Source organism: Erythrolamprus reginae, chromosome 6, assembly GCF_031021105.1.
Source record: "Erythrolamprus reginae isolate rEryReg1 chromosome 6, rEryReg1.hap1, whole genome shotgun sequence".
Lineage (NCBI taxonomy): Eukaryota > Metazoa > Chordata > Lepidosauria > Squamata > Dipsadidae > Erythrolamprus > Erythrolamprus reginae.
In genome coordinates this window covers 93,536,971-93,681,149 of record NC_091955.1, presented here as the reverse complement: position 1 = coordinate 93,681,149, position 144,179 = coordinate 93,536,971, and the positions used below count along the sequence as shown (strand labels likewise).

Genomic DNA, 144,179 nt, shown 5'->3' with positions numbered 1-144,179 from the left:
AGGCAAGACCTACCTCGCAAGCCACACGAATTAGGCTTCGATGCGATACTGTGTCAAATGCTTTGGCAACATTGAGGACCATTGCTTTTGAACAATGAAGAAACTCTTATCTACTAAGAGCGTCAGGTGGACCAAAAAATTCATGCATATCATTCCCATTCAATTCATACATTCCTTCCATCCAATCCCAAACTTCCATCCCTAAAATTACCCCCCAATAAATTAATTAAAAATATAAGATATAAAAATATAAAATTAAAATTAAAATGGTTAACCGGTTAGCTGTTAAAATTAATCTGAGACAATGATGTAATAGTCAGTTAGTCTAAAACCAGTTCTATGGGAAGGGTCGTCAAACAATTTGCCACTCCAGATCAATAAATAGATAATGTCCTCTGTAGGTCTTTCTTTTAACTCTTTGAATTCTGCTATGTAGAAAATCGTCCACTAGGGGCACAGTTCTTCAATAGTCATCTTCCAAAAAAAAGATGAGCAGATGGAAGGGGGGGGGGAGATGACAGGCAAGTTCTGATGTTAGCTGATATCCCCAGTCAATTGGCCTTGATAATAATAGGCAGTTCAGCACTTTATTCATTTTGCCCCCCCAACATTGGTCGTTCTGTTCATTCCATTCTCTCACCAATTCAACGTCTTCTGTCTGTGCGGTGGCCTCCAGCCAGCTTCAATCTCCTTCCTCCCCTGGCCGCCCATTTTCTTCGTTCCTCCCCCTGCCTTCGGCACCGGTGGCTCTCACCCACCATCACCATCCAGGGGGTTGGGCTGTTGTCCCTCGCCCAGCAGCATTGGTTGTCTTTATCGGCTGGTATCTCTGGCTCCAGTTCTCCTCAGCTCTCCTCGGTCGCCCTCCGATGCCGGCAGCAAGCCACTCCCACCTACCTGCTTCCTCGGCATCCCTGGCGTCCTCAGCCCCGCACAGCTCTGTTCGAATAGCAAGTCTGTCCAGCCACCGCTCCGGTCTCCACTCCTTCCTCCGCTTCAGCACCCATCACTCCTATTCCATGGTGCCGTGCTAGAAGGCTCGGCTCGTGTCTTCCTCCTTCTCCCCCCAGCGTCTAGGAACGGCGCCATTTTTCACGCCCCAGCTGGTCCCCAGCTGCTCTCTCGGCGCTTATTGTCCCGGTACCCACAGGACTGGCAGCATTCACCCTCTAGACCCCCAAACGGAGGGCTCAGTAACACAGAGGACAAAACAAAAAACTGGCCTAGAATGGGTCATTGTTTGGCGTTTTCCTCCATAATTCTCAGAAGAGCGGCAGCTCCACCATCCTCTCGCCGCTCAAACCGGAACCGGGTTACTCAATCATTAATTGTAAAATATTCTACATGATATTTATCTTGCATAAGGAGAAACCATACTCTTAAAAAAAGGTAAATCTATTCATATAAGTTATGTAGAACAAATGATTAATAACAAAATTCATACTATTATATTATCCTTGTCACGCTGAGATTGCCAGCCAACAGAGACTTTCCTTAGTTAAAGTGTTGCTGTGTTTCTTTATTTGCTCTGATCACACCCCCTCTTACATCACTCCCACAATCCTTATCTTTCTCTGTTTCCTATATATATATCCGCTTGCTTATGTGAGCGAGCACATTCTAATCTAACCTTGTGTGCTTGCAGCCATGTTTTCGTTAGAAGCTGCTTGATAAAGCACAGCTGGCACAATGAACTTATTTCTGTTTATAAAATAAAGTTTGTTTTCACTATGGTTCCTGCCTGCTGAAGTCCTGCTTTAAAATCCATCCCCAACAATCCTAACCTTTGTATTGTGCAATTAAGATTCTGGCTGCTGTTAAAATATGTAGCATTAAGTAATACTGATTTTTTTTTCAACTTCTGCTCAATAATACCTAAAAGAAATTACTCCGTTTTTTTACTAATTTCAATTTTAGTCAACTCCTAACCAAATTTGTACTTTGTTCCAAAATTTATTTGTGGACAAGTCCACCATATATGAAAATGAGTCCAAAGCTTGCTTATCATTTTCTATACTTCCTGTAACAACTTCTTTTTTTCAGTTGCTGTTCTTTTTTGGATACCTCCTGTTCCAGTGCAGATCTTATCGTTTTAAGATCTTCGATCAATTGGTTATGAATATTAATTTGATTTCTATTAGAAATCAGTTCTTCTTGAGCCAAAGCTAACTTCTCTTCTGTAACCTTAAGATCTTGCCAGATAGCCAAGATTTCAGATTATTTACCATAAATGCGTAGTTGAAGTTTCCCCCTGTTTTCTTGCGCTTTTTAATGGAATTTCTGCAGTTCTGTTATTTTTTCCATCTGCGTAGCAAGGGACAGGTTCTGATAATGTTATTTGTTGTTGCAATTTATTTTCCACTTCTGCTGTTTTTCTATACAGATGTTTTAAGCATGAAACCATGGGGGGAGGCAAGGCAGACCTACCTCGCAAGCCACACGAATTAGGTTTCTATGCGATACTGTGTCAAATGCTTTGGCAACATTGAGGACCATTGCTTTTGAACAATGAAGAAACTCTTGTCTAGTAAGAGTTCTGTGTGGGAGGAATCCTTGCTTGAGGGCATTCAGGAGGGGTGGGCAGGTGTCCAGCTACTTGGCTCGAGGAACCTGAGAGTAGGAACAGCCTCTGATTTCAATTCAGGAGTAAATGGAGAAGCAGGAGATCTAAAAATAGTTTCATGATGAATTTGCGAGATTTCCCCATGCTGATCCACTTGACTGGCACTTCCAGGTAGTCCTCAATAAAATGCTTTTCGTGACTTTTTTTCAGTCTGACATGTCTTCCCTAGTGATGGGTGAACCCAATGGAGTTTGGGTTCAGAGGTTTCGGGTGTACTTTGCGTGAAGTCCGGGTGGTTGTGTCGCACCTGAACCTTCTTCAAAATAGGGCCACGTGCAAGGAAGGAGTCTCCGTGACGTCAAAGACCCGTCCCCGGAGTCCTAGCGTGGGATTCCCCACCTTTTGCTTGTAGCACCGCTGCAACGTCCATTTACGTAATTACTTGACCAATCGCTATGACATGTGTTTGCAATAAGGACTTTAAATTCCTCTTTTTTTTTACTCTTAGACCTTTTATCTTTTTGTTATTTCTTATATTAATTAATAATGGCTCTAGTGCCAAGATAAAAATCAACGGTGCTAAAGGGCACCCTTTTTTTAAAAAAATAGTTTTTATTTACATATATACAATGAAACAATGACAACAAACAATACATTTACATAAAATATGAAAGACAAGCAAGAAATATGTTTCTTTCCTATGGCAGGCACTGTTGACAGCATCCTTTTTTATTCTTGGCGGTGTTAAGACCAGTGAGTTACGTACTATTATAATTAAGTTCTTATTATGTAATTGGTAATAAGACATATCTGGATTTAGGTTCTATTGAATAGACAGAACAAGGGTTACATTGATTACTTAAAAGTTGTTCTTTGTATACATACAGAGAAAACATTTATAAGATGTTCTACAGGTGGTATCTTCCCCCAGCTCGCTTGTCCAAAATGTACCCTAAACTTTCCCCCATCTGCTGGAAGTGCCGGAAAAAACCGGGCACCTATTATCATATGTGGTGGACGTGTCCATCAGCAAAACAATTCTGGGGAAAAATTAGAAATATGATAGAAGGAACTATAGGAAAGGAAATACTCACAATACTCTTTTAGTTCCATTGTTAGTTTATCTGCTAAAGGGCACCCTTGTCGTACCCCTTTCTTTATTTGTATTTCTTCGGTCAGGTTGTGTTGACTATCACCTTGGCTTTCTGATGGCTATATATCGCACTAATTAATCGCGTACGTTTGTCACCAAAATTCATTTCGCTTCATTGCAAAGTGAGGTATTTCCAGACTACTTTATCGAAGGCTGACTACGCACAGCTGTGCTCATTTCTTCCTGAGCTTTCTCAACTGTTCCTGTCAGGCCCTCATCCTACTCACCTGAGCATTCAGGATCGGATCCCTGATCGCTTCCTCCTCATTACTGGGCAGGGCACCAGCTGGGAGCTGCAAAGTTGCACATCGCCAGCAGGGGGATCTATAGCCTCTGTAGGCTCCTCACCCCTAGACTCTCCCTCTGGCTCGCTCTCTGACTCTTCCAGCAGCCACACAGGTCGGCTGTGCCCAGACAGCCCTGGCCCATCAGGCTCAAAGTCCGCGGCCAGAGAGCCTGGTTGCGAGCCAACTATGTGTAACCGAACACCAATTTGAATATTTGAGCCCCAGGTAAAATTTTAGAAGCTTAAGGCGTTGGTGTGGTTTTAGCGGTGCTTTGGTCAGTTCAGCCAGCATTGAATTGCATTTTTCTTCCTCCCCTCCTAAAATCTTTCTTTTTTCTTAATTCTGAAAACTTCTTAAAAGATCTTTAGGAATGTTATCTTAATCTTAAAACCTGTTATCTTAATCTTCATTACAATATCATTATAATTTTCTTAATCATTGGGATTTCATATATTCTTTCAAAACAATTGCTTAAATCAAACTTCCATACGATAAATATATAACAAAAACAGTTTCTTTTATATATACAAAACGTTTGAAAATATTTAATGCTTGCTGCAATAAACACAATAATAACAGGTATGTGCTTTGCAAATATATTTTTTACAACTAATACAAGTAATATTGCTTTTATTGTCATTAGAAGATGGACATAAGCCACATCTCTTCCTTTTTGTGCTGGGAGTGTTGCTGGTGGAGGGTGTGGGGTTTGTTTCCCCCGAGCATGCTGCTGGGTAGCCTGCATTATGGCTAATGCTTCTTCACATCTGGGCTGATATTTTCTGGCTTCTATATATGGCTGTATTAGAGACCTACCTAATTCTTCTATGAATAGTCTTCTCTTATGAAGCTTTTTTTAATTCCAATTTGGGTCTATGTCTGACCATAATACAAACAAATTATATGCTGAAACATCGATAATATTATAAAACATTATCATGGGCCACCGGTTTGTTTTTCGTTTACATGTGTATGTGGATAATGCTTGGTCCAATGTATCCACTGCGCCTTTTGTGGCATTGTAAGATAATATCATTTCCGGCTTTTTGTCTGTCCTTCCGCCAATATTATCATCATGATGCATGGTGCTCATTAAAATCACTTGTTTGTTTGTTTTCGGAACATAAGATACAACAGATGTTTCATTGCTGAAATAAAAAGTGGAACTAAATACCTCTTTTGGCAAGGAGGCCTACTGGTAACTCTGGCTTGCTCTTCCTAACAGTGCCCAGCATGGTGAGTTTTCTTTTCAATAACATTTGTGCCAGATTATAAGATGTAAAAAGATTGTCACAGGTTACATTTTGCCCTTGCAGGGCATATGTCAAGTCTAAAACAACTTTCAAAGCCAGATTTTTTGTAGGACCTTCTCCAGGGTTCCTACCAGTGTAAACCTGCGCATTATAAACATGTGAGCGTTTACTATCACACAGTGTCCACATTTTAATTCCATATTTTGCTGGTTTACTTGGTAAATACTGCCTAAATGGGCACCTCCCTCTGAATCCCACCAGTTGCTCATCAACTGTTACAGAGTCACCTACATTGTATAGTGTTGGAAGAATTTCAACCCATTTGTTCCATAAATTTCTAATGGCGCCAGTTTATCCATAGCCCTTCTTTGACTTCTGTCTTTTTTATCGTCGAACCGCAATACTCTGCTAATAATATAAAATCTTTCTAGAGACATTGTAGCTCTGAATATGTGGCGGCCTGAATGTGCAGCCCATAAATTTGTGCACGATTAACTTGTGCATTAACAATCCTCTTGGGTAGGATAAGTATAGTTGGAAGAAAAAGTTTAATTACACAGAGTTATCCCCACTTGAAGCAACATTTTCTTACAAAATAACCTATCCTGTTCATCAAATTTAAATGGGTAACTTACATTTTACTTGTACATTTTATTTACTTGTAAAATATTGCTGCAGGCTTGATCAGAAGAGAAAGCCATTGTTCCTTTGTTCTGAAAGTCTCTTCAACCCTCCCGCCCCTTCCCCCAGTGCTCCCTATAGAGGAGGAGCTGTGATTGGTACAGCCTGCTGCCAATCAGGCAGCTGAGGGGTAGCTAGAGCAGAAAGGGAAAAAAAGCACCTTGTTGCCAGCCATGAAGTTTCTTTCCTGTCTGCCTTTCACATTGAACTGTCCAGCTTTTTCCGGTCAGTGAAAGTCAGTGACTCTAGTATAAGTCGAGGTTGGATTTTTCAGCATATTTTTAGTGCTGAAAATCTCGACTTATACTTGAGTATATGCGGTAAACAAAAACCTTCTAACCCTTTCTTTTGCAGTAAGAGTGCATTGATGTTATATTTCTATATCCCTTCTAGTAAATTAAACTAATAATTCTACAGTTTTCAATCTAATCTACCATTAATCTCACATTTAAGTACAGTATATATAGTAACTAGTCGCTACGTCTTCGCTATACTTTCCTTTCTTATCCTATCACGTTTATTCTTTTCTAAATAACTATATAAGCAACTACAGTACAAAGACAATCAACATTCAAGGAGCTACCATTGCTCCGCTTATCATAGAAGTCTAATACAGAAAAAAAATGTCTAACTAGAATAGAATAGAATAGAATTTTTATTGGCCAAGTGTGATTGGACACACAAGGAATTTGTCTTGGTGCATATGCTCTCAACGTACATAAAATAAAATATACATTTGTCAAGAATCATGTGATACAACACTTAATGATTGTCATAGGGGTCAAATAAGCAATGAAGAAGCAATATTAATAAAAATCTTAGGATATACGCAACAAGTTATAGTCATACAGTCAACATGGGAGGAAATGGGTGATAGGAATGATGAGAAAAACTAGTAGAATAGAAGTGCAGATTTAGTAGAAAGTCTGACAGTTTTGAGGGAATTATTTGTTTAGTAGAGTGATGGCGTTCGGGAAAAAACTGTTCTTGTGTCTAGTTGTCTTGGTGTGCAGTACTCTGTAGCGACGTTTTGAGGGTAGGAGTTGAAACAATTTGTGTCCAGGATGCGAGGGGTCAGTAAATATTTTACCCGCCCTCTTTTTGACTCGTGCAGTATACAGGTCCTCAATGGAAGGCAGATTGGCAGCAATTGTTTTTTCTGCAATTCTGATTCTCCTCTGAAGTCTGTGTCGGTCCTGTTGGGTTGCAGCACCAAACCAGACAGTTATAGAGGTGCAGATGACAGACTCAATGATTCCTCTGTAGAACTGAATCAGCAGCTCCTTGGGCAGTTTGAGCTTCCTGAGCTGGCGCAGAAAGAACATTCTTTGTTGTGCTTTTTTGATGATGTTTTTGATGTTAGGTGACCATTTTCGGTCTTGAGATATGATAGAACCTAGAGAGATGTGAAATTTGAAGGTCTCTACTGTTGATACTGTGTTGTCTAGTATTGTGAGAGGTGGAAGGATGGAAGGGTTTCTCTTAAAGTCTACCACAATTTCTACAGTTTTGAGTGTGTTCAGTTCTAGATTGTTCTGGTCACACCACAAGGATAGTTGTTCAACTTCCCGTCTGTATGCGGATTCATCATTGTCTCGAATGAGTCCGATCACTGTTGTATCATCTGCAAACTTCAGTAGTTTAACAGATGGATCGATGAATCAGATCGATTCAGAAATATAACACTCACACTTTATATTCTTATTCAATTTAACTATTGTTTATACTTTATGGTTTCTATAACTTTGATTAATTTTCTTATTTATAAATTATAAAATACTTAAACTAATAATACTATATAAAAAGATAATACTTAATATTAATAACATAAAAATACTCTGTTTTTATTATTTTTAAACTTACGTTCTGTCTATTACTATTATGTTATTTAATTAATTAATATTCACTTATGTAATATAACTAAAAAAATATTCTTCCATCTAAACATACAATTAACTTGCTAATCTATAAATTCAAATAATTATAAATTCTTACTTATATAATTTTACCACTATTTTTAAAATTCCACCATTTATATACTTTATCCCATATTTTATAAAATTCTGTTTAGCAAATTCTTGTTTTCCATATGTATTGTCATGAGTTAAAAAGGAAACGAAAAACGTTTTATTGGAGATAATGTATATGGATGGGTATGTACGAAGGTGAAATGAGGATGCTGTCAAAGCATGTACCTCTTTTTATTTGGGAACATAAGGAAATGGGGATAATTACATGTACATGTCAAGTGATACACAAAAATAACATAATTTCAAACATGTCTTTGGGTTCTTTCTTTTCCCACAGATATCACAAACCAATTTCCTAGAAACTTCCTAGAGCAAATGTTTCTCACACCTAATTTCTCTGAAGCCTTCTGCCTTATCACAACTAATTTTCCTTAATCACCCTCTCCTCCTGTGTATGCTTCAGGCAATGTAAATCTCCTGTATAACGTCCTGTCCGGAGTGATGTAAACTTTGTTTATCAGTGGGATGTTTATTGAGCCCTTTTGTTTCCCTGTTGTAATTACCAGGAATACAGATTAAGCAGTTAGTGCCGTCCTATCCTGGCTTATAGAATCAGGGTAAGCAGAGTATTTTTATGCTAGAGGTCCAGATATATATATATATTTATGATATAATCCTATTCTAACATTATGCTATACTGCAACAGTGAAATATGTTGATGTGTAATCCACTGGTTTGTAATGTCTGGTGATAGGCGAACCCAACGAAGTTCGGGTTCAGCGGATTCGGGGGAACTTGGCAAAGAATTTGGGTGACGTCACCGAATCCCGAACTTTTTAAAAATAGAGCCGCGGAAGGCAGCCCTGTGGTTGCCCACAAATTAAATTTGCAGGAGGGTGAATGGGGACGCAGAGTATCAAGAGGATGCAACAGCAGCTCCCCACCAGCTTTTACCCGGGGTGTTAAGTATGTACTTCCCTGTCATTGGTTACCGAGTACTGGCGGGAGAATTGTTACTATGTCAAATGAATCCTGTGGCCGGGGGAAAAGGCCATAAAAGCTTGTTCTTGTGTCTTTTGACAGCCGATTGCCTTTGAGTGCTATATTTCTTCTGGCAATAAAAAACTGCTAATTTTAACAGTTGCTGCAACGCCACTGGCAAATTTGCCAATCCTGGTATTCTGGGGCAAATGCCAAGGGTCCTGCACGGTGTTGGACTATGAGCACAACCCCCATCTGTGGACGTCGGGCCCTCGTACCATCCTCATGGAGTCGCTTTCTAACTGTGCAGACACGTGCACATTTTTGGCCTGCTGGTGGTCATTTTGCAGATCTCTGGCAATGCTCCTCCTGTTCCTCCTTGCACAAAGGCGGAGGTAGCGGTCCTGCTTCTGGGCTGTTGCCCTCCTATGTATCCCGGTGTACACATGTACATCACATGGGCGCTTTCGTATCCTGTTGGGGGGAATATAAATCATTGTAGCACCTCTAATGTAGAAAAGACCAAGTCTGGTGTCACAACAGCTTCCGTGGTCTTGCCAGACTCTCAAGGGGGGTGGAATCAACAGCTGTAGCAGCCCCAAGTCAAGACACAGCCTACAGGTCCACCGCCTTCCTCTTCTTCCACCACCACAAACTGGCCATCTCAGCCCTTGCCTGCACTATTGTGTAACTAAAGGATGAGTAACTCTGGCCCCTTTACAACCCATGGATTCCCAGAATGCCTGGACCAGCATTGGTGGTAAAGGAACATAGTTACACAGCTCCCTTGTAACCACTCCCATCCTCATTGTGCCAAACCAGTCAACATCTGTATGGCTACTTTCATCTTCTTGGCACTTTTTCCGCATTATGGCAGAGTTCTCTTGTCAGCATATCCATCTCCATGTGGCTCGACCCTGGGCATCTTTAGTGTGACACCCATGCATTTCATGTCCTCCTTGATGCAATCCATCCAGGGTTACTTGGGTCAGCCACTGGGTCACTATATCGGTAAATATTTGGTTCCTTTCAGTCACCTTGAACCCCACACCACCACTATGCTTTAGGCCTTTCTACACCTGGGGACCAAAACAGGCCCGAAAGACCCTGGAAACAGGGCACTGATTTACCTCTAAAATACCTAAAACATCTTACATGATAAATTCATAGTTCAAGAACTGGGTTGTGTGTAAAAATGAAAGACTAAATCAATCTAGAGTAAAATGGAAAAAAACCCAACATTAAAATTCAAAATACATTTTTTTAAACTTCTAATAACCATTTTCTTATATCAGATGGGGCTCTGAGCTCATGGGGTTTCTCCCCGCCCAACAGCTTGGGAGGAGTGGATCGGGCACCGCCCAGTTGCAGCTGTCGGGCAGAGACGCGGTTTATTTTCAGATGCATTAAAAATACTTGCAGCCTGTGGTGACGCCAAATTCTCATCCTCATGTTTGAAGGGTCCCACCAATTTCGTTGTTGTGCTCAGTGGGGAACCCAGGTGGTGTGCACCTTCTCCATGCCATACACCTTGCTGATATAAGGTGGTGGTATGCCAAGGCTGGTACATGCTCCTCTTGCGGTGCAATTCGAGGAAGGTACAAAGGGGTAAGTACCAAAATCAATGTCCAAGGGAACCACGTTGGCTCCCTCAACAATGATCTTTTCTGAAGGCCCGTGCAGAGCTTGGTCCATGAAATAAACCCTGTCCTTCATAAGGGGGTGGATATTTTTAGTTTTTGCTCCCTGTGTCGAGTAGCTGGCTTTGTACTGCTTGGCCTGAGTTTTTGGGACAATTTGAAATCTGGCAACAGGTCACAAATTCGCAGGCAGTACATGAAGCTTTGGCGGCGTAGCCAGGATGGTGCCCAGGTTTTTCCCTTCTTGCCTTTTCCTTCTGCTTCTACCGATTGCTGTGAAATTTCTCAGCAACCGTTTCATTTTTCTTAACCATAACTAGCCGTTGTGTATATGGATATATAGATTTAACTACTTCAAAATACTCAATTGTGTGGCAAAGTAATAGAGTCTATTTATCTTGTCTAGAAAGGAGCCTCCGTCTCTCAGCACACCAGATCTGACGCTAGCAATAAGTAAATGACGGCGGCTTTTAGCAGTTCTGATGCAGCAGAGAAGTGGTTGTAGGTGGCAAGAAGCACTGTCTTTGTTTTTCACAACTATGAGAGGTTGAACAAAGCTAGTGGACCGGTCCGATGTCTTGTGCGGTTGTAAATGAAATGTCTCTAATTATCCTCTGATAAGTGATGTGTTGCTCTAGGGCTGCCCTGATGGAACTGTTTACAATTGAACATCAAATCGCCATCATATTTGTGTCCTCAATTTTCCGAACATCCCAGCATTTGATGATTGTAGCACTAATTGTCTCGGCACAGCGCGTAAGTGGGTAAACTCCTGTAAATTTAGTTTCACGGAAGACTTGATAGTAATATTTCGAGGGCTTTGGGTCTCCAAATAGAAGCTGATTGTCTTGCTGATGATGAGGGAGACAGTTGTACTCCCTGCAAAAGGCCACTTCAGTTCCCAGGAGCGGGTTCTTGAGTGTTTGATCCGTTCGATTTATTGGTTCCAAGACCCGAAGTGTTTCCTCTTCCTGATCAAGGCTGAGTGTGCCCATTTAGTATGTGGGTCAGTGTGGGAGCAATACAGACAGCGCGGTTGGTTCCATAGAGCCGGGACGGCAACAGAGAAGGCCCTCCCCCACGACCCCACCAACCTGCACTGCTTAGTCAATGGGACCTGGAGGAGGCCAACCCTTTGTGATCCTATTGGTCACTGGGAGGTATGCGGCAGGAGATGGTCCCGTAGATAGTCTGTTATTTTGAGGTGCTTTTTTCCCAGTGTCGACTGCAGTTACCCATGTCTGGATACTTGTGCCTTTCCCTATTAGTCTTGCTTGCCTGGACTGGTTTTGTGTGAATTCGCAGTGATACAGTTACAGTCTGGGTTGTGCTTCAGTCCCAGTAAATTTGACTGAGACAAGGACTCCCTGTCCTCTGGACTAATAGCCAAGAAGGTAAATGTTGAAGAGATTGGCTCCTGGATTTGCAGTGAGCGTTGAACACTGGGCCTTCAGTGCGGCGTTCAGGTGGACCTAGACTTCAAAAATTAAATGCCCTGTAAAAATTAAATGCCCAGACAGCACTAGTGCCCTTGTATTAGACAGAAAAAGGAAATTCACAGATAAAGGAAGTGGGCCTGTGTTTGACCCAAAATTAAATTGCCAGAGAGCACTAGTGGCCTTTTATTAGACAGAAAAAGGAAATTCACATATAAAGGAAGTGGGCCTGTGTTTGACCCAAAATTAAATTGCCAGAGAGCACTAGTAGCCTTTTATTAGACAGAAAAAGGAAATTCACATATAAAGGAAGTGGGCCTGTGTTTGACCCAAAATTTAATTGCCAGAGAGCACTAGTGGCCTTTTATTAGACAGAAAAGGGAAATTCATAGCTAAAGGAAGTGGGGCCTGTGTTTGACCCAAAATTAAATTGCCAGAGAGCACTAGTGGCCTTTTATTAGACAGAAAAATGAAATGCAGATAAAAGAAGTGGCCTGCTAGTCTTGCTTGCCTGGACTGGTTATGTGTGAATTTGTAGTGATACAGTTATACTCTGGGTAGTTTTTCAGTCCCAGTAAACTTGGCTGAGACAAGGAATCCCTGTCGGAACTGATTGTAAGCTGTTGTCTGAGGTTGGTGAAGACCTGCTCACATACGTGCATAGAGATGAATGAAGGTGGATTTTCCCTTCCCTATCTTTTAGTTGTATCGGCCTTTTTCCCCCTTTTTTCAATCTACCCGTATATACTCAAGTATAGGTCGACCCTATTATAAGCCGAGGCACCTACTTTTGCCACAAAAACTGGGAAAACTTATCGACTCGAATATAAGTCCAGGGTAGAAAATACAGTGGCTACTGGTAACTTATAAAAATGGAATATTCTTCTATTGTAGCTTCTTAAAATTGTTTTTGTAGGAGAATAAAAAAAACATGAAGAACGGTTGCAGGAACTAGGTATATCTAGTTTAATGGGGGGGGGAAGGGCCAGGGGAGACATAGCATTCTTCCAATATCTCAGAGTTTGCCACAAAGAGAGTCAACCTATTCTCCAAAGCAGCTGAGGGCAGAACAAGAAGCAATGGGTGGAAACTAAACACAGAGAGAAGCAACTTAGAACAATGCCATTTGGTGGGACCCAGGGGAAGAGCCTTCTCTGTGGCATCCCCGGCCCTCTGGAATCAACTCCCCGGAGATTCAAATTGCCCCCACTCTTCCCGCCTTCCTGACAGTTGGAACAATGAATCTGGAACAGCCTGCCACCAGAAGTTGTGAATGCTCCAACACTGGAAGTTTTTAAGAAGATGTTGGATACCCATTTGTCTGAAGTAATGTAGGGTTTCCTGCCTAGGCAAGGGGTTAGACTAGAAGACCTCCAAGGTCCCTTCCAACACTGTTATTATTATATTATGTAACTTTTTTCCTTCCAAAATGTTTTTTATTTCTTGCATCTTTCTTCCTTCCCTTCCAAAATCTTTCTTTTTTTAAAATTCCAAAAACCTCTTAAAATATCTTTAGGAATGTTATCTTAATCTTAAAACCTGTTATCTTAATCTTCATTACAGTATCATCATAATTTTCTTAATAATTGGGATTTCATATATTCTTTCAAAACAATTGCTTAAATCAAAGTTCCATATGATAAATATTCAGATTTTCCATTTAAAACGTATTTCATAAGTTAAAATCATTATTACTATCTCAATAGATCAGTAAATAACAATTGGGGGTTACTCAATCATTAATTGTAAAATCTTTCTTCTAAATGATATTTATCTTGCATAAGGAGAAACCATACTCTTAAAAAAAGGTAAATCTATTCATATTAGTTATGTAGAACAAACGATTAATGACAAAATTCATACTATTATATTATCCTAACCTTTGTATTGTTTTAAACAAGTCAGCATTAACAATCCTCTTGGGTAGGATAAGTATAGTTGGAAGAAAAAGTTTAATTACACAGAGTTATCCCCATTTGAAGCAACATTTTCTTACAAAATAACCTATCCTGTTCATCAAATTTAAATGGGCCACTTACATTTTACTTGTACATTTTATTTACTTGTAAAATATTGCTGCAGGCTTGATCAGAAGAGAAAGCCATTATTCCTTCGTTCTGAAAGTCTCTTCAATCCTCCCGCCCCTTCCCCCAGTGCTCCCTATAGAGGAGGAGCTGTGATTCGTACAGCCTGCTGCCAATCAGATAGCTCTCTCAGTGCCTCCTTTCTGTGTAGAGAAGGAGCTGTGATTGGTTCAGCCTGCTGCCAATCAGGCAGCTGAGGGGTAGCAAGAGCAGAAAGAAAGAAAAAACCCTTGTGTTGCCAGCCATGAGGTTTCTTTCCTCCCTGCCTTTCACATCGGAACTGGAGCTTTGGGACAGTTTTCAGGTCAGTGAAAGTCAGTGACCCTAGTATAAGTCGAGGCTGGATTTTTTCAGCACATTTTATACTCGAGTATATATGGTATATAATCTATAACGAGGCTCCCACCTAAATAAGCCATGGTTACACATATTAACTACTATAGGTCTTTTTCTGCCGTCAATCTTCTATGTTTCTATGTCTAGTTTGCTCCATAAATTACAGAACTGATGCCAAAATGGCTCTTCAGTGCTTAAAAGCATTTCATTGCCCAACCATTTGTATGGTTTCTCTCCTGTACGACGTCTCTTATGTCTCGTTTCCAGGGTCAACAGCTCTAGGTAACGAGCTGACTGGGCTCTCCATTCTCAGAGAGTCCTCAAGCTACATACATAGCTGCAGAGGCATCTGTCCTCATGGAATATCCAGACATCCTTCTGGAAAAACCACTGCTTCCTTCAAGAAGGGTGTCGGGCTCTCTGGTAGACTCCTCCCCAAAATTCACAGGTACAAATTTCAGACACACACACGTTTGAAAATTCAAAACAATGTTCTTTATAATGAAAATTCACTTAAACTAAGCCCTCTTTTGGTATAGCAACGAGCACTGGTCTCCAAACAAACTGGTAATTGGTACAAGTCCCTTATCAGTCCTGTGATACTTAGCTTGCAGCTGTGAGGCAATTCACAGTCCTTTCACAAAGTGAAACACTTTGCTCTGGTTTAGTTTCAAAGCGGGGAAAAATCAGCACACAAAAGGTCAAAGTCAGTAAAGCAGTCGGGAAACACAACGATCAGATAATCCTCCACAATGGCCAAACCACAGGCTGCTCTTTAAAGCAGCCTCACTAATGACCACAGCCCCACCCAACCACAGGTGGCCTCATTTTCTGTGATAATAATATCTCAGTTGTTGCCTATGCATCGCTCTCCGCATGCGTGGCTGTATCATTAACACTTGTTCTGAATCCAAGGAGGAGCTAGATAATTGATCTCCTGAGCTGTCTGCCCCACTCTCCTCCTCCCTGTCACTCATGTCTTCTTGGTCAGAGGAGCCTTCATCAGCAGATTCCACCGGGGGCAAAACAGGCCTGCAGCATGTGGATGTCTCCCCCACATCCACAGTCCTTGGGGCAGGAGCTGGGCCAGAGCTAACCACAGCACGTGCCTAGGACTGAATCAAGACTATAAAAGAAGTACCATTATTACCCCTCTTTGATTCAGTCCGTGACTACTGGACATGTGCTTTCTCCTTCGTTCAGACGACAGGCTTAGGCTTAACACTCATAACTCATAATCACTCAGCACATCTGAATAACCAGCACCTACTACCAGTCAAGTATATGTTAACTGGAAAGGACTCCCAAGGCAGCAATTAGGCAAGCCGATTGGTCCAGCGGGGCCTTGAGAGTTGGCAGAGCTTTCCCCTCCCCAACAGCTCTCCAACACAGATCTACACAGGAGGGGATGGGGAAGAGTTATTCTCGTCGGACAGTATGTCTCTACATTCTCCTTTCCACTGCTTTAGCCTTACAGTGACCGGAGCGCTCTAAGAGGGGGAGGAATCATATGTCTGCCTGGTCTCTCCCCCCATTCCCTCGTCTCTGGTCGGCTCCCTCTCTCTACTTTCAGCAGGGACCAGCAAAGGGGGGGGGGTGCGACCCTACAACAACCTTTTTAACCGCACCACTGGAGGGGGGAAGTAAGCGCACCTCCCCCACGATGACCCTTCTGCCCCTATGGCTTCCGGTGGGCACCGCACCACTAGAGCGTTATGCTTCCTGCTTCCTCTCACTGGGACCTTGACTGGCGTTTTTAAAAGCCCACAGAAGTGCTGCCAGAATCAGGTGGCAGGAGGCCATTGGTCGCATTACCGAGAGCGCACGAAGGAGGCTGCGGCTGTTTAAAGGGCTACCACAGGATCCTACTTGGAGAAGCCGGGATCAGAGCAACATATGAGGCTGCCGGCTGGAATAGAGCTGGTTTAGCACAGGCTACTCCGCTCAGCAGCTGGCCCCATCCATCCCCTATGACTGCCAGAATAGAGGGCCCAGCCAGCTCCTGCTACCTAAAGCTGTTGACCCTGGATACCTAACAGGAGAGATACCGTACAGGAGAGAAACCGTATAAATGCTTGGGCAATGAAGGCTTTTAAGCACCGAGGAGCCATTCTAAGAGAGTCCCCACGCATCTGGAGCTACACACATAGTTGCAGAGGCATCTGTCCACACACCCTTCAGGAGAAGTGACTGACTCTTCCAGAAGGGGGGAGCTAGGAAAGAGACTCCCCACTCATCTGAAACTTCCATACATCGCTGCAGAGGCATCTGTCCCCGCGATGAGGCAGCTTGTACCGCGTTGCCCTTTTCCATCCCCACAAACTTCAGGAAATACTGGTTGCTGGACTCTAACCTCCTTGCATTCATTTTCCTCCCGCCCTTTGAGACCAAAGATGAAGGTTAGGTATTGTTCTGTCTGGGTTTTCCCAGACCTCAACACCAACTGAAAAAACAGCCAGACACTCTGGTAAAAGCCAAAAGTATTTTATAGCTGGAAAAAATAAGCACAAAGGAAAACCTGTCTTCACAACAGACAAGCTATAATACGTTACAGCAGGGTCCTGATGTCCAGTCAATACCACAAGCTTCTTGCTGGCACCCCCCCCCAAGGTTTCAATAGTCCAAGGCACAAACCAGGATTGTAAGCCACCAAAGTTCACAGACAGGTCTCACGAATCTCCAAGATAAAACTCCACAAGCCAGGAAGGGTGGGTCCGCCTTTTATCCTTTCCCAAGAGCACCACACCCAAACCCAGCTGTGACCTCTAATGCTGGAAATACTTAGCCAATTGAGTCCGTCTCTGATTAGCTCTCCTTTGTCGCATATCTATGATGTCTTGAGCATTTTCCCCTAAGGAATCCAGGCTGCTTGCTGGGGAGAGCTCCCCCTGGTGGGACTCTGGCTGTCCTTCTTCTTCAGCCTGGGATTCCTCTTCCTCGTCAGTCTGCACCTCCTGTTCCTCAGCCTCTCCCTCTGAGCTGGAAACCGACAGAAGGTCAGCCATTCCCGGAGGGGTCCCAGACTGAACCACAACAGGTATATGGGTGGAGTTGGGGGACACATGCTGGAGATGTCTCTACTTGTATTTGGTTAGGAGATTAGGGAGAAAAGTTCTCATCACACTGACAGGCTAAATGGACATGTTTACTGTCTGCTCAATGTCAACGGTTGCAACAGACCAGTTGTAGAAGCCCAAATGGCCAGGGCACAAACTTGACATGGAAGTTGATTGGTCTGCCCAGGGGGGTTCTGCATTCCTTTCGTCACTATCATTTCTTGTCTAGTAAAAGTATTCATCTCTATCGATATGGAGTTCCTGGACTTTGAATGGAAGCGTGCCTGACATTAATTAAACAAGTTCTGCAACCCGGAGGAAACTTCTACCAAGGGGACTAAGTAAAATAAGTCCAGTCAAGGCAGCAACCAAGAGGACCAACGAGATGGATCAATCCAGTTGGAGTTAAGTTGGAGTGGGTGTGTGAACCTTTGGTTGAAGTCAAGCCAGCGAGAGCTCAAGCTGAGGTATCTTAGTCCAGTGCCAGACCTTTTAAAGCAGAGTCCTCTGTTACAGATGACAACGGACAACTGATGGATCGATGTCATCTCAGGAACTTCTGCCCAACAGTGGATATCAGCTACTCGGTCTGGCTGACCGTCTTTCTCCACTTTCTCCACTTTCAGCAACCATGTTTCCTCTAGTCCAATAGCCTGCCACAATTTAGTCATCCAGGACCCACCACTGGCCATCACGTTCCACGATCAAGTCTGGTTTTATATAAGGAACCCAATCTAATAATCGGCTCGACTCTATTTTTGGTTTAAGCCTCGGCCCTACTAACTAGCTTCCCGAGGACACGATTGTGACGGGCACAACATGCATCGTGGGTGATGTTGCAGCGCTGTAAGATATGATTTACGGTCTCAGGGGTTTGGCAGGCTCCCCTACAAGTTCTCTATTTAACCATCCTCTCTTTACGTCTCGCACTCCGGGCTTTGGTGGGGAGGAGGCCGCATCTCATCTGAATGCCCCTTGTGTATATCTAGCAAACACCCTGTCTGGTCTGCGTACCCACTCATGGCTGGCTTTAACCATTTTTGAAGTACTAGCCACTTCTCTACCATCGACAGAGGAGGAGAGTGCAGTTTTCCATTCTTTCCTCACTTCTGCTTTGGTTGCAATAACTGACCCATTCAGTTTGCAGGGATGATTGAGCCGTAGCTCCAACACTCTAAAGGAGTTTTGGCGCTGCACCACCTGGAGTATGGTTGCAGGGTTACTGGCTCCCTTTTCGAGTCGTTTTTGTAGAAAAGCATGGCAGCCCCAAGCCTCCGTCTAAGGCGTGTGCGTGAAAGTACGCCGTAGGAATATCTGATGGCAGCCAAAGCCATTTCCTTACCGCAGCTCTGGTCAAATGGTCCAACTTCTTTAGTGTGCTACTCTGTCTGTGTCCTAGAACCAATTCATGGGTCAATTTTGGCACCAGGTAGAATTTGAGGAGCGTTATGCACTGCTGTGGCTTAAAGATGCTTTAGTGACCTCCAATAGCATCGCATCTAGTTTGCCAGTCTTTTGGGGGATGACATAGTTGCAGAGGCATCTGTCCACACACCCTTCAGGAAAAGGGGCTGACTCTTCCAGAAGGGGGGAACTAGGAAAGAGACTCCCCACTCATCTGAAACTTCCATACATCGCTGCAGAGGCCTCTGTCCTCATGATGACGCAGCTTGTACCGCGTTGCCCTCTTCCATCCCCACAAATAGGAAATACGGCTGCTGGACTCTTAACTTCCTTGTATTCATTTTCCTCCCACCCTTTGAGACCAAAGTGCAAAAACCCCCTGAACAAATTCAAAAACCCCGGCAAAACCAAAATGGTGACTTCTGCACAGTGCCGGAAAGTCGGCATCTGCAGAAGATCCAAAGAGCTGCATGTGGCTGCGGTTTGCTGACCCCTGGTCTCAAGCAAGTGTTGCCCCCCCCCCCCCCCAAAAAATGTCTCATGTGCTGTTACCAACGTCTGGATATTTTGCTGTGCCTTGCCGTGCTAACCTTAGTTGCCTAGCCTGCCTGTGCGAATTCACAGTAATGAATATACTCTGGGCTCTTGGACCTCCCTCAAACAAAGCCTCTCTTGAAACAAATTCCTTGAACTCTGGCTATTCTCAGAACTAATGCTCCTCTGGACTAAGGGCAGCCAGGAGGGAAACGTTTAGACTTTGGCTCCTGGATTTGCGCTGGACTTTGACTCCTGGACCTTTACAGAGGAAAATAGGAGCAATAAAGAGGAGTTGTGCCTTTGTTCTGGCTGCGTTGTTTCCATGCTCAATCCTGGATCTATGAAAAAATCTGAACCCGCTGATTGCAAGTGCGAAAACCTACAGTGAAGAGAATTATCCAGTGAAGAGTATTATCCAGTGGAACTGCTTGCCACCAGAGGTTGTGGGACACTTCATCACTGGAGGGTTCTAAGAAGACCCTGGAAGGCCACTTGTCAGAGATGGGAGATAGATTCTTCTGCCTGAACCAAGGCGCTGGACTGGAAGACCTACATTGTTTCTTCCAGCTCTTTTCTCTTTCTTAGTCTTCTTAGACTTTGGCTCCTGGATTTGCGCTGCACATTGGAGAGGAAAATAGGAGCGATAAAGAGGAGTTATGCCTTTGTTCTGGCTGTCTTGTTTCCATGCTCAATCCTGCATCACCACAGTATCCCAGGCCAAACCTTAAAGTCCTTCCCTGTAGAGGCCCCTTCCACTGCTGCTCCTTGGGGATTCCACTTTCCCTTCTGCTCGTTCTGCCCACCCACCCCTACTCACTGTTTCCCCTAAGGTGCGCAGGAGCCGAGCGCTATTCTGTCCAGCCGGACGGCTGCCCTATCCTTAGCTAGTTGCCGGGGGCACCACACCTTCTGAAGCTATAGCTCCCACATTGACCAGGAAGGAAGAGGCTCAGGGAGCCCCCACCCACCATCCCCACCGAGACAGAGAGTGAAGCCGAGAGAGAGAGTTAAACAGACATGAGGGGACACAGAAGGCCGGGAGGAAGGCAGGCAGGCACAGGGCTTCCTGTGTGAATTCACAGTGATACAATCAGGGCTGCCATCAGGAATTTTGGGGCCCCATACATCCTAAGTGTCTGCCCCCCCACCATCATTTTAAAACTGCTTTATTTTGCAACATACCAAGTATGTATTAAATTTACCTTTCACCAAAAAAAATTAAACCCTGCCACTATAACAAGGTAAGGTACACTTGTTTGACAGATTAATATGAGTCATTTTGTTCAATCTTTTGGTCAAGTATGTTTATTACTATAGTGCAAATGTGACATCATAAAGGAAAGCACAGTGAACTGTAAGCATATACAAATATTTACTAGACAACACAACATATAACATTATAAAGTGCAGCTGCTAAGGCCACCAGTTCTGTCATATATTCAGCTTTAGTAAAGCCGCACTGATTCCACATGTCTCTTCGGTGGCCTCTCAGTTTTTGACCAATGTGTTAATATCGCAGAAAATATATTCAAGTCACATCAACATATTACTTACATATAAATAAATAACCAGAATATAAAATAAAATAAATAAAATAATAAAATAAAATAAGTTGAAGTGAAATAAAATAAATAAAATAATAAAATAAAATAATAAAAAATAAAATAATAATAAAATAAAATAAATAAAATGACCACACCTAGCGTTACCTAGGTATTGTGTATTGCATTTCTATTACTGCTGTGAGCTGCTCCGAGTCTGGAGAGGGACGGCATACAAATTTAATAAATAATAATAATACCTGAAAAGCTCAAAAGGCCATGTTCCGCCTCGAGATCGAGGGCTTGGGCTGCGGAGGTGCCGGGGAGACTGTTTTGGGGGCTCTTGGGCGCCCCGCAGCCTCGTCCCTTTCGAGGAACAAAATACTTCGGGACCCGCCTCGATAATTTTCCACACAGCTGAGGAATCCCGCCGTCTTTTTCAATGCCCCCCTCCCCTCAGGGCGAGGAGAGGCATCCCTACCAATCCGAGGGACAGGTTTTCAAGAGCAGCCAATAAACGGGCGAGAGGGGCTGGGAGAAAGACCCCAAGGGAAGCCTCTGAGGGGGTTTGGGCGGGAAAGGGGCATAGCTACACTCGCACGGTTGGTCTCGGTTCCCGCATGGGAATCCCCAGTCTGCGCCTGTGCGAGGAGCTGGAGCTCGGTGCTGCTCACTGGGCACAATGACTGCTGCGGGCACCAGGGGGCTAGCACACGGTGGCGGGCCAAAACTGCCCCCCCATTTTTCAATTTGGCCAGAACCCTGACGGCAGTAGCAGTAATATTGGCCTATCGGCAGCCCTGGATACAATTATACTCTGGGTTGTGCTTCTCTCCCAGTGGAATCCCTTGTGGCAAGGAGTCCCACAGATCAAATGCCTTGTACTGTGGCTATATGCTTATGTATTGGAGGGAGCGCAGGGGGAGGAGGAACTATTTGGCCTCCCAGGACTTGCTGCTCTCTTTTTAAAAAAACAGGTTTATTTTATTTATACATTAAAAACTTTCATACATTTAAAAATACATGAAAATGAATTTTCTAATATACCAAACATACGTTCAAAGGTTACCAATTCCACCTTGCTAGAAGAGGGAAAATGAAGGGGCACCTGTCAGTTTTGTCCAGCCTCTATGAAAAAATCTGAACCCGCTGATTGCAAGTGCAAAAACCTACAGTGAAGAGAATTATCCAGTGGAACCACTTGCCACCAGAGGTTGAGGGACACTTCAACACTGGAGGGTTCTAAGAAGAGACTGGAAGGCCACTTGTCAGAGATGGTAGATAGGTTCTCCTGCCTGAGCCAAGGTGTTTTACTGGAAGGCATACTTAGTTTCCTCCAGCTCTTTTCTCTTTCTTAGTCCACCAGTAGGACTCCACTCCAAGTACTTTTCTCGTCACATAAAGCTCTCTCGGAATTTTTCGAATCCAGTTTCTCCAGGATTTACTCACTCTGTTGTCTTGCTAGTTCTGTCTTATTTTCTGTCTCATCTCACTGGGATTTCCCTGTTACGCAGATTTGGGCCACCATCCCAAAAGTCGATTTCCAGGACTTTCCCCTTCTGACCCCCCTCCAGGGAATCTACAGCGTGGACGAAGCTTATTGGATAGCAAAAAGCATCTGCTGCCTGGACCTCTGTTTCGCACAGACTTCTCCGCTCAGCAGCTGGCCCCATCCATCCCCTATGACTGCCAGAATGGAGGGCCCAGCCAGCTCCCGCTACCTAAAGCTGTTGACCCTGGATACCTAACATGAGAGATACCGTACAGGAGAGAAACCATATAAATGCTTGGGCAATGAAGGCCTTTAAGCACCGAGGAGCCATTCTGAGAGAGTCCCCACGCATCTGGAGCTACACACATAGTTGCAGAGGCATCTGTCCACACACCCTTCAGGAAGAGGGATTGACTCTTCCAGAAGGGGGGAGCTAGGAAAGAGACTCCCCACTCTTCTGAAACTTCCATACATCGCTGCAGAGGCATCTGTCCTCGCGATGAGGCAGCTTGTACCGCGTTGCCCTCTTCCATCCCCACAAACGTCAGGAAATACGGCTGCTGGACTCTAAATAGTTGGTATTTGTTTTCCTCCTGCCCTTTGAGACCAAAGTGCAAAAACCCCTGAACAAATTCAACCCCCCCCCCCCCGCCAAAACCAAAATGGTGACTTCTGCGCAGTGCCGGAAAGTCGGCATCTGCAGAAGATCCAAAGAGCTGCATGTGGCTCGCGAGCTGCGGTTTGCTGGCCCCTGGTCTCAAGCAAGTGTTGCTACACCCCCACCCCCCCAAAATGTCTCATGTGCTGTTGCCAACGTCTGGATATTTTGCTGTGCCTTGCCGTGCTAGCCTTAGTTGCCTAGCCTGCCTGTGCGAATTCACAGTAATGAATAGACTCTAGGCTGTGGGACTCCCCTCAAACAAAGCCTCTCTTGAAACAAATTCCTTGAACTCTGGCTATTCTCAGAACTAATGCTCCTCTCGACTAAGGGCCACCAGGAGGGAAACGTTTAGACTTTGGCTCCTGGATTTGCGCTGCGCATTGGAGAGGAAAATAGGAGCGATAAAGAGGAGTTGTGCCTTTGTTCTGGCTGTGTTGTTTCCATGCTCAATCCTGGATCACTGCAGTATCACAAGCCAAACCTGAAAGTCCTTCTCTGTAGAGGCCCCTTCCACTGCTGCTCCTTGGGGATTCCACTTTCCCTTCTGCTCGGTCAGCCCACCCACCCCCAGTTACTGTTCCCCCTAAGGTGCGCGGGTGCACGCTGGCACACCCAGCCACAGCTTGCCCATCAGGGTTTTTCAATGCTGCGCAGGAGCCGAGCGCTATTCTGTCCAGCCGGACGGCTTCCCTATCCTTGGCTAGTTGGCGGGGGCACCACACCTTCTGAAGCTGTAGCTGTAGGACACAAGGCCGGGAGGAAGGCAAGCAGGCAGGCACAGGGCTTCCTGTGTGAATTCACAGTGATACAATTATACTCTGGGTTGTGCTTCTGTCCCAGTGGAATCCCTTGTGGCAAGGGCTCCCACAAATCAAATTCCTTGTACTGTGGCTATATGCTCATGTATTGGGGGTAGCGCAGGGGGAGGAGGAACTATTTGGCCTCCCAGGACTTGCTGCTCTCTTTTAAAAAAACATAAGTTTATTTTATTTATACATTAAAATCTTTCATACCTTTAAAAATACAGGAAAATGAATTTTCTAATATACCAAACGTACGTTCAAAGGTTACCAGTTCCACCTTGCTAGAAGAGGAAAAATGGAGGGGCACCTGTCAGTTTTGTCCAGCCTCTATGAAACTATCTGAACCCACTGATTGCGAGTGCGAAAACCTACAGTGAAGAGAATTATCCAGTGGAACCACTTGCCACCAGAGGTTGGGGAACACTTCATCACTGGAGGGTTCTAAGAAGAGACTGGAAGGCCACTTGTCAGAGATGGTAGACAGGTTCTCCTGCCTGAGCCAAGGCGTTGCAGTGGAAGGCCTACATAGTTTCCTCCAGCTCTTTTCTCTTTCTTAGTCCACCGCCGGGGCTCCACTCCAAGTACATTTCTCGTCACATAAAGCTCACTCGGAATTTTTGGAATCCAGTTTCTCCAGGATTTACTCACTCTGTTGTCTTGCTAGTTCTGTCTTATGTTCTGTCTCATCTCACTGGGATTTCCCTGTTACGCAGATTTGGGCCACCATCCCAAAAGTCGATTTCCAGGACGCCCCTTCTGACCCCCCTCCAGGGAATCTACAGCGTGGACGAAGCTTATTGGATAGCAAAAAGCATCTGCTGCGTGGACCTCTGTTTCGCACAGTCTGATCCGCTCAGCAGCTGGCCCCATCCATCCCCTATGACTGCCAGAATGGAGGGCCCAGCCAGCTCCGCTACCTAAAGCTTAGAAAATGGGGTTTTTAAAATGTTTTTAGTAGAAATTTAGATTTGCTGAAATTGTCTTCTGTTATTCTGTTGTGAGCCGCCCCGAGTCTGCGGAGAGGGGCGGCATACAAATCTAAATAAATAAATAAATAAATAAATAAAGCTGTTGACCCTGGATACCTAACATGAGAGATACCGTACAGGAGAGAAACCGTATAAATGCTTGGGCAATGAAGGCTTTTAAGCACCGAGGAGCCATTCTGAGAGAGTCCCCACACATCTGGAGCTACAAACATAGTTGCAGACGTAGCTCCGGGCCAGGGCCTTCATCCGTACGATGCCCGGATGGCACTTGTGGGGAAGGCGTAAAACCGAGTCCTGCATAGAGGTGGGGACTACTACTCGTGATCCCCCAAGTAGGCACAATCTATGAGTGGAAAGCTCGCTCTGTTGGGTCTTGAATGCGGTGAAAGTGTTGGGCAAAACCCCCATGGGCCATCCCTGTTTGTCCCAATCAATAACCTGGGAGATGGTTTTGTCGGTGGATGAGTGGGCGGCTATGTCAGAAGTGGATAGTGTACTGCTGAGGTCCTCCACAAGGAGAACCTGTGACGTGGGTGAAGGGTCCATTACCGGTACAGGCAAGGGACAGCAGCAAAGTGCATCGGCATGTGACATTCTTTCCTGGACGGTATTGTAGTTGATAAGAGTAGGCAGCCAGAAATTCCATCCATCTAGTCATTCTAGGTGAGGTAAACTGAGGTGACTCTTTGGTGCCTGCAAGTATGCCCAGTAACGGTTTGTGGTCAGTCAGTAACAAAAGGTCTGCTGTAAAGATAATCATGGAACCTTTTGACCGATGCGACAAGGGCCAGGGCCTCCTTGTCCGTCTGGCTGTAATTCCTCTCATTGCTGGATAAAGTCCATGAAAAGTATGCCACAGGGGGCCTGAGAGCCGTTTGGTAGTTGGTGGCTGAGTACAGCACCTATGCCATAAGGAGAGGCGTCTGCAGCCAGGACCGGTCATTGTATTCAATGAGGACTGTCAGAAGACAGCAAATCCTTTACAGCTGTGAATGAAGCTTGTTCCACATCCCCCCAAACCCATGGTCTATCATTGTCTAGTAAGCAGTGTAATGGTTCTGCTATTGTTTCTTTATGTGGAAGGAAAGTGTTATAGAAATTGAGTAGGCCTAAAAAGGCTTGTAACTCTGATTTATTAGCGGGGGCAAGAGCCTGTTTGACGGCTGAGACCTTGGCCTGTGTGGGGTGGATACCTGCAGCATCAATGGTATATCCCAGGAAATCAACGCGGGGCACCCCTATGTGGCACTTGCTACGTTTTAGTCGAAAACATGAAAGAACGCCCCTGACTCGAGTGAGTAGCTGTTGCTCAGAGGTAGTGGATATGAAAATGTCATCAAAATAGGGTGTTACACCTGGTAGCCCGTAGAACAGACTCTCAATAATATTCTGGAAGAAGCCAGGGGCCACACGCCAAACTGGAGACAGCAGCAGTGGAAAGCCCTCCGGTGGGTGACAAGAGTTTGGGCCTCCGCAGTGGCGTCATCCACCGGCAGCTGCTGGTATGCCTGCACCATGTCCAGTTTGGCAAAAATTGACCCCTAGCCAAGGGAATGTAACAAGTGCTATACGACAGGTACCGGATAAGGGCTTGAACTGAGGGCATGATTAAGTGTTGCCTTATAGTCTGAGACCCAAATTCTAGTTTGGCTTTGAATGCAGCCACTTTATCTGCCAACTTAAAGATTCGTACCAAACTTTGCGGTGTTCAGCATACCGAACCCAGACCCAAATTTTATTGAAAGTTCGGGTTCGAGTTTGACGTTCGTGCCAAACACCGCCCGGCTGTCATTTGCTGAGAAGACGAGCCAGGCGCCGGTGGCGGCGGAGGAAGGCAAATACTAGGCAGCTATCGAGACTGGGAGGGAGGTGCAAAAAAAAGTAGGCAGGGAATCCCACGATGGGATTCTGGGGACGGAGCTTTGACGTCATGGAGGCTTCTTCCTGGTGCGTGGCTTTATTTTGGCCAGCCAGGAAGAAGTATATGTGATGTCAAAGCTCCTCTTGCAGCGCTGCTGAGGCGTCCTTTTTCGTAAAGGACGCCGCATCCGCCCTGCAAGCAAAATGAGCTGGGAAATCCCACAATGGGATTCCAGGGGCGGAGCTTTGACATCACGTATATTTCTTCCTGGCCGGCCGAAATAAAGCCATGGGAGGTCCTTTCACATAAAAACAAAAAATTCTATTTTTTTGCAGCCAGGGCGAAAGGAAGCCCATCAAGAAGGCGGTCAAAAAGGCCGCCTCAGTGGTGGCCAAGAAACCCTCTAAACCCCTGAAGGCAAAAGTGAAGCCTAAGGCTGCCCCTAAAAAAAAGTGAAGTTTGCTGCCTGTTTCTTCTTACAAGAGCCACTCGAACGGTGTCTGAAAAGAGTGCAGCAATGGCCGAGCGGTCTGAGGCACTGGATTAAGGCTCCAGTCTCTTTGGAGGCGTTGGTTCGAATCCCACCGCTGCCAGCAATTGTTCTTTTCTTCCCCTATCCACATGCATCTTTGTTTAAACCCTTTAAAAGATACTTCAGATCTTTTGGAGAACAAAAGAACCATTGTACCTACCTAAACGGTCTTCTCGGTGCACTGGAAGGAGAGTCCAACATGGGTTAATTTACCAATACAATTGGTAGAGACTGAGTTACAAATTAACATACTAGCTAGGTAACGCCCCCTGGTAGCCCCCATACTTTTAGTTTTAAAAACGAGAACAATGGAAGGAAAACTATTATTTATTTTCAACAATAATGAAACCACATAACTTAATTGGACCCAAATACTCCGGCATCCCTGAACTAGAACAATGCCGGGTGGGTTTGGACTCTCCTTCCAATGCATCGAGAAGACCCTTCAGGTAGGTACAACGGTTCTTCTCCACTGCACTTGGATTCTCTGACCTCTCGAGGAACACTGACCCGCCTTGGCCCTCTGCAGGGAGAAGGAACCACTGTAAGGCCCGGATGTGATGTCGGGCCCATGGCACAATGCCTATGGATGACACCAAGGTTCCTTTTTAAAAAAAGGAAAGAAGGGAATCCTTCCGCCTCTGATGTCAAAGAAATAAAATAGTCCCTGTCGGTTTTCTCTTTAAAAGCTTTAAAATTAAGTCCAGATAAAATTAAAAAAGAATATAGTAAGATTAAAATTAAAAAAATTCAAGCCTATCAAAAATTCATAAAAAAAACAATTTGTGGGTTGTTATTCAATTCATTTGTTCAGTTCATTTATTCATTATTGAATTCATTCAAATCATTCAAAATAGTCTTGCTTTTGTTAAGCCTGATTGTGTTTATATTTCGCCGTTAGCTTTAAGATCTTCTTTCTCTTATATAGTTTAAGAAACAATACCAAAGGATTACCTTGTAGTGCTTTTTATTCTTTCTTTCCGTCGATCTGCCTCTTTGAAGACTTCTCTATGGCTCGTAGACTTCCCTTCGTGTGACAACTGCTATGGCCGCACCTGGACAGCCGTCTGGATGCGGTTCTCCATCGTCATAGCCACGGGGTTGTCCCTAGCCCCCTGGGGCAGCGGCGATCCACCCCGGGGGCTCCAGGAGACCCCCTGTTCTGCGTCGGGCTCTTCGGGCCCCAACGGAGCGCAAATTGCGCCCTACGGCGTGAAATAAGACACCGCGAAGACGGAGCTGTGTCTTCGCGCATCCAACACACATCAGTATCTTGGACAGCAGTGAGAGAGGAACTCTTCTCTGGTGTTGGGAATCTGGAAATCAAATGACGGATGTTGACTTGTCTTTATGGAGACGGACACGGTGCCCGATACTGTGTTTATAATGAAACCCAGCTGCAATAACTGGGTTGTGGGAAGAAAGTGGCTCTTTTCCCTGTTGATGGTGAAACTGTGTGTCTCCAAGTGTCTGTATGGTTAGGGCCAAGTCTTCCTTCGCCCGAGATGGGGATTTGGACTTATGTTGTCCAAATAGGCCATCAAACGGATGGACCGAGATCGGAGGTTGGCTGTCAGGACATCTAGTAACTTGCGAATGTCTGAGGGGCCGATGAAAGGCATGGCCCAATGCTGGTAGTGAGTCCCTTCCAGGCAAAAGCACAGGGATGTATCGGGTCTGTGGGAATGAGGAGGTAAGTCTCCTTCAAATCTATGGACATAAGAAGGTCCTGTGGACGAATTGATGCTAAGATCGTCTGGAGAGAGTGCATCCTGAACCTTCTGTAACGTATGAAGGTGTTCAGCTGTTTCAAGTTGAGGATCATTCTGCAGCCTCCAGAAGTTTTGGGAACTATGAAGACTACTGAATAGAAGCCTGTGGCCTCAGCGTGACGGAGCACCCACTCTATAGCCTGAATGTCCAAAAGGTGCCCGATACTGTGTTTATAATGGAACCCAGCTGCAATAACTGGGTTGTGGGAAGAAAGTGGCTCTTTTCACCTTTCCCAGAGCTGCGGGGCGATCCCTGGCCTCCGGAGCCCCGGCGACAGCCCCTCGGGTACAGGGAAGCCCCCTGTTAGGAACGGGTCATCCGGACCCAAACCGACTGCAAAAAGCGACCTCTGGGAAGGTTGAAGAGGTCTTGGGGATAGAGCCCTGCCCCGGAGCCTCTGCTGCGATCCCAGACCAGACCGGAAGTCCCAGATTCTATTGTTTTCTCTGTCTTTCGTTGTGCTAATTTGAAAGCGAGCCATCGACCCGGTTTATTTGCCGTTTCGAAATTTATTTGTTTTAGTGACTTTATCAGTAAGTTGATATCGGATTTCTAGATTTATTTTATGCTTTATAGATTGGATTTCTAATATATTGATTGTATTGGTAGAATGTTTTTGGAGCTCATTTTCTGCGAGTTGAAGGTTTTTGTTAAGATTATTAAGTCTTTCTTTTTTTTTGTTTCATACTATTTGCTGAGTATGAAATGTATAGTCCTCGAGTATATGCTTTCATTGTGTCCCAAACGGTCTGTAAGGGTGTATCTCCGTTAATGTTAATCTTAAAGAATATTGGTATTTCATTTTTTTTATGATTTTTAAATTTTTCTTCATTTATAATAGATTGTTTCATGGTCCATCTTTGCTGTGTTATATTATTGGGATTTTTGTATGTTAGAAGTATGGGATTATGGTCTGCCCAAGAGCCCGGTGTGATTTGTATTTCTTTTACCTGATTTATAATATGGAAGTTGGACCAAGCCATATCGATACGTGACCATGATTTGTGTGGATGTGAGTAGAAAGTATATTTTCCAAGGGTTAAGTGTTCTCCATATATCTTTGAGTGCATATTCATATGCTAAATCATCAAATGTAGTTGGAGGATTTTTTCTTTGATGAGATTGTTTGGTGCTCTTATAATCTTTTTTTTTTGTCATTGAAATCGCCTATAATAATAAAATTAGATAAGTTCATTTCATTTATTTTTTATGTAATTTTGTAAAAAAGGTGGCTTGTTTAGTTGTAGGTGCATATATTCCTATTATTGTTATTTGCTCTTTGTTAATTGATATTTGAACCATTAATATTTGCCCACCTGGGTCTTCATAGATGAGATGTGGTGTATATTGAGATTTAACATACATGGCTATCCCTCTCTTTTTAACCAATGCTGAGGCTGTAAAGAGTTCACCAAGGCCTGAGAGCGAGGTTTTTTTCTTTGTATTGTGTGCTACCTGTAAGCATATTATTTGGAAATTGTGTGATAAGAGTTTATGGGAAAAAAATTTCCTTTTTCTGTCTGGGTTCAATCCGTTTATGTTAGATGAAAATATGGTAATATCATTTCCCTGAGATGGTGTAGATGACATGTGGTTTTTATTTTCTTGTTTCCGCTTTTGCTCTTGTAATAGGTCCTTGTCTTTCATGTTTGTCTTGTTTTGTTTGCAATTCTTCTTCCTGCGTTGGTCTTAAATCATATTCTTTCTCCTTCTTTTCCTTTTTATGTATGACATATATATTCCCCCCTCCTCCCCCTTACTCCATCACTTTACTAAGACATTTTAAACGGAAAGTGTTGCTGGCTAATCGTCTTCTTCCTCCTCATCTTCCTTTTTTTCTTCTTCCGATTCCTCGCTACAACTTAATTCCTCCTCTGATGACTTTGTAGACCGTCTGTGCTTTGCTTTTCTCCTTACATTGTGTCTGCAACATTTCCAATGTTTTTCCAGTTGTTTTTCCTGTTGTGACACACCCGAGTTTCTCCAACATATCCTCCGCCTCTTTTACGTTAGTTGAAGAATACTGAGACTGTCAGCTTCTTTAAAATGCTTTTATTCTTGGTAGTAAAGCATACCGTTGCACTTGTGACTTTAGCTCTAGGCGCAACTGTATTTAACTATAAGTCTTTTATACTTTCACTTTCCCCCTTAAATGCAACTGTCACCAAATTAAATTTTCCCGGTCAACTTTTGACCCAATTACATTCAACATGTCTGGTTCAACAATTTACATTAACTCAATAGATGATATTCAACATTAGTAGCTGTATATCTTCTCCCATCTTTGAATGCAATCAAGCGTAGTGGAATTCTCCAGCTAATTCTCTGCCCGTTGCCGAAATAACACATCACAATACTTTTGCAGCTCTCTTTTTTTCTGCAACGTACCTTGGCAGAGGTCAAGCCGGGCCGTTATTCTAACTCCTCCCCACTCAGGTGTCTTTCCCTTCAGGGCTTTGAATATCATATCCTTTACTCTCTCCATTGAAAAAGCAATAACAACGTCATGTGGGGGTTGTTTTCCAGTGAGTCTTGCACCTATAGCACGATGCACTCTTTCAACATCAGTCATTTCTATTTCCAACCCGTTTTCCAAGCCATTCCAGCAAAGCTGTAGTATCTACCTTCACTTTCTCAGGGACTCCAGACAGTCTTAAATTCCGGTCAGCCAATTGATTCATAGCCTCCTGCAATCTTTCAATTCTCTCAGTGTTTTTATCTGCTGTGACTGCAGCCTGTTTGGGCTTCTTTTTAATTGTCTTTAATTCTGTTTCGATCACCTCCAATTTAGCTGTTACGTCATCAAGCTTCTTATTGATATTTCGTTCAGGCCTGCTAAATAATCCTTCGAAGGCTGCCATAATCTCTTGCTTTTTCAAAGCCATTTTATTTTTATTTATTTTTAATTTTTTTTAATTAAATATATACATTAAAAACATATAACAAAAAACGACAAGATGACAATATATACACATAAGAAAAAGTTAAAAAAAGGAGAAGAAAAAGAAAAGAGGAAAAGGAAAAAGGAATAAAGCATCTTGCTTTATATATAACATATTTGGTATCATTCGGAGCCATTTTAAAATGTTTCTTCCTCTTGTTCTTTCCATTCCAAATTTTTTCCTTTTTTTCTTTCAGTTCTTACCGGCCAAACTCCGCTCGCAATCACCTCTGCAGATCTGTAAAACCTCCAGTTTCACTTTCCAATACTTTTTTAAAAAAAATAAAACTTTATTAATTTTTCATAAAAATTACACACAAACGTACAAACATTTAACACATAGTAGGGGTTACAATTGCCCCTCTCGTCCTAGAAGTTAATTTTTAATACAGAAAAAGAATATGTTCTTAATTCATTAAGTCAACATATTAATCTAGATGAAAAGAAGAATTTTGTTCAAACTTTTTAGTAACATAAAATTAAATTAATAAAGAAGAAAAAATATAAAGTCATTTTAATATATTCATACATTTCTCATAACATTTTATTTTTATCTATCCACTTATAAACTTTATTCCAAATACTATAAAATTCAGATTCTTCTTGGTCATTCAACCTTCTTGTCATCATATCCATCTCTGCACAGTCTAAGATTTTCTTTATTACATCTTTTTGGGGGATATTTTCCCCCTTCCAATTTTGTGCATAAAACTATCCTGGCCGCTGTTAAAATATGAACAACTAAATAAAAAATATCTTTTTTATATTTCCGCTTGGTTATGCCTAACAGATAAAATTCTGGTTTTTTTTCTATTTCTTTTAGTACAATCTCTTTTAACATTTTTTCCATCATTTTCCAATATATCTTAACTTTATTACAGGTCCACCTGTAAGGGTTGTCTGTCACTCTTTGAAGTCTTTTTAGAACTTTTCCTGTTTCGTAGGGAGGGAGGAATTCACAGAAGCGTCTACTCCTGTTGACGCATGTGCAGAAACTCCAGAATCGGTAGCCTTCAGACCTTTGAATGAGGTACAATGGCTTTCCAGATATTTTGCATTGCGAGCATTAATGAGAAACCCGTGGATCTGTCAACTTTCTGTAACAATATGTACAGAATGGGTCACTGTGTTTCTGCTTGTTCCTTACTGAACTCAAATCAAAACTAGAATGTTTCGTGTTGCACTGATTGTGTTTGATGACGTTGTTTGCGAATTGGCTGAGTTGAACAAGCTGTTGCAAAGTGTTGTGTTTGGGCCTGGGCCAGCTGTTGCCCCCACAGATGGGGGAGACGCGGCACACAGTGACTGAAAGCCTGGCTAACAGCCAGGATGATGCAGCTGACAGCCAGGAAGATGTAGCCATCAGTCAGGAAGATGGGGCAGAGAGCCAGGACGAATTGGCAGACAGTTCAGGGGAGGGGGCTGGCAATTCGTCAGACAGTTTATCCTCTCTCAGCTCGTCTGCAGGACAATACATCAATTTACGCAGCCGTAGGGCCTTGCAAAGAAGGGATCGCATAAGCACACCTGGGCTTGGTGTGGTTCCCTTAATGAGGGCTAACAGCATAAAAAGGGAACGGGGCGCTGATTATCTGGATGGTTTGTGTGGCATTGTTTGTTCCTGCTTTGAAGTTCCTGCTCTTGGATTGCACTTCAGCGTTCGGGGAGTTTGAACACTGGGACAAGCTGCTGCTTTTGTGCTGTGGATATTCAGAGACTCTTGGACTATTTATGCTCCGTGACTTTTGTATGGGTTGGCTTTTCACTGAACTTTGTAGCTGACTGAATTTTGCAACGAATCCTCTTTGTTTCTCCTGAAAGTAAGGACCATTTGCTTTAGACTTTTTTCTTTACTGTTTAATACAAGTTTGCTGCTTAACTATCCACGTGTGTGTTTGACCTTCTTTTCTGGGCCATTAATCATTGCTTGAGGCCGGTCAGGCAGAACACAAAGACGCAACCTGACACCAATTGAAGCTGTTCAGTTTGTGAAGGCCAGAATATCCAAGCTTCGCCTTCAGTATTTAGGCAAAACAGCTTACTGGAATGAAAAAGCTCGCGAATATATGCAAAGCAACCCAGATATTAGCATGACTGCCATACTGAAATTTATTGAACGTTTGTGCTTCCATCCTGACAGTCGCTTTCCAGACAACGAGCTGACCGATTGGAATATATTTGAAACTGCTGCTCTGTCAAAGGGCGACCTCTTTTAATTTTGGGGGAACTGAAATTGCAACCCTGGTTGAAAAATTTCTGCATTTCTTTGATGGTTTTGATCAAGTCAGCATCACATCAGCTGTACAGTCACAATATCGTGACTTCAGATTTCTGATGTCAGAGAAATTCAAGTCTGGATTAATGTACTCCTTTGATGACGTGGTGCGTTTGCACTGAGCAACAGTTTGGAATGCTGTCACGTCTGCTGGATATTTGCGCAACATTCCAAACAATCAAGGGCTGATTGTGAGCGAGGTTCCAGCCTGATGAATGCTGTCAAGACCCACGCTCGTAATCAGTTGCAAACGGAACACTTGGATATGCTGATGCGAATCCGCACTGACCAGACTTCAGGGACACAGATTGATCTTGACAGAGTGTACTTGGAATGGTCATCAATGAAAGACGGACGTGAGAAACTCTAAGGTGAGCTAATCGTTCAGTGATTAACCAGTTTTCCAATAACACTGATTCCTGTTTTGACTTATAGTTAAATACAGTTAATATTTCTGATCTGACAGATTGATCTTGGCAAAGATGGAATGGACAAAGACAACGATGGAGTGGACAAAGAACGATGGAGTGGACAAAGACAACGATGGAATGGTCATCATGAATGAGAGACAGGTGAGCCCTACTTTCAGTGATTGACCAGTTTTCCAATAACGGATTCCTTTTTTGACTTATAGTTAAATTACAGTTAATATTTTTGATCTCACAGATCTTGGCAAAGATGGAGTGGACAAAGACAGCAATGGAATGGTCATCATGAATGAGAGACAGACGTGACAAACTAAGGTGAGCCATACTTTCAGTGGTTAACCAGTTTTCCAATAACACTGATTCCTTTTTTGACATAGTTAAATACAGTTAATATTTTTGATCCGACAGATTGATCTTGGCAAAGATGGGAGTGGACAAAGACAACGATGGAATGGTCATGAATGAGAGACAGATGTGAGAAACTCGTAAGGTGAGCCATACTTTCAGTGGTTAACGAGTTTTCCAATAACACTGATTCCTTTTTTGACTTATAGTTAAATACAGTTAATATTTCTGATCTCAGAGATTGATCTTGGCAAAGATGGGAGTGGACAAGGACAACAGTGGAATGGACACAACGATGGAGTGGACAAAGACAACGATGGAATGGTCATCATGAATGAGAGACAGATGTGAGAAACTCTAAGGTGAGCCATACTTTCAGCGATTAACCAGTTTTCCAATAACACTTTTTCCTTTTTTGACTTACAGTTAAATACATCTATGAATATGTTGGAAGTTAATAGTTAATATTTTTGATATGACAGATTGATCTTGGCAAAGATGGAGTGGACAAAGACAATGACGGAATGGACAAAGACTGAATGGTCATCAATGTGAGAGACAGATGTGAAAAACTAAAGCGAGCCAGACTTTTTTGACTTATAATTAAATACATTCATGAATATATTGGATGTTGATAATTAATGTTTTTGATCTGAGACTGACAGACCAAACCTAAAGTTCTCAAATACATCTTGGTATTTCTAGAGGGAAAGATTTATAATTTGCAATGGCTGTTGTAAGAGGGCTAATCTTAGGAAGTTTGGGGTGTTGAATGATTATTGTCTATTTGAAAATATACTATTGAAAATATAGAATGATGGATGTCAGAACTCACGCTTGTGTGATAGCGTGTACCCACACTTTATTTATTTATTTTGGCTTCTATGCCATCCAGTCCCGAAAGGACTGCCATTCAGACACTATACTTTTCTGCCCACACCGAAAAAAAATTAGAGGAGTCTTGTGAGTACTTCCCTGACCCTCTGATTTAATTGCCCTGGTTTTCCCCCGATATTAATATATCATCAAAATACGGTACTACCCCTTTAAAGCCAGACAGTAGATGATCCATCAGGCTTTGGAAAATGCCTGGAGCTACGCTGACTCCAAATTGAAGCCTGGTGCACTTAAACGCCACCCCTGTGTGTTACAATAGTCTATGCCAAAGCAGTGTCCTCATCCACTGGGAGCTGCAGATAGGCCTGTGCTAGATCCAATTTGGCAAACATTTTCCCTTCCCCCGGGGAGTGAAACAGTTGCTGGACAACTGGTATTGGATACGAGGTATGCTGCAGGACTTTATTGATGGTCAACTTCGAGTCTGCGCAGACCCTAATAGAGCCACCGGGCTTCAGTGCGGTAACTATGGGTGTTTCCCATGGGGCGTGATCAACAGGGACCAGGATGCCCTGGGCGATCAGCTTGTCTATTTGTTGATCCAGCTTGGGCAGGAGAGGCAAAGGGACCCGATGGGGCTTTAGTCGTAACAGGGGGTACATTTGGGTAAAGGGAGAAAGATGGGGGGGGTCCCCTGTAAGTTCTCCAATGCACTTGCAAGGAGAGTCCAGGATAGGAGAGTCCAGGATGGGTAATTCTTCAGTCTGATTGGTCGGGACTGAGTTTAATTTAAATAATAGGCAGGTACCGCCCCCCTTAGCCCTCCAGTCTAAAAACTCAGTCGCAGTATAGGGACTCTGAGTTTGTTTCTCTTCAATAAATTTATATTTATTGCTTATTTATATGTACTAATTTAAATTTTTTCTCTTTCTCTTTCTTTCTTGCAGGTGCAGTTGGGGGGAAGTTTTGTTTCCTCAGGCAGCCCTGGATTCAAACCTCCAGTGGGTTTTATCCAGGGGTCTGCAGCTCCTCCTTTCCCAACCCCACAAGCTGGGTTGGCTGACTGTTTCTCGGAGTGAGCACCCAGGGAGACTACCTCCGAGGTAGACCCTGGAGGAGAGGAAGGGGTTGACGCCTCGGGAGGGTCCGTCCCGCCCGTGGCGAATAGACCCGAGGACCAGGAGAGAAGTCCTCAGTGAAGAGGGGAGCGCGTCCCGCCCCCCCCCTTACCATCAGCAGAAACAGAAGCGCTGAAAGGCTCGGAATGCCTTTTATACGGCAAGGACTGGCGGCGAGGAAAAACCTCGGCGGAGGCCGTTTATCACGGCGCTTGGAGGAAGGGCGGGGGAGCCAGGGGAGGCTTCCCGCCCGTTCCCTTGGCAGCAGCCGGCGGCCATTTTGAGGAGCCCGAAATCAAGCGGGCAGGCCAGTCGCCGTTTGAGGGCATCATCGGTTGCTAGGGCAATGGCCCGGCGGCCATGTTTTTTTGAAGCCGACGCACAGCAGCGTCTCCCTCAACAAGGCTGTTTTCGCGCCAAGTGTCCCCTCTGCCGAGAGACACGCAGGCGCAGAGCACCAACGAGCAGTTACTGCCTTGGATGCCATTACTGCTAGCGGTTACGAGCAAACGATCCGGTTGTGGACTCGATCTTTAGCAACCTTTGATTGCTGTTTTGTTGCTAGCGTGTGCAGGAGCAGACGATCCTTGCTGACTCAACCTTTTGTGAGTTAATCTTATCGTTATGGCTGATCAATCCATTCAGGCTAGGGAGGAAGCCAGTGCCACCAGGCCCCCCACCCCCAAGGAAAGGCCCCAGAAACAGAAATCTTCACAAGGGGCTGCGCTCAGGGAGGCTGAGAAGAGGATTAAAGCGCTGGAGAAACAGTTAGAATCCTCTCAGAGGTCTGGAGGCCCGCTTGCGCCTGTTCAGCCCCCCATTTCCATCCCTCCGCCAGTCTCCCCCTTATTTGCACCAGGGGTAGTAGGCTCGGCCTCAGTGAGGGATTGGTCACCGGAAAGGCACTTCCAACCCTCAACTTCTTCCAGACCGGATGTCTTTACATTTGGAAGACAAGCAGCGTGGCCTACCACAGCCACTGCTCCACAGCCAATACTCCCACAATGTGGTCAGACTACAACAGCCACATTCACCCCTATGGCAGCCGGATTGCGCACGGCGCAGGGTGCCTGGCAAACCATGCCCCAGGCCCTGCAGGACCTAATTGTCAGCGCCTACACACAGGGTCAGGCTAGTGTGGCTCAGCAGCAGCAGGTACCGGCCCGCCCTGCTCCTTCGAGATTCAGGGACCCCTGGATGGCTCCAGCTTCTCAATCCATCCTGGAGTCAGGGGAGGAGGATGATTTTTCCAGAGAGGACTTCAGCGAAGCCGAGGATGAATTATCCGGCGATGAACAGCCACCTGAGCAACCCGCGTTACCCGGCCTGTTCAAGGCCTCACTCTTCCGGGTTCTCCTGAACAAAGCCAGGATGACCATTGACCAGGCTGGTGAGGGAGGTCAGGGGGCTCCTTCTGCTCTGGATCAGCCTACGGGTGGTCTCTTTGTATTTCCAAAGCAAGAGACCATTAATGTTCCGTCATCCCATCTATTTCTAGAGACTGTACAACGACCATGGGAGAACCCAGCGACGGGTCAGGGCCCGTCTAACCTGGACAGACGCTTCTACACTTTTGACCAGCACATGGAGGACCTCCTGGAGCTGCCGATAGTAGATAAACCGGTGACCAGCCTAGTCTCAAATGCCCTAGTTCCTTCAGAATCTCAGGAGGGATTAAGGGCGGAAGACAAAAGGGCGGACAATGTTGTTCGCAGGACTCACCAGATGTCAGCTTGGGCCGTAAGAGCCGCCTCGGCGGCATCCTTCTTTAATCGGGCTACGCTCCTCTGGATAAAAGACATTCAGTCCAGAGTCGATCCGCAGGATGCGAGACTACGCCAAGACCTAAACAAACTGTTGGCGGCCACCGAATTTTCGGCGGACGCAACAGCCAATGCCGCCAAGTTTTCATCAAGAACAATGGCCGCGTCGGTCGCCTCCCGCAGACTCATCTGGTTAAGGAATTGGCAGGCCGACGTGAAATCAAAATGGGCCCTTGCTTCTTCACCGTTTAAGGGCAAGAAGCTCTTCGGAGAGATCTTGGACGATGTGTTGGTGGAGGATAGGGATAAGAAAAAGGTTATGCCCAACTCCAGTAAGAAGCAGGGACGGCGTTTTACACCCTACCAACGGCGGCAGTCCTTTCGGAATGATTCCGCCTCGACCAGCAACCAGGGGTCGAGGTCCTACTTTCAAGGATCCTTTGGTCAGGGTTCCTTTCGTATGGACAGAAACCCACAATTTGATCGCTCCAGGTCCTTCCAGGGCCGCCGCCCCTTTAGAGGTTCCGGCAGGGGGTTCAGAAAGGCCAAGTAACTTTCTTCTGGATACCCCTTTAGGCGGCAGACTAATCCATTTCTCCGACGTCTGGGCCAACACCTCATCAGATCCATGGGCGACTTCCACAGTTTCACAAGGTCTACAGATCGAGTTTCTTTGCCCTCCACCTCGTCGCTACCTGCCTTGTCGTGCTCCCTTGGAAATGTCCAAGAAGAGGCTCCTGTATCAGGGGGTATCTCACCTGCTGGAGATAGGTGCCATCGAGGAGGTCCCTCTACCTCAGCGGGGTATGGGGTTCTACTCAGCAATTTTCTTGGTACCAAAATCGTCAGGAGGGGCACGCCTCATTCTGAACCTACGGAGGCTGAACCTCTATGTAAAGTACAGGAGGTTCAGAATGCATTCTCTGCGTTCCATTCTTGCAGCCATCAGGCAGGGGGACTACATGACGTCCATAGACCTACAGGAGGCCTACCTACATGTCCCCATCCTTCCGTCTCACCGACAATATCTGCGCTTCAGCCTGGATGGGGCCCATTTTCAATACAGGGCCATGCCTTTCGGGCTTTCATCGGCCCCAAGATCCTTCACGAAGCTGCTGGACGTTCTCACGGCAGGCCTCAGGCAGCGGTCGGTGCGCCTGATGGCCTATCTGGACGACATCGTGATTCTGTCCAGGTCAAGAGACCTTGCGCTTCAGGACTTGCATCTCACGATCCAGACACTTCAGGACCACGGCTTTTCGATCAACTTCGAAAAAAGCCACTTGACTCCCACAACACGGCTGGCCCACCTGGGAACCAGTATAGACTCCAGGAGGGGCCTTGTCTTCCTGTCCCAAGAGAGGCAGTCCACCATCAGAGTGCTCGTCCGGGGCTTGGCGCCACAGCAATACCCCAGACTCTCGTCCCTGTCCAAGCTTCTAGGTACACTGGTGTCCTGTATCGACATCATTCCATGGGCCAGGTACCACCTACGTCCTCTCCAGTGGTTCCTCTTGCCATTCCAGAGAAGGAAGATCAGCCATTCCCACCTTCAGGTGCACCTCGACCCGGCAGTTCGACGGTCCTTACGGTGGTGGATATCCCCAGCTCTAACAAAGGGGTCACTCTTTCTAGACAAGCATCTTCTGACGATGACAACAGACGCCAGCTTGACGGGATGGGGAGCCCATCTTTCCTCGAATTTAGCCCAGGGCCTTTGGGACCCATCAGACCTGAGGGAGGTCAACATCAACTTCTTGGAGTTGAAGGCAGTTTCCCTGGCTCTCCTCAGTTTCGCAGACCTGGTAACGGGTCAACATGTCCTGGTTCGGACCGACAACGTCTCCACCCGGTCTCACATCAACAGACGGGGGGACTCGGTCTCGACGACTGATGAAGGAGTCAGAGTCCCTGTTCAGGTGGGCAGAGGCAAATCTGGCTTCCCTGTCAGCGGAGCACATCTCGGGTAGAGAATGTGTGCGCGGATTGGCTGAGCCGGGAGACATTGGATCCAGGGGAGTGGCAGCTGGATCCCGCAATTTTTCAGGACATCATTCGAAAGTTTGGTAGGCCAATCTTGGACCTGTTTGCTACCCGAAGCAACTCCCAACTCCCACGTTTCTTCTCCCGTTTCCCGACCCCGGGGGCGGAAGGGGCGGACGCTCTTCGGATGCAGTGGCCGCCAGGACTTCTGTATGCATTTCCCCCGATCTCCATCATTCCCAGGGTCATGTGGAAGATTCTGGAGCAAAGAGCGGAGGTACTGTTGCTGGCTCCATACTGGCCGCGCCGCCTTTGGTTTGCGGACTTGATGCAACTGTCAGTGTCACCCCCCTGGAGGATTCCGGATCAACGGATTTCCCTCTCCCAAGGCTCGATTTCCCATCCAGAGCCTCAGTGGTGGCAGCTGACCGTATGGAGATTGAGCGGCAACATCTAAGACAACAACTCTTGCCAGAGGCAGTTATTGATACAATCCAAGCTGCTCGCAGACCTTCGACAAGAAGAATCTACCAGGCTACCTGGGCTTCTTTCTCCAGGTTCTGTGAGGAGCGGGAGGTAGATCCACAAAAGGCCTCCCCTCTCCTGGTCTTAAGTTTTCTTCAGGCAGGCCTTGAAAAAGGTCTCGCTCCAAACACCTTACGCCATCATGTGGCCGCTTTATCCACCATCATAGGAGGGGACAGTTCCCGCCCCCTCACCAGACACCCCTGGATCAGGGACTTCCTGAAGGGGGCCGCCAACATCAGGCCACCACCGATCCATCGGTTCCCTTCTTGGGATTTATCCTTGGTGCTACACGCCTTAACGGGACCTCCATTCGAACCTTTTCGCCACATACCTCTCAGAATGTTAACCCTCAAGACGGCCTTTTTGGTCGCAATCACATCTGCCAGGAGGGTTTCTGAGATTGCAGCGTTCTTAATCAGGGAGGATCTCTGTAGTTTTCACACGGACAGAGTGGTCTTACGACTTGACCCAGCCTTTCTACCAAAGATCAACTCTACTTTCCACAGGGCACAGGAGGTAGTACTACCAGACTTCTGTACCCATGGGACTCACCCTTCGGAGCTTAGGTGGCATAAGCTCGATGTGAGGCGAGCTCTGAAAATTTACATTCGCAGGACTCAAGGATTCAGAGTTTCGGAGGCTTTATTCGTGTCCTTTGCAACCAGAACGTTGGGCACTAAAGTCTCTCCTAGGACGATAAGCCGCTGGCTGTGTGACTGCATCAGAGAGGCTTACCGAACTAAGGGATCCCCTGTACCTCAGGGACTCACGGGACATTCCACACGCAGTACGGCTACTTCAGCAGCCTGGAGGACCCAGGCTTCACTAGAGGACATTTGTAGGGCGGCCACTTGGGCGGCGCCGTCCTCATTTATCAGACACTATCGAATTGACTCTTTCGCTTCCGCGGAAGCAGCGTTTGGGAGGAGGGTATTACAGCGGGTGTGTTCCTTCTCAGAGCCCCCGGTCCGTCCTTCTCCCTCCCTTGGTTAATATCTTGGGTATATCCCATCCTGGACTCTCCTTGCAAGTGCATTGGAGAAGGACCGTTGAAACTTACCTGAACGGTCTTCTCGATGCACTGCAAGGAGAGTCCAGACCCACCCAAATTCGGGACCAGGGACTCTTTCTGACAAGGGTGTGCCTTTGGGAGTTGTTTCTAGTTACCTTGAATGTTGAATAAATTTTTGTTAGCTATACTGCTCCTTCGTTTCCTTTAGACTGGAGGGCTAAGGGGGGTGGTACCTGCCTATTATTTAAATTAAACTCAGTACCGACCAATCAGACTGAAGAATTACCCATCCTGGACTCCTATCCTGGACTCTCCTTGCAGTGCATCGAGAAGACCGTTCAGGTAAGTTTCAACGGTCCTTCCTACAGCTGTGTCAAACACATCAGGAAATTCACTCACAAAATTAGGAGGTTCATGCCCAAGAGCGAGAGATCGGAGAGTTGGAGGAGAGATCGAGCACGCACCTCTCCAGCTCCACCCTAACGTAGTAGGAAATCAAGTGCACACCAGACGGCAATGAAGCGAGCCTACGGATACCATGGCCGTCAACGGAACAGGCATTCCCCCGTTTCTGCTAGTGGCCCACCCCTGCTTGAACGTGATAGTTTCAGTATTTCAGTATGCAAGCTACTGATCTGCCGTTTGGCAGATCGAATCTCAGGAGGCTCAAGGTTGACATAGCCTTAAATTCTTCCAAGGTCAGTAAAATAAGGAGCCAGTTTTATTTATTTATTTGTTTATTGGACTTTTATGCCACCCCTCTCCGAGGACTCGGGGCGGCTTACAACATATAATAAAACAATTTATAACATTTTAGATCCAATTAATTAAATATAAAATCTTTTAAAAACCCAAGCCATAAAAAGCAGCCATTCCCATTCAATCAACTTTTTCTTAGCACATTCACAGGCCAAGGGGCAAGAATCTAAAAGCCCCAAGCCTGGCGGCATAAATGAGTCTTAAGACTGTTGCTGAAGGTAAGGAGGGGTGGGGGCAGTAGGAATCTCCAGGGGGAGTAGATTCCTGAGGGCCGGGGCCCCCACAGAGAAGGCCCTAGGACGGGCCAACCAACATTGTCTAATTGATGGGACCTGGGAAAAGTCAGATTGTTGGGGCCAATATGCTTATTATCTGTAAACTGCTTAGAGAGGGCTATAAAGGGCTGTGGAGTGGTATACAAGTCTAGATACTATTGTTATTTGGTGTTTTTGTTCGTTCTTTGTGACTATCAAATTTAATCTTATTTCTCTTGTCATGGAATGTTCTTCTATCTCAACTGGGTTCTGTACTCATCCAACCATGGGAATCACCAAGCCCCAGCCTTGGTGCTGCTAGAAGTCCAGATACTGGTGCCCCGCAATCCAGTGGAACTGCCGCTAACTTTTGCCTCTTGTGGCTTCTTTATCTTAGTTCTAGGTTCCAGGAGCTGGCTGATTTCCTCCAAGGAAGAAATGTCCAGATCACTCTCTTCCTCATAGGCAAACTGCATCAGGAAGAAAAGAGAAGAGAGAACGAGTGATGAAAGCTTGCAAAAATTGGATTGATTGATTGATTGATTGATTGATTGATTGATTGATTGGCTTTGTGTGCCGCCCCTCTCCGGAGACTCGGAGTGGCTAACAGCAACAATAAAACTGTACAATAGTAATCTAATATTAAAAACCCATTAATATAAAAACCAAACATACATACATACATACCATGCATAGAATTGTAAAGGCCTAGAGGGAAAGAGGATCTCAATTCCCCCATGCCTGGCGGCAGAGGTGGGTTTTAAGTAGTTTGCGAAAGGCAAGGAGGGTGGGGGCAATTCTAATCTCTGGGGGGAGTTGGTTCCAGAGGGCCGGGGCCGCCACAGAGAAGGCTCTTCCCCTGGGTCCCGCCAAGCGACATTGTTTAGTTGACGGGACCTGGAGAAGATCCACTCTGGGACCTAACTGGTTGCTGGGATTCGTGCAGCAGAAGGCAGTCCCTGAGATAGAATGCTCCAAGAAAGGCATGGATGATACCCGTGAACAGAAATATTGCATTTGTAATTACAAATTAGGTTTTGTTTCACTGAGTTTTACAAAACAAAGGTTTAGAAACATATGCATTCAACAGAATATTGTCACAAAGATGAGCATTGGTAGAAACTTTTAAAAAATATATTAACATTTATTTCTAAATACTATTTCTAAGGAATCTGCCTTCCACTGAGAACCTGTATACAGTACTGTATGAGTCAAAAAGAGGGCGGTGAAAATATTTACTGACCCCTCGCATCCTGGACAGAAACTGTTTCAACTCCTACCCTCAAAACATCGCTACAGAGCACTGCACACCAAGACAACTAGACACAAGAACAGTTTTTTCCCGAACGCCATCACTCTGCTAAACAAATAATTCCCTCAACACTGTCCAATTTTTTACTAAGTCTGCACTTCTATTTCTACTAATTTTTTCTCATTCCTATCACCCATTTTCTCCCACTCGGGACTATGACTGTAACTTGTTGCTTGTATCCTAAGATTTTTATTAATACAGTGATCCCTCGAGTATCGCGAGGGTTCCGTTCCAAGACCCCTTGCGGTAATCGATTTTTCGCGATGTAGGGTTGCGGAAGTAAAAACACCATCTGCGCATGCGCGCCCTTTTTTTTCCATGGCCGCACATGCGCAGATGGTGGAGTTTGCGTGGGCGGCGGGCGGCACCCAGGGAAGGTTCCTTCGGCCGCCCAGCAGCTGATCTGCTCCGCAGCGCGGCAGCAGCGAGGAGCCGAAGATGGGGTTTCCCCGTTGCCCGGGCAAAGGGGAAACCCCATCTTCGGCTCCTCGCTGCTGCCGCGCTGCGGAGCAGATCAGCTGCTGGGCGGCCGAAGGAACCTTCCCTGGGTCTTCCCGCCGCCCAGGCAAAGGGGATACCCCAAGATCGCTTGCCGCTTGCCCGTCACCCGCCCGGCTGCTCGCTTGCCGCTTGCCCGTTCACCCGCCCGCCTGGCTGCTCGCTTGCCGCTTGCCCGTCACCCGCCCACCCAGCCGCTCGCTTGCCGCTTGCCCGTTCACCCGCCTGCCCGGCTGCTCGCTTGCCCGTCACCCGCCCACCCAGCCGCTCGCTTGCCGCTTGCCCGTTCACCCGCCCGCCCGGCTGCTCGCTTGCCGCTCGAGAGCAAGAGGGGGAGAGAGAGAGAAAGAGAGAAGGGAAGAAAGAGATGAGAGGGAGGAAGAGAATGTGAGAGGAAGAAGCAAGATAGAGAGAGAGAAAGATGAGAAAGGAAAGGAGTGATGTCATCGGGTGGAAAAATCGTGATATAGCGTTTCGCGGAGCTTGGGATCGCGAAAATCGAGGGATCACTGTATTGATTATTTCTTCATTGCTTATTTGACCCCTATGACAATCATTAAGTGTTGTACCCCATGTTTCTTGACAAATCTATATTTTCTTTTATGTACACTGAGAGCATCTGCACCAAGACAAATTCTTTGTGTGTCCAATCATACTTGGCCAATAAAGAATTCTATTTTTATGCTGTTTATTGCACACGAATGTCTAAATAAGAATGACTTGTGAATAAGTTCATACAACATTCACTAATTTACGCAAGCTTCCATACAGAGGGGGGCAACTCTTAGCTCCAAGTCTCTTTCTTGTAGCCCCTTGAAGCACTTCAAAATTGACCAAGCTTTCCATGATGTTGAGGTAGGAAATAAATGAAACTGCATTGTAAGCCTACAGGCCTAACACAATGTAAAAAACAATGTCCTCCTTAAGTTCCTGGATGAAAACTACTTGTCAACTTTAATGGCTGTTGTGGCCCTAGCACTGAGGTCTTTCAAACTTGGCAACTTTAAGACTTGTGGACTTCACTAGATAAATCTTCTCCATGTCTATTTTGCCTTGCATATTCTCAAATTATTTGCAGCAGTCCTTCCTGTCCTGATGCTCTCTATCTGCAGTGGCAATCTAAGGATTCTTAGATCCTAGAAATCCATAAATTATACTTCCAATGTTATGGAGAGCACTAGATGTTTGCTATTTAGTGTATTGTGTTTATAAATAATAATCACAGAAAACAAATATGGATTCTGGAAACACATTAAGTTCAGGTATACCGAACACATTAAGTTCAATATTATACTCAAAGCTTTAATACCCGAGACTTTCTAAATAGGGATACCAGATCCGGCCTACAGAAGTTTAGACAATTATAGTGTTCCCTCCATTTTCGCGGGTTCGAATTTCGCGAATAGCCTATACCACGGTTTTTGAAAAAAAATTAAAAAATACTTCGCGGGTTTTTTCTATACCAAGGTTTTTCCCGCCCGTTGACGATCGCCAAACTACTAATTTTTGTAATTAAATAACAAAAAAAAAAATTGTTAATAAATAATTACGTTTATAAATATCAGGATCACTAAGTGTCATATTCAATGGTGAGTACCTGTAATAATGGTGAGTAAATAATTGTTAATGGAATGGGAAATGGTAATTTAGGGGTTTAAAGTGTTAAGGGAGGGATTGTGATACTGTCCATAGCCAAAAATGGTGTATTTACTTCCGCATCTCTACTTCACGGAAATTCGACTTTGGTGGGCAGTCTTGGAACGCATCCCCCATGAAAATCGAGGGAACACTGTACTACATAGTATCCAAATGTATTTCTGCCATTATTTTGGGCCACTGATTTTTTTGCTTCTGAGATATGGTATACATTGTTCCCTCGATTTTCGCAGGTTCGAACTTCGCGAAAAGTCTATACCACATTTTTTTTCAAAAATATTAATTAAAAAATACTTTGCGGGTTTTTCCCTATACCATGGTTTTTCCCGCCCAATGACGTCATATGTCATCGCCAAACCTTTGTCCGCCTTTAATAATTTTTTTTAATAAACTTTAATAAATAAACATGGTGAGTAATAATCTAAATAGTTGCTAAGGGAATGGGAAATTGCAATTTAGGGGTTTAAAGTGTTAAGGGAAGGCTTGTGACACTGTTCATAGGCAAAAATAGTGTATTTACCTCCGCATCTCTACTTCGAGGAAATTTGACTTTCGCAGACGGTCTTGGAACGCATCCCCCGCGGAAATCGAGGGAACACTGTATCTCATAATCTTTAAGCAACTGAACTAAAATGATGCATTAACCCAACGAACCATCCTTTCATTGACAACATATTGTCTACTATTGAAGTATTTGCTATTTTGATCTTTCTACTTTTTATAAATAATCTTAAACCCATTTACTACCATGGCCTACAGAATACAATGTACCATTCTTAGAAATGTGCAGATCATGCTATTAGTGAATCGGTTATGAACAAGATCTGTACCGTTAGGAAGCAAAATTAAGCGGTTGCTAACTACTACTTTCTTGCGTTTTGAAAATAACACCAATACCTGAAGCCTTTTTGCGGGATAATTGGTATTCGCATCTTCTTTGCTTTGGGTGGGAAAGAGCTTCACGCCCCCTGGTGGCTTCTTTGCAGGTGTGCTCAGTTTCTTATCCAGGTTTTTAGCCATGGTCTGTACTAGTGTTTCTAAGTGAAGCAAGGAATCAGAATTAGTGGTGATTCAATTCAATTTATTAGATTTGTATGCCGCCCCTCTCCGAAGACTCGGGGCGGCTCACAACAACGATAAAAACAATATTACAATGGCACAAATCTAATATTAAAAATAACTAAAAACCCTATCATAATTAAAAACCAAGCAACACATACATACCAAACATAAATAATAATGAGCGTGGGGGAGGATGTCTCAAATCCCCCATGCCTGGCGGTATAGGTGGGTCTTGAGTAGTTTACGAAAGGCAAGGAGGGTGGGGGCAATTCTAATCTCCGGGGGGACTTGATTCCAGAGGGCCGGGGCCGCCACAGAGAAGGCTCTTCCCCTGGGGCCCGCCAGGCGACATTAGTCGACGGGACCCGGAGAAGGCCAACTCTGTGGGACCTTATCGGCCGCTGGGATTTGTGCAGTAGCAGGCAGTTCCGGAGGTACTCTGGTGATGTGATTGTACTACTATTTCAGCATACTGCTACTCTCATAGGAGTTGGTTACTTTATTTGAATATACGTTGTTTAGCCTAAACAACTATTAACTTTTGTCTTCTTACTGAATTTTATAAAAATAATCATGTATGTTTTATAGCTTGTAGTATAACAACACATACTGGCAGATCCCTGTAGTAGTATTTAATTCACTTAGTAGTTATTTACTAAACATTGGTATTAGTACAATCTCAGGTTAGCTGGAGGAAAAGTCAGAAGCAAGGTGAGAAAATATTATTTGACTGAAAGAGCAGTAGATGCTTGAAACAAACTTCCAGCAGTCGTGGTTGGTAAATCCAGTGTCACTGAATTTAAACATGCCTGGGATAAACATAGATCCATCCTAAGATAAAGTACAGGAGATAGTATAAGGGCAGACTAGATGGATCATGAGGTCTTTTTCTGCTGTCAATCTTCTAGGTTTCTACCAAATATTGGTATTAAAACAGCAACTACCAGCCCATTAAAAATGTATAACAAGATAACTGCCTGTCGCAAAAGTCCCAGTGACCCATCAGGTCCCATGGAATCGGCCTTCTCTAGGTCTTGTCACCCAGACAATGTCATTTGACGGGACCTAGGGGGAAGAGCCTTCTCTGTCGGAGCCCCAGCCCTCTGGAATCAGCTCCCTCCAGAGATTTGTACTGAAAAACCATTTATGTCACCAGGCTTGGGGGTCACTAGACCCCAGTTCCCAGCCGGCAAATGTGATGTGTGCTGTTGAATGTGAATGAATGATTTTTAATGTTTTGGGGTTTTAGAGTAGTTAGTTGTATTAATTGGATTCTAGGTTTGATACTGTATACTGTTTTCTATTGTGTTGTGAGTCTTTGGAGAGGGGCAGTATACAAATCCAACAAATAAACAAACAAACTTTTCCCAGTTCATAGTAATCATTTGATTACTGAAGTAGTTGGTGCATATCTTGGTATTTGAATGTGCTCTTTGTTTTACCTCTGTGACACTGATATTTGCATACCTTATGACAATAATAAACCCAATTAAATGACAAGTCACCTGAACGGGTTCCGGCGACAACTGAAGAACTCTTTCCTGTGCCAAGTTTCTCTTTAGAAAAGTCTGTATCAGATGATGAATCCCACTCTTCCACCTGGGGAGCTCTGGGGACAAATTTGATCCGCTTTGCTTCTGTCTTGCGAGATGTGTGTTTTGGAGAGCTCACGTTTGTTTCTTCCTCCGACTCAGTCTCAGAGCTGAAAGGCGAAGTGCTAAACGAGAGAAACACAATAGAAGGAAAAATGGAAAAGTCATCAATACAGCGATACCTCGTCATACAAACTTTTCAAGATACAAACCCGGGGTTTAAGATTTCTTTGCCTCTTCTTACAAACTATTTTCTCCTTACAAACCCACCCCGGCCGCTGGGATGCTCCACCTCTGGACTTCCATTGCCAGCAAAGCACCCGTTTTTGCGATGCTGGGATTCCCCTGAGGCTCCCCTCCATGGGAAACCCCACCTCCGGACTTCTGTGTTTTTGCAATGCTGCAGGGGAATCCCAGCAGTGCAAAAATGGGCACTTCACTGGCAACGGAAGTCCGGAGGTGGGGTTTCCCAGCGAGGGGATCCTCAGTGAAATCGCAACATTGCAAAAAACAGAGGTCCGGAGGTGAGGTTTCGAGGACTTCGGTGTTTTTGCGATGCTGCGATTTCACTGATGCTCCCTTTGCTGGGTGAAACCCCACCTCCGAACCTCCGTTGCCAGTGAAGCGCTCGTTTTTGTGATGCTGGGATTTCCCTGCAGCATTGCAAAAACAGAAGTCTGGAGGTGGGGTTTCCCATGGAGGGGAACCTCAGGAGAATCCCAGCAGCGCAAAAATGGGTGTTTTGGCTGGCAAAAGGGGTGAATTTTGGGCTTGCATGCATTAATCACTTTTCCATTGATTCCTATGGCAAACATTGTTTTGTCTTACAAGCGTTTCACCTTAAGAACCAATTAAGTTTGTAAGACAAGGTATCACTGTATTATGAACCATTTTATATTAGCTTCCCAAAGTCAGGAAGTGTCCAAACTCAATAAAACCAATAAAGAATTTATTATCGAGACCTTGCTTTGTGAGATTCTGATAAAGTTTACAACTTTTCTAATAGAATTTGAACTAGTAGCCAAGTTAGGGAATACATAACAATGACATATCTGTAAAAAAATATGTCCCACCTTTCTTTCAACGGTAAACTCAGTTTATAAATGAATACCAAAATACCTCACAAAAAATCAGTATAACATGCAGACTAGTAGTGGTGAAAGAAAAGTAGAATGCTTGGCTGCATAGCTAGAGGTATAACAAGCAGGAAGGGGGAGATTGTGACCCCCGCTGTATAGAGTGCTGGTGAGACCCCATTTGGAATACTGTGTTCAGTTAAGAACATAAGAAGAGCCATGCTAAATCAGGCCAAAGCCCATCAAGTCCAGCATTCTGCGTCACACAGTGGCCCACCAATTGTCCATGGGGATCTTGAGCAGAAAGAGAAGGCAAGACCCTCCAGTTCTGAATACCTCGCCTACAAAAAGATATTGACAAAATTGAATGAGTCCAAAGACGGGCTACAAGAATGGTGGAAGGTCTTAAGCATAAAACGTATCAGGAAAGACTTAATGGCCCTCTGGAACCAACTCCCCCCAGAGATTAAAATTGCCCCCACCCTCCTTGCCTTTCGTAAGCTACTTAAAACCCACCTCTGCCGCCAGGCATGGGGGAATTGAGATTCCCTTTCCCCCTAGGCCTTTACAATTTTATGCATGGTATGTCTGTATGTATGTTTGGTTTTTTATATTAATGGGTTTTTAATCATTTTTAGTATTGGATTATTGTACACTGTTTTATGATTGCTGTTAGCCGCCCCGAGTCTTCAGAGAGGGGCGGCATATAAATCCAATAAAAAATAATAATAATAATAATAATAATAATAATAATAATAATAAATGAACTCCATCTGTATAGTCTGGAGGACAGAAGGGAAAGGGGGGACATGATCGGAACATTTAAATATGTTAAAGGGTTAAATAAGGTTCAGGATGGAAGTGTTTTTAATAGGAAAGTAAACACAAGAACAAGGGGCCACAATCAGGTTAGTTGGGGGAAAGATAAGAAGCAGTGAGAAAATATTTTATTGAAAGAGTAGTAGATGTTTGGAACGAACTTCTAGCAGACGTGGTTGGTAAATCCACAGTATTTAAACATGCCTGGGATAAACATATATCCATCCTAAGATAAAATACAGGAAATAGTATAAGGGCAGACTAGATGGACCATGAAGTCTTTTTATGCCGTCGATCTATGCCGTCAATCTTCTATGTTTCTATGAAAAGGCCATAACAACCTGTGCTGTCTCTGGCAATTTACCTTGGAAAACTTACCTGGGAAAGTGGGCCGCAGATTGTTGAAGAGAAGGTGAACTGCTTCTAATTAGATTTGGAGATAGTGCCTTTGGGATCTCTAGTGAACTAGTCATGGAACTAACTTTGGTCCGAGGAGCTGGTTTGGGTGTCTCCAGGGCATAGTATGGTACTTCTACTGTGTGTGTTCCAACCTTCAAAGGTGTAACTTGGAGTGGAGAATACTGGTGTCGTTGGCTTTTTTCTGAAGGAAAAGATTGAAAACGTTTAATTAAAAAACCAATCTGACTGGTATTTAATCTGGGTCTTACAGATTCACTATTCCACATCAAAACAACTACAATTGTACCAATGAGCATTTCACAGTATTTTTAAGGCTTATATCTCCTTTGCTTTCTCATCATTCCTACCACCCATCTCCTCCCACTTATGACTGTAACTTGATGCTTATATCCTTAAGATTTTTTTATTAACATTGATTGTTTCCTGATTGTTTATTTGACCCCATGACAATCATTAAGTGTTATGCCTCATGATTCTTGACCAATGTAATCGGGTTGTCGAAGCGTGGAACTCCTTACCGGAGTCTATAGTATCATCCCCTAACCCACAACATTTTACCCTTAGACCAGTGATTTTCAACCTTTTTTGAGCCGCGGCACATTTTTTACATTTACAAAATCCTGGGGCACACCACCAACCAAAATGACACTCTAAGACAATACATATCATACATATTATCCCCCCTTGTGTGTGTGTGTGTGTGTGTGTGTATGTACAAACTCTTGAACCATTTCCAAAAACAGGTGAGGGCTGGGGGGATTTTCTCTCTTATTCTTTCCAAAAACAGGTGAGGGCTGGGGGGTTTTCCTGTTATTTGGGTGCTTTTTATCATATGCTTTAAATCAAGAGTCACTTCTCTCTCTCTTTTGTTTCTCTCTCTTTCCTTTCATTCTCTGCCTCAATCATTTTCTCATTTCTCTTTTTTTCCCCTTTTTTCTCATTTCTCTCTCTTTCTTCTTCTCCTTCTCTTGCTTTCTTTCTCTCACTCTCTTTCTCTCTTGCTTTCTTTCTCTCTCTCTCTCTCTAACACACTCTCTCTCTCTTGCTTTCTCTCTCTCTTGCTTTCTTTCTCGGTCTTTCTCTCTCTCTTGCTTTCTTTCTCGCTCTCTTGCTTTCTTTCTCGCTTTCTTTCTCTTTCTCTCTCTCTTGCTTTCTTTCTCTCACATTCCCTCTTTCTCTCTCTTTCTCTCTCTTGCTTTCTTTTTTTCTCTCTCTCTTTCTCTTTCTCTCTCCCCTCTCGCGGCACACCTGACCGTGTGCTGCGGCACACTGGTTGAAAAACACTGCCTTAGACTATCTATGGTTGACCTCTCCAGATTCCTAAGAGGTCAGTAAGGGGCGTACATAAGCGCACTAGAGTGCCTTCCGTCCCCTGTCCTATAGTCTCTCCTGTATCTCCTATATCTTCTCTACTATATCCTCTATAACCTTCATTGTGTATTATTGTGTATTGGACAAAATAAATAAATAAAAATGTATCTTGTCTTGTATGTACACTGAGAGCATCTGCACCAAAGACAAATTCCTTGTGTGTCCAATCACACTTGGCCAATAAAGAATTATCTTCTATTCTACAATGGTACCTCGACATACGAGTTTAATTTGTTCCAGACCTGAGCTCGTAAGTCGATCAACTCGCATCGAATGCCTTTAGACTTTGTTTTTCGCGCTGAGATAACCAGAAGCAAGGATTCTTGCGCCATATAGTGGAAGCTCGGCTCGTATCCCGAATTTGAGCTCGGGTGTCGAACAGAAATTTCGCTCGCGTCGTGGCTCGTAACTTGGAATACTCACATGTGGAGCAGCTCGTATCGAGAGGTACTACTGTATTCTATTCCATTCTCTATTTTCTATTATATTCTATTGTATTCTATTCTGAATAACCTCTAATACCATTAATGTAAGTACAAAAGCAGGATTTGGAGTTCTGACATGACAAAAGTTTTATGTTTGCCCCAGAAACCAAATGAAGCAAGAAGCCTAAGTAAAATCCTCTTAGTGACTTGACTTCAATTATCCAGTTGACTCAAACATTACACAAATTGTTGTGATCTATTTGCCTCTTATGTGCTCATACCTGAGTCACTGATAGATCCGGAATGCAGCAAGTAATCTCACAGTAAGATCTCCCCACTAGTAAAAAATAAATTATCTATTCTTGCCTTTTAAGCATTAAATTTCTTAAGTGTTATCAGCTATTTTGTTATTTTTACATTGAATATTTTTTCTAAATAATATAACCGAGCATCTTACCAAAGACTGAAGAATACGGCAAGGACATATTCTCTTCATCCTTCTGAACTGCTTTTTTATGAACTTCTTTTTCAAGTTTATCTCTCAAGGCTAGTAGACCTGGAAAAGTTTTAGCCTTCTGCTGCTGCTGTTTCTTCATCAAAGCTCTCAAATGTTTATACGTTTGAGCTGGGATTCCTTTTGTACCCTATAAAACGGGGGAAATGTTTCTAATCAGCATAAATATGTGCGTGAGCCCTGCCCTCATCATTCATGCAGCAAATACGTTCCTGGCATTTCAACCTCTTCAAATTAAAACGGGATTCCTCATATTAGGCTAAAGGTAAATACAGTAATACCTCATCTTACGAACCTAATTGGTCCCCGGAGGAGGTTCGTAAGACGAAAAGTTCGTAAGACAAAACATAGTTTCCCATAGGAAACAATGTAAAGTCAATTAATCCGTGCAACGGGAAAAAAAAACCTGCAAAAAAACACCGCCGCCCGGCTGTCACCTTTTGAAACAGCCGTGGGGCTTCCCAGCAGCCTCCCGAACGCCAAACCCAAACTTCCGGATTCGGCATTCGGGAGGCCGCCGAGAAGCCCCCCGGCTGTTTTAAAAGGTGACAGCCGGGCGGCGGGGCTTCTCGGCGGCCTCCCGAACCCGGAAGTTCGGCAAAAGTTTGGGTTCGGGAGGCTGCTGAGAAGCCCCGCAGCCCAGCTGTCGTCCTTTAAAACAGCCGGGGGGCTTCTCGCGGCCTCCCGAACGCCGAACCCGGAAGTTCAGGTTTGGCGTTCGGGTTCAGGAGGCTGCTGGGAAGCCCCCCGGCTGTTTCAAAAAGCGACAGCCGGGTGGCGGGGCTTCGCGGCGGCGGCGGTTCGTAAGAAGAAAAAAGTTCGTAAGAAGAGGCAAATATTTTCTGAACCCTGGGTTCGTATCTCGGGTTGTTCGTAAGACGAGGGGTTCGTATCATGAGGTACCACTGTAATTGGGAGTCTCTATTCAGGTGGAAAACTTGGTTCAGCTCTTTTGAAGAGTTACTGCTGAATTTAAAAGGATGGAAAGAAGGAGGATTAAATTGCTGTACAGTGTTACAATTTTAAACCCGTTACTAATCATTAGCATCTGATCTTCTGTTGTGGTTAGCTCTGGCCCAGCTCCTGCCCCAAGGAATGTGCAGGTGGATGTGGGGGAAATATCCACATGCCGCAGGCCTGTTTTGCTCCCGATGGAATCTGACGATGAAGCCTCCTCTGACCAAGGAAGCATGAGTGACAGGGAAGAGGGGAGTTTGGCAGACAGCGCAGGAGGAGATCAATCATCTGTATCATCCCTTGATTCTGAACAAGAATTAATGACACATCCACGCATGCGTAGAGTGATGCATAGGAGACAACAACTGAAGGATTATTACAAGAGAAAATGAGGCCACCTGTGGTTGGGTGGGGCTGCTGTAATCAGTGCTACAGATAAAAGTGCAGCTTGGTGTTTTAGCCTGATGGCAGTTTATCTGATTCATTGTTTCATCAAGATCGTGGTTTTTTGTGTTGTTCAAGATTGTGTGTGCACTCTCTGGACTTTAGAATTGGACTCAATTTCCCAGTTATTGGTTCAAAGATGTGTGTAATTTTATGTCACTTTTTTGGCCAAATTAATATATACAGTCCAGCAAACCTGGAAAACAGGAAAATCAGGGAAATTGGCGGTTCAGGGAAATATCAGGGAATTAGAATTGTCAGGGAATTTGTGAAAAAACTGAAATAAATCGGGGGGGAAACAAACTATTAAAATGTTTAAAAGTCTGGGAAAAATCATGTAAAAAAACCCCCCACTGATCGCGCTGCCTGGAAGAGTCAAGCAAAAATGAGCACAACTTGGTTCCTCAGCTACCGATATTTCTCCATGGCTTAGCCGTTTGGTATGGCGTCATCTACAACTGCGCCTTAACTAGATCGCAACTTGCAGGGAAATGTCAGGGAAATATCGGAATTTCAAAATCCCTTTCCTCTGGACACCCTGTATACCGTAATACCTCATCTTACGAACCTAATTGGTTCCAGGGGGAGGTTCGTAAGATGAAAAGTTCGTAAGACAAAACATTGTTTCCCATAGGAAACAATGTAAAATCCATTAATCCGTGCAACAACAAAAAAAAAACCCGCAAAAAAACGCTGCCGCCTGGCTGTCACCTTTTGAAACAGCCAGGGGTGCTTCCCAGCATCCTCCTGAACCCGAACGCCAAACCCGAACTTCCGGGTTCGGCGTTTGGGAGGCCCCCGAGAAGCCCCCCGGCTGTTTTAAAAGGTGACAGCCAGGCGGCGGGGCTTCCCAGCGGCCTTCCGAACCTGAACTTTCGCCGAACCTCCGGGTACGGCGTTCGGGAGGCTGCTAGGAAGCCCTGCCGCCCGGCTGTCACCTTTTAAAACAGCCGAGAGGCTTCTCGGGTGCCTCCCGAACGCCGAACCCAGAAGTTCGGGTTTGGCGTTCGGGTTCAGGAGGATGCTGGGAAGCCCCCCGGCTGTTTCAAAAAGCGACAGCCGGGCGGCGGGGCTTCGCGGCGGCGGCGGGTTTGTAAGAAGAAAAAAGTTCGTAAGCAGAGGCAAAAAATTTCTGAACCCCGGGTTCGTATCTCGGGTTGTTCGTAAGACGAGGGGTTGGTATCATGAGGTACCACTGTATATATATATATCGCAGTTGCAATAAAAAAATTTGAATAAATAGATAAAAATAAATCCTCAAAATTGCATCCACCTGAAATTCAAAGTAAGTCTAGTAGATTAAAAAAAGAAAAGAAAAATGTTCCTTCTCTACTTTTTTCTTCTCATCGCACTTACTCGTTTTACTCCCATGCTCTCCAGTTTAGCTTCAAGTGTCTCTTCCAGAATTGGCCGGAATTGCTTCAACAAATTGGGATCTTTACGCAAAGTTTCCAGAACTCTATTCTTCCTGTTCAAAGTATCATCAAGATCTGCAGAAATTAATGGGCAGGATGGTTATAAATCCCAATTCTGGAATGTTTAACATTTATACTTTATCCCCACTAGTGGGCAGCAGCCAGTGTGCCCAAGCGCACGGCTCTGGTAGGAAAATAACAGATGCGCGCGCAGCTGTACACTCCCAATGTGCCCCGTGTGAGATTTGGCTTCTGAGCATGAACAGCAAGACAAATCTCGCATGAGGATGCGGTTGAAATTGTGTGAAATTGTGGCTATTTTTGCCGGGGGTTTGCTTCTGTGCATGCACGGATGCAAAAATACCAGCGAAAATTGCTGAAATCTTACTCTTGGGCACAAATCTCACACTGACAGGTGTACATGCGGCCAATGGGAGCATCCGTGCCTGCGATAGATAGACGATAGATAGATAGATAGATAGATAGATAGATAGATAGATAGATAGATAGATAGATAGATAGATGTGGGTGGGTAGGTAGATAGATAGATAGATGGATAGATGGATAGATAGATAGATAGATAGATAGATAGATAGATAGATAGATAGATAGATAGATGTAGGTGGGTAGGTAGGTAGATAGATGGATGGATAGATAGATAGATAGATAGATAGATAGATAGATAGATAGATAGATAGATAGATAGATCCCGAAGTAAATGACTAGCCACTGTTTTATCCTGACCCTACAAGAATTCCTCAGCATCTCAGAAAGTATTTCTGACTCATCAAATCTCTCTCACTAATAGTAATATTTAGCAATAGTAATATTTAGCATAGGTGAAATTTACAAAATATACCTTCTTCACTGGATTCTTCCAGATTCTCTGTCTTGGGTACTTGTTGGATTTCTGGAAATTAAAAGCAATTATTTTTTTTTAAAAAAAACACAATCACAACTTGAAAATTGTCATGACATTAACATGAGTTAGCTATTTTAATGGGACCTAAGTATAACTTAATTTGGCTCCAGCCCAGCTCTTTTAAATGGAAAGAGAAAGCACAATGAAACTATTCCATTAAGAAAAGGATTGAGAAAAAATGGGCCAAAAAAAGCATTATCCCTTGGACTCCCTTGCAAAGCCCACGAATCAGCACTTTATATTATGATAAGTACAGTGTTCCCTTGACTTTCGCGGGGAATGCGTTCCAAGACCGCCCGCGAAAGTCAAATTTCCGCGAAGTAGAGATGCGGAAGTAAATACACTATTTTTGGCTATGAACAGTATCCCAAGCTTTCCCTTAACATTTAAAACCCCTAAATTACAATTTCCCATTCCCTTAGCAACCATTTAGGTTATTACTCACCATGTTTATTTATTAAAGTTTATTTAAAAGAATATTAAAGGCGGACAAAAGTTTGGCGATGACATATGACCACATCGGGCGGGAAAAACCGTGCCTTCTGCCGCACGAATCCCAGCGACCAGTTAGGTCCCACAGAGTGGGCCTTCTCCGGGTCCCGTCAACCAAACAATGTCATTTGGCGGGACCCAGGGGAAGAGCCTTCTCTGTGGCGGCCCCGGCCCTCTGGAACCATCTCCCCCCAGAGATTAGAATTGCCCCCTCCCTCCTTGCCTTTCGTAAGCTGCTTAAAACCCACCTCTGCCGCCAGGCATGGGGGAACTGAGATACACTTTCCCCCTAGGCCTTTAAAATTTTATGCATGGTATGTCTGTATGTATGATTGGTTTTTATATAATGGGTTTTAACTGTTTTTAGTATTGGATTATACTGTTTTGTTACTGTTGTTAGCCGCCCCGAGTCTGCGGAGAGGGGCAGCATACAAATCTGATAGATAGATAGATAGATAGATAGATAGATAGATAGATAGATAGATAGATAGATAGATAGATAGATAGATAAAATAAGATAGGTAGGCAGACAGACAGACAGACAGACAGATAGATAGATAAAGTTGTGCATGCACCGCCAGTGAAGTCTTGCATGAGGACACTCACTTATGAGATTTTTCCTATTTTCAGTGGGGTTTTTTGCTTCTGCGCATGCCCAGGAGCAAAGAAATGCCAAAAATAAGTGAAATGTCATGCACGGGAGCATCCTCGCACAAGATTTTGCTTGTGGCGCATGTGCAGGAGACATCATGTGCCGGTGCCGGACACACACACGTTTGTGCCGATCTCGGAAAGCGCATCAGTAGCGCTGAAAACGAGCAGCGCTTCACTGGTGTAGAAGCATGGCTAGTAAAAATTCTATAGCTTTGTCAAAAGGGAAAGAAAATCTACTGTAAGTATGATGAATTATTCAATATAGGATTGGTCATTACCTCTGGATTTGCTGGCGGTCAGAAGCTTAATCTGCAAGGTAACATATAAAATAAATCAGTTATTATTTCATAAGGTCTAACAAGTATTTGGCTGATATATAATAATGTAAATCAGTTTACAAAGTTATTTGTCCCATTATAAAATAATGAAACATCATTCAGGCAAGAAGATAATCAAGGGACTATCAACATGACCCCAAATGGATAATATCTCTGAGACCGCCTTCTGCCGCACGAATCCCAGCGACCGGTGAGGTCCCACAGAGTTGGTCTCCTTAGGGTCCCGTCGACCAAACAATGTCGGCTGGCGGGACCTAGGGGGAGAGCCTTCTCTGTGGGGGCCCCGGCCCTCTGGAATCAGCTCCCTCCGGAGATTCGCACCACCCCCACCCTCCTCGCCTTCCAGAAAAGTTTAAAAACTCATCTTTGCCGCCAGGCCTGGGGTTCCTTAGCTTAAAACCCACCTCTGCCACCAGGCATGGGGGAACTGAGATACTCTTTCCCCCTAGGCCTTTACAAGTCTACGGAGAGAGACGGCATACAAATCTAATAAATAATAATTTTATGCATGGTATGCCTGTATGTATGTTTGGTTTAATAATAAGGGTTTTTAACTGTTTTAATATTGGATTGGATTGTTATATGCTGTTCTTATTACTGTTGTTAGCCGCCCCGAGTCTACGGAGAGGGGCGGCATACAAATCCAATAAATAAATAAATAATAAATAAATAACTTTGCTGGAATAAGGGGAACATTCAAGATGTGCAATTTCCATATAAAATATGAAATGGTGATATAGTCATAAGAAATGCTGCCTCGTGGGAGTCTATTGACAGTATAGTTTGGTTTTCAGAATGCAGGAGCCTTATCATTTGAAAACAAACACAAGCTCTTCTCTAAATTGGAGGATATAACGAACTTTTCAGAAGGAGTTCTCCATTTAGCTTACTGTTTTCTCCTGGGATTGGATGACCCCAGCTTGTTCTCTGAGTTGGGTGGTAAGGGAGGCAAGTTGTTTCTTGTTGTATTCAGTCATTTTAGATTGGTCAGAAGACAAGACAGCCCTCAGTTTTTCATTCTCGTTCTTCAGCTGAGACAGAAAAATAACATTTAGGTGCAAAGACTATTCCATCTAATTAAACACTTCATTAATAGATCAAAGTGGTTCTCAACCTTTCTAATGTTGTGACCCCTTAATACATTTCTTCATGTTGTGGTGACCCACAAGCATAAGTCTGCACTGGTTGCCGATCAGTTTCTGGTCACAATTCAAATTGTTGGTCATCACCTATAAAGCCCTTCATGGCATTGGACCAGAGTACTTCTGGAACTGCCTGCTACCGCACGAATCCCATCGACCGGTAAGGTCCCACAGAGTTGGCCTTGGCGGGCCCCAGGGGAAGAGCCTTCTCTGTGGCGGCCCCGGCCCTCTGGAATCAACTCCCCCCGGAGATTAGAACTGCCCCCACCCTCCTTGTCTTTCGTAAATTACTCAAGACCTACCTTTACCGCCAGGCATGGGGGAGTTGAGATACCTTCCACTAGGCTTTTTATATTTATGTTTGGTATGTATGTGTTTGGTTTTTTTAAATATGATAGGGTTTTTATATGCTTCTTTTTAATATTAGATTTGTTCCGCCATAATATTGTTTTTACTATTGTTGTGACCTGCCCCGAGTCTCCGGAGAGAGGCGGCATACAAATCTAATAAATTATTATTATTATTAATTATTATTATTCCAAATCTTATTAGTCGTACCATAAAACAATCAAGCATTGCAGTGAAATATAATACAAATACAAGTGTGGAGGAAATAGGATTATATCTGTAGATTTCATAATTCTTCATGAACCTGCAATGGAATGTATGTGCACCATCTATATTTAAAGGATCTACATATACTACATCAAACATAGATAGAGGGAAGTAGACCTTTCTGTCTTGCTTCGGCTACTAGAATCCTTTATACCATGGTGGACGATGTACCATCAGTTAAGGTCTATAATGGATGATAAATATTGTGGTTAGCTCTGGCCCAGTTCCTGCCCCAAGGACTGTGGATGTGGGGGGAGACATCCACATGCTGCAGGCCTGTTTTGCCCCCAGTGGAATCTGCTGATGAAGGCTCCTCTGACCAAGGAGACATGAGTGACAGGGAGGAGGAGAGTGTGGCAGACAGCTCAGAAGGAGATCAATTATCTAGCTCCTCCTTGGATTCGGAACAAGAGTTAATGATACAGCCACGCATGCGGAGAGCGATACATGGGCAACAACAACTGAGAGATTATTATCAAAGAAAATGAGGCCACCTGTGGTTGGGTGGGGCTGTGGTCATTAGTGAGGCTGCTAAAAAGAGCAGCCTGTGGGTTTGGCCATTGTGGAGGATTATCTGATCGTTGTGTTTCGTGACTGCTTTACTGACTTTGACCTTTTGTGTGCTGATTTTTCCCCGCTTTGAAACTAAACCAGGGCAAAGTGTGTTTCACTTTGTGAAAGAAGAAGGACGGTGAATTGCCTCACAGCTGCAAGGGACTTGTGCCAATTACCAGTTTGTTTGGAGACAAGGGCTCTTTGCTATACAAAAAGAGGGCTTAGTTTATTTGGATTTCCGTTATAAAGAACATTGTTGTGAATTTTCAAACGTGTGTGTGTTTGAAATTTGTACCTGTGAATTTTCGGGAGGATTCTACCAGAGAGCCCGACAGAACAATAAATATATTCTGTTTCCTCTCCATGATGGTTCCTTTTGCCCCCCTCTGCCGTAAATGAGTAGGCATGGCTGGCATTCATTATAGAATACAACGTCCTCATTTTTCTACTACCATAAAAAGCTGCACAAATATTGAGTTGTACTCACTTTTTCTTTCTCTTTCTCATTCTCCTTCTGAAGTTTCTTAAGTTTCCACTCCCATTCGGATTTCTGATAAATATTGGAAAAGGTACCCAGCCTTATTGACAGTTATCTTTCATAAGTTATTTGAGTCATAGCAAAAATATCAGTGTTATTATTTTAAAAGTAGAGTTTTGCGGGATTCATCAATAGATACATCTTTCTTTGTAATGTTCGCCCTAGCACAAAGACAGAAGCACCAGACTGAAGATGACGAGTGGGACCTCATCGAAACATCGCCAGAAATCTCTGAAACCTACACGGGAAGAAACCTGGATATACCAAGACCTTCATATATATTCCTTCAATATACCAGGGTGATCCAACAGAAAAAACATGATCTGGTGGCCTAGAGGTTAATTCTCTGCCTTACAAGGCAGAGGCCCCAGGATCAGAGGTTAATTCTCTGCCTTACAAGGCAGAGGCCCCAGGATCAAATCCCAGTAAGGGTATGGCTAGCTGATGAGGCCAGAATAAGGCCGAAATAGCACTATCCTAGTCTCCCTTAATTTTAAAAAATCAGCAAAAACATGTGATATATATTGTTCTGAGTTCGGGTTTTGCCCCGTGTAATGTAATGTAATATATATATATATATATATATATATATATATATATATATATATATATATATATATATATTGTCACATATTTAAGCTGAATTTGAAAATTAAGGGAGACTAGGATAGATCTATTTCGGCCTTATTTTGGCCTCATCAGCTAGCCATACCCACTGGGACTTGAACCTGCAACCTTTGCCTTGTAAGGCAGAGAATTATCCTCTAGGCTACAGTATCCAATCCCTTCAGCTCTGCACCAGGGAAGGGTTACATATTTTTGTGTCGAATTACCCTGGTGTATTGAAGGAACATCACAGCTCCTTATTTGCCTCTCGGCCCAACCCAGGGCCATTTCCAAGGCAGTTAATTTTATTGATAGCCGACAATTCTATGTGTATGTGTCACATGCTTTTTTTGCTGAATTTGAAAATTAAGGGAGACTAGGATAGATCTATTTTGGCCTTATTTTGGCCTCATCAGCTAGCCATACCCACTGGGACTTGAACCTGCAACCTTTGCCTTGTAAGGCAGAGAATTATCCTCTAGGCTACAGTATCCAATCCCTTCAGCTCTGCACCAGGGAAGGTTTACATCCTGCTGATGAGGCCAGAACAAGGCCGAAATAGCGCTATCCTAATCTCCCTTAATTTTAAAAAATTCAGCAAAAACATGTGATACATAAGAACACAGTTTGTTGGCTATGAATAAATTAACTGCCTTGAAATGGCCCTGGGTTGGGCATAGAGGCAAAAAGGAGCTGTGACGTTCCTTCAATATACCAGGGTGATCTGACATAAAAAACATATATATAAAGCTGTTGTCTCAATATGACCGAAGGACAATAGACTGGAAAAGACCTCCTTAGTCCTTTAGGATCCCTTACCTGTTGTTCAATCCTTGCCTTCATCCCTTGTAATTCTTTCCGAGTCTTAGTCCACTGTTGTTTCTCAACAGAATCATCATCTTGCAATGTCCCAAGATGTGAGGTTACTGCATTCTTGACTTGTAGTTCCTGAAGTTTCTGCAAAAGGAATATGTGATCTATGACTAAGTGCCACAGTCTGCAGCTATCAGAAAAATCAAAAATATTTTTCTAGGTAACATGGAACATCTTCCATTCGACACATATACTTAAATACAGCACTCTAATTGAGGTATGGGTATATAGAAACATAGAAGATTGATGGCAGAAAAAGACCTCATAGTCCACCTAGTCTTCCCTCCTACTATTTCCTGTATTTTATCTTAGGATGGATCTATTTTTATCCCAGGCTTGTTTAAATTCATTTACTGTGGATTTACCAACCACGTCTGCTGGAAATTTGTTCCAAGCATCTACTACTCTTTTAGTCAAATAATATTTTCTCACGTTGCTTCTGATCTTTCCCCCAACTAACCTCAGATTGTGCCCCCTTGTTCTTGGGGGTTCACTTTCCTATTGAAAACACTTCCCTCCTGGACCTTATTTAATCCTTTAACATATTTAAATGTTTCGATCATGTCCCCCCTTTCCCTTCTGTCCTCCAGACTATACAGATAGAGTTCATTAAGTCTTTCCTGATATGTTTTATGCTTAAGACCTTCCACCATTTTTGTAGCCCGTCTTTGGACCATCTTTTCCTAATCCTGGCTAGGTTTGGACCTATCCATTCTGCTATCGGCAGCAAAGGTCAAAAATGCATCTTATTATCATTTTAGGTTCAACAAAAAAGGATGGGATTAGTGACTGGTGGATAGCATCCTATATCCCTAGTCAGCAGCTTAGTTTAAGGCATTTGGAAGTAAACCATATGGCAGGGGTCCCCAAACTTTTTACACTGGGGCCTGTTCACTGTCCCTCGGACTGTTAGAAGGCCGGACTATAAAAAAACCCTATGAACAAATCCCTATGCACACTGCACATACCTTATTTTAAAGTAAAAAACAAAATGGGAACGTACTATTTAGGGGGGGGAAGAAGTCTGAAATTCATATATGTTTATGTTTTGTTTTTAATTTTCTCTTGTTAACATCTGATTGGCTATACAAGGTTTTTAGGTTTATAGAAAAATGTATAAAGAAAGAAGGAAGCACTTTGGCATAATGGTTAATAAGTTAGAAATATAATTGGTGGTGTACTTTTTGAAGGAACGTTAAGGAGGGAATTTAATTAAAAGAAAAGTATTACCTGGATGACAACATTAGAAAAAAAAACTTTTGCAACTTTTTTGATGATTGATATTAGTTACTAACAAAATACCGCATTTTATTCATGGAAAATTAGATGGTACACTGTATTGTTTGAATGTATGTTGAGAGAACAATTTAAAAAAATGTACACCCCCCCAAAAAAAGTCCTTCTTTCCTCCATCCCTCCATTCATTTCATTCTTCCTTTTTCCCTCCATTTCTTCTTCCTTCCTTCTTTCCTTCCTTCCTTTTCCCTCCATTTCTCCTTCCTTTCTTTCCTCCCTCCTTCCTTCCTCTCTCTCTCTCTCTCTTGCTTTCTTTCTCCCTCTCCCTCTCTTTCTCCCCCTTCCTTCCCTCCCTCCTTCCTCTCCACTTCTCTTTCCCTCCCTCTTTTTCCCTTTCTTTCTCTCCACTTCTCTCTCTCACCCCTGGGCCGAATAAATAGTTTGGGGACCGCTGCCATATGGTGTAAACTGCTCTGTTTTCCAACCTTTTTTTGAATTAAATTTTAATCCCTTTCATGTATAGTATAATGTGTCCATGGTGAATTAACGATGGCAAACGTGTTGAACATTCAAGAAAATAGGAAAATTGCAAGCCACGACTTTGCCTTACTCCTTCCAAGATAGAATTTTTGTTGGAAAATTCCTTGATTTCCATAAGGAAAAGCTGCTTGAGCTCTTCCATTTCGGTGTGAAGCTTCGTTCTCTCCTCTTTCTTCCAGCTTTCAAATTTCCTCCTTTCCTCGTCCTCCCTTTGGCGAAGATGCTCTGCTTCCTATAAGAAAAGAATTGGAAGATAAAATATAAGACGCACCTTAGTTTTCGGGGAGGAAAATAGGGAAAAGAATCTGCTTACCAGATATTCATCTGGCTAGCGTCCTTAGGCTGGTCAGATTCAGCACATTATTTCATTTTTTAAAGTCAGGGCTTTAAAAAACCTTATTTGGAGAGAGTAACAATGAAAGAGCTTGCAAGCCAGTAAGAGCTGGGAAAATCATTAGCACCTAGTTAGGGCTGGAAAGAAACTTACTCAGAGCAAGTTAGAGTAATGAAAAAAAACCCTGCAAAGACTTAGGGCTTGGAAAACGTTCTTCGCAAAGAGTAACAATGAAAGAACCTGCAAGGTAAGAGCTGGGAAGATGGTTAGCTCCTGTTGTGGTTAGCTTAGAGCAGTGTTTCCCAATCTTGGCAACTTGAAGATACTTGGACTTCAACTCCCAGAATTCCCCAGCCAGCGAATGCTGGCTGGAGAAATCTGGGAGTTGAAGTCTGTTCTGCCTGACTGGGCTCAGGCAATGTGTAACAGTCCAAGGAAAAGAAATCAAACACACACGTGCTTTGCTAATCAGCAAACTTGTATTAAACAAACAAAAAAGGGTTACTCAAAACAGTCCTTAGTGTCAGGAAACAATGATAGTGCAAGGCTTACTTCAGCCGCATACAAAAACATAGAAAAAAGCAAACAAAGACAACCTGGAATGAGCAAAGACGTTTCAGGAGTCCTTTTGAATCTTTCTAGCAAACAGCAAGTCCCAGAGGTTTCACCTCCCACGTGTCTGAAAAAGCGGGGTTGAAAACTCCAAAGGCACGGAACAGAAACTTCGGAGCAGGAACCACAAAATAACACAGATAAACAGCCACAGTTTGCCTTGTGCCTCTGTTCCCTTTTATACCTTTAGCCCTCATTAAGGGAACCACACCCAGCCCTCTGTATAAGAACCACACCCAGCCCAGGTGCTACTCTGATGACTTGTAATACTCCTTCAATCGATCCCTCCTTTGCATAGCTCTCTGGCTACGCAGATCAATATATTGATCTGCAGAAGAACCCAAGGACCAAAGACTGTCTGAGGGACTACATGCCAAATCCCCTGGGCTGTCTGCTGAGTCCTGCGAACCAGTGGCCTCATCCTCCTGGCTTTCTGCCACGTCTTCCTGGCTATCAGCCAGGCTTTCGCACTCACTTTGTGCCGCATCTCTCCCATCTGTGGGAGCAACGGCTGGCCCAGGCCCAAAGACAACAAAGTCCAGATATCTTCAAGTTGCCAAGGTTGGGAAACACTGGCTTAGAGGATGTCTATTAAAATGCTAATTAAGAATCATCCTATTTAATCATCCCAGAGAAGATTGGCCTGTTGTTGTATTATTGCTGGTGTTTTTGACAGAGCATGAATTATTCCCATTTTGTCTACCTATAATTAGTTTTCACCTCGACAAAAGGCATTTGACTTTTTGCTTTCCTTTTTATTCCTATTCTTACCAATTCATACCTGAGCCCTTTGCTGACTCTCAGTCTCTAGCTGGACATGGGTCTCCTTCAACTTGACCTTCAGTTCTTCAATCTCACTTTCCATTTGCTGGACCTGTTTCTTCTTCAAATTCTCTTCGGAGGCGATTTAAAAAGAAGAGGCAATGTTAGTGAGGGCCTTAACTAGAAATTTAAGCTGAATAAAAGAAGCTGGAATAGGAATAGAAACATAGAAACTGGATTCTGAACAAGAATTAATGACACATCCACGCATGCGTAGAGTGATGCATAGGAGACAACAACTGAAGGATTATTACAAGAGAAAATGAGGCCACCTGTGGTTGGGTGGGGCTGCTGTAATTAGTGCTACAGATAAAAGTGTAGCCTGGTGTTTTAGCCTCATGGCAGTTTATCTGATTCATTGTTTCTTCAAGATTGTGATTTTTGTGCTGTTCAAGATTGTGTGTGGACTCTCTGGACTGCCGGCATGAGGGACGCCGATAAAGACAGGAAGAGAGCAATTTTTTTAAATTACTGTGGCTCAGAGATGTTTGATCTCGCCCAGACTTTAACCGACCCGGCACCGGCGAATTCAATCTCCTGGGATTCCCTGAAAACGAAGCTGTCCGCCCATTTCCAACCAACGAAGCCGGCGATCGTCTACAGTCACCAATTTTCAAGAATGGGCTAGCTGGAAGCAGAAAGCATCAACCAATACGCTACGCGCCTAAGAACCGTGCTGTCAAAATGCCGCTTCGAAAACCCGGAAGCACGCCTAATCGACGCTCTCATCTTCGGAATGAGGAATTCGACTATCAGAAACAAACTCCTGACCGAAGAGGAGCCTTCACTTCAACAAGTCATCAAATTAGCTCAAACCGCGGAAGTGGCTGAAGCAGCGGCGAAAGAGCTGAAACATAACGACAAACAAGAAGTCGTGGCTCACATCTCTTCTCCAATGCAACACGCCGATGCTTCAAATGAAATCAACCCGTCTACCAGCTCCGAAAGCGACTGCTGTTTCATCCGGCAAGACCTTCATCGCTCTATAAGGCAACCTCCCCAGTCGTTTCCTTGCTCTGGCTGCCGAGGCAACCATTCCCGCCACCGTTGCCCCTTCCGCGATGCCAATTGCCACCGTTATGGCCGCCGAGGGCACATCGCTGAAGCATGCAGAGCCTCCCTGCCAGAGGAAGCTTTCTCAACTCAAAGGGCGCCGCGTTTCCAAACTCAACCGCGCGAAAACAGGGGATTCAAACCTTCCGGCCGCAACAATCACTCCAACGTTAACCGCGACTACTTAAGAGGTAACCGGGACATTTCCATTAATAACACTGTAACTGCCAACAAATCCAAAATTAACATTTCTTTACTTTTTAATTCTCAACCATGCCAGATGGAACTGGACACTGGTTCTAGCTATAGTATTATGCCTTGGTCAAAAGTCAAAATGTATATACCACATGTTAACAAAACTGATTTAATGTATTCTAATGTAATAATTAAGGATTTTCAAGGGGGATTAATACCTGTCCTGGGTATATTAACTGTTCCAATTGTTCACAAAAGTTTTAAGGCTAATCTTCCTTTGTTAGTAGTGTCAGGACCAACTCACTCACTTTTAGGATTAGAGTGGATGGCTCCCCTGGGTATAGAGGTCTCGGGCATTCATAAATTATCACATATTGTTATTCCTGATTTCGTTAGGGAATTTCCTGACGTCTTTAGTCCTACTCTGGGGTCATATAAAGGGCCCCCAATTTCATTCTCCATTGACCCTAGTGTGCCTCCTATCCGCCTCAAACCACGAAGAGTTCCCTTACCTTTGCTCCCTAAGCTAGATGTAGAACTGGATAAACTCATCCATCAAGGCATTTTAGTCCCAGTAGATCAAGCTCCCTGGGAAACCCCAATTGTAACTCCTCTTAAACAGGACGGCTCCTTGCGAGTCTGCGCAGACTACAAATCAACCTTGAATAGAGCCTTGAAACATCATCCCTACCCAATACCTGTTGTACAACACTTACTCCACTCCCTAGGGGAGGGAAAATTATTCGAAATCGACCTCGCTCAGGCATACCAACAACTCCCTATAGACGAACCAACCTCGTTAGCCCAAACAATTGTTACCCATAGGGGGGCTTTCAGATGCACCCGATTACAGTTTGGGGTCAGTGTAGCCCCAGGAATTTTTCAGAGCTTCATGGAGCATTTATTAACAGGAATCAAGGGAACCATGCCCTACTTTGATGATATTCTAATTTCAGGGAGGGATCAAACCCAGTTAAATTCAAGAATAAGGGAAGTTCTAACAAGGCTACAAGACAAGGGGCTTAAGGTTAAACCAGGTAAATGCGTTTGGGGGACAAGAAGTGTCCAATTTCTGGGTTATACAATTGATGGCGAAGGGATCCATCCCACCAATGATAAGGTCAAGGCAATACAAGAGGCCCCAGAGCCCAAAAATAAGGCGGAATTGCAGGCTTTCTTAGGCCTACTTAATTTCTACTCTGTTTTTTTGAGACAGAAGGCCACAGCAGCAGAACCACTACACCGGCTGCTTCAGAAAGAAGTTCCATGGAGTTGGGGGAGAATTGAAAGCGAAGCTTTTACTCGAATAAAAAACCTCTTAACGTCCAAAAGCGTAGTCGTACAATACAGTACGTTACTTCCCCTACGTCTCACATGCGATGCTTCTCCCTATGGGGTGGGTAGTGTTTTAGCTCATGTGCTGCCTAACGGCACAGAGGCCCCTATAGCACTTTTCTCAAAAACGCTATCCAGCACAGAAAGGAACTATAGTCAACTTGACAAGGAGGCTTTAGCATTGGTAGCCGGGGTTAAAAAGTTCCATAATTACATTTTTGGTAGACATTTTGAATTGGTCACCGACCACAAACCATTGTTAGGACTCCTAGCCCCAGACAAACCAACTCCACCCTTCATGTCTCCAAGGTTAATTAGATGGGCCATTTTTTTGTCTGGGTACAATTATACCTTCACTCACAGGGGAGGGGCAACCATAAACCATGCGGATGGCCTTAGCCGATGCCCTATTCCTGAGCTAGTACAAGATCCTGCCCCTTCTGCAGACGTATTATTAATTGAATTAGAAGATAACCCCCTGACAACTGCCAAGGAAGTGGCAGAACATACCAAACAAGACCCAATTCTCATGAAAGTTGTTAATTGTGTTCTAAGGGGATGGAATACCGACCGTAATGGGAAAGACATTTCTGAATTTAAGAGTAAGAGATTGGAACTATCTTTTGTTAAGGGTTGCCTATTGTGGGGAGACCGGGTAGTAATTCCCCAAACGTTGAGGCCTAAAGTGTTAAATATGTTGCATGTAGGTCATCCTGGCATAGTAAGGATGAAGGGGTTGGCAAGGGGTCATCTTTGGTGGCCAGGACTTGATACTGAAATTGAGAGGTGGGTGGCAAGGTGCGACCCCTGTCAAGAGTCTAGGCCAAAAACCCCTAAAATCACTCCTATGGATTGGGACCAACCAAAAGGGCCATGGTCCCGAATTCACATAGATTTCGCTGGTCCCATTGAATCAAAGTATTTCTTAATAGTGGTTGACGCATATTCTAAATGGGTTGAGATCATTGTTATGCATAATATTACCACATGTGCAACCATATGAGCCTTGCGCCATCTCTTTACCACACATGGCTGTCCAGATGTATTGGTATCTGACAATGGGCCCCAACTGACTGCCAGACAGTTTGAACTATTCCTAGACCAATTAGGAATTAGGTACGCCCTCATCTCTCCTTTTTCGCCTTGGGCGAACGGATTGGCTGAGAGATATGTTCGTGTTGCCAAGGAGGCATTAAAAAGGGCTGGCCCTGGGGAAGTGCAAGAGCATTTAGATAAATTCTTATTGGCACAACACATAACTCCAAATGCCACAACCCACAAAAGTCCTGCAGAAATTCTTATGGGCAGGAAACTCAGGTCAACTTTAGATAGATTACACCCCATGTTTTGTACAAGTAATTACATGCCTGGAAATGCTGAGAGACATATGTTTATTGGACAATTTGTGTTTGCAAGGAATTTTGATAAAGGCCTTAAATGGCTTAAAGGTACCGTGTTACAACAAAAAGCACCGAAAACTTATGTAATCTTGTTAAGCGATGGCCGAGTATGGACTAGGCACATCGATCATCTTAGGAGATGCCCTGAAACCGAGCCTAGTGTACACACAGAAAATCCAATTGTAACCGACGCAGCGCCAACCGTAATGGACTTAGATTTGGACTCACCGTCTCGAAGCTGCTCGGCCAGCGCCACAGAACCATCTTCGTCAGCAGAGGTCGGTGATGTGCCAGCCTGCTCGACTCTGGGGGCCAGAGCTCAGCCGGAGCCCTTAGAAGCCAGAGGAGGAACCGACGGACCGACCTCCTCTTCTGCCGACAGCGAAGAACCAACTGAACTGCGCAGGTCAGCCAGGAACATACAAAGACCGCACCGATTGGCTGACTACATCACATGGCTCTCTGAGTAATCTGTATTTGTGGTTTTTTTTAATCTAAAAAGGGAGGGGTGTTAAATACTCTGTTTATGTCTGTGGAAACTGTTACCAGGGAAAGTATGCTAATAGCTTGCGCCTGATTGGTTAAGGCGCTGACAGCTCGTTTTGAGCGGGAAGAAAAACTGTATAAATAGAGCCGGTTTCCTTTGCCCAGCTGAGACGCGTTCCAGCTGATAGTCACTTGCAAAAGAGCTTAATAAAGAACCGTCTGGTAGCTGCTGTCTCAAGACTCTTCATCCCCCCTTTCCCTTCTGTCCTCCAGACTCTACAGATTGAGTTCATGAAGTCTTTCCTGATAAGTATTATGCTTGAGACCTTCCACCATTTTTGTAGCCCGTCTTCAAAATTCAGCTTCCTGCTAGATTTTTATGCTAAATTATTTCTCAACAATGGAGGTGCATTTTGTAATAAAAGTTGCAATTGCTCTTGCTGTAAATAAGCCTCTAAATGCCATAAATGATAAGTTAATAATTGAGCTTTCTCTCTCTTTCTACCCCCACAGCTAAACCTTTGGAATTCCCTCCATAGGAAAAATATTCAGGCAAACTTGCTTACTTACTTATTTACTTACTTACTTACTTATTTATTAGATTTTTATGCAGCCCTTCTGTGTAGACTCGGGCGGCTAACAACAATAATAAAACAGCATATGACAAATCTAATATTTAAAATAACTAAAAACCCTTATTAAAAGCCAAACATACACACAAACATACCATGCATTAATTGTATAGGCCTGGGAGGAAAGGAATATCTCCATTCCCCCATGCCTGACGACAGAGGTGGGTTTTAAGGAGCTTACGAAAGGAGAGGGTGGGAGCAATTCTGATCTCTAGGGGCAGGTGGTTCCAGAGGGTTGGGGCCACCACAGAGAAGGCTCTTCCCCTGGGTCCCGCCAGACGACATTGTTAAACTTAATGCTTACTGTTGAATATTCATTAACCATATATAAATAGTTAAAGTATTACTGTTTGATTTTGATTGGTCGAAATTGTTTCACTTACCAAGTGCAGTGGCTTCAACATGCCTACGTTCCATGTGGCCTTGTAGAAAGGAATAATTCATGAAGGTCTTGTCACACAGCTGGCACTAAGAAACAAGCAGAAGGATGAAATGTCACCTAAGGACAGATTAAGCACATGATCCAATAGTAGAAGAATTTCTCCAAGTACGAGGGTTGCCCACAAAGTAATGCACCACATTTTTTTCCTCAGCCTACAGTAATGGTACGAATGCGAAACTTTAGATATACGTTATTTGAATGGTCAGAATTGCGTGTGTAAATTTTGTGTTTCTTCAGACAGATAACGTAGTTGCAGCAGTGTTTTAAAATGTTTCGCCTATAAGTGATGGACGTTCCAAGCAGCGTGTCGTCATTGAAATTCTCACGGTGGAGAAAGAAACTGTTGGGAACATTCACAAACGTTTGTGTACAGTTTATGGAGAATCCAGTCGACAGAAGTACGGTTAGTCGCTGGGCACAGAGGGGGAGGCCATTAGAGGTGATTCACACAGTGCAGAAATGGCTTCGTGACCAGAACAAGGAGTGGTACCGACAGGGCCTACACGCCTTTGTGTCTCGCTGGTGGAAGGCCATAGAACGGGATGGGGATTACATGGAAAAATAGGAAGTGTAGAAGAAACACCATTCTTTCTTGTTTGTAAGTTTCATTGTGTTCAATAAATAATTGTTGAAGGAAAGAAATGTGGTCCATTACTTTCTGGACGACCCTTGCAGTTCTCATTCTTTGCTAATTTATTCACCTTTCCTTGTTCTGTTGGGCTCTGTGGTAGACTCCTCCCAAAAATTCACAGGTACAAATTTCAGACACACACACGTTTGAAAATTCAAAACAATGTTCTTTATAATGAAAATTCACTTAAACTAAGCCCTCTTTTGGTATTGCAAAGAGCACTTGTCTCCAAACAAACTGGTAATTTATACAAGTCCCTTATCAGTTCTGTGATACTTAGCTTGCAGCTGTGAGGCAATTCACAGTCCTTCTTCTTTCACAAAGTGAAACACACTTTGCTCTGGTTTAGTTTCAAAGCCGGGAAAAATCAGCACACAAAAGGTCAAAGTCAGTAAAGCAGTCACGAAACACAACGATCAGATAATCCTCCACAATGGCCAAACCCACAGGCTGCTCTTTATAGCAGCCTCACTAATGACCACAGCCCCACCCAACCACAGGTGGCCTCCTTTTCTTTGATAATAATCTCTCAGTTGCTGTTGCCTATGCATCGCTCTCCGCATGCGTGGCTGTATCATTAACTCTTGTTCCGAATCCAAGGAGGAGCTAGATAATTGATCTCCTTCTGAGCTGTCTGCCCCTCTCCTCCTCCCTGTCACTCATGTCTTCTTGGTTAGAGGAGCCTTCATCATCAGATTCCACTGGGGGCAAAACAGGCCTGCAGCATGTGGATGTCTCCCCCACATCCACAGTCCTTGGGGCAGGAGCTGGGCCAGAGCTAACCACAACATTCCTAATGCTATAAGACAGTGTTTCCCAACCTTGGCGACTTGAAGATATTTGGACTTCAGTTCCCAGAATTCCCCAGTCAGCGAATGCTGAGAGTTGAAGTCCAGATATCTTCAAGTTTATTTATTTTATTTATTTATTAGATTTGTATGCCACCCCTCTCCGTAGACTCGGCGCGGCTTGCTAAGTTGCCAAGGTTGGGAAACACTGCTATAAGACACCTATGGAACAAGAGTACAAGTAATTCTCGACTTAGAACCATTCATTTAGTGACCGTTCAAAGTTACAACAGCACTGCTAAATTCTGGTGCATCTCTGAAAAAAATAGGCACATTTGTGTTCAAGTGTAGACTGAATAAATTTCTCCTGCAGTAGCTTTACCTCCACCTCACCTTGTGGTAGTTGTTGGCTCCAGCTTGTAAGATCAGCTGTTGGGTGGCAATCATTTTTTTCCGTCTTTTGCTCTCTTCCTTCACCCCTTTTAATTCTTCGGTTTGTTTGTCCAGGTCATACTTGATGCGCTTACAGTCTCCGAGGACCGCTTGGTGCTGCTCCTCCTGGAGTGCCAAGTTCATACTTAAGTACTCCTGAGAGTGGAGCAGATATTCAATGGTCAGCTGGGCCATCCTCAAAACCTTAAGGAGAAGAGGGTCTACTGGCTGCTGGCAATAGGGGCACTTCTCCGCCTCCAGGTTGCAAAAAGTGACGCTATTGATATTTTCCTGAAGAATGCCAATGTCCAGCTCGCGAGCGACGCGCTCCACATCGATGGCACTGAACCGCCTCCAGTCGATGGTTTCTCGCCGCAGCTGGAATTTAAAGGCTGGAATCACGGAGGGGTTGGGTATCATGTGGCCCAGGAAATCTCCGGTGCGCTGAAAGTTCAGAGGAAAGGTGGAACCTGGCATGTTCATCCAATAATGTTGAGATGGAGGCGGTGGAAATGGGTAATAAATATTAGATACAAACGGCTAGGAAAAACAAGAAGGTATAGATGGATCAGAATGGAAAGAAACTTACAGTAATGTGTGCTTGAAGATGATAATAATAATAATAATAATAATAATAATAATAATAATAATAATAATAATTTTTAAAAAACAGATGGGACCTTGGAGATCCTCTAGTCCAACCCCCTGCTTAGGCAGGAAATCCTACACTACTTCAAACAGATGGTTATCCAACTTCTGCTTTAAAACTTCCAGTGTTGGAGCATTGTAGCAGATAGGTTATGACCTATAAAGCCCTTCATGGCACCGGACCAGATTATCTCAGGGACCGCCTTCTGCTGCACGAATCCCAGCGACCAGTTAGGTCCCACAGAGTGGGTCTTCTCCAGGTCCCGTCAACTAAACAATGTCGCTTGGCGGGACCCAGGGGAAGAGCCTTCTCTGTGGCGGCCCCAGCCCTCTGGGACCAACTCCCCCCAGAGATTAGAATTGCCACCACCCTCCTTGTCTTTCGTAAGCTTCTTAAAACCCACCTCTGCCGTCAGGCATGGGGGAATTGAGACCCTCTTACCCCTAGGCCTTTCCAATTCTATGCATGGTATGTATGTATGTATGTTTGGTTTTTTATATTAATGGATTTTTAATTGTTTCTAACATCAGACTACTATTGTACACTGCTTTATTGTTGCTGTTAGCCGCCCCGAGTCTCCGGAGAGGGGCGGCATACAAATCCAATAAATAAATAAATAAATAAATAAATTTACATGATATACAAGTGGTTCTTGTTTAATGACCACTCGTTCAGTGACTGTTTGAATTATGTGCTGAACGAGTGGTTGATATGACTGGTCTTCGAACCTCTGGCTAGTGAAGTGCTGCCGTGGTAACAGGATTACCAATGAAGGCCTACAAAAAATTTTACTACCACACTGTAGGCATTGCTTATTTTGTGGGTGTGGCTTGCCAGCCATGTGACCAGGTGGGAGTGGTTTGATGATCATGTGGCCGAGGGATGGCTTAAAGGTCACGTGACTGGCTTAAAGGTGGCTAACTTGACGTCACTCATGTCAAGGATTTGGGTTAGAGTGCCTGGCCTTTCCTCACCTCAAAGAAATACAATTTCCTTATCTATTTACTATGACTGAACATCTAAAATATACTATTTAATTCTATGTATATATACCATATGTGTACAGTGATACCTTGTCTTACAAACTTAATTGGTTCTGGGATGAGGTTCTTAAGGTGAAAAGTTTGTAAGATGAAACAATGTTTCCCATAGGAATCAATGGAAAAGCGATTAATGCGTGCAAGCCCAAAACTCACCCCTTTTGCCAGCCGAAGCGCCCGTTTTTGTGCTGCTGGGATGCCCCTGAGGCTCCCCTCCATGGGAAACTCCACCTCCAGACTTCCAGCAGATGTGATGGTGCAGGGGAATCCCAGCAGGGAAATCCCAGCATCACAAAAACTAGCGCTTTGCTGGCAACGGAAGTCCAGAGGTGGGGTTTCCCAGCGAGGGGAGCACCAGTGAAATCGCAGCATCGCAAAAACACAAAGTCCTCGAAACCCCACCTCCGGACCTCTGTGTTTTTGCGATGCTGCGATTTCACTGAGGCTCCCCTCGCTGGGAAACCTCACCTCCGGACTTCCGTTGCCAGCGAAGAGCCCATTTTTGCCCTTCTGGGATTCCCCTGCAGCATCACAAAAACACCGAAGTCCGGAGGTGGGGTTTCCCATGGAGGGGAGTCTCAGGGGAATCCCAGTAGCACAAAAACGGGTGCTTCACTGGCAACAGAAGTCCGGAGGCGGGGCATCCCAGCAGTGGTGGTGGGTTTGTAAGGTGAAAATAGTTTGTAAGAAGAGGCAGAAAAATCTTAAACCCCAGGTTTGTATCTCAAAAAGTTTGTATGACGAGGCGTTTGTAAGATGAGGTATCACTGTATGTAATTCATTTTCTAATTAATTTACTAACCATTCAAATTTAACACAGGATATCAATAGAAATGTTTCAGATTTCAGACTGAGAACATATTATATCTATAGTATGTGCAGAAAGGCATACAGATATCATTCAGAATTTATACATAGCTCTTTCAGACATTCAAAAGGTTATAAAAGGTTATAAAACTGTGCATACTACGGAGAGGGGCGGCATACAAATCTAATAAATAGAATAAATGGAAATAGACTACAGATAGAAAATAAAAGTGCTGCTAAACTCCATAGTGAAAAATCAATCTAAGTACAGACATGTATTTGAAGACTGATAAGGATAAAAATTTCAGTAATATCCCAAAAGCAGATATATTGACCCCATAGGCACTGAACTGAATGAATGGAGACTGTGACGTAGAAGAGGGTACAGTGTTCCCTTGATTTTCGCGGGTTCGAACTTCGCGAATAGCCTATACCACGGTTTTTCAAAAAATATTAATTAAAAAATAGTTCGCGAGATTTTTTCCTATGCCACGGTTTTTCCCATCCGATGACATCATACGTCATCGCCAAACTAATAATTTTTGCAAATAAATAACAAATAAATATGTGGTCGAGCAGTAGGAAAAGCAAGTAGGATGCTTGGCTGCATAGCTAGAGGTATAACAAGCAGGAAGAGGGAGATTGTGATCCCCTTATATAGAGCGCTGGTGAGACCACATTTGGAATACTGTGTTCAGTTCTGGAGACTTCACCTACAAAAAGATATTGACAAAATTGAACGGGTCCAAAGATGGGCTACAAGAATGGTGGAAGATCTTAAGCATAAAACGTATCAGGAAAAACTTAATGAACTCAATCTGTCTAGTCTGGAGGACAGAAGGAAAAGGGGGGACATGATTAAAACATTTAAATATGTTAAAGGGTTAAATAAGGTTCAGGAGGGAAGTGTTTTTAATAGGAAAGTGAACACAAGAACAAGGGGACACAATCTGAAGTTAGTTGGGGGAAAGATCAAAAGCAACGTGAGGAAATATTATTTCACTGAAAGAGTAGTAGATCCTTGGAACAAACTTCCAGCAGACGTGGTTGGTAAATCCACAGTAACTGAATTTAAACATGCCTGGGATAAACATATATCCATCCTAAGATAAAATACAAGAAATAGTATAAGGGCAGACTAGATGGACCGTGAGGTCTTTTTCTGCCGTCAGTCTTCTATGTTGCTATGTTTCTATAACCAAAAAAATAATTATTGTTAATAAATAATTGTTTATAAATATCAGGATCACTAAGTGCCTTATTCAATGGCGAGTACCAGTAATAATGGTGAGTAAATGGTTGTTAAGGGAATGGGAAAGGGTCATTTAGGGGTTTAAAGTGTTAAGGGAAGGCTTGTGATACTGTCCATAGCCAAAAATGGTGTATTTACTTCCGCATCTCTACTTCGCGGAAATTCGAATTTTGCGGGCGGTCTCGGAACACATCCCCCACGGAAATCGAGGGAACAATGTATTTCAAAGATACTGCCTTAGTGGGAAATAGTACGACTTACATGAAAAGATTACAAAGAGCATGTGAGCTTAATATATGTGAGAGTAATAGTTTGTTAGAACATAAACATAATTTAACCCTTGCAATATATTGATTTCTCTGCTTACCATAGAATACAATATAGAGGCTTTTTATTATTTTACAGATAGTTACCATATCAAAAATTATTTAATGTTTATAGTATATATTTTTCTGTATATATATTTAGCCAAGGATCAAACTAGATGCGTTGAGGTCTGCTTATGAATTCCTAAATAATTTCAAGTAATGGTTATCATTCAGTAAAGTTTGAGATATTATTAGCATATTATTAAAAATGCTCCATAAAATTTAAAAATAATTTAAACAAGGGCATGCAAAATTATTTGTAAACATCACACCATCTTTCTCAGCACAATTAAAAGTAGTTCCCTCTGTAAATTCAATGGAAGTAGTGTCTACCTAAGGTCTACACAGAAATCATAGCATAAAATTGCCCTAATGCTAGCAGAAAAATGATTTTTGCTATACCACCCTTTCTCTACAATTCAGGTAAAAGAGGGAGAAACGGTTTGCAAAAAGATACATACCATGATTTCAATACAGAAAAACTGTTCAAATCAACTTGGTTTTGTTACTTATCTGTAATGGGACAGTTGTGTTGAGCAACAGTGAGTTGCCAGGGTGTGTCTTGTGTAATGGTAACAGGATTCCAGCGCTCCGTCAATAGCAGTGCAAATATACCATGGTATATATACCGGTCAGTGAAGCAGTGGAAGTGATGTGTTGTGTTGGTGCCTGGAGGCCGTTAGGGTCTGGATGGGTGTCAACAGGCTCAAACTCAACCCTGACAAGACAGAGTGGCTGTGGGTTTTGCCTCCTAAGGACAATTCCATCTGTCCGTCCATTACCCTGGGAGGGGAATCACCAGCCCCCCTCGGAGAGGGTCCGCAACTTGGGCGTCCTCCTTGATCCACGGCTAACATTAGAGAACCATCTTTCAGTGTGGCAAGGGGGGCATTTGCCCAGGTTCGCCTGGTGCACCAGTTGCGGCCCTACCTGGACCGGGAGTCATTGCTCACAGTCACTCATGCCCTCATCACCTCGAGGCTCGACTACTGTAACGCTCTCTACATGGGGCTTCCTTTGAAGAGTGTTCGGAAACTTCAGATCGTGCAGAATGCAGCTGCGAGAGCAATCATGGGCTTTCCCAGATATGCCCATGTCTCACCAACACTCCGCGCACTTTTTCTAAGGAGAGCTGAGCTGTGTCAAGCCAAAGTGAATTGGTCATATCCTTTTTATAGTAATAGGTATAATACTTTACCATACCCACTTACTGGAGGTTAAGTATTAGGCAATTATCCAAAATTAGCTGATGATTCATGTCATTCAGATCACCTAATAGTCCTCCAAAATCCCATCTTTCGGACAGGGGAAAGTTAACTTGGGGGTTGAAAAAAAACCCCTATTTGTATTTCTGGCAAAACCATGCACAACCATCACAAAGCCTACCAATCAGTGTAACCCAAAATAAAGCATCACTTTTGAAACAGATGCAAGCAGACATTAAGACTCACTCCTGTACATTCCAAAACTGCCCTTTGGAAACTGAACCTAAAGTCCTACATAGCTCAACTATTAATGCCCTCATCACCTGGAGGCTCAACTACTGTAACGCTCTCTACATGGGGCTACCTTTGAAAAGTGTTCGGAAACTTCAGATTGTGCAGAATGCAGCTGCGAGAGCAATCACGGATTTCCCAAAGTATGCCCATGTTACACCAACACTCCACAGTCTGCATTGGTTGCCGATCAGTTTCCGGTCACAATTCAAAGTGTTGGTTATGACCCATAAAGCCCTTCATGGCATCGGACCAGAATATCTCCGGAATCGCCTACTGCCGCACGAATCCCAGAGACTGATTAGGTCCCACAGAGTTGGTCTTCTCCGGGTCCCGTCGACTAAACAATGTCGTTTGGCGGGTCCCAGGGGAAGAGCCTTCTCTGTGGTGGCCCCGACTCTGGAACCAGCTCCCCCCGGAGATTAGAACTGCCCCCACCCTCCTTGCCTTTCGTAAACTCCTTAAAACCCACCTCTGCCATCAGGCATGGGGGAATTGAGACATCTCCCCCAGGCCTATACAATTATGTATGGTATGTTTGTGTGCATGTCTGCTTTAATAATGGGGTTTTAATGTTTTAAATTATTAGATTTGTCATGAATTGTTTTATTGCTGTTGTGAGCCGCCCCGAGTGTACGGAGAGGGACGGCATACAAATCTAATGAATAATAATAATAATAATAATAATATAATAATAATAATATTCACACAAACAGATAAGATATAGATGCGAGGACTAGGCATGCTTTGAAAAGGATGCAGAGTTTGCTAGGACATCACAATTCAAAGTGTTGGTAATGACCTATAAAGCCCTACATGGCATCGGACCACAATACCTGCGGGACTGCCTTCTGCCGCATGAATCCCAGCGGCCAATCAGGTCCCACGGTTGGCATTCTCCGGGTCCCGTCGACTAAACAATGTCATCTGGCAGGACCCAGGGGAAGAGCCTTCTCTGTGGCAGCCCCAGCCCTCTGGAATCAACTCCCCCTGGAGATTCGAATTGTCCCCACTCTTCCCGCCTTCCGCAAGATGTTGAGCATTGCACACCAAAACAACTAGAGCATTGCACACCAAAACAACTAGACAAAAGGGCAGTTTTTTCCCGAATGCCATCACTCTGCTAAACAAATAATTCCCTCAACACTGTCAAACTATTTACTAAATCTGCACTACTATTACTACTATTTTTTCCCATCGTTCCTATCACCCATCTCCTCCCACTTAGGACTGTATGACTGTAACTTGTTGCTTGTATCCTTTATATTTATATTAATATTGATTGTTTCTTCGTGGCTTATTTGACCCCTATGACAATCATTAAGTGTTTTTGACCTCATGATTCTTGACAAATGTATCTTCTTTTATGTACACTGAGAGCATCTGCACCAAAGACAAATTCCTTGTGTGTGCAATCACACTTGGCCAATAAAGAATTCTATCCTATCCTATCCTATCCTATCCTATTTTTTATTATTATTATTATTATTATTATTATTATTATTATTATTATTATTATTATAGAAACATGGAAACATAGAAGACTGACGGCAGAAAAAGACCTCATGATCCATTTAGTCTGCCCTTATACTATTTTTTGTATTTTATCTTAGGATGGATCTATGTTTATCCCAGGCATGTTTAAATTCAGTGACTGTGGATTTACCAACCACGTCTGCTGGAAGTTTGTTCCAAGGATCTACTACTCTTTCAGTGAAATAATATTTCCTCACGTTGCTTTTGATCTGTCCCCCAACTAACTTCAGATTGTGTCCCCTTGTTCTTGTGTTCACTTTCCTATTAAAAACACTTCCCTCCTGGACCTTATTTAACCCTTTAACATATTTAAATTATTTATTAGATTTGTATGCCGCCCCTCTCCGTAGACTCGGGTCGGCTTACAGCAGTGATAAAAACAATGCATAACAAATCTAATATTTAAAATCGCTTTAAAAAAACCCTTATTTAAAAAACAAAACATACACACAAACATACCATGCATAAACTATATAGGCCTGGGCAGTGTTCCCTCTAATTTTTTGGGGGGGTGGGCGGAAAAGTATAGTGTCTGAGCGGCAGTCCCTTCGGGACTGGGCGGCACAGAAATAATAAATAAATAAATAAAAAAACAAACAAACAAAAACCCCACCCTGTTTGGCCTCAGAGAATTTCAAAATAAAATACTGTATTGTGTGTCTATAACAGTGAGCTCATAATAGGGCAACTCTGTCAATATCAAAATGCCATTTAAATAGTTGAGCTAGTTTCAAACTAGATTTTGATTTTCTTTCTCTCTTCCTTACTCCCATTCTTTTTCTTTCTCTTTTCCTTCCTCTCTTTTTTCTATCTGTTTCTCTCTCTTCCTCTCTCTCTCCTTCCCTCTCACACTTTCCCTCTCGGCTTCTGGGCAGGTTTGGAAAACTCTGAGTTGATGATGATTTTTAAGTGAGCGATTGCTCACTGCTCAGCTTAGAGGGAACTATGGGCCTGGGGGAGATGTCTCAATTCCCCCATGCCTGACGGCAGAGGTGGGTTTTAAGGAGTTTACGAAAGCCTGGGATCTGTGCATCTCCATCTCTGGATGGAGGCCACAATCTGTCCTTTTTGGGGGACCTTTTTGTCCTCATTTTTTTTAAAAAAAGAACCAGCTGATGATCAACCTTAACCAAAACGCGAGCCCCTATTTTCAAGACTTTGAGATACAGTACAAACCGCTCCAAACTTGACTGTAAAAAATATGACTTCAGCAACCGAGTTGTCGAAGTGTGGAACTCATTACCTGACTCAGTAGTGTCAACCCCTAACCCCCAACATTTTTCCCTTAGACTATCCACGATTGACCTCTCCAGGTTCCTTAGAGGTCAGTAAGGGGCGTGCGTAAGTGCACCAGTGTGCCTTCCGTCCCCTGTCCAATTGTCTCTCCTTATCTCATTTATCTTTTCTTCCTTTCAAATATGTTCACCTATACTTTTATATCTTTTCTTCTATTCTTTTCTTTACTTATATTATTACATATCTTTCTCTTCAATGTGTATTATGTATTGGACAAAATAAATAAATAAAAATAAATAAATAAAGAGGAGTCTGGTCCCAATTGACTCCTCCGACCATCTTCCCAAAGTCACAGAACATCTCAAGGCCAGTCGCCTCCTGCGTGTGGTTTCAGACTATTTTTATTTTATTTATTTTGTCCAATACAAATGGAAAGTTAAAGAGAATAAAAACATGGAGTAGTAAATATCAGGGAAAGGATAGAAGAGAAGATATGAGAATAGAATATGTCAATGAAGAGTAGAGGAAAAGATATATGAATGGGAGAAAAGATATATAAAATATAGGAGAGAGAATTGGACAGTGCCTTCCTCTCTTTGCCTTTTAAAACCATTTCTTTGTTTAGTAGATTTTTTTTCTGCCTTTGTCACTCGATGTGAGTAGCTGAAGCGTCTTCTGTGGTCTAAAGAAGCCCCTCCTGTTGCCCTGAATGGGCTGGACCCCCATCTCAGCAGTGGGCTTTCTCCCTCCGTCCTCCCTCCTCTCGGGGCCCTTTAGTGGAGAAGGGGGTCTGGTGGTGGGGAAGGCGTGCGGAGAGAGTCTCCACACTTTCCCTGCCACCAGACCCCCTTCTCTGCCCGTATCCGACTCACTGCCTCAGTTTACCCTTCAAGTCCCCCTCTCCACACACCCCATACACACACACACAAACGTATTCTCCAGGGACCTCGCATTCTTCAAGCCTAAGGCAACGGTTGCAGAGGAAAATGGCTTTGGAAGAAAAGTTGGACTGGTGAAAACTGACCCACAGGAACTGAAGGGGATCATTTCGTTCCCTGTTCAGTAGCCCAGTGTTTCCCAAGCTTGGCCACTTGAAGATATCTGGACTTCAACTCCCAGGGAATTCTGGGAGTTGAAGTCCAGATATCTTCAAGTGGCCAAGCTTGGGAAACACTGCAGTAGCCAATATTGTCAATCCGCTGTGCCAGACGTTCCGCAAGGAACAAGCTGGCCACGGTTAACCAAGAAAACGATGCAAATATGCATGAGAAACTAGCTTGAGCAAGGCATAGCCCCACCTCCTCCATCTCCTTCCCTTTCTCCAGCTTTTTTTTGGGGGGGAGGGGGGGCGGTGGCATTCAAGCACTACAGAAACTACATTCCCAACAAAGGCAAATCCTTACCTGCCCGCAGGAAGCACGTTTTGTAAAGCAGGGCGGTTTGCCTGTGTGATTGTGTGCCTTGCACAAAAAGGCTCGATGATGCAAACAGCGTGCGGGGTTGGAGACAAAGCTTAGTGCTGGGAATCCTCCATCTCTCTCCCTCTCTCTCCTCCCACCCAGGAAATTCAACACCATCCAAGGAAAAAAAAAATCCCAGCAACGAATCACTTTCTCAGCCCGAAATTTGCAAGGTCAGAGGTGAAGGCTGAAAGCAATTCCAAGGCTCTTTCGCTGAGGCTCCGCAGTTTCTCCCAGGAGGGGCTGGAAACAGCTGCTTAACCGTCCCCCAAGCCAAGCTGTTGCTGTAGCAATGTATGAAAACACAGGCGCCTGATTGCTTTCTCTTGCTTGTTTAAGCTTCATTCCGTCTAATCTATCCACAAAGTGCAGCGAGGGAGGATCAGGCTGTTAAAATATTTGGTCCTCAGGGGTTTAGGAAGGCTTCGCTTGTTGAATGTTTAAGGTGTCGAAGCTTAGAACTTTGACGCCTTAAAAATGATTTAAGTACTGTATTACCTACAAGATCATCTGTTGCAGTGTCCTCCCTGTCAATGACTACTTCAGCTTCAACCACAACAACACAAGAGCACACAACAGATTCAAACTTAATATTAGCCACTCCAAACTTGACTGTAAATTTATTTATTTGTTTGTTTGTTTGTTTGCTTATTTATTTATTTATTGATTTGATTTGATTTGATTTGATTTGTATGCTGCCCCTCTCCGTAGACTCGGGGCGGCTAACCACAGTAATAAAAAAACAGCATGTAAATCCAATACTAAAACAACTAAAAAACCCTTATTGTAAAACCAAACATACATACAAACAAACATACCATGCATAAATTGTAAAGGCCTAGGGGGAAAGAATATCTCAGTTCCCCCATGCCTGATGGCAGAGGTGGGTTTTAAGGAGCTTACGAAAGGTGAGGAGGGTGGGGGCAATTCTAATCTCCGGGGGGAGTTGGTTCCAGAGGGCTGGGGCCACCACAGAGAAGGCTCTTCCCCAGGGGCCCGCCAAATGACATGGTTTAGTTGACGGGACCCGGAGAAGGGCCACTCTGTGGGACCTACGACTTTAGTAATCGAGTTGTCGAAGCATGCCATCCCTTAACCCCCAAAACATTACCCTTAGACTCTCCACTGTTGATCTCTCCCGATTCCTAAGAGGTCAGTAAGGGGCGTGCATAAGTGCACCAGCGTGCCTTCCGTCCCCTGTCCTAATGTACCGTGAAACCTCAACTGGTTTTGAACAGGTAATTCTGTCTTTCCCACATCTTTCATATTTTATATTAGGAAGATGATCATGAGAGAGCTGGTAGTTTTCTTCCAAATTTCTTTAGGAATACATTTTTTTAAAAAATTTAAACCCCTTCCCTTGCAGACTTTCCTTAGTAAAATATTGGTTTCAGTGATGGCTGCTTAGTAAATACTATTCATCTGTCATTCAATTTTCCTTTTGAAATGGGAACCTGGACTTGCAATGCTTTACTGAAAATGTTGCACTTTTGCAAAACGGCTGCAAACAAGTGAAATGAATAATTAAATATTTTAGCAAGCCTGTTCTCTTTTTTTCCACCATGGCTTAGCTCTGGAAAAGGTGCGAAATGTATTATAAATACCCCTGAGGACTAATTTCACAGATTAATCACCTGTCTGTTTTATCCACAACTAAAGGAACTGAAAAGAAATTGTGGTTGTCCTTGTATAAACATAGTGGGTTTGCTTATTTATTTAAACAATGTTGGGGGTTGTAAATATAATATCTAAATTTCCTAATTCTTTATAATGATCAATTGAAAAGCCAAATAAGACAAAGGAAGGCAAACAAGTTACTGTTTGATGGGATCTCACTGAGAAACAAAAAGAGATAATGGCAATTAAACTAAAGAAGGAAGAATAAAATACTTATGAAACACAAGATGTTTAATAAGTGCTAGATTTCTTGTTCAGTTGCAATGGCAAAAGGTACTATCCAGATTTATTTAAATACATTAAATACAGGGTTAAGTAAAAAATTTGGGCAATCAAATTTCTGATGATGTGGTTAAATCTTTGAATTGACTTTCTCTATTTAATTGAAAAGTCAAACTGAAACATTGAATTCAATGCTTGTTTGTTTGATTGATTGATTGGATTTGTATGTTGCCCCTCTCTGAGGACTCTGTAAAGGACTCGGACTCCTGATTCTTTTCTGATCATTTTGATGTTTCTATATACAATTGAAATTTCTCCCCAAAAAAATATTAGGAAACACTTAACAATTTATTTTTAATATCTGGACTGGATTAACTTTCATATTTGATTCAATTTTTCTGAATTAAATTAATGACTCGAATAAATTTTGCTTGATAGCTCAGGTTATTACTTAATACACTTGTTTTTATTTTGTTAAATTTCAGAAAGTTCAAGTGAAAAAGAAAGCGGAGGTAATAGCCACCAGGAAGGCCGTTTTGAAGGAAATCATTCTCAGTGGAATAATTGGAATTAGTTTGGAGGCAATTCGGTAAGTGCTTGCAACACAAAGGGAAGGTCCCATGTGGGGTAATGATGAATTATGTGCCTCTTTGATTGTGATATTCTTATACAAGGTGTAAGTACTTGCAATTAAAGTCTTCCTTTCTGTGCCTCTTCTTTGTGCAGGACATCGGAACAAGGTGGTCACCATCTTCAGAACCGAATCCCAGCAACCGATAAGGTCCCACAGAGTTGGCCTTCTCCGGGTCCCGTCGACTAAACAATGTCTGGCGGGCCCCAGGGGAAGAGCCTTCTCTGTGGCGGCCCCAGCCCTCTGGATTCAACTCCCACCGGAGATCAGAACCGCCCCCACCCTCCTTGCCTTTTGTAAGCTATTGAAGACCTACCTATGTTGTCAGGCATGGGGAAATTAAAATACCCCTGGGCTTATATTGTTTATGTATGGTATGGTTGTGTTGCATGGTTTTAATAATGGGTTTTTAGATGTCTTTTAATAGATTGAATTTGTCACATTGTTGTTTTTGTTGTGAGCCGCTCCGAGTGTCCGGAGAGAGGCGGCATACAAATCTAATAAATAAATAAAATAAATAAATAAAACTGTTGAAGACCAACAGTACAGTCATTTTCTTTTTTCTGCAGTCAATCTTCTATGTTTCTATCATTAAAAGCAAATTTCAGTTGTGCATAAAATGTTTGCTGTTGTTGAAAACTCTACGGTCCTAAAATGTACTTGTCACCAGAATGACAGACAGAGAGAGAGAGACCCAAGAAGAGGCTTGGGGAGAAAAAAGTATAAGCTTTTATTTGTACAAAGAAGAGCTGGGTAGACCCTTCCACAACATAGAAATCTAATAGATAAATAAACACAGTGTTCTCCCATGTCTCTGGAAGGAGAGTCCATCATGATGGACTCTCCTTCCAGGACCTGGAGAAGACCGTTCAGGTGAGTACAACGGTTCTTCCCTCGATTTTCACGGGGAATGCGTTCCGAGACCACCCGCGAAAGTCGAATTTCTGCGAAGTAGAGATGCGGAAGTAAATACACTATTTTTGGCTATGAACAGTATCACAAGCCTTCCCTTAACACTTTAAACCCCTAAATTACAATTTCCCATTCCCTTAGCAACCATTTATATTATTACTCACCGTTTATTTATTAAAGTTTATTTAAAAAAATATTTATTAAAGGCAGGCGAAAGTTTGGCCATGACATATGACGTCATCGGGTGGGAAAAAACGTGATATAGGGTAAAAAAACCACAAAGTATTTTTAATTAATATTTTTGAAAAACCATGGTATAGACTTTTCGCGAAGTTTGAACCCGCGAAAATCGAGGGAACACTGTACATACAAAGAACGTGCAATGAAAGGCCACACCTTGTGGAAGGTATGGCATTCTTTTATACCTTCAATGCCATCAGTTTGGTACCATGGGCCATGCAGCAAGGAACAGGGTACCATGGGCCATGCAGCAAGGAACAGGGGAGCGGAGAGCTTAGCAACAGAGGGGCTGGGTGCTTAGCAACACAGGTATTTGCCTGGTGTAACCCTGCCAAGGTATATGATATATTCTGCACCAGCCACTGAGTTATATACAAAAACAAGATAACAGAAGTTAGATGAGCTGAACCCAGATGTGAAATTTCTTCCAACAAAATCACAGAGAGATTCTGGATAATTTTAAATAGTCCAGAATGCCCTGCTGTGCAGTTGACAAGGCAGACCTGCAACATTTCTCCTTTCAAGGTTGGAGGGATGTGTAAACTGGTCATTGCAACTCCACCTGTTCCACCCGTTAAGTAAATTAATGCTTAACCCAGTAGGTAGGCAAAGTTGGCTCTTCTATGACGTAGACTTCAACTCCCAGAATTCCTGAGATAGCATAATTGGTTCAGGAATTCTGGGAGTTGAAGTCCACAAGTCATAGTAGAGCCAACTTTGCCTACCCCTGGTTTAACCCAATCAGCACGAAATGTATCTCTTAGCATCCTTACCTTTCAAAATACAATCCTTATTAACCCTTATGTTAAAGGGTTAAATAAGGTTCAGGAGAAAAGTGTTTTTAATAGGAAAGAACAAGGGGGCACAATCTGAGGTTAGTTGGGGGAAAGATTAGAAATAACGTGAGAAAATATTATTTGACTGAAAGAGTAGTAGATCCTTGCAACAAACTTCCAGCAGACGTGGTTGGTAAATCCACAGTAACTGAATTCAAACATGCCTGGCATAAACATATATCCATCCTAAGATAAAATACAGGAAATAATATAAGGGCAGATTAGATGGACCATGAGGTCTTTTTCTGCCGTCAATCTTCTATGTTTCTATCAAAATGGCTTAAAAGTAATGTCTATAATAAATACTATCCATCTATCTACTTACCTAACACACTTTGTATCAAGGTTAAAATTCTCTTTAAAGTTAGTAGGAAATATAGATGGTCCTCTATGTATGAAACCAAAGTTAAAATCTTGGTTTAAAAAAAAGGCACTCTTAAGTATAAAAATCTATTTTGGGGTTTTTAATAAAATGTTACTGCTTTCACAATAGAAAAAAAGAACAAAATCTATATATAAGTCTGCTTTTAGGCAGCAAGTGTAATCAGAACTTCAAATGATTGATTGAATGGGGACATACATTTATGTTTCCAATGTTGGGGTGAAACCACTGTCATTACGAGATTACTACTACAGATTATTAGTATTATTAGTACTGTTACTCAAAAGAATTGTAACCAGACAATACACTGTTTATATGGATATTGAATATGTTCTCTTTATATATTATAATAATAATAATAATAATAATAATAATAATAATAATAATAATAATAATAATAATAATAGAAGAGGAGGAGAAGGAGAAGAGCCTCCCTTTGCACAGCCTGGAGACTTTCTATAGATCCCAGTTTTTGAGTAATAAAAGTTAGGACTGATTGGCGCAGGGTTAGGCAAAATTTGCTCTTTTATGACATGTGGACTTCAACTCCCAGAATTCCATAGCTAGCATGATTGGCTCAGGAATTCTGGGAGTTGAAGTTCACAAGTGATAAAAGCCAACTTTGCCTACCCCTGGATTGGCGGAAGGCAACAGATTAAGTGCGGATTGGCTACAAAGGGAGGGCGGTTCCTGAAGAGCCGGTACCTATCCGTAGAGATAGGAAGAATAGAGAGCAGCCCTTCCCAAAGGGAAGAAGCAAGAGACAAAACAATCACACAGTTTCCTTTCGAGAAAAGCAACAACAAGCAACCAAAGAAGAAAAGGAAGCTGTAGTATTTGCTGCCTAAACACCCTGTTTAAAGAACAGCTGTCTTGTTTTCCCTACCTTTATAGAACCTCGTAAACACCTTTCTTGTTATTAAATAAATGAAAGCATTTATGAAACGAAATAGGGATAGGAATAGAATAGAAATAGGATAGAATAGGAATGGAATGGGAATAAAATAGGGATGGAATAGAAATGGAACAGTATAGGAATAAGATAGAATAGACTGGAATAGGAACTGGAATGGAATAGAGTTCTATATTGGCCAAGTGTGATTGGACACGCAAGGAATTTGTGTTTGGTGCAGATGCTCGCCGTGTTCCCGAGGGCTAAAAATCGGAGCTACTCCATCTGAGAGGCAAGCTGAGGGGTTTTCTGTCTCCAAAAGAGGCCTTCTAAAAGGATTCCCGCCCCTCTCGGCAGCCCAGATGGGAGAGTCCAACGAAAGATCCTCTCCCCCCTTTAATCTACGCCCAACTCTTCGGGTAAAAACGAAAGGATGCCTCAGGAATCGGAGCTTGGGCTGGCACTTCTATACGAAAGGAGTTTCTATCTCTACGGTCACGGAACACTCGGGGCTTTGGTTTATCGCGAGAGGACGCGCGGTTTCCTCTCGATTTTTTTTCCTTTGGCTTCAGCTTTGAGGCCGCGGCGGCAGCGGCGGTGTCTCGAGCAATGGGAGTGGGGAGGTGAGTCGCCCTCCGGAGGAAAGAGGGAGGGGGGGTGAGGTTGGACGGAGGCCCATTTCCCCCAGCTGTGCTTCCCAACATCCCTCCCCTCCCCATTTCGGAGTCAGACGGCACGTCACTCCACGCCCCCCCCCCCCCAGTCGGGGCAGCTGCTCTTCCCCCTCCCCTCTGCGTGGGGGGGGGGAGTGGAGAGGAAGGGGAGAGAAAAGAGCGGGCTGCTGCAAGCCACGCCCCATTTCTGGCCCAGGCTCCTCCCCCTTTAACCACCTCCCCAGGCTTTTGCAGCTAGATTGGAAAGGGAAGGCGCCCCCCCTCCTTTTATAATAGGGCCTGGGGTAGGCAAAGTTGGCTCTTCTATCCCTTGTGGACTTCAACTCCCAGAATTCCTGAGCCAATCATGCTAGCTCAGGAATTCTGGGAGTTGAATTCCACATGTCATAGAAGAGCCAATTTTGCCTACCCCTGTATAAGGGGCTCTTTAAGAGCCAGCCTGACCCCTGGTGACCAGGTGGCCCGGGTTTTTTGACGGTGGTCAAGGATGAGGCTGAGCCACTGCCTCTCATCAGGACCACTTTGTTCCTTGCAAGGGGGCTTTCCTGGTGGTCCTCCATCGCAATGGAGGGCTCGTTGATTGATTGGTCGATCATTCATTCATTCGACTTCTATCCTGCGAATCCCGAAGGACACAGGGTTGCTTATAACAGTATAAAATACAAAAACAGTTTAAAAAAGGCAAATATAGAATCTGATTTATATTCCATGTTCCTCATCCTTCAACACCACCCCACACAGCATGTTCTTTTGGTGGTTGTCAAGGATGAGGCTGGCCACCACCCCTTCATGAGGACCTGCTTGCAAGGGAGGGGCTGGGAGAAGGAGGCTTTCCTGGTGGCCCTCCATCCCAATGGAGGACTCATTTATCTTCCCTGCTCCTCACCTTTCAAACCCTTCCCCACATGGCATGTTTTCTTGTCAGTGGTCAAGGATGAGGCTGGCCACCTCCCCCTCATCAGGACCCTTTTGTTCCTTGCAAGAAGTGTGTGTGGAAGGAGGCTTTCCTGGTGGCCCTCCATCCCAATGCAAGCTCAGCCCAAATTGATTCAGCTTTTCAAGGTCATCCAGGTGCTGCAATTGGCCTTCTTTCCCCAGTTTGTGTTCTCTTGCAACATGAGGATAGTGTCAGTACTACGTACCTTCACCGGTTCGATTTGTCAATGTATGAACTAGCCATCAATGTATGTTTGGAGGAATTAGCATAAAGTTGTTTCAAGGGCTTGTGTTGCAATTGGGAGTTAGATGTGTTTCTCTGCGTTATTGCTGTTATTGTTGTTAATGCTTGCTATTGCTCTAGCTATTATTTGTTGGTTGGTTGGTTGGTTGGTTGGTTGGTTGATTGTTTGATTGATTGATTGATTGATTTCTATGCCGCCCTTCTCCTACTAACACCTACCTGATCTGACGCTCTGCTAGTTTTGTCTGTGTGACTATTATTATTATTATTATTATTATTATTATTATTAATTAGATTTGTATGCCGCCCCTCTCCGTAGACTCGGGGTGGCTCACAACAGTGATAAAAACAATACATGGTAACAAATCTAATAATTAAAATCTAAAATAACAGTTTTACATTAAAAAGTCTAAAAAGAAAAAACCCCAATAGATAAAATATATACACACAGTCATATCATGCACAAAACTACATAGGCAAGGGGGAATGTCTCAGTTCCCCCAAGCCTGACGACAGAGGTGGGTTTTAAGGAGTTTACGAAAGGCAAGGAGGGTGGGGGCAGTCCTAATCTCTGGGGGGAGCTGGTTCCAGAGGGTCGGAGCCGCCACAGAGAAGGCTCTTACCCTGGGTCCCGCCAGGCAGCAATACCTGCTGTGTGCTAAACGTTGGTCTATGTATTATGTATGTAAGTAATACTTATGGCATTATATAGAACTATATGTTGTGCAGGAGAGAAATATTGTAAAATTATATATGTATATAGAACTGTGCTCTGAAGGGAAATATTATTGGTTAACAGCTGTATGTATAAAACTGTATATTGTGATATCTGTTTTGTATATGATTGCTTGACTTGTATATGTATGGAGTGGACTGTTTGCTTACTCCTATTGAATATATGTAAATAATACACTGCTCAAAAAATAAATAAAGGGAACACTTAAACAACACAATATAACTCCAAGTAAATCAAACTTCTGTGAAATCAAACCGTCCCCTTAGGAAGCAAAAATGACTGACAGTCAATTTCACATGCTGTTGTGCACATTCAACTTTGTATAGAACAAAGTATTCAAGGAGAATGTTTCATTCATTCAGATTTAGGATGTGTTATTTGAGTGTTCCCTTTATTTTTTTGGTGCAGTATATTTATACTCTACTTATTAGCCTGGGTTATTGGCTGAATAACCACCACTGCTGCCTATTTAATTAATTTAATTTAATTTATTAGATTTGTATGCCGCCCCTCTCCGGAGACTAGGAGCAGCTCACAACAATCACAACAATATACAAATCCAATATTTAAAAAGAAAGGAAAAACATTTAAAAAACCCATCATTAAGAACCATGCAATACAATCATACCATTCATAAAAGCTATATGTGCTCAGGGATATATCAGTTACCCCACGCCTGGCAACAAAGGTGGATCTTGAGTAACTTGAAAAAGGCAAGGTGGGGGCCGTTCTAATCTCCAGGGGGAGTTGATTCCAGAGGGCTGGGGCTGCCACAGAGAAGGCTCTTCCCCTGGGTCCCGCCAGACAGCATTGTTTTGTCAACGGGACCCAGAAAAGGACAACTCTATGGGATCTAACCGATCACTGGGATTTGCGCGGCAGAAGGCGGTCCCAGAGATATTCTGGTCCAATGCCATGTAGGGCTTTATAGGTCATAACCAACACTTTGAATTGTGACCGGAAACTAATCGGCAGCCAGTGCAGACTGCAGAGTGTTGGTGTGACACGGGCATATCTTGGAATGCCCATGGTAGCTCTTGCAGCTACATTCTGCACGATCTGAAGTTTCCGAACACTTTTCAATGTAGAGAGCGTTGCAGTAGTCGATCCTCAAGGTGATGAGGGGCATGAGCGACCGAGAGCAATGACTCCCTGTCCAAATAGGGCCACAACTGGTGCACCAGGCGAACCTGGGCAAACGTCCCCCTTGCCACAGCTGAAAGATGTTTCTCTAATGTGAGCTGTGGATCGAGGAGGACGCCCAGGAATAGAACAAAATAGCAATAGAATAGTACAGAACAATACAATAGAATACAGTACAAGCAACAGGTTGCAATCATGCAGTCATAAGTGGGTAGAAATGGGTGATAGGAACGATGAGAAGGCTAATAGTAATGCAGCCTTAGTAAATAGTTTGACAGTGTTGAGGGAATTATTTGTTTAGCAGAGTGATGGTGTTCGGGGGGGGGGACTGTTCTTGTGTCTAGTTTTGGTGTGCAGTGCTCTGTGGTGTTGTTTTGAAGGTAGGAGATGAAACAATTTGTGTCCAGGATGTGATGGGTCAGTAAATAATTTCACAACCCTCTTTTTGACTCGTGCAGTATACAGGTCCTCAATGGAAGGCAGATTGGTAGCCATTGTTTTTTCTGCAGTTCTGATTATTGTCTGAAGTCTGGGTCGGTCTTGTTGGGTTGCAGAACCAAACCAGACAGTGATAGAGGTGCAGATGACAGACTTAATAATTCCTCTGTAGAACCGTTGGTAGAGAATATTGAGACTTTAACCGAGTTCTGGAGTCTCCTGGGCACCTGTCTTATTATCTCTTAAGAAAATAAATTATGATTTGATCTTTAAAATAGTGGAGTTACACACTATGGTTTTTGTTGTTGTTATTTTCCTCTTGCAGATGCCCCGTCACTGCTCTGCTACTGGCTGTTGCACTCGCGATACACCTGAAACACGGAACCGAGGCATTTCTTTCCATCGGTGAGAAATGATTTTAAAATTGCAGCTTTGTGTTTATTTATTATTTATTCCTTATTTCAATTTCTAGGCCACTCTTTTCCGAAGACTCAGGGCGGCTTACAACCTAAAAATAATTACGCAGAACATGGAATATTAGACATCGAAGTTAAAACTAAACTAATTCAGAACCTAAAACCCATATAACGTTCCAAAATTCAGTTAAAACCTGTGCTAAAAACCCATATCTTAAAACCACTCGGTCACACTCATCCATATCTCAATCATAACATAGGCTGGAGCAGAATATCCATGCTCACCAACCCCAAGCCTGCCGGCAAAGATGTGTCTTCCAAAAGACCAGGAGAATCTCTGGGGGGAGTTGATTCCAAAGGGCTGGGGCCACTACAGGGAAGGCTCTTCCCCTAGGCCCACCAGCCGTGTGTGCTATCTCACCATCATGAAATCAACCTTTGTAGGATCAGTGATTTTAAAGAATGTAAGAGCATACACTGTGCCCTGCAGGATCAGACCCCAGGCCCACCAACTATACAAGAAAACCGCTAGTCTCCCAGTAGATGGCCTTCAGATGATCAAAGCGATTGATTGATTGATTGATTGATTGATTGATTGATTGATTGATTGATTGGGCTTTTATGCCACCCCTCTCCAAGGACTCGAGATGGCTTACAGCACATAATAAAACAATGTATAACCTTTCAGATCCAATTAATTAAATATAAAATGTAAAAAAAACTCAAGCCACAATAAGCTGTCATTCCCATTCAGTCCACTTTCTCTCATCACAATCATCGGCCAGGGGGCAAGAATTTAATGGCCCCAAGCCTGGCAGCACAAATGAATCTTAAAGACTCTTGCAGAAGGCAAGGAGGGTGGTTGTAGTATGAATCTCCGGGGGGAGCTGATTGCACAGGGCCGGGGCCACCACAGAGAAGGCTCTTCCCCTAGGACCCACCGACCAACATTGTCTAGTAGACGGGCCTTGGAGAAGGCCGACTCTGTGGGACCTGACTGGTCGCTGGGATTCGTGCGGCAGAAGGCGGTCCCATAGGTATTTTACTTGAGCTTGGGGGGGGGGGGGGAGGCGATACATGTGACCTCTGATCTCCAATACGTTAATCGCTTAACATCTCTTCTCACAGATTGCCAAAGGACAATCCACGGCGAACCACATGGTTAGAGAATTGCCAGCGGAAAGACATGAGTGGGCAGGGTGTCTGGGACCCTGCCTCAAAATATGTTTATTTTTGCTCCAAGCACTTTGAGAAGAATTGCTTTGAACTGGTGGGCACCAGGTAGGTAATTTGAATATTTGAAAAAACGTGAAAGAGCATGCAGAATTAAAGTAGACCGTTTGCAGTAAGAACAGTAATGTACATGCATATAGACTGGGGGTCGGCAACCTTAAACACTCAAAGAGACATTTGGATCCATTTTCCAGAGAAAAGGAAACAGCAGGAGCCAAGCCACAAAACCCAGGGGTAGGCAAAGCTGGCTGTTTTATGACTTGTGGACTTCAACTCCCAGAATTCCTGAGCCAATCATGCTAGCTGAGGAATTCTGGGAGTTGAAGTCCACAAGTCATAGAAGAGCCAATTTTGCCTACCCCTGCACAAAACCATCTCCCACTTAATCTACAAACCTAAGTGCTACTTGGACTCCCAAGCTTGTCTTATGATCTCTTGCTCACTGTGGGCGTGGTTTATTTTGTGGGTGTGGCTTGATGGTCATGTGACCAGGTGGGAGTGGCTTGACAATCATGTGACCCGGGGTTGGCTTAAAGGTCATGTGACTGGGTGGGAGTTGCTTACCGGCCAAGATAAGTTTTCAAATAGGTATCTGGACTCCTTTTCAGTTGATAAAATCTCATTATTTGAATAGACACAAAAAGGACAAATGATAGACAGCATTATTTGTTGAGGAGCGCAGTAACATTTTAAGTGTTTTGAACTGAACCCAGAAGGTTCGGTATGATAACAGATTAGGCAAGTAGCTCAATTTTCTTTCATTGCTATAAAAGTTCAGTTCTAGATAAGGATTAAAATGATTAAAACGTTTATGGGTAAAAGCGTACCATTTAATTATTTCCTATTTTAAAAGTAATTAAAGATCACACTAAGGTATAGTGATACCTTGTCTTACAAACGCCTCGTCATACAAACTTTTCGAGATACAAACCCAGGGTTTAAGATTTTTTTGCCTCTTCTTACAAACTATTTTTTGCCTCTTCTTACAAACTATTTTCACCTTACAAACCCACCGCCACCACTGGGATGCCCCGCCTCCAGACTTCCATTGCCAGTGAAGCACCCATTTTTGTGCTGCTGGGATTCCCCTGAGGCTCCCCTCCATGGGAAACCCCACCTCCAGACTTCCTTGTTTTTGTGATGCTGCAGGGGAATCCCAGCAGGGAAATCCCAGCAGCACAAGAACGGGCGCTTTGCTGGCAACGGAAGTCCAGAGGTGGGGTTTTCCAGCGAGGGGAGCCTCAGTGAAATCGCAGCATTGCAAAGACACAGAGGTCTGGAGGTGGGGTTTTGAGGACTTACGTGTTTTTGCGCTGCTGGGATTTCACTGATACTCCCTTCGCTGGGAAACCCCACCTCCGGACTTCCATTGCCAGCGAAGTGCTCGTTTTTGCGATGTTGGGATTCCCCTGCTGGGATTCCCCTGTAGTATCGCAAAAACACAGAAGTCCGGAGGTGGGGTTTCCCATGGAGGGGAGCCTCAGGGGAATCCCAGCAGCACAAAAACGGGCACTTCAGCTGGCAAAAGGGGTGAGTTTTGGGCTTGCACGCATTAATCGCTTTTCCATTGATTCCTATGGGAAACATTGTTTCGTCTTACAAACGTTTCACCTTAAGAACCTCATCCCGGAACCAATTAAGTTTGTAAGACAAGGTATCACTGTACTAGAGAAGGAAGGAAAGTAAAAAAACTATTAAGTATTCAATAAATAGTGCATAAACTTACTACCCCCATTACTGGCTACATCCCAAGTAAATTTAAAGTGACAGCAAATCTTATTTTTATCCCATCTTTATTACTGTATATACCCTGTTTCCCCGATAGTAAGACACCCCCGATTGTAAGACGTATCGGGGGTTTCAGGGGGGTCGGCTAATATAAGCCGTACCCCGAAAGTAAGACATATGTCTTACTTTCGGGGAAACACGGGGGTATTGCCGGGGGGGGAGCCCGATGACGTCGCTTCCAAGCTCCCCGTGAGCCCCTCGCCTCGCCGCGGCGCCACCGCCTCTTCCCCGGCTTGGCAAAGCGAAGGACGGCGCTGGTCCGAAGCGAGCCGAGTGGGCGGCGGCTTGCAGCGAAGGCGCTCGTCCCAGCAACCGAGTCCTGCCGAGGCTCGGCTGCAAGCGGCCAGCGAGGCCGACCAGCTCCGAGGCGAGCGGCCGGAGCTGCGCCCTCCTTCGCCCGCCTCCTTTCCGGCAGGCAGGTGGGGCTGCCCAACTGCGCAGAGCGGCTCCTCCCCTCCAGACACACGCTTCCCCGACACGCGTCTGTGGCTCCACGCGTGCACGCCGCTTGGAGCCCTGAGGTTGAACTTGGAAAAGGGCTCACGAGGCTCCTGTCCCGTGGCTGCCCTTCTGGACTCTGGGGAGATGCCTTCGGGAACGCGACCCTTTCAATTTTTTTCCAATGTAAGACATACCCCGAAAGTAAGACGTAGTGGGGCTTTGGGGGGTAAAAAGAAAGTAAGACACTGTCTTACTTTCGGGGAAACACGGTATATATTTAAAGGTAGAAAACATACCTATACCTATATCAAAGATGACTCAAAGAGACAGTGAGCTTCAGGGCTTAAAAGCCCTTATTGATTCACAATACTGGCAGAAATTCTCGCCTTTCGGTTTTCATGCCTGGAAACTTGACAGGGTTTGAGGATTTGAATCTTCCCATGTTCTCAGGCCCAAGTTCTTTTTGTTGTTGTTATGTTTAGGTGACATTTTTATTTTTCTTTATTTCTTTAAGGGCTTGGCTCTTCCTTATCTTTCTTCCCCAGGGATTTTTCTTAAACAAGATCCATGGCTTTTCTTCTGTTTGTTTCTATGCCTGCTTTATCTTTAGGTATGGCAGCTAGTGTCACATTAGTACTAACCAGGCTTAATCCCGCTGACCTGCCAGATCCAGGAAAAGGTGAGACCCATGTTTCTACCTGCTAAGATAGCAGAGAGTCAGGCTGAGGAAGGGAAGTCAAAGTGAGCGGAAAAGTTATTCGCATCCTGAAAATTTAGAACGTGATTTCCGGTCAGAAATCAAGGGGATATTTTCCTTTCCCAGATTTTTTGGGTGACGTGTATATAATACTAAAACTGAACTCTTCTCTTTCCTTCCCCCACCGGAAAAAAAGAAACCCTGGTAAATTTATTTGAAGAAAAATAAGTGTGACTGAAATCTTGAAATGATCTTGGCTATTTATTTATTTATTTATTTATTTTATTACTTAGATTTGTATGCCGCCCCTCTCCGAAGACTCGGGGCGGCTCACAACACGTGGAAACAAATCATAAATAATCTGACAGATTTAAAATATTTAAAGATTTAAAAAAGACCCCATGTACTAACAGACGTACACACAAGCATGCCATATATAAATAATATATAAGTTATACTAGAGCAGGGGTGTTAAACGGGATTTCTTTGAGGGCCATATCAGCTTTGTAGTTCGGACTGGAGGGAGCGGTGGGGCGACGGGACAGTTGCCTCCTTCAGCCCCCTGCTGGCCAAAACTGTACGCAGGGTCCATACGCAGTCCCCATGCACCTTGTTTTTGTCTTTCATGGCCTCCTGCAGCACTCTACCTGCTGAAAATGGTCCTCACACAGCCCCGTTTTCGGGCTTTCAGCAAGTTTTTAGGCCATTTTTGGCCAGCAGTGTGCTGCATGAGGCCACGGAGAGTGAAAATGAGGCGCAGGGGGCTTCATGTGGCCCAGCTGCTAGAGGCACCGTGGGCCGCTCCTTTAATATTTCCCGGCTGACCCCATGAGCAGCATTAAAGCCCTCTGCAGGCCAGATCCGGCCCACAGGCCTTGAGTTTGCACCCCTGCACTAGAGAGTATTTATTTATTGTTGTGAGCTGCCCCGAGTCTGCGGAGAGGGGCGGCATACAAATCTAATTAATAATAATAATAATAATAATAATAATAATAATAATAATAATAATACAGTAATAATAATAATACAGCAGAATTGAGGAGAAGCAACTAGAGAAATTAGTGAAATACGAAGATCTAAAAATCGAGCTGCAACGACTCTGGCATAAGCCAGTGAAAGTGGTCCCAGGGGTACTTGGCACGCTGGGCGCAGGGCCAAAGGATCTCAGTGGACATTTGAAAACCATCGGAATTGACAAAATCTCCATCTGTCAATTGCAAAAGGCCGCTTTACTGGGATCGGCAAACATAATCAGCCGCTACATCACGCAGTCCTAGGTGCTTGGGAAGCGCCCTACTGGTGATGAAATACAAAATCCAGCATAGTTATCTCGTTTGCTGTGTTGTACTGACATAATAATAATAATAATAATAATAATAATAATAATAATAATAATAATAATAATAATGCCAAAACAGATCATATAGAAACATAGAAGACTGACGACAGAAAAAGACCTCATGGTCCATCTAGTCTGCCCTTATACTATTTTCTGTATTTTATCTTAGGATGGATCTATGTTTATTCCAGGCATGTTTAAATTCAGTGACTGTGGATTTATCTACCACGTCTGCTGGAAGTTTGTTCCAAGGATGTACTACTCTTTCAGTAAAATAATATTTTCTCACGTTGCTTTTGATCTTAATTTGATATTTAATTTGATCATAACTTGACATGATACTATTTCATTACAAGATTTCTGGGTTGTGGATACCCAACAGAATTAGAAAAGGAAAGGGCTAAATATATGTGGCCAAATTTAATTGCTTCATTTAATACGTTTGTACATAGAAAAAGCTGGAGGAATGATACTCAAAATAGAATGTGACTAGCTAATTCCAAAGCCCTCGGAAGCTCTGCCTTCTCCTCCAGCGATCCATAGTCCAGACACCAAGGTTTCTGAGCCAGTAACAACTTTGATGTTTGGGGATATTTTTTTTCCCTTTGTAGCGGCTATCATCGTCTCAAGGAGGGGGCTGTCCCTACAATATTTGAGCCTCATGCAAAGCCACGCCGGAAGTCTAAGCTAAAGGGTTCCAAACTTGCAAGGTACCAACAGAAGCAGATGTGAGTCCCACTCTTCTGACCTCATGTTCTCTGTAACCCTGTGCATATGTGCCATATTTTTCACCTAAGCGAAGGGTGGGGGGGTAAATCTGCCTCTGCCTGCCAGAAATTTGCCTCCTTGCATCAAACAGCCTGGTGAGCTTCAGCCTGATTTAGCACGAACAGCTGGTTGGGGGTTGGATCGGTCTCCTGGAATACCGACAATCAGCCGTTCTAGACTGCAGGGATCACCACTCCCTACTGCCGCATCCATTTGCTTCATTTTCCCGCATCCACATGTCCCATTCACCACCAAACAGGAGGCATGGAAAATGGGACATGCGGAGGCTGAAAATGGGGCAATGGCAAACCTGTTTTCCCTCGGATACCAAAAGCGCATGCACACATTTATTTATTTATTTATTTTATTTTATTTTATTTTTTATTTTTAAAAATATACTTTATTAAATATGTACATTAAAAAAGAAAGAAAACGAAGACAAAACAAAAAAAAACAATACAACATTTGATATATACATATAACATACAACAAAAATAAAGCATCATGCTTTATACATGGATTATTTGATATCATAGCTTAGTATTTACACCTGCTAAATGGCAGTGTAATTGGTGTGCAGCTCATTCATTTAGAATAATATTTTCCCTTTATTGGTTATTACACATATATATACATCTTGTTAATTTTCCTATTAGTCTATCCATTTTTTGTTTCATTTTCTCAATGGTATAATAGTGCCTTGGTAGTAGTAATATACCCTCTTAATATCAATTTGATTTTTCTCTCTAAATTTAATATTTTAAATAATTTTATCGTTATTCCCATTTTTCTTTTCTTTTCTTTTTCGCAATCCAGACATACCACTTGCTCCAAGTTTTATTTTTATTTTATTTATTTTATTTTATTTTATTTTATTTTATTTGTAGGCCGCCCCTGCCCATAGACAATAACAACAATAATAAAACAGCATATGACAAATCTAATATTTAAAATAATTTAAAAACCCTTATTAAAAACCAAACATACACACAAACATACCATGCATAACTTGTATAGGCCTGGGGGGAAAGGAATATCTCAATTCCCTCATGCCTGACGACAGAGGTGGGTTTTAAGGAGCTTACGAAAGGTAAGGAGGGTGGGGGCAATTCTGATCTCTGGGGGGAGCTGGTTCCAGAGGGTCGGGGCCGCCACAGAGAAGGCTCTTCCCCTGGGTCCCACCAAACAACATTGTTTAGTCAACGGGACCCGGAGAAGGCCAACTCTGTGGGACCTAACTGGTCACTGGGATTTGTGCGGCAGAAGGCGGTCCCGGAGATATATAAAGTATCTTTAGGATATTAAATACTTAATACAGATTTAACTTAAAGTGGTAAGAAAATAGTTGATTTATAGATAAGATAATAATAACCAAGACAAGCAAAAGGACACCGAATATTCAAGCCAGAAAATGAAAATATTTTATATAAATTTTATTATATAGATATTGATAATTGTTATTGTTATTTTTGTTGTTTTTGCATTGTATTGCCCTTTTGCTTTTGACATATGTATTTTTTAAAAAGAGAAATTTAATAAAAACTATTTTAAAAAAGAGAGAGAGAGAGAGTGGTGCATTACTTCCTGGGCGACCCGCGTACTTCTCACCTGACTTCCATTCTCTCCCTTTTTTCACAGCTGTGTCTGCTGCAATGCAGAGAAGACACCTCCATTGTGTATGGAAGTCTCTTGCTTCCCTGTGCAAGAGCTACCAAACCCTGGGGCTGCTCCCACTCCTGGTGAGCTTCGAAGCCAGCCCAATCTCCCCGGGTCAGAACTAGAGAATTTGGCCACTCTCTCAGACCTACCCCTGGAACAATTGCCAGCTGCCACCGGCCAAGAAGAGGCTACTCCATCTCCAGCTCTCCCAGAACCTGTCGGGGACCCATCTCAACCCGTTTCTCTCTCCCTCTACATGCTACGACTCCCGCCCCCAGCTGGCGCCTACATCCAGAATGAGCACAGCTACCAGGTGGGAAGCGCCTTGCTCTGGAAGCGGCGAGCCGAGGCGGCACTCGACGCTCTGGGGAAAACACAGCGGCAGCTGCAGGCTTGCCGACGCCGCGAACAGAGACTCCGCCTACGCATTTGTGAGTTGCAGCGCGAACGGCGGCCACATGGTGGCGATGCGCACCGGCGGATTAAGGAACACCTGCAGGTCTTCGAGTTGCAGCTACTGAATGACCTTGAATGACCTTGGATCAGACCCAAATTACTTGCTTGGTGTGGTGGTGGTGATGGTGGCGGCGTTGCAAACTTGGCTTGCCGAATTGCCCATCTCCAAAGTGTGTCGTAGCAAAACTTTAGGGCTCTGCAAACAGGGAATCCACTTCATGCAGCCCTGTTTTCCCCTTGTTTATATTTGTAAAGGAATATTTCTTTTGTATACGTGGATGAAAGATTGCTGGAGGACAGGCATTCAGGAAAGGTGGTTATTTTTGAGGATTTCATTATGGTGCTGCCCTAGAGGGTCATAGTGTTTCCTTTCTAAAAAAAAGCTACTTGACATACCTAATTTGGAGCTTGACACGGTTGCCCAGTAGACAAAAGAATCTTTTTGATATTTTTCTTTAAGTTACAAGGCTGTATGATATGAAAGTTTTACAAAGTATTATATTGTCACGAAAAGAAAACCCTACTTCTTTCTAGCGTATTTCCGCAGGTGCAGGATTATAGTACAGTACTAGCAATAGAACTTAGACTTATATGCCGCTTTAGAGCCCTCTCTAAGTGGTTTGCAGAGTCAGCATATTGCCCCCAACAATCTGGGTCCTCCGGAGAGGGGCGGCATACAAATCTAATAAATAAATAAATTTTACCCATCTCAGAAGGATGGAAGGATGGGTCAACCTTGAGCCTGGTGAGATTTGAACTGGTGAACTGCAGTCGGCAGAAACAGCTTGCAGCACTGCGCTCTAATCACAGTGCCACCAAGGCTTATTATTATCCATGGAATCCAGGAAGTGATCACCTTGGCGTCCTTAGCAACCTGCCGGTATACGTGACGTCAAAGCTCCACCCCCGGAATCTCTTCGTGGGAGGGATTCCCCAGCTCCCTCAAAGGGAGGTCTTTTCAGGTAAAAATAAACATTGTTATTTTTACGAAAAAGGACGCCGCAGTAGTGCTACAGGCAAAGGGAGGTCCTTTCACGTAAAAATAAAAATGTTTATTTTTACGTGGAGGGACCTCCCTTTGCTTGCAGCGCCGCTGCGGCGTCCTTTTTCATAAAAATAAATAAAAATAAAAAATCCCTAAAAATAAAAAACGATGGGATTCCGGGGGCGGAGCTTTGACGTCACGTAGCGTTCGGGTTCGGTTCGGGTTCAGCCGAATTTTACGTGAAATTCGTCCGAACTTGCCGAACCCAAACACCGTTGGGTTCGCCCATCACTACTTATTACCAAAAAACCCTCCCCACCAAAACTCAACAAAATCAATATATTTGCATGTGTCATCTTGCCAGACAAATATGGTAATGATTTAAATCTGAATTACGTAAAGAGAAAAAATTGGCTCTCTAGCCTTGGTCCTGCGAGGGATAATTTTGTACAAAGACATTTAGCTGTTTCAGTATGTAAGCTGCTAGGCTACGGATTTAGACATAGCTTGAAGCAAAGCTTACGTAGTTGCTGGAGCTGAGAGAAGCAGTAGTGGGATTCATTTAGTTGTGCAACCCACCACTGGCGAGAAGCCTAATCCAAATGTGAAATTTCAGAATGTTTTAACCCTGAAGTAATGAAGAGAAGCTTTTGGTTCACAAATTATGTCGACCCTGTATGTTTTGAGTAAGAACCTTTCTAGATGTGCTCCTCTCGTAATATTTTCCGGAATATTTCACTCACTATAGAAGATGTTTTGGATTTCTCATTATTCTGTTTTGTAATTAGAAAACTACTTGCATGCAAAAAATCTCTTGCCGGATCAAGGGACTTATCTTCAGCTCTAAATGAAATCATTTTAATATAATTTTATTAAGAAATTTGATGACAATAGTAGTAAGTAAAATCTTTGCACAGGTTCGCCCAGCGCACCAATTGTGACCCTACTTGGATCAGGAGTTTATTTTCAATGCCATTCATGCGCTTAGCACCTCACGGTTAGATTACACTGGGGAACAATTTGTAAAACAGTTTCTGTTGAGTTTGATTTTTGATTTTTTTTAAATAGTTAGTTAGGCATGCTGGTTTCAAAACTGTAGTTGGTTTTCTTCTATCACGTCAAGTTTTTTCTCTGCACCTTATATACATAATATAGTTAATTAGGCAACATGAGCATCAAATTGCATTTTTTACCTAGCCCTCTTGCTAACGTCCTGGAAAATCTTGGTGAGTGATACGACCAAGATTTGAAGGTCGTAGAAGCACAGCATCAAGGTAGATGGGATGTACATATGATGGCTGGCTATTGTTGGAGCATCAAGCGATAATGTCTATAGATTAAACACTCCAGAAAAAGCTATAAGCGAAAAATTTTACCTTAATATGTGTTCTGCCGGGCTCTCTGATAGGAGCCTCCCGAAAATTCAAGGGTACAAATTTCAGACACACACACATTTGAAAATTCAAAACAATGTTCTTTATCACAAAAGTCAAAATAAACTAAGCACTCTTTTTGTATTGCAAAGAGCGCTCTTCCCAACACAACCAGGTAGTCTGTACAATTTCCCTTAAGCAGTCATTAAGTACTTAGCCAGCAGCTGTGGAGAAACTTCACACCCCTTCTTTTTCCAATGAAGTGAGACACACACACACACACACACACGTTGCTCTGCTTTGGTTTCAAAGGCGTGAAAAAGCAACAAAGTCCAGCAACACAAGATTCCTGATGAAACTGTGATCAGATACTCTTTCACAACGGCCAAACCCACATGCTGCTATTTATAGCAGCAGCCCTAATTACTGGAGCCCCATCCAAACACCCTTATTTCCTGTAATATGTCCTTACTTGGTCTCTTCTACGCATAATTCTGCGCTTGCGTGGGTCCAAAACGTCATCATCCGAATCAACGGAAGATAAGGGAGATTGACTGCCTGGGCTGTGTGCCAAGCCCTCCTCTGCCGAGTCACTCCCACCTTCTTCTTCGTCCGAGGAAACTAAACTCTGAACTGATTCTGTCGGCAATAACACAGGCCTGTGACATGCTGAAGTTTCCCCTGCATCCACCTCCCCATTCCCTGGGGCAGGAGTTGGGCCAGAGCCAACCCAAAACAAATATGTATAATTACCATTCAATAAAACAACTTTGTATGAACACAATTTAACTTGCAGTGACTATTATAGCCTTCGTATGAATAAAATTATTCTTTATAAACAGTATATTTGGTAAGTTTTTACTTTAGTTTCCTTTACATGCACAATTTGTATGACTTTTCAGGGTCTCCTGTTGACGTGATAGACAAAACCTGGTTATTTTTGGATCCCGAGGCCAAAAGTTAGTTGAAAACAAGTCACAGATTTAAGACAACAAAATTGGTGTTCCCCAGTGTAACATGCTCTACATGGGGCTACCCCTGAAGATTGTTCGGAGACTACAGTCCAAAATGCAGCCACGCGAGCTGTTGTGGGGGCACTTACCCTGTTTCCCCGAAAATAAGACGTACCCCGAAAGCAAGGCATGTCAGAGGTTTTGCAGAATTTGCTACTATAAGGCACCCCCCGAAAATAAGGCGTAATCAAGTTTACATACGGTATGGTGGAAAAACATACGGTACCATTCAAAGCTGTTCATAGCGGTACCGTAATAATGTGGCGTCCCCTGATGGCCCCTTCCATCGCTTTGTACCATCCAGTACAGCAGACACAGTCTGCTGCTGTCTCACCGCCATTACAGTCTCCACTACAGTGCGTAGACTGTAGTTCCTCTGGTGGCCGGAAGCTGCAATAGCAGGAGTATACTGTTGTACCATATAAGTGCCGTCGTTTGTGTGTGGAGGTGCCATACTGACAGGTACCGTACCGTAATCAGTGTACCATACGGTACACTTTCTTTGGGGATGTCAGCTTTTCTGCCTGTGAATTTGTCTTATTTGAGAAATATAAGCACCCCCCGAAAATAAGACGTAGCACAACTTTTGGAACAAAAATTAATATAAGACAGTGTCTTATTTTCGGGGAAACACGGTAGGTACACCCACATTACACCAACTCTCCGCAAGCTGCACTGGCTCCCAATTGGGCTCCGGGGGCAATTCGAGGTGTTGGTCATTACCTTTAAATCACTATATGGCTTAGGTCCCACATTTCACCAACTCTCCGCGAGCTGCACTGGCTCCCAATTGGTCTCCAGGCGCAATTCAAGGTGTTGGTCATTACCTTTAAATCCCTAAATGGCTTAGGTCCAGACTATCTTCAAGACTGCCTTCTACCACATAGTTCCCAGCGACCAATAAGGGCCCACAGGGTTGGTCTTCTCCAAGTCCCGTCAACTAAACAGTGTTGGCTGTTGGGTCCGCGGGGGTGGGCCTTCTTTGTGGTTGCCCCGACTCTTTGGAACCAACTACCTCCAGAGATCCAGACTACCCCCACCCTACTGGCCTTCTGGAAAGATGTAAAGACCAGGCTTTTTTTAAATGGTTTTTTTTAGAGATTTTCATTTTATTTATATGTTTTCATTTTTGTTGTAAGCCTCCTAGAGTTGCTAGGGATATGGGCGGCATACAGATTGATTTAATAAATCAGTAAAATCATTTCTGTGGCTTAATGTACCAGTAGTCCTCAAGTTTTGCAACCACAACCTTTTTATTCGTATCCTTTTTGTGTATTCAAAATCATGTTTATACTTTTGTCTGTTATCTTAACATTATGCTTGAATAAATAAACAAAAACAATTGTCGTTGCTAAGAGATACATTCGTTAAGTGAGTTTTCTCACCAATCCCCCATTACAACTTTTCTTGCCACAGCCGTTAAATGAATCATTGTGTTTGTTAAATTGGTAACGCGGAGGTTAAGTGAATCCGGTTTACCCATTGCTTGTCAGAAGGGTCGGAAAAGGAGATCACACAGCCTTGGGATTATACCAGTCGCCAACCGTTGGAATTTTGAAAAGTGTTCGGAAACTTCAGATCGTGCAGAATGCAGTTGCGAGAGCAATCATGGTCTTTCCCAAATATGCCCATGTTACACCATCACTCCGCAGTCTGCATTGGTTGCCGATCAGTTTCCAGGCACAATTCAAAGTGTTGGTTATGACCTATAAAGCCCTTTATGGCACCGGACCAGATTATCTCAGGGACCGCCTTCTGCTGCACGAATCCCAGCGACCAGTTAGGCCCCACAGAGTGGACCTTCTCCGGGTCCCGTCAACTAAACAATGTTGTTTGGCGGGGCCCAGGGGAAGAGCCTTCTCTGTGGCGGCCCCGGCCCTCTGGAACCAACTCCCCCCGGAAATTAGAATTGCCCCCACCCTCCTCGCCTTTCATAAGCTCCTTAAAACCCACCTCTGCCATCAGGCATGGGGGAACTGAGATATTCTTTCCCCCTAGGCCTTTACAATTTACGCATGATATGTTTGTTGTAGGTATGATTGGTTTTAAAATAAGGGGTTTTTTAGTTGTTGTAGTATTGGATTTACATGCTGTTTTTATTATTGTTGTTAGCCGGCCCGAGTCTACGGAGAGGGGCGGCATACAAATCCAATAAATAAATAAAAATAAATAAATAAAGTGCAGATACACATGCATTGCCGTGTCCGCTACCAGATCGGCGATCCCAGGCATACCGGGGGCAGCCCAATATTGGGGGGAGGCCATTTTCACCCTCCTCAGGCTTCAGGAGAGCCTTCGTAGCCTGTGGATGTCGAAAAACGGACCCAGCGGCCCAACCGGAAGTTCAGAAATGAACTTCTGACAGGCCCATTGGGCCTGTTTTTCACCATCCACAGGCTCCAGAGACTTTCCTGAAGCCTGAGGAGGGCGAAAAATGGTCCAATGGACCTACTGGAAGTCCAGAGGCATGGGGGGGGGGGGGAGTGACACGGGAGGAGGTTGTGAGAGCATGCGCAGGAGGTTGGGCATGGCATTATAGGTGTGGGCACCCGTGCAAAAAAAAAGATTCGTCATCACCACTATAGGAGATGCTCCCAAATGTGGCCTCATAAATAAATGCTCTATTTTATTTATTTATTTATTTTGTCCAATACACAATAATATACAATGAAGCTTATAGAGATATAGTAGAGAAGATATTATTATTATTATTATTATTATTATTATTATTATTAATTGGATTTGTATGCTGCCCCTCGGGGCGGCTAACAACAGTGGTAAAAACAGCATGTGACAATCCAATAGTAAAACAGCTAAAAATCCTTGTTATAAAAACCAATCATACATACAAACATAGCATGCATAAATTGTAGAGGCCTAGGGGGAAAGAATATCTCAGTTCCCCCATGCCTGACGACAGAGGTGGGTTTTAAGGAGCTTGAGAAAGGCAAGGAGGGTGGGGGCAACTCTGATATCTGGGGGGAGCTGGTTCCAGAGGGTCGGGGCCGCCACAGAAAAGGCTCTTCCCCTCGGTCCCGCCAAACAACATTGTTTAGTTGACGGGACCTGGAGAAGGCCCACTCTGTGGGACCTAACTGGTCGCTTGGATTTGTGCGGCAGAAGGTGGTCCCGGAGATAATCTGGTCCGGTGCCATGAAGGGCTTTATAGGTCATAACCAACACTTTGAATTGTGACCGGAAACTGATCGGCATTGGTGTGACATGGGCATATTTAGGGAAGCCCATGACTGCTCTCGCAGCTGCATTCTGCACGATCTGAAGTTTCTGAACACTTTTCAAAGGTAGCCCCATGTAGAGAGCATTACAGTAGTCGAGCCTCGTGGTGATGAGGGCGTGAGTGACTGTGAGCAGTGACTCCCAATCCAGATAGGGCCGCAACTGGTGCACCAGGCGAACCTGGGCAAACGCCCCACTCGCCACAGCTGAAAGATGTTTCTCTAATGTGAGCTGTGGATCAAGGAGGACGCCCAAGTTGCGGACCCTCTCTGAGGGGGTTAGTAATTCCCCCCCACAGGGTAATGGACGGACAGATGGAATTGTCCTTGGGAGGCAAAACCCACAGCCACTCCGTCTTATCAGGGTTGAGTTTGAGTCTGTTGACACCCATCCAGACCCCAACAGCCTCCAGGCACCTGCACATCACTTCCACTGCTTCACTGACTATGTATATGAGATATAGGAGAGACTATAGGACAGGGGATGGAAGGCACTCTAGTGCGCTTATTTATGCCACTTACTGACCTCTTAGGAATCTGGAGAGATTAGACTTTTGCTTTTTAAAAGCAACAGCTAAAGCCATTTTTCTCAAGAAGGGAAAACTGAGCATGTAGATTTCTTCTCCGTGGTATGCTTACAATATTCTTGCTGAAGAACACACAGGAAAAATTGCATTATAGTGGATTCCAATGTACTAATTTTGCATACAATAAAATAAACCAAGCAACATGTACCAGTTTTCTTTTGTGGAAGTTTTATTTTGCATAAAGATCCTCAAATGAGTGGTAGCATTAGAGATTATTTCCAATTAAAGCAGTGGTTCTCAACCTTTCTAATGCTGCAACTTAATACAGTTCCTCATTTTTTAATGCCAGAATGATGGCGGGGGGGGGGGGGAGTGAGAGATAATGAGTGAAAAACAGACCACAAGAGGGTAGCAGAGCAAAAGATATAGGCACCTAGGATGAGCAACGTGATGGAAAGGTCACATATAGAATGAGATCAGGTCCTTTTAGCAAAGCAAGATTAATTAATCTGGGGGACTACATTTCTGGAACTTTTAAAGGAAAAGCTGTTTTCAATACATCTGCCTGTTTGTTTCTTTTTTTAAAAAAAAATTTCTTTATAAGTATTTACTAAGCTATGTATTGTCTGGACCATTTTATATATAATAATAGCAGTAACAACATTCATTACGGATATAATAGTATCCTTCTAATTTCTTCCTTTATTATCTAACCATTGATAAAACAAATCCTAAAAGTTAATAAATATTCTGTCTTCTTTGTTCTTTATCTTTAATGTTAACCTATCCATTTCCACACAATATAATATTTTTAAAAATTACTTTTTCATCTGCAGGAGCAAGCAAAGATGTTTAAAAACATGTCCGCTTAGTGTTGGCGATGCAGTCAGATACTGGATTCATACATGTCCAAAATTGTGGGTGAAAGTACATACGTGGTTAAGAGAAAATGATAAAGTGGCACATAGATTTAAAGCCAGAAATATTTTTGTTAGAAAAATATGAAATAAGTTAGAATTTTTGATAGAAAAATATGACGAAGGGAATGTAATGCTACATGTTTTGTCAGCTGCGAGAATTATATTTGCACAACACTGAAAAAAATGAGGAAGCTCCTATTGGTCTGTTTCTTACTTAACGGGTCCCAGTACCTCAATTACATCTAGTACCAGTTTGGTATCATTTTCCACTAGTCACTTAACCTGAAAGCCAAGGGTAGCAACTCTCCAACTTTGGATGATGTCACAAGCTAGGACATCCCCCCCCCCCCGAAAATGGGACCAATTCCTTGTGTGTCCCATCACACCTGGCCAATAAAGAATTTTATAAAGTTGTTAAAACGGCCCCGCCACATGTACACAACTATAGGGTAGTATAAATTTATTCCCCACTTTTATGACTAGCGTGTTGCTTGTATCCTTACGATTTATATTAGTGTTGATTGCTTTGTGATTGCTTATTTGTGCCCTGTGACAATCATTAATTGTTGTACCTCATGATTCTTGACAAATATATCTTTTATGTACAGTGAGAGCATATGCACCAAAGACAAATTCCTTGTGTGCCCAATCACTATTCTATTTTCTTCTCATCTCATCTCTTTTCTTCTCTTCTATTCAACTCCACTCCATTCCTATACTATTCTATCCCATTCCACTTCTATGCTGTTCTATTACACCTCTAATGCTATTCTATTCTATTCCATTCCACTCCACTCCTATTCCATTGTATTCTATTTTAATTCCATTCCATTTCTATTCTATTCCACTCCTATTCCATTCCTATTCTATTCTATTCCACTTCTAATTCTATTCTATTTTATTCCACTCCACTCCTATTCCATTCCATTTCTATTCTATTCCCCTTCTAATTCTATTCCATTCCTATTCCATTCTACTTCTATTCTACTCTTCTAATTCTATTCTATTCCACTCCTATTGCATTCCTATTCTATTCCCCTTCTAATTCTATTCCATTCTACTTCTATTCTATTCCAGTTCTAATTCTATTCTATTCCATTCCATTCCTATTCCATTCCATTTCTATTGTATTCCCCTTCTAATTATATTCCATTCCTATTCTATTCTAATTCTATTCTATTCCACTTCTAATTCTATTCCATTCCATTCCACTCCTATTCCATTCTACTTCTACTCTATTCCACTTCTAATTCTATTCTATTCTATTCCATTCCACTCCTATTCCATTTCTACTCTATTCCACTTCTTATTCTATTCTATTCCATTCCACTCCTATTCCATTTCTATTCTATTCCCCTTCTAATTCTATTCCATTTCTATTCTATTTCTATTCCACTCCCATTCCATTTCTATTCTATTCTATTCCATTCTATTTCACTCCACTCCTCTCCTGCCCCATCCTGTCGTATTGTATTCCTCCTACGCCGTTTGCGTAACAACGACGTTACCGTAAAGCCAGCAAACCTCTCCGTTTGCGATGAAAGCGTTACGGAACGTCTTTCCCTCCGCCATGTGCTCATTGGCTTTTGTGGACGGAGTCGACTTAGACCCGCCCCCAAAGTGAACAAGGCTCCATCCCCGCGGCCACTACGGAGTTTGCGCACAAACGGCCTGTTAGCTGCGGCGGCGGCGACGGCGGCCAACAAGAGCCAAGCGGCTTCCCGGGCGCGCCCTGAGAAGGAGGAGCCTGATTGGTTCCCGTCAGCCGTGACGCCAGAGCTTCGCTCGGCGGACCAAAAGGCGCTGTTCTCGGCCTCGGGTGCTACGCGAGGCCCCGGCTTGCGGCCTCGACGGAAGGGTAAGAAGAAAAGGGGGGGACCCACCTTTCTGATGGGGAAGGGCCGGAGGCCGTTTTAACCGAGCCCGTTGTTAGAGCCGCCCTGAATGTTGAAGAGGGAAAAGAAGAAGAGCCGAGGGGCTCGTGTTGCGGGAAGGATTATACGGGGGTCTCTTTCAACCCCTCGTGAGGGAAATCCGTCCCTCCTCAGAAGTAAGACCCGGGTTGTTGTTGGTTTTTTGCTCCCCGCTCTGCCCCACCCGGCAATCCAACGGGTTCCTGAGCACATGCAGAGGACCATTGGTTTGAGACCCCTGACTTTATTTATTTATTTACTTATTCAATTTATTTATTCAATTTGTATGCCGCCCATCTCCCTGAGGACTCTTTGAAGACTTTGAAGGCCTGTTTCTCCCCCCTTCTCCCACTTGCAAAACTGGACTTTAAAAAAAAGATAAATATGGATTTTCAGGTCCTTTTTTTAAAAAAATGGATCAATTTATGTATTTATTTATGTATTTCCCTGGCATTACAGGCCAAATGCATACAGATCCAGTTAATAATAAAATAAATGAAAGATACCCACCCACCAACTGCACGAATCCCAGCTACCGGTTAGGTCCCACAGAGTTGGCCTTCTCTGGGTCCCATTGAGGAAACAATGTTGTCTGGCAGGACCCAGGGGAAGAGCCTTCTCTGTGGTGGCCCCGACCCTCTGGAATCAACTCCCCCCCCCCGGAGATTAGGACAGCCCCCACCCTCCTTGCCCTTCGCAAACTCCTCAAAACCCACCTCTGTCGTCAGGCATGGGGAAATTGATTCCCCTGGGCCATGTCAGCTTTATGTAAGGTCTATATGAGATGTATGTTTTTTTTTAATATTAAGGGTTTTAAATTGTTTTAAGTATTGGATTTGTACTGTTTCTGGTTGTGAGACGCTTAGAGTCCTCAGAGAGGGGCGGCATACAAATCTAATAAATAATAACAATAAACAATGTCGGATGTCGGGACCCAGAGAAAGAGCCTCCTCTGTGGCGGCCTCGGCCCTCTGGAATCAACTCCCTCCAGAGATTCGAACAGCCCCCACCCTCCTCGCCTTCCGTAAAATGTTGAAGACCCACCTTTTTCGCCAGGCGTGGGGATAATTACCACCCTTTCCCCCCTTTTTTTGTTATGTTTTCGGCCTTACTGTATGACGGATTAGGTTGTATGATTGTATAGTTAGGGATTTTATTATGTTATTAATGTTTTTTAAATTGATTTAATTTTTCTACTATTGGATTTGAAATGCATTGTATCACTGTTATGTTGTAAGCTGCCCTGAGTCTTTAGAAAGGGACGGCATACAAATCTAATAAATAAATTAATAATAATAATAATAATAATAACCCCCCCAAATGAAGATTCAAAGCAGCAGCCGCTTTCCTTCCTCCTGTCCCTATGAATGAGCAGGTAAATTCTTACCATCACCTTTTGCCTCAATCAATTTTAAATTTGGTGCTTCAGGAGAAGGGGGGGCCCTTGGGGTTGGGGAGTGCTTTGCAGAGACGTTCCAGGTTCAAGCCCACCTTTGAAGTTAAGGAAGTTGAGAGATATGTGGGAAAATAATAGCAATAGTTCTTGGGGTTACTGCTATTCGTAGGACGGCACACTAATAGTAATTCTTTGTTTTTTTGCCCTGAATTTATCTAACCATGCCTATTTTGAATGTTTTTAATTATTTGTAAATAAATAAATATATAAATCTCCATTCTATGCCACATTCTATGTGATATAGATGAATTTATTATGGTTGGTCGAGCAACAGTACAGCTTAGTGCTGTTGATGTTTTTCTAATGACATCTTTTCTGTGGCATAGATTTTCAGATGTCTTTTAGTGTTCTGATGCAGATTTAGAAATGTACATGTTTAATTAAGCCAATTGGGTGATTTTGGGCCAGTTTCTCAACCAAATTCACCTCTGTTGCCTGGGGTATGGCCGCTGCACATGCTACAGCTACTAGGAGCCACAGGTGAGAGCTGAGTGACAGGTGGGGATAAAAGGTGAATAAGCTGCCCTAAATGCCACCCTAAATGACCCGCCTTAAAAGGACATGGCAGCCCCTACACCAGACGTGCTACCTCTCCCTGACCACCCCATACACCCCTCCAATGCATCTTATAATCAAAAAAATACAGTATTTCCTTCTGTATTTTTCTATTTCTTTTCTGTAAAACCTGTTAAGTAGAATATTTCAATAGAACTATAAGGAAAAATGTTTTATACAAAACAAAAAACACTTTTTTTTTTCTCCTTCCTTCTTTTGAACCAGGGAAAAAAATGTCCCTCTATGACGATCTGGGAGTAGAAACCAGTGACTCCAAAACAGAAGGCTGGTCCAAAAATTTCAAGCTTCTGCAATCTCAACTGCAAGTGAAAAAAGCCGCTCTGACTCAAGCAAAGGTACAGTAAAAGTCTGCGGGAAGATGATTTTTTTATTTTAAATTGTGAACTCCCTGGGGAGAAACATGGCTAAGTAAAATGCTTCACAAAGCTAGAAAACAGCTGTTGTTCTAAAAACATGCTAAAACATGCTTATGGATAAACATATATCCATCCTAAGATAAAATACAAGAAATACTATAAGGGCAGACTAGATGGACCATGAGGTCTTTTTCTGCCGTCAATCTTCTATGTTTCTAAGTGCATTGGCAAAATCTCATTCTGACTCTTTCTAAAAGTGTGTCTTTTTAAAAATCTTACATTCCTTGAAATAAGTACAGCTAGTTTTCGATTTATAATAGTTGATTTATAATATGTCTTTCGTAAACTACTGAAGACCCACCTTTACTGCCAGGCATGGGGGATTTGAGATATCTTTCCCCCAGGCTCCTTATAATATATGTTTGGTATGTATGTGCTGTTTGGTTTTTTAATTATGATAGGGTTTTTAGTTATTTTTAATATTAGATTTGTGCCATTATAATATTGTTTTTATCATTGTTGTGAGCCGCCCCGAGTCTTCGGAGAGGGGCGGCATACAAATCTAATAAATTGAATTGAACTGAGTTGATTTAGTGACCGCTCGAACAACAACATTGAAAAAGTGAGATGTGGCCGTTTTTCACATGTTCCAGCTATCCTCGTGGTCAAGTGATTAAAACTGAGGTGCTTGGTGACTGGTTCATATTTATGATGGTTGCAGTATCCTAGGATCATGTGATTCCCTTTTGTGACAGATTAGATCAAATTAGATTAGAACCTTGTACGTCATCTAGTCCAACCCTCACCTACCCAAGCAGGAGACCCTGCACCCTTTCTGACAGATGTTCTTGAAAGCCTTCAGTGATGGAGCTCCCACAACTTCCAAAGGCAACTTCTGATCCATGGGTTAGTTGTTCTCACCGTTGGGAAATTTCTCCTTTTTACCAAGTTGAATCTCTCCTTGGTCAGTTTCCATCTATTATTCCTTGTCTGGGCTTTAGAGAATAACTTGACCCCCTCCCCTCTGTGGCAGCCCCTCAAATATTGGAAGGCTGCCCCCATGCCTCCCATGTCCTTCTCTTTAGTAGACAAACCATGCCCAGTTCCTGCAACCGTTCTTCATATGTTTTAGCCTCCAGCCCCCTAATTGTCTTGGTTGCTTTTCTTTCCAAGATGCTTCTTTTTTTTAAAATTTTTTTTTTATTAAATTGCAAAGACAAACAAAACATACATTACATGTAACATTTAGTGGAGCAACAATCGCTCCTCTCAAAGTAGAAGTCATCTTTATATTTGTAATAAGTAAAAAAGAAAAAAAACCTCTATCATTGTTTATAAAATACTTAAAGATATCAATTGTAAGATAATAAGTAAAAACACATCTAAAACATTTAAAAATATATAGAAATTTTAAGATTATAACTTAAAATGAACTATGAAGGAAAAAAAAGAGAAATGGTAGAAGAGGAAAGAAGGAGTTTACCTTTATATTGTAAATAATCACTGTCTAATACAATATAACTACTAGGTACAAATATATATTTAAAATAGTGTAAAAATAAGGTTATCTCTATTTCTTTGTATCCCACCAGATATATACCTTTTGCCAAACCTCATAAAATTCTGATTCTTCTTGATTTTTTAACCTTCTCGTCATCATGTCAAGCTCAGCACATTCTAAAACATTCTTAAATATATCTGTTTCTTTTGGGGTCTCAAAGTCTTTCCATTTTTGAGCGAAAGCCCCCTAATTTTCTTGGTTGCTTTTCTTTCCAAGATGCTTCTTATTCTGTCTTGGAGAATAGCTTGACCCCCTCCTCTCTGTAGCAGCTCCTCAAATATTGGAAGACTGATCTCATGTCTCCCCTGGCCCTTCTCTTAACCTAAACTAGCCATGCCCAGTTCCTGTCCCCTTCTGACAAGCAAAGTCAATGGGGAAGCCAGATTCACTTATGAACTGAACAACTGTTGTGATTCACTTGTGTGGCAATAAAGGTCCTAAAATGGGGCAAAACTCAGTTAGCAAGTGGTTTCACTTAGCAACAGAAATTGAGGGCTCAATTGTGGTCATATGTCACGGACTACCTGAGCTAGTTTAGCTATGGATGCCGTGAAAGGTGTAAACATTTGAGCTTCTAAAATATACTGCTCAAAAAAAAAATAAAGGGAACACTTAAACAACACAATATAACTCCAAATAAATCAAACTTCTGTGAAGCAACACTGATTGACAATCAATTTCACATGCTGTTGTGCACTTTGTACAGAACAAAATATTCAATGAGAATATTTCGTTCATTCAGATCTAGGATGTGTTATTTGAGTGTTCCCTTTATTTTTTTGAGCAGTGTACAATGTTCTAGATGTATTTTTAAAAATCCACCTATTTTAAAAAATATACCTAGAGCATTATATTTCAGAAGCTCAAATGTTTACTCCTTTCACAACATCCACAGCTAAAATGGACTCTCTTGCATCAGCCCTTGGTTCTCCAGAGTCCATGAATTATAGCTATAATGATAAGGTTATCATAACACCTTGGGGGAGAATCTTGCAGTACAATTGGAAGATTTCATCATCTTCACTTGACTTTCCTTGTGTGAAAGACAACCTTGAGAAGCCCGAGTTCATTTTGCAGCATCCACGTCGCGTAAAATGTTAAGCGTATGTTTTAAGCAGTTTTACCATCTACGTAAGCAATGCTTGGGAGTGGTTTTGTTTTAAACTTAGAAATAACAGAACAAGAAAAAAATGGAAAGTCCTTAATTGAAGCAGGTGTTTTTTTCTCAGGCATTCCAGTATATTGCAATTGTTATAGAAGTTTGTGAGGGTATTTTTTATTTTAAAAACTGTATATCCAGTTTGTATAAACATTGGTCTTTCTGTGTTAGGTATAATTGAATTAATTCCTGTATCTAAATAGAATATGCTGTATAATAGCTGGAACAAGATTTCATTTACCTAAGGGGAAATGGTGATTATATCAGATACTTAAGAGATTGTCTTGTCATGTACATGCACTGAAATATACAGTCTGTGTTATACTGATGTATCTTTAAATTAAAATATATTGATATTTGTGTTAAAGCTTTTAAATATCATTGTCAATGAATGCAATTAAATATACATGCAATCAAATTGCCTTTCTCTGGTGGTGGTTGTTTAGAAGCATGCATTCTCTTGATATTTCAGTAGTTGAGACTTTGGATTACACTTCCCATCTCTAATGTGTGTGCCGAATGGGGAAGATAGAAATTGTAATTGAAACTGTCTTTCCATTTTATCTATCTTTATCTATCAATCAATAAATCATGCAATTTTGTAGGCTGACTGCCCACGGCCAGGAGTTCGATCCTGACCAGGTCAAAGTTGACTCAGCCTAATATTGATAATGATAATAATAATGATAATTTATTAGACTTGTATGCCACTCCTCTCCGAAGACTCAGTAAAACCTCCTTCAGAGGTCAGTAAAATGAGGACCCAGATTGTTGGGAACAATAAGCTGACATTTGTAAACTACTCAAAAGTGCTGTAAAACGTTGCGGAGCAATATATAAGTCTAAGTAATATTTCCAAGTGTTATTTATTTATTGATTGATTGATTGGATTTGTATGCTGCCCCTCTCCGGAGACTCGGGGCGGCTAACAGCGACAATAACACAGTGTACAATAGTAATTTGGTATTAGAAATGATTAAAAATCCATTAATATAAAAACCAAACATACATACATACATACCATGCATAGAATTGTAAAGGCCTAGGGGGAAAGAGGATCTCAATTCCCCCATGTCTGGCGGCAGAGGTGGGTTTTAAGTTGTTTACGAAAGGCAAGGAGGGTGGGGACAGTTCTAATCTCTGGGGGGAGTTGGTTCCAGTTATTGCTATCTGTCTGTCTATCAATCAATTGATCTACATCTATTGTATCTAGCTACCTAATGTATGGCATGATCTCTCCCTCCCCACCCCTCTTTCCTATCTATACATCCATCTGTCTGTTAAATTTATTTTCTACTGCCCTTTATAATCTCAGGTTGTATTGAGAGGAACAAAACACAGGTCATGGAATAAAATTCTTCGAAACTGTCTGAAATATGCATTTAAATTTTTTGGGCATTTCATCATAAAACAATGTAAATCTTTACGATTTGTCCTGTTTTATTTGTTTCCTAGTATGATTTAGTTGCTTATTTGTACCCTGTGGCTATCAGTAAGTGTTGTACCTTGTGATTCTTGACGGACGTGTCTTGTCTTTTTATGTACACTGAGAGCACATGCACCAAAAACAAATTCCTTCTGTGTCCAGTCGCACTTTGCCAATAAAGAATTCCAATCTAATCTATTCTAGAGCCAGCGGTCAAAACAAAGTACAGTCCTTGCTCCTGTCATCGACCTGAAACGAGGCAGCGCTTCAGATGAGCGCCAGATAGTGGACACCCCACCCCACGTGGCGGCTGGCTTGAAGGTGAGATGGGGCGGATTAAATGGGCCAGGTAGTACACTGACCAAGAGGTTGTCAGCCCTTTGAGGGCAGCCTTCCTCTGGAGCAAAATATCTCCCATCAGGACCAGCTAGAGTAATTTTTCTCAACTTTAGCATCATCAAGGTGTGTGGACTCGGAGTCTTGTTTGCAATGGATGTACAGTAGTACCTCTAGATACGAGCTGCTCCACATGCGAGTATTCCAAGTTACGAGCCACGATGGGAGCGAAATTTCTGTTCCAGACCCGAGCTCAAATTCGGGATACGAGCCGAGCTTCCACTAGGTGGCGCAAGAATCCTTGCTTCTGGTTATCTCCGCGGGGAAAAACAAAGTCTAAAGCCATTTGTTCCAGATACGAGCTGATCGACATACGAGCTCCGTTCTGGAACGAATTAAACTCGTATCTAGAGGTACTACTGTATTATTTGGGACCATAACATTATAAAACAAAACTGCTAGTTTGAACTAAATAGTTCTGACATTGGTGCACAGCTGGCTTATTTTCAGTCTTTTCACTTGAGCCATCTTAGTCTGGCAATAATAAAAATAAATTGAAAAATAAATGGAACATCTCCTTTTTTTTGCAAGAATTGCATGGGATACTTTTTGTTCTTGTGTTTTTCCATGTTTCGTCCCAGGACCCTGTCCCCAGTGGCTTCTCAGCGGGCGATGTATTGATCCCTTTAGCGGATGAGTACGATCCGATGTTCCCCAACGATTACGAGAAAGTCGTAAAACGCCAGCGAGAAGAACGGCAAAGGCAGCGCGAGCTGGAGAGGCAGAAGGAGATTGAGGAAAGGGAGAAGTGAGTCATCAGCACCCCCATGGTCAAAATTTAGACACTTGGCCCTGTCAACATGTGTTGACAACCCCTCTGTGGAGAGGGGCGGCATACAAATCTAATAAATAGAAAGAAAGAAAGAAAGAATTGCTTTTGTGCAATACCGTGGTACCTCTACTTAACGAACTTAATTCGTTCCGTGACCAGGTTCTTAAGTAGAAAAGTTTATAAAAAGAAGCCATTTTTCCCATAGGAATCAATGTAAAAGCAAATAATGTGTGCAATTGGGGAAACCACAGGGAGGGTGGAGGCCCTGTTTCCTCCCAGGAGATTCCTAGAGAGGCCCCACGGAGGCTTCTCACCACCTTTTCCGTCCCTGTTTCCTCCCAGGAGATTCCTAGAGAGGCCCCACTTCTCCCTGCCTTTTCCGGTTACAGTTTCAGAGGCTCGGGTTTGTAAGTGGAAAATGGAAGTTCAAGGACTTTAACTGAATTCACGAGATTTTTTCTGTTTAGCGGTAGAAATTTTGGGCTTCATTTAGTCGTTAGTCGAGGATTGCCTATGTGCGCATATAAGCAGAACTAAATTGCATATACAAAATCTTTTTTACGAATTGGAAGTGTATTTCATCTGACTCTTATGAATGGCCAGTGCAAGTAGGTTATCATTTTGCCGTTCATCAGAATCTTTTGAAACACATCGGAATAAACAGTTTAAATGTCGATGGTGGAAACAAAAAGAGTTTAGAATCCCCTAAGAATTTAGCCCATGTTCAGATTTGTCCTATCTGGATTTCCTTTGAGGACCATTGTCATCTTACTTTCTGTTTCCATTTCAAGGAGGCGCAAAGACAGACACGAGGCGAGTGGATTTTCCAGGCGTCCGGATCCAGATTCGGATGAAGATGAAGACTATGAAAGGGAGAGACGGAAACGAAGTGAGAAACTCTCTGAGTTACCAAATACACGCATGAATCAAAACCCTTTTGTCTCACCTAATCTGCAAGTGTCTGGTAGCATCTTCTGTGAGCAATAAATTTTATTTTAAAGGTTTCCGTGACCTGCAACATACTTTGCAGAAGATGCCTGCCTTTTCATAAAAATTTGTTAGAAAATACTGCCAGGCTTCTCCTGATTTTTGGCCACTGTGGATTGTCCTCCCTGGTCAGTGATGGCAAACCTTTTTTCCCTCGGGTGCTAAAAGAGCTTCCACGTGCTATTGTGCATGTGCGACTGCTCACAACCATAATTTTATATATTTCTTTTCTTACACAGGTATGGGAGGAGCTGCCATTGCGCCACCTACTTCTTTGGTTGAGAAGGACAAAGAACGTACGCATGTAGATAATTTTTTCTTTAAATTGCAGATACAGTGGTTCCTCTACCTATGAATGCCTCTACTTACTTATATGTATACTTATATTCCTATGTATAGATAAGAACTGGGTGTTCAAGATTTTTTTGCCTATTCTCAAGAACCATTTTCCACTTACAAACCCAAGCCTCTGAAACTGTAACCGGGAAAGGCAGGGAGAAGCCTCTGTGGGGCCTCTTTAGGAATCTCCTGGGAGGAAACAGGGCCAGAAAAGGCGGGGAGAAGCCTCTGTGGGGCCTCTCTAGGAATCTCTTGGGAGGAAACAGGACCGGAAAAGTCGTGGAGAACCCTCTGTGGGGCCTCTCTAGGAATCTCCTGGGAGGAAACAAGGCCTCCGCCCTCCCTGTGGTTTCCCCAATTACACACATTATTTGCTTTTACATTGATTCCTATGGGGAAAGTTGCTTCTTCTTACAAACTTTTCTACTTAAGAACCTGGTCACGGAACGAATTAAGTTTGTAAGTACAGTGGAACCTCGACATACGAGCAGCTCTACTTACGAGCTACTCGAGATAAGAGCTGGGAGGGGAGCGACATTTTTGTTCGCCTCCCGAGCTCACATTCGGGATACGAGCGCCAAGGAGCTGTCTCGGCTTCAGGAGACAGCTCCTTGACGCTCGTATCCCGCGTGTTTTAAAAGGTTGCAGCCGGCCTGGGGTGCTGGGGGGGGGGGGGTGCTGGCAAGCCCCCCAGGCCGGCTGCAACCTTTTAAAACACGCGCGCCACTTCGCAGCTGTCTCCTGAAGCCGGAACGCTAACTTCCGCGTTCGGTTTCAGAAGACAGCTGCAAAGCGGCGCGCGTGTTTTAAAACGTCAGAGCCGGCCTGGGGGGCTCGGGGGGAAGCCCCCGAGCCCCCCAGGCCGGCTGCCACGTTTTAAAACACGCGCGCCGCTTCGCAGCTGTCTCTGAACGCTAACTTCCGCGTTCGGCGGCAGCGGGTTTTTTTGTTGTTGCACGGATTAATTGACTTTACATTGTTTCCTATGGGAAACAATGTTTCGTCATACGAGCGTTCTGACTTACGAGCCTCCTTCCGGAACCAATTAGTCTCGTAAGTCGGGGTTCTACTGTAGAGGTACCACTGTAGTTCTCGATTTAGGACCGTATCTGCCAGTCACCTCACAATGTGATGGGCAGCAAACAAACATGAATAAATAAATGGACCTCGGGATTTCCATCGTAAATCATGATGGTCATAAATTGAGCCACCTACATGATTAGACCCAATTTTATGACCTTTTTTTTGTGGCATTAAGGAAACACTGTGGTTGTTATTAACCAAATCCATGTGTTTGTTATGAGGGTCATAAATCGCTTTTGGTAAATCCATTGTAACTGGTTCAGTCGCTAAGCTAGAACTCCCTACATTTTGATTTTAAAGATCTAGTTCCAAAATCATGCTTTAGACATCTGCCATGGGTCGATTTATTGGGTATTCAACAGTGTAAATAAGCAAATTACAATGTTTTTATAAACAGACATGTTTTGACTGTGGGGATGCCTGAAGGGGATCTTTATCTTTAATCTCAGGCTAAAAAGCAAGCGTGATACATACTTACAGATTGGAAGAACCTGGAGGGGTGTAGGAATGAGGTAGTGGGATCCTGAAGTCAATTTTGTGTTTTATAGCTCTCGAGAGACACCTTTGTTAGCTTGCGGTGAGTGTTAGCCGTATGAGTCCCAGCGACCAGTTAGGTCCCACCGAGTCAGCCTTCTCCAGGTCCCGTCAGTCAGACAATGTCACTTGGTGGGGCCAAGGGGAAGAGCCTTCTCTGTGGGAGCCCCGGCCCTCTGGAATCAGCTCCCCTGGAGATACGCACTGCCCCCACCCTCTTTGCCTTCCGTAAGAGTCTTAAGACTCACCTATATCGCCAGGCTTTGGGCAATTAGATCTCAGCCCCCTGGCCAACAAAATGAAATGTATGATTGAACTGGTATGACTGTTTTTTAAATATTGAAATTTTTAGATTGCAATTTTAAATTTAATTAGATTTGTCTTTATGTTGGATTGTCATATGTTGTGAGCCTCCCCGAGTCCTCAGAGAAGGGTGGCATACAAATTAATAAATAAATTACAGACTGAGGAAGGGGGAAGGAAGGAAGTAAAAGAAAAGCTATGATGGATTAGATGAAGGGATTCTGTCTTAATAGTATAAGGGCCTTTAAATAGAGTAATATGGGAGCCAGGATGGCGCATTGGCTAGAATACAGCACTGTTGGCTACTTCAGCTAACTGCTAGCTGTAGTTCAGCAGTTCGGATCTCATCACCGGCTCAATGTTGACTCAGCCTTCCAGCCTTCTGAGGTGGGCCAAATGAGGATCCAGATAGTTGGGGGCAATATGCTGATTCTGTAAACCACTTAGAAAGGGATGTAAAAGCACTAAGAAGCAGTATATGTAAGTCTAAATGCTACTGCTATTTAAAATTAACCTGTTATTTACAAAGGAAGGAAGAGAAGGAAGGAAGGAGAAAGGAAAGAAAGAAAGAAATGCAGTGACTGATTAGATAAAACGATTCTGTCTCGATTATTTATTTATTTTATTTATTAGATTTGTATGCCGCCCCTCTCCGAAGACTCGGGGCGGCTCAGAACAATAATAAAAACAATATTCTAGCGAAAACAAATCTAATATTAAAAAAGCCCTTAAAAACCCTATCATATATATAAAAAGCAAACAACACATACATACCCAAACATAAATATTAAAAAGCTTGGGGGAAAAGGTGTCTCAACTCCCCCATGCCTGGCGGTATAGATGAGTCTTGAGTAATTTACGAAAGGCAAGGAGGGTGGGGGCAGTTTTAATCTCCGGGGGGAGGTGATTCCAGAGGGTCGGGGCCGCCACAGAGAAGGCTCTTCCCCTGGGGCCCGCCAAACGACATTGTTTAGTCGACGGGACCCGGAGAAGGCCAACTCTGTGGGACCTTATCGGGCATTGATGGAAGTCCTTAAAATAAATCCTAACCTGCTATTTGCAAGATCAAGTAAAGCACAGGAATGATACTGAAGATATTTTTGCCTTGAAGATAAAAACATCCCTGTCTTCTTTTCCACAGCTTTATCCGCCTACGAGGAAGAATCACGGCCTCGTAGTTCATCATCCAAGGCTGCCATTCCTCCCCCAATGTACGATGAGCCCGAGAGACCCCGTTCTCCAACGGGGCCCAGCAATTCTTTCCTTGCAAACATGGGGTGAGTGCGGGGTAGACTCCTTGCGAAAGGCCACGAGGGGGGCAGTCGCGAAAAGCATTAGCAATTGAGACTGTTTGATGAGAGGTCGGGTGTGATGTCACTTCCAGGCAGTATAAAGGCAAAGGATGTTGGGGAATTGGGTGTGGAGTTTCAACGTTCAATGGAAGAGATGTGAGGCTGGGGGTGTGCTATTGAACAAGGCTTAAAAATCACGATTTCTGCCTCAATAAACGACATTCTCTGTTGGATGCTCATTGCTCAGGATTTTGGTGGGCAAATTCATATGCTTAAATAATGAATGGACTTGTTATCTAAGGCAGTGTTTCCCAACCTTGGCAGCTTGAAGATATTTGGACTTCAACTCCCAGAATTCCCCAGCCAGCATTCGCTGGCTGGGGAATTCTGGGAGTTGAAGTCCAGATATCTTCAAGTTTCCAAGGTTGGGAAACACTGATTTAAGGAATGCTGATTAGGCCAAGCTTTGGCACCTTTTTACAGACAAAGAGTAAGATAGCTCCTCCTTGCCATTTAAAATCTGCTTTACATTATGTGTGCTTTTCTCAAATAGAGAGTTTGATTTTATTCTATTATTATTATTTATTAGATTTGTTTCCCGCCCCCTCTCCGAAGACTCGGGGCGGCTCACAACAATAATACAAAAACAATATAACAGTGAGACAAATCTAATATTAAAATAAAACAATATCTAAAACCCCAACAATTTAAAACCATTCAGCACATACATACCAAACATAAAATATAAAAGCCTGGGGGAGGAGATCTCAGTTCCCCCATGCCTGGCGATAAAGGTGGGTCTTGAGTAATTTGCGAAAGACAAGCAGGGTGGGGGCTGTTCTAATCTCTGGGGGGAGTTGATTCCAGAGGGCCGGGGCCGCCACAGAGAAGGCTCTTCCTCTGGGGCCTGCCAAATGACATTGGTCAATGGGACCCGGAGAAGGCCAATTCTGTGGGACCTTATTGGCCGCTGGGATTCGTGCGGTAGAAGGCGGTTCCGGATGTATTCTGGCCCAATGCCATATAGGGCTTTAAAGGTCATTACCAACACTTTGAATTGTGACCGGAAACCGATCGGCAGCCAGTGCAGGCCACGGAGTGTTGCAGAAACGTGGGCGAATCTAGGGAGCCCCACGATGGCTCTTGTGGCCGCATTCTGCACGATCTGAAGTTTCCGAACACTTATTTTTATCGTAAAATAAGGGATTTCTGAGTCGGTGGGTTGCTCCGAGGGCCATGCACAGAACAGTTTCCATCCACTAAATGAACTGTTGAAAGTCGGGGACTAGCTGCCTTTTAGAGATGATCCCACATGAACTTGATTTCTCCCTTCTGTCTCCAGAGGCACGGTGGCGCACAAGATCATGCAGAAATACGGCTTCCGAGAAGGCCAAGGTCTGGGGAAGCACGAACAGGGTCTGAGCACAGCCCTGTCGGTAGAGAAAACCAGCAAGAGAGGAGGCAAAATCATTATTGGAGACTCTGCTGATAAAGGTAAGTTAAGGAGTCCGTCTGGAGTGAAGTCCTTTTACCTGGGGGTCTGGACCCCTTTGGGGGTCAAACAACCGTTTCATAGGGGTCACCCAAGACCATGGGAAACGACAAATTTCCCATGGTGTTAGGAACTAAAGCTTCTTATTCGGGCGCCTTGGAACATATTTTTACAGTCCGACCAATCAGGTGTTTATAGTGGGGGTGTCCTTCTGACCTCCCTGCCAATCAGGTTAAAGTTGGGAGAATTGGTGCTAGACTTTTGATTGGAGAATTGGTGTTAGACTTTTGATCCACAACATGAGGATCTGTATTAACGGGTCGCGGCATTAGAAAGGTTGAGAACCACTGTTTTACTACAATGTTTCCAAGGAATGTAGTTGCTATAGGGATAAGAGGCAGAGCACTGGCCCAATCTTGGCCATTTAATCATTAATGGCTCCACCACTTATCTCTTATATTTATTATTATTATTATTATTATTATTATTATTATTATTATTAATTAGATTTCTATGCCGCCCCTCTCCGAAGACTCCGAATATATATATAAAAGACTCCGAATATATATATAAAAAGCATAAATAAACAAGATAGATAAACATATATGGGTACAATTACCCCATGTTTACAGTAAGCATCTCTCGGTTTGCATCTACCAATATACACTGCTCAAAAAAATAAAGGGAACACTCTTAGATCTGAATGAATGAAATATATACTGTACATTTAAATTTTGATAAAATACTTGTTCTTTCTTTCTTCTACATTATTTTATACAATGGTCCATAAACATTTGATGTTATTCTTTCAAGTATTGACAGTTCCACTTCATCTTTTATCTTTTCTTTCTTTCATTCAGCCATTCACATAATTCATTCCATACTAAGTAGTATTCAGTATCTTCTTTTTAAATTTTCCTTGTGAATTGATCCACACTTTTGACGTTAACTCCTGGAAAGGAAAATATCAGATAAAATGCAGATAGTTCATTGTTGAAAATATGTCAAATGGGTGTTTAAAATAATTCCCATCGTGGCTAAAAATTTGTGTAAACTTACCCTTTTAAATAAAACAACACCAAAGACTCTACTTACATCAGTTGCAGTGGTGTATGTGTGTTCTGCCCAAAATTGGTTTTAGAATATCCTCATTGTTATAAATAATCTAGGAATCTAGTAATTTTTGCTCAAGATTTCTTTGGACTCACAGATAGCATCTGGCTGATTATCAGAAATTTATCATATAGTATTACAGTGATCCCTCGATTTTCGCGATCTCGATTATCGCGAAACGCTATACCACGGTTTTTCAAAAAATATTAATTAAAAAATACTCCACGTTTTTTTTTGCTATACCACGGTTTTCCCCACCCGATGACGTCATACGTCATCACCAAGAGTCACTTCTCTGTCTCTTTCTTTTTCTTTCCTGTCATTCTCTGCTTCAATCATTTTCTCATTTCTCTTTTTTTCTCCCCTTTTTTCTATCATTTCTCTCTCTCTTCCTTCCACTCTTCTCTCTCTCTCTTTCTTCCTCTCTCTCACTGTCTTCCTTCCTTTCTCATCTTTCTTTCTCTCTCTTTCTCTATCTTGCTTCTTCCTCTCTCACACTCTCTTCCTCCCTCTCTCATCTCTTTCTTTCCTTCTCTCTCTTTCTCTCTCTCCCCCTCTTGCTCTCGAGCGGCAAACGGCGGCCGGGTGAACGGGCGAGCAAGCAGGCGGGCGGGCGGGTGAACGGGCAAGCGAGCAGCCGGGCGGGCGAGCGGTGAACGGCGGGCGGGCAGGTGCTGGGGGGCGGGGGCAGCCGGCATTCAAAGCAATCTGTTGGCTTCCGCACTCTCGTCGCTCCCCGCCTCCACCATCTACACATGCGCGGCCATGGAACAAAAGGCATGCATGCGCAGATGGTGTTTTTACTTCCGCACCACTATACTGCGGAAAATCGATTATCGCAAGAGGTCTTGGAACGTAACCCTCGCGATAATCGAGGGATCACTGTATACAGTTTTTATCAATCTTAGTGACTTTAAGATGTGTGGACTTAAGCTCTTAGAATTCCCCCACCAGCCTGGTAGGGGAATTTTGGGATTTGAAGTCCACACATTTTAACTAATATTACATTTAATGTAAAATCGTCACTGCTTTCTTTCTCTCTCTCCCCCCCCCCCTTTGGGATAGGAGATCCATCGAAGAAATCGGATTCAAACCCTTTAACAGAAATACTGAAATGTCCAACCAAAGTTGTCTTATTGCGGGTAAGCTTCCCCTGTTTGATTCATCAGCCATCCTGAATCAGTGACTTTCAAGGTTTGGGTTGGCATGCCGTCAATCTTCTATGTCTCTATGTCTATTTATTCTCTGAAGCTTCTGATTTCAGTGGAATAGAAATGCCTTTAGTAAATAGACGTGAGTGAGTGGGGAAAAAATTATTTGCATTTAAAAGAAAACTTTTCGAGTGCGGGAGTAAAGAAACCAAATTCGCAATTCAAACGTAGAATCTTTTTGTTGCTGTTCCTGTTGCAGAACATGGTTGGAGCCGGGGAGGTTGACGAAGATCTCGAAGGCGAAACGAAAGAAGAATGTGAAAAATACGGCAAAGTTGGGAAGTGTGTGATTTTTGAGGTACTGACTTGGCATCTCTTTCTTCCCACATTTTTTTTTAAAGCAGATTTATAATATCAGCCTCTTTTAATAAACCCCATAATCCCTTGCGGGGTGGAATCTGGGCAACTGAATGAAGCTTGAGTGTCTACTGCCCGGATGCCCTTCCTGTTGCCAATGCGGAGTTTTCTTCAGCAGATAAGTCTCAGTGAGCCCAGAGAGAAAAATATCTGCCTCTACCCAGCATCGAACTCACTGTATTTATTTATTTATTTTATTTATTTATTTAATTTGATTTGTATGCCGCCCCTCTCTATAGACTCGGGGCGGCTAACAACAATAAAAAACAATATAAACAAATCTAATATTAAAAGTAGTTTAAAAAACCCCAATTTAAGAAACCAATCATACATACAAACATACCATGCATAAATTTTGTAAGCCTAGGGGGAAGGGAATATCTCAATTCCCCCATGCCTGACGACAGAGGTGGGTTTTAAGGAGCCTACGAAAGGCAAGGAGGGTGGGGGCAACTCTGATATCTGGGGGGAGTTGGTTCCAGAGAGTCGGGGCCGCCACAGAGAAGGCTCTTCCCCTGGGTCCCGCCAGACGACATTGTTTAGTTGACGGGACCCGGAGAAGGCCAACTCTGCGGGACCTAACTGGTCGCTGGGATTCGTGCGGCAGAAGACAGTCCCAGAGATATTCTGGCCCAATGCCATGAAGGGCTTTATAGGTCATATCCAACACTTTGAATTGTGACCGGAAACCGATCGGCAACCAATGCAGACTGCCCGGAAAATAAGACCTAATCGGAAAATAAGACCTAATGCGTCTTTAGTATAAGACCCGGTTTTATTTTCAAGGAAATATGGTCGTTGGCTGCAGTGAATCGGCCGTGGCGAGATGTCCAAAACCTTCAGGAACAGCAAACAAAAGAAAAGCTGTTTTCTCAAAAGTGTATTTCATACTTGGCAAAGTGGGTAAAACTTTAATTCCCAGAATTCTCCAGCCAGCATGCTGGGAGTTGAAGTCCACTCGCCTTAAATTAACCAAATTTGTAAAGCACTGCTCTAGAGCTACATCGTACTATATTTGGGTTGGTTCTGCAACCCAACAAGACAGACACAAACTTCAGAAGATAATCAGAACTGCAGAAAAAAATGTTATCAACCTGCCTTCCATTGAGGACCTGTATACTTACTGCAGGAGTCAAAAAGAGATATTGACTGACCCCTCACATCCTGGACACAAACTGTTTCAACTCCTACCCTCAAAACGTCGCTATAGAGCACTGCACACTATAACAACTAGACCCAAGGACAGTTTTTTTCTCCGAACGCCATCACTCTGCTAAACAAATAATTCTCTCACCACTATCAAACTATTTACTAAGTTTGCACTACTACTAATCTTCTTATCGTTCCCATCACCCGTCTCCTCCCACAAATGACTGTATGACTGTAACTTTGTGGCTTGTATTCTTACAATTTACATTTACTGGTTGCTAATGATTTGATTGTTTATTTGTATCTGGACTGTTCTGTCGGGCTCTCTGGTAGAATCCTCCCGAAAATTCAAAAGTACAAATTTCAGACACACACACGTTTGAAAATTCAAAACAATTTTCTTTATAACGGAAATCCAAATTAACTAAGCCCTCTTTTGGTATAGCAAAGAAACTCGCCTCCAAACAAACTGGTAATTTGTACAAGTCCCTTATCAGTTCTGAGATACTTAGCTTGCAGCTGTGAGGCAATTCACAGTCCTTCTTCTTTCACAAAGTGAAACACACTTTGCTCTGGTTTAGTTTCAAAGCGGGGAAAAATCAATGCACAAAGGTCGAAGTCAGCAAGACAGGCATGAAACACAAAGATCAGATAATCCTCCACAATGGCCAAACCCACAGGCTGCTCTTTGTAGCAGCCTCACTAATGACCACAGCCCCACCCAACCACAGGTGGCCTCATTTTCTTTGATAATAATCTCTCAGTTGTTGCTGCCTATGCATCGCTCTCCGCATGCGTGGCTGTATCATTAACTCTTGTTCTGAATCCAAGGAGGAGCTAGATAATTGATCTCCTTCTGAGCTGTCTGCCACACTCTCGTCCTCCCTGTCACTTATGTCTTCTTGGTCAGAGGAGCCTTCATCATCAGATTCCCCCGGGAGCAAAACAGGCCTGCAGCACGTGGATGCCTGCCACACATCCACGGTCCTTGGGGCAGGAGCTGGGCCAGAGCTAATCACAACACTGGACTATTATTAAGTGTTGTACCTTATGATTCTTATGATTCTTGACAAAGGTCTCTTTTTCTTTTATGTATATAAAAGAGCATCTGCACCAAAGACAAATTCCTTATGTGTTAATCACACTTAGCCATTAAAGAATTCTATTTTATTCTATTCCTATTTCTATTCGTACTGTGCTACAAAGGTGCTAATCTTGGCTGTTTTTGATTCAGATCCCTGGTACTCCTGATGATGAAGCCGTGAGAATATTTTTGGAATTTGAAAGAGTAGAATCTGCAATTAAAGGTAAAGAATCACATGGTCACTCCTTCCTGTAAATTTCAGAAGCTGTACAGGTAATCCTCGACTTGCAACAGTTTTCATTTAGTGGCTCACAAATTGCGATTATGTGTCTGCAGGAATACTACTGCAGTCAGTTGAAAACATGAGCCCATTGCCTCAGGATTGCGACAACAAGACCACAGGGGGGTTGGAGCAGCATTTACAAATCCAGTACCAGGTCATAAGTCGCTTTTTCTGAGGCGGTGTAACTTTGAACTGTTGTTAAACAAACAGTTGTAAGTTGAGGATTAACTGTAAATATTGTCATAGTTCAGGGCAGCTGCAGTAACTCTCTCTTCTTAACACCCTCACCACCCCTAATGTTTTTCAGTGTTGGCAGTTTTCAGATAGGTGGACTTTAACTCCCAGAATTCCCCAGCTGGCTAGGGAATTCTGGGAGTTGAAGTCCACCTGTCTTAAAGCTGTTACAGATAAGAAAAATTGGCTCGCTGGGGAATTCTGGGAGTTGAAGTCCACCGGTCTTAAAGTGGCTACGGGTGAGAAAAATTGGCCCCCTGGGGAATTCTGGGAGTTGAAGTCCACCGGTCTTAAAGTGGCTACAGGTGAGAAAAATTGGCCCCCTGGGGAATTCTGGAGTTGAAGTCCACCCGTCTTAATGGGGCTATGGGAATAGTTCCCTCTAAGCTGAGCAGTGAGCAATCGCTCACTTAAAAATCATCATCAACTCAGAGTTTTCCAAACCTGCCCAGAAGCCAAGAGGGAAAGAGTGAGAGGGAAGGAGAGAGAGAGGAAGAGAGGAAGAGAGAGAAACAGATAGAAAAAAGAGAGGAAGGAAAAGAGAAAGAAAAAGAATGGGAGTAAGGAAGAGAGAAAGAAAATCAAAATCTAGTTTGAAACTAGCTCAACTATTGAAGTGGCATTTTGATATTGATAGAGTTGCCCTATTATGAGCTCACTGTTATAGACACACAGTACAGTATTTTATTTTGAAATTCTCTGAGGCAAAACAGGGTGGGTTTTTTATTTATTTATTTATTTGTTTGTTTGTTTGTTTGTTTATTATTTCTGTGCCGCCCAGTCCCGAAGGGACTGCCGCTCAGACACTATACTTTTCCGCCCACCCCCCCCCAAAAAATTAGAGGGAACACTGGCTATGGGTGAGAAAAAGTGGCCTGCTGGGGAATTCTGGGAGTTGAAGTCCACCCATCTTAAAGCTTCTGAGGTTGAGAAGCTCCATGTTACCCTATTTTGACCCAGTTGGATATTCTGCTTACTATAATTAAAAAACTTGTGACTCATTGAATTCCTACCTCCCCATATTTTCTTAATCTGGGAATGTTCCTATTTTGCCTGGTTTTCAGCGGTGGTTGACCTGAACGGAAGATACTTCGGAGGACGAGTGGTCAAGGCCTGTTTTTACAACCTGGACAAATTCCGAGTCTTGGACCTCGCGGAACAAGTCTGATTTTCTTTGGTCAAACCAGGACAAGTCACCACCTGGCGATCTCGAAAGAGTGTTTAGCTGCATGTGGAAAGTAGCGGAAAGAGATGACACAACGTCTTTCTAACAAACTGGAACGAATCCTGGAACGGCCTTTACATATTCCTTGCGATGGAGAGACTTTATTTGTATTTTTATTGTAATATAAAATTCCTTTAAAGATGCCTGCTTCCTTTGATTTTATTTTAAAGATTCCAGCCTTTGTCTCTTAACTGTTCCACATCCCTCTTCTGATTTGCTGGTGGGAAATATAGATATATTTCTGTTTTTTTTCTTTCTTCCGCATCCTATGCTTTGATTCCCTCTCTTAACGTCTGATCTAACAGCAAACCACGATTTCCTTGGTAACCATAGTTTGCTATTAAACCAGTAGAGAAACTGCAATTTATTGCTAAATCAGAAATGGTAGAAGACATTGAAAATACCGAAGGGTTTGTTCGGTTAGCTCTAAATCTTAGTGTGGTGTTTTGTGTGAACCAGCTCAGGCATTGGTTGTGTGTGAGGTAGGGGCACGCTGGAGTAGCTGGTGATCAAATTTAAAACTAGAACCTAGATGGGCCACCAGGATAGGGTCCACCTTGGTGTAAAAGCTAAGGCCTTATATTCTTTGAGCCCCTGAAAGGAATGAAAAGGGACACATTTAAATCTGATTCTCCCCAGTTGTAGTATAGCAGGGGTGTCAAACTCGCATTGTGGCGGCATCACGTGACATATTAGGATATTTTTTCCTTCGCTAAATCTGGCATGGAGATGGACAGCGTACAGCGTGTTGGGGGAGACTTTTGCGCATGAGGAGGCTAACCCTACCAACTAGCCACAGTTCAGCACTGTATACCTAATTGAAGTCTTCAATGAAGAGCACTGCAGCAGGCTTTCTTGTAAAAATATATTTTACTTTTCTTCTTAGCAAACTTTCTCTAAATAAACTATTGCAATACTATCATATACTACTGTTACATCCGTCACTGCAACCACCCACAAACCACTAAGCACTAAACCACCAACCCCTGTAACAAACCACTCATTATAACAAACCACTCACTACAAACCACACCCATGGAACGGTGTTACTCCTTATATATAGGTTACAGCCAATCAGGTTGCAGCACAATTAGCAAATCCATGATTACATACTGATAATGGCTTATATCAGCCTTCCCCATGGTTACAGACCATTTTTTGCATTGTAATACTGTTATTAGCTCAAGAAATAAACTTATTTTTGACATAGCGCATCCAACCCAGGTAAAACAATAGCGCATCCAGGAACGGTAAAACCATATTATTATTATTATTATTATTATTATTATTATTATTATTATTATTTATTAGATTTGTATGCCGCCCCTCTCCGTAGACTCAGGGCAGCTTACAGCAATGATAAAAACAATACATAATAACAAATCTAATAGTTAGAATCTAAAATAACAATAATACATTTAAAAAGTCTAAAAAACAAGAAACCCCAATACAGTATATAGACACATACATACAGTCATATCATACACAAATAACTACATAGGCAGGAGAAGATGTTTCAGTTCCCCCACGCTTGACGGCAGAGGTGGGTTTTAAGGAGTTTACGAAAGGCAAGGAGAGTAGGGGCAGTTCTAATCTCTGGAAGGAGCTGATTCCAGAGGGTCGGAGCCGCCACAGAGAAGGCTCTTCCCCTGGGTCCTGCTAAGTGACTGTTTAGTTGATGGGACCTGGAGGATAAGCTAAGATTGTGATGATGGGTGGTATGCTTATTGGGGGTAAAGGATGACAATCTCAAAAGATTGGGGAAGAATTTTAAAAAATCTTAGCTTGCTTATCAAGAACAAAAAAAATCCAATTCTGAGTGATTTTAAGCCAAGCCAGTATCAAAGCAAAACATTTACTGTGGCTTAAAAAGTAAAACTTTTTACAACATGGTTAAAAATAACAACGGAGCTGTTTTTTCTTGTAAGCAAATGTACCTTGAGAAGAAATGATCACACACTAGTCTAGAAGAGAAATGCTTGGCAACTTTAAAGGTGGCTGGACTTCAACTCCCAGAATTCCTCATGCTGGCTGTGGAATTCTGGGATTTGAAGTCATAGAAACATAGAAGTCTGACGGCAGAAAAAGACCTCATGGTCCATCTAGTCTGCCCTTATACTATTTTCTGTATTTTATCTTAGGATGGATATATGTTTATCCCAGGCATGTTTAAATTCAGTTACTGTGGATTTATCTACCACATCTGCTGGAAGTTTGTTCCAAGGATCTACTACTCTTTCAGTAAAATAATATTTTCTCATGTTGCTTTTGATCTTTCCCCCAACTAAGTCCACCCAATCTTAAAGGTTGCCAGATGGTGAAATGTGCCAGAGTAACATTTATGCTATTTCATCTCAGATAGCTCTCCAGGATCGGACTGGGTTAGTACTTGGAGGGGAGGCCACTAGGAAAGCCATTGTTCAGCTTACACAATTGTGTAGCGACAGAGTGCCTCGCCCAAACAGACAATTTATAATTCCAAACTCCAAAAAACCCCCCACGTTGCATCAGTGTTCTCTCTAAAATTTTTTTGGGGTGGGCGGAAAAGTATAGTGTCTGAGCGGCAGTCCTTTCGGGACTGGGCGACACAGAAATAATAATAAAATTTCCCTCTCGGCTTCTGGGCAGGTTTGGAAAACTCTGAGTTGATGATGATTTTTAAGTGAGCGATTGCTCACCTGCTCAGCTTAGAGGGAACTATGCGTTGCATCGCAAACTTCAATCTTTTTCCCATAGTGGAGGGTTTTTTTCCCCAAGCCAGCCAACTTGAAGATAGGCTGGCTAGGGAATTCGGGGAGTTGGAAGTCCATTCACATAAAGTTTTGGGAAAGACTGACCAGCGCAGGGTGCGAATTCAGCCATTGGCTTGAACACAACGTGAATTTTTGCAGCTGGTTTCCATCTCTGGTGAAGTAACCACCTGGAGGCATCCCTCCCAAGGAAACTTTGAGAACCCAAAGGCTAATCATGATTTGTCACACCACCAGATGTTCACCCTGGATTTGACCTACCCATCTATACCAGGAATCTCCAATCTTGGCAACTTTAAGACTTGTGGACTTCAATTCCCAGAATTCCTCAGCCATCTATCTGTCTGTCTGTCTGTCTGTCTGTCTGTCTATCGGTCTGTCTATCGGTCTGTCTATCGGTCTATCTATCTATCTATCTATCTATCTATCTATCTATCTATCTATCTATCTATCTATCATCTATCTATCTATCTATCATCTATCTATCTATCTATCCATCCACCCACCCACCCACCTACCTACCTACCTACCTATTATCTATCTATCCATCCATCCATCCATCCCTGTGCCGTGCGCGCAGAAAGCAAAGCAAGCGAGGGAGAAGGAAAAAGGTCCCCGATCCAGGGAGCGCCTGCGCGAGGGCGCAAAACCGCGCGCGATCCACAAAGCGGGGACGCGCCCAGAAAGAATCGACCAATTTCGTCGATTTCCTTCCCTGCGCACCGATTCCGATCCAAGCGCGTTGCGCAAGAAAAGGGAGCGGCCGACCCGGGTTTCCAGCGGCGTCTCCCGAAAGCGAAAGCCATGCCTTTCCCGAAAGGTAAGGCACTTTCACCTAGGAAAGTGGGGGTGGGTGGGCGCTTCTCTGCACCGGTTGGCAGACAGGCAGGCGGGGGGTGGGCTGGCAAGGAGTAAAGGAACCCCGAGTTTGGACCGTTTTGGACTTCTTGGCCCGTCGGTTCCCGAATTTTATCCAAAGCCTCTCGGTTTCGTGGGAAGGAATTGGACTTCCTTCCTTTTTTGCGCGGCGTCGCGTTGGAGTTGGAGCTGGAGTCGAGGCGGGCGGTGGCCACGGCTGACCACTGTCTGCGCCGAAAGAGAAAGTGCCTGCCTCGTTCTTTTAATAAACCGAAACTAGACGGAACTGTCCATAGCGTGTAAAAAACTCAGTCTCTCTCCCTCCCTCCCTTCCTTCCTCTCTCTCTCTTCCTTCCACTTTCTCTCTCTCTCTCTCTCTTCCACTTTCTCTCTCTCTCTTCCACTTTCTCTCTCTCTCTCTCTTCCACTTTCTTTCTTTCTCTCTCTCTTTCTTCCACTTTCTCTCCCTCTCTCTTCCTTCCACTCTCTCTCTTCCTTCTTTTTCGGTCTCTTTCTGTCTCTCTTCCTCTTTTTCTCTCTCTTTCTCTCTTCCTCCTTTTTCTCTGTCTCTGTCGTTCTCTCTCTTCCTTCCTCTCCGTCTCTTCCTTCCACTTTCTCTCTCTTCCTCCTTTTTCTTTTTTTAAATTTTAATAATGAAAAACAAAACAAAACAGAAATAAACATACAAACATACTTACAAACATAAAACGAGCACAAGGTCAATCGACTTAATATGTTACAATTCTATTTTCAACTATTATTTATTTTTCTTAGATGTTAATTCGATTCTTCTTTTTTTCTAACCATCTATAGTTTCCCCCAAACTGTGTAATAGTCTTTATCTTGGTTATTCTGTAATTCATGTTAATTTGCTTAATTTGGCACAATCTAGCATTTTCTAATCATCATTTCTTCATTTGGTATATTTTCCTTTTTCCTGGTTTGTGCAAATACCAACCTTGCTGATATTAATATATGTGTTACCAAATAGTAACCTTCCTTTTTCTATGTCTTTTTCTCTTCCTTCTACTCTCTCTCTTCCTCCTTTTTCTCTGTCTCTTGCTTCCTCTTCTTCTCTGTCTCTCTTCTTTCTTTCTTTTTCTTTCTCTCTGTCTTTCTCTCTTCCTTTTTCTGTCTCTGCCTTTCTCTCTCTTCCTTCCACTTTCTCTCTTCCTCCTTTCTCTGTCTTTCTCTGTCTCTTTCTTCCTCTCGATTCCTTCCTCTTTTTCTCCCTCTTTCTCTCTTCTCCCTTTTTCTTTCTTTCTCTCTTTTCCTTTCTCTCTGTCTCTCTTTCTTCTCTCTCTCTTCCTTCCTCTCCATTTCTTCCTTCCACTTTCTTTCTCTCTCTCTTCCTTTTTCTGTCTCTATGTCTTTCTCCCTTCCTTTCTATCTCTTCCTTCCAATTTTTTTCTCTCTTCCTCCTTTTCTGTCTATCTCTCTCTCCATTCCTATTTCTCCCTTCCACTTTCTCTCTCTTCCTCCTCCTTCTGTCATTCTCTGTCTCTCTTTCTTCCTCTCTATTCCTTCCTCTTTTTCTTCCCTCTTTCTCTTCCTTTATCTCTCTTCCTTCCTCTCTGTTTTTCTTCTTCTCTCTCTCTTCCTTCCTCTCTCTCTCTCTTCCTTCCACTCTCTCTCTCATTTCCTCCTTTCTATCTCTCTCTTTCTTCCTCCCTTTCTCTCCCTTTCTCTCCCCTTTTCTCTCTTTCTGTCTTCCTCCTTTTTCTCTGTCTTCCTTTCTCTCTGTCTCTCTCTCTTGCTTCCACTTTCTTCCTCCTTTTCCTTTCTCTCTCTCTCCTGCCCTTTCTCTCTCTCTCTTTCTTCCTCTCTCTCTCTTCCTCTCCCCCCCCCACAGTGCCTCAGATATGTAGGTACATCATAATTTTCTATGTATTTATTTTGTCAGGTTTATGTAGTATATATTGAAAGTGATGATGACCCTTTGAGAGGTGTAGGCAACCAAATTTCATTTGAATCCTGCTTGAACTTACTTAAAGATCTTTTTTCAGCCCCTGCGGTTTATCTGCAGAGAAATAAATCAATAATAAAATTAAAAGGAGGAAATAAAAGCAGAAATAAAAAGGAGCGTTCGTTTTCATAAATGCAAGTGTCTTTTTTTTTCAGTGCCTGTGAAACCCATAACAGGAAGCAACATGTCCACACCCTAAATTCGTTTTGCATTTGGTTCTCGCTCTTGCTGTTCAAAACACACAGACAAATTCATTTAATTATCAGTTATCTGAATGCCATCGAATGTAAGTTAGGCCTTTAATGCAAAATGGGATGACGTTTTCCTGAGAATAAATAAAATAATTGTTTAGCAGAGTGATGGCTGATTGCAGTCAGGCGGTAGGGAAAGCAAGTAGGGTGCTTGGCTGCATAGCTAGAGGTATAACAAGCAGGAAGAGGGAGATTATGATCCCGCTATATAGAGCGCTGGTGAGACCCCATTTGGAATACTGTGTTCAGTTCTGGAGACCTCACCTACAAAAAGATATGGATAAAATTGAACGGGTCCAAAGACGGGCTACAAGAATGGTGGAAGGTCTTAAGCATAAAACGTATCAGGAAAGACTTCATGAACTCCATCTGTATAGTCTGGAGGACAGAAGGAAAAGGGGGGACATGATCAAAACATTTAGATATGTTCAAGGATTAAATAAGGTTTGGGAGGGAAGTGTTTTTAATAGGAAAGTGAACACAAGAACAAGGGGACACAATCTGAAGTTAGTTGGAGGAAAGATCAAAAGCAACGTGAGAAAATATTACTTTAATGAAAGAGTAGTAGATCCTTGGAACAAACTTCCAGCAGACGTGGTTCGTAAATCCACAGTAACTGAATTTAAACATGCCTGGGATAAACATAGATCCATCCTAAGATAAAATACAGGAAATAGCATAAAGGCAGACTAGAAGGACCATGAGGTCTTTTTCTGCCGTCAGTCTTCTATGTTTCTATGGCGTTTGGGAAAATATGTTCTTGTGTCTAATTGTGCTCTGTAGCGACGTTTTGAGGGTAGGAGTTGAAACTGTTGATGTCCAGGATGTGAGGGGTCAGTAAATATTTTCACAGCCTCTATTTTTGGCGCTTGGCCTTACTTATGATCCAATTTTTACAGCCATACATTGCAACTGGGAAAACTTTTGTTGGCAGGGTAATGTCTAGATTTGCCATAGTTTTCCTCCCCATGAGGAAGTGTCTTTTAATGTTTTGGCTGTAGTCCCCATCTGCGGTGATCTTGGAGCCCAGGAAAATGAAATCTGTCACTCCCTCCGTTTCTTCCGAAGAGGTCAGTGCAGCAGCGTGCCTACCATCCCTCTCCTAAGTTTCTCTCTTATTAATACCAATATCATGTATACAAATAGTGTTATTTCTTTGTACACTACCAATATAGAGCATAGAAACACAGAAGATTGATGGCAGAAAAAGACCTCATGGTCCATCTCGTCTGCCCTTTTTGGATAAACATTTAAACTATGGGAAAGGGGACATAGATGTAACTGATGTGGATGATTTCCGTCCCCGACCAATGAGGATAAGTCAGTTTGTTGCAGCTGTAAATGAAATAGGTGTAGTTGTTGACGATAAGGGGCAAACAAATAATGATAATAAAATATTTGACAAAAATGAATAAATGAATGAATGAATGAATGAATGAATAAATAAATAAATAAATAAATAAATAAATAAATAATTCGGGTCTCTCATTTCTCCTGCCAGTTGCTTGAGGACATAATCAGATCATTTTTAAAAAATAGTTTTTATTTCAAATACGTACATAGACAAGACAAAACAAGGACAAAACTTTACATAACCCACCCCACCCCTGCTGTCTTCCTGGCCGCCTAATTTCCCAACGGTTAATGATTTGGTCTTAAGTATGACCCATGTTCAGGTTTCAAATATTTCATGTTCATTTACACATCAAATCCATTACTACAAAAAAAAAATATCCTAATTTAATCTAATATTTTTCTTTTTGTACATATATATTAAAGAATTCTATTAATCTTATTCATTGAACGCAGCATTCTTTTTATTTCTTGTTTTATCCAACTCTGTATATAGAATTCTCTTAAAAGCTGTAGTAGTCGAGTCCTTGGTGCTGCCTAAGCTTGGTCGCTTCCTTATAGACGTTTCATTACCAAACTGGGTTCCATCATCAGTGTGTTTGTCCCAGTTTGGAAACCTTTCTTCTAAAATAATGGGAGAGGGGATTTTTTTTGCTTACTGTTTTTCTGTCACATACACCTTGTTTTCCTCCCGCACACTCACAGTTTTAGGCGCAATAGCTAATCGGAAGCGCAGTCAATGGGATTTTCCTTCCTTTTCCCATTGCTTTGACTCATGGCTGGGGTTCCCTGCTAAGAACACGTCTTCTGTAATGTTGACAAACACACTCTTTCGATATGTGGCAATGCGTGCGCATGGCTCGTTTTTGCACACCCCACACGCCTGCAAAAAAGGGCGTTTCCTTTCTCGGCTTGCAGTAGATGTTCTCCTGGACTAAACAAACCATTTCTGTAGCAAAGGTTCAAAGTTACAGCGGCCCAGCAAACCACAGCCCACAACTTCTGTGTTAAGTAAAACTTCAGAAGAGAAGGCTTGCCTATTTGCCGATGACTCTAAAGTGTGCAATAGGGTTGATATTCCTGGAGGCGTCTGTAATATGGTAAATGATTTAGCTTTACTAGATAAATGGTCAAAGCAATGGAAACTGCAGTTTAATGTTTCCAAATGTAAAATAATGCACTTGGGGAAAAGGAATCTGAGTATTGTATTGGCAGTTCTGTGTTAGCAAAAACTTCAGAAGAGAAGGATTTAGGGGTGGTGCTTTCTGACAGTCTCAAAATGGGTGAACAGTGCGGTCAGGCGGTTGGGAAGGCGAGTAGAAGGCCAGGCTGCATAGCTAGCGGTATCACAAGCAGGAAGAGGGAGATTGTGATCCCGCTGTATAGAGCGCTGGTGAGACCCCATTTGGAATATACTGTGTTCAGTTCTGGAGACCTCACCTACAAAAAGAGATTGACAAAATTGAACGGGCTACAAAGACGGGCTACAAGAATGGTAGAAAGTCTTAAGCATAAGACTTATCAGGAAAGACTTCATGAACACAATCTGTATAGTCTGGAGGACAAAAGAGAAAGGGGGAACATTTAAATACTGTATGTTCAGGGGTTAAATACGTTTTGCCTATTTGCTGATGATGCTAAAGTGTGCAATAGGGTTGATATTCCTGGAGGCGTCTGTGATATGGCAAATGATTTAGCTTTACTAGATAAGTGGTCAAAGCAATGGAAACTGCAGTTTAATGTTTCCAAATGTAAAATAATGCACTTGGGCAAAAGGAATCCTCAATCTGAGTATTGTATTGGCAGTTCTGTGCTAGCAAAAACTTCAGAAGAGAAGGATTCAGGGGTCGTGATTTCTGACAGCCTCAAAATGGGTGAACAGTGCGGTCAAGCGGTAGGGAAAGCAAGTAGAATGCTTGGCTGCATAGCTAGAGGTATAACAAGCAGGAAGAGGGAGATTGTGATCCCACTCGCCTTCCGAAAGGCGTTGAAAATAGACTTATGCTGGCAGGCCTGGGGTCGTTGAGCGATAGTTCTCCGCTCCAGCCAGTAGTATGAATCAGTGATGACTGTATGATGTTTATATTGGGTTTTAATTTTTTACTTGTTTTTAATCTGTGTATTGGGGTATTTTAACTTTGTAATTGTTTTTATTGTTGTAAGCTGCCCTGGGTCCACTAGGAGAAGGGTGGCCTATGAATTCAATTGATGAATAGAATAGAATAGAATAGAATTGAATTCTACATTGGCCAAGTGTGATTTGGACACACAAGGAGTTTGTCTTTGGTGCATAAACTCTCAATGTACATAAAATAAAAAGATACATTCATCAAGAATCATGAGATACAACTCTTAATGATTGTCATGGGGTCAAATAAGCAAGGAAACAATATTAATAAAAATCTTAAGGATAAAAGCCAGATTTGGCCACCACTCATGCTATGTTGAAACAAATTCCAAACTCTCTTACATTCTCTCAGAATAGAACAGAATAGAATAGAACAGAACATGGAAAGAACAGAACAGAACAGAATTCTATATTGGCCAAGTGTGATTGGACACACAAGGAATTTGTCTTTGGTGCATAGGCTCTCAGTGTACATAAAAGAAAAAGATACATTTGTCAAGAATCATGAAGTACAGCACTTAATGATTATCATAGGGGTCAAATAAGCAATGGAGAAACAATCAATATTAATATAGATTGTAAGGATACAAGCAACAAGTTATAGTCATACAGTCATAAGTGGGAGGAAATGGGTGATAGGAATGATGGGAAAAAACTAGTAAATAGTTTGACAGTGTTGAGGGAATTATTTGTTTAGCAGAGTGATGGCGTTCGGGAAAAAACTGTTCTTGTATCTAGTTGTCTTGGTGTGCAGTGCTCTGTAGCGACGTTTTGAAGGCAGGAATTGAAACAGTTTATGTCCAGGATGCGAGGGGTCAGTAAATATTTTCCCCGCCCTCTTTTTGACTCATGCAGTCTACAGGCCCTCAATGAAAGGCAGGTTGGCAGCAACTGTTTTTTCTGCAGTTCTGATTCTCCTCTGAAGTCTGTGTCGGTCCTGTTGGGTTGCAGAACCAAACCAGACAGTGATAGAGGTGCAGATGACAGACTCAATGATTCCTCTGCAGAACTGAATCAGCAGCTCCTTGGGCAGTTTGAGCTTCCTGAGTTGGCGCAGAAAGAACATTCTTGGTTGTGCTTTTTTGATGACGTTTAGAGGCTTAAAAGATTAACCACCAAGCCTCAACCCATCACCCAAAGGCCCTTGTTTATGCCCCCTGTTGCAAGGGCGAAGGAAAAACACTGAGATCTTTTTGCCCGGGGTTTTGTTCTCCAAGATTGTTTCGATTTAGTTTCTGAACGTCACGTTACCAGAACCAGACAACGTCATCATCGGGATTTTCTGGCTGTTCTTCTCCTAGGCTTATACATGTCTTGCGTGCCAGTTAGGTCAGTTGGCCGTGCGATGGGGTTGTTCCTTTGGAGCTATATTTAAAATGTAACGCCGTGAATTGTCTCGCGGAG

General features: G+C 43.2%; 3 protein-coding genes and 1 long non-coding RNA gene across 6 annotated transcripts; 3 read left to right on the top strand and 1 right to left on the bottom strand.

The window, feature by feature from the left end:
- Positions 1-33,568: 33,568 nt before the first annotated feature.
- On the top strand, positions 33,569-35,644 carry LOC139169077 (uncharacterized). The gene is made up of 6 exons (XR_011559422.1): positions 33,569-34,620; positions 34,716-34,821; positions 34,916-34,992; positions 35,086-35,167; positions 35,261-35,384; positions 35,505-35,644. It is a non-coding gene; the product is annotated as an uncharacterized lncRNA (long non-coding RNA).
- A 7,338-nt stretch (positions 35,645-42,982) lies between these two features.
- DZIP1L (DAZ interacting zinc finger protein 1 like) lies at positions 42,983-84,589 on the bottom strand. 2 transcript variants are annotated; one of them, XM_070754433.1, is made up of 16 exons: positions 84,298-84,589; positions 74,472-75,050; positions 72,601-72,685; positions 67,076-67,188; positions 65,419-65,580; positions 63,519-63,656; positions 62,043-62,105; positions 60,134-60,274; positions 59,184-59,214; positions 57,697-57,747; positions 56,779-56,912; positions 53,965-54,151; positions 51,670-51,892; positions 49,310-49,521; positions 47,640-47,779; positions 42,983-43,746 (listed from the first exon to the last, which is right to left on the bottom strand). In XM_070754433.1, the coding sequence occupies exons 1-16, from the start codon at positions 84,469-84,471 to the stop codon at positions 43,570-43,572; spliced, it is 2,610 nt and encodes an 869-aa protein (XP_070610534.1). In that variant the 5' UTR covers positions 84,472-84,589; the 3' UTR covers positions 42,983-43,569. The 2 variants fall into 2 exon arrangements, with proteins under 2 accessions (XP_070610534.1, XP_070610535.1); XM_070754434.1 differs by lacking the exon at positions 84,298-84,589 and adding an exon at positions 79,088-79,172.
- A 6,101-nt stretch (positions 84,590-90,690) lies between these two features.
- Positions 90,691-103,632, top strand: THAP7 (THAP domain containing 7). Its single transcript, XM_070754432.1, has 5 exons — positions 90,691-90,769; positions 94,643-94,722; positions 95,862-96,014; positions 100,843-100,959; positions 102,638-103,632. Exons 2-5 carry the CDS (start codon positions 94,643-94,645, stop codon positions 103,191-103,193), a joined length of 906 nt encoding a protein of 301 aa, XP_070610533.1. The 5' UTR covers positions 90,691-90,769; the 3' UTR covers positions 103,194-103,632.
- A 9,183-nt stretch (positions 103,633-112,815) lies between these two features.
- Positions 112,816-133,610, top strand: RBM17 (RNA binding motif protein 17). 2 transcript variants are annotated; one of them, XM_070754431.1, is made up of 12 exons: positions 112,816-113,026; positions 115,318-115,448; positions 119,820-119,936; positions 120,593-120,759; positions 121,575-121,672; positions 122,010-122,066; positions 125,171-125,306; positions 126,664-126,815; positions 128,992-129,068; positions 129,337-129,435; positions 131,878-131,950; positions 133,309-133,610. In XM_070754431.1, exons 2-12 carry the CDS (start codon positions 115,326-115,328, stop codon positions 133,410-133,412), a joined length of 1,203 nt encoding a protein of 400 aa, XP_070610532.1. In that variant the 5' UTR covers positions 112,816-113,026; positions 115,318-115,325; the 3' UTR covers positions 133,413-133,610. The 2 variants fall into 2 exon arrangements, with proteins under 2 accessions (XP_070610532.1, XP_070610531.1); XM_070754430.1 differs by having other exon boundaries at positions 112,903-113,218.
- Positions 133,611-144,179: the final 10,569 nt, after the last annotated feature.

Coding starts and splice junctions, on each gene's coding strand:
- DZIP1L (XM_070754433.1), bottom strand. CDS start 84,471: ATGGTGTTGAATTTCCTGGGTGGGAGGAGAGAGAGGGAGAGAGATGGA. Junction 60,275..62,042: donor ATGAGAAAGAGAAAGAAAAA/GTGAGTACAACT, acceptor TTTCTGTCTCAG/CTGAAGAACGAGAATGAAAA. Junction 47,780..49,309: donor TGTCGCCGGAACCCGTTCAG/GTGACTTGTCAT, acceptor TGCTTCACTTAG/AAACACTAGTACAGACCATG.
- THAP7 (XM_070754432.1), top strand. CDS start 94,643: ATGCCCCGTCACTGCTCTGCTACTGGCTGTTGCACTCGCGATACACCT. Junction 94,723..95,861: donor CGAGGCATTTCTTTCCATCG/GTGAGAAATGAT, acceptor CTCTTCTCACAG/ATTGCCAAAGGACAATCCAC. Junction 100,960..102,637: donor AGGTACCAACAGAAGCAGAT/GTGAGTCCCACT, acceptor CTTTTTTCACAG/CTGTGTCTGCTGCAATGCAG.
- RBM17 (XM_070754430.1), top strand. CDS start 113,113: ATGTTGAAGAGGGAAAAGAAGAAGAGCCGAGGGGCTCGTGTTGCGGGA. Junction 115,449..119,819: donor CCGCTCTGACTCAAGCAAAG/GTACAGTAAAAG, acceptor AATCTATTCTAG/AGCCAGCGGTCAAAACAAAG. Junction 129,436..131,877: donor GGAAGTGTGTGATTTTTGAG/GTACTGACTTGG, acceptor TTTTTGATTCAG/ATCCCTGGTACTCCTGATGA.